General features: G+C 37.0%; 4 protein-coding genes and 1 long non-coding RNA gene across 6 annotated transcripts in view; 3 read left to right on the top strand and 2 right to left on the bottom strand.

The window, feature by feature from the left end:
- Nucleotides 1-30,578: 30,578 nt before the first annotated feature.
- On the bottom strand, nucleotides 30,579-43,408 carry LOC133861670 (protein FAR-RED ELONGATED HYPOCOTYL 3). Of its 2 annotated transcripts, none has more exons than XM_062297455.1 (10): nucleotides 43,237-43,408; nucleotides 35,167-35,322; nucleotides 32,132-34,346; nucleotides 31,997-32,053; nucleotides 31,694-31,762; nucleotides 31,526-31,594; nucleotides 31,364-31,435; nucleotides 31,226-31,273; nucleotides 31,058-31,137; nucleotides 30,579-30,965 (listed from the first exon to the last, which is right to left on the bottom strand). In XM_062297455.1, exons 3-9 carry the CDS (start codon nucleotides 34,301-34,303, stop codon nucleotides 31,081-31,083), a joined length of 2,544 nt encoding a protein of 847 aa, XP_062153439.1. In that variant the 5' UTR covers nucleotides 34,304-34,346; nucleotides 35,167-35,322; nucleotides 43,237-43,408; the 3' UTR covers nucleotides 30,579-30,965; nucleotides 31,058-31,080. The 2 variants fall into 2 exon arrangements, with proteins under 2 accessions (XP_062153439.1, XP_062153440.1); XM_062297456.1 differs by lacking the exon at nucleotides 43,237-43,408 and adding an exon at nucleotides 42,072-42,390.
- A 13,631-nt stretch (nucleotides 43,409-57,039) lies between these two features.
- LOC133861668 (probable protein S-acyltransferase 19) lies at nucleotides 57,040-87,326 on the top strand. The gene is made up of 9 exons (XM_062297453.1): nucleotides 57,040-57,527; nucleotides 66,799-66,912; nucleotides 75,066-75,476; nucleotides 83,282-83,350; nucleotides 83,452-83,523; nucleotides 83,607-83,735; nucleotides 83,853-83,933; nucleotides 84,199-84,399; nucleotides 85,984-87,326. Exons 1-9 carry the CDS (start codon nucleotides 57,483-57,485, stop codon nucleotides 87,055-87,057), a joined length of 2,196 nt encoding a protein of 731 aa, XP_062153437.1. The 5' UTR covers nucleotides 57,040-57,482; the 3' UTR covers nucleotides 87,058-87,326.
- A 1,707-nt stretch (nucleotides 87,327-89,033) lies between these two features.
- On the bottom strand, nucleotides 89,034-94,391 carry LOC133860358 (uncharacterized). The gene is made up of 2 exons (XM_062295981.1): nucleotides 94,252-94,391; nucleotides 89,034-89,289 (listed from the first exon to the last, which is right to left on the bottom strand). Exons 1-2 carry the CDS (start codon nucleotides 94,389-94,391, stop codon nucleotides 89,034-89,036), a joined length of 396 nt encoding a protein of 131 aa, XP_062151965.1.
- A 3,117-nt stretch (nucleotides 94,392-97,508) lies between these two features.
- Nucleotides 97,509-119,035, top strand: LOC133861667 (gamma aminobutyrate transaminase 3, chloroplastic). Its single transcript, XM_062297452.1, has 19 exons — nucleotides 97,509-97,671; nucleotides 105,265-105,407; nucleotides 105,603-105,687; nucleotides 106,407-106,479; nucleotides 111,180-111,277; nucleotides 111,524-111,616; nucleotides 112,100-112,173; nucleotides 112,261-112,299; nucleotides 112,400-112,488; nucleotides 112,576-112,652; nucleotides 112,750-112,824; nucleotides 115,729-115,776; nucleotides 115,878-115,961; nucleotides 116,051-116,138; nucleotides 116,214-116,292; nucleotides 116,764-116,854; nucleotides 116,979-117,057; nucleotides 117,888-118,003; nucleotides 118,564-119,035. Exons 1-19 carry the CDS (start codon nucleotides 97,630-97,632, stop codon nucleotides 118,636-118,638), a joined length of 1,548 nt encoding a protein of 515 aa, XP_062153436.1. The 5' UTR covers nucleotides 97,509-97,629; the 3' UTR covers nucleotides 118,639-119,035.
- A 17,959-nt stretch (nucleotides 119,036-136,994) lies between these two features.
- The window catches only part of LOC133860149 (uncharacterized), an 8,593-nt gene continuing 1,408 nt past the window's right edge, over nucleotides 136,995-144,179 (top strand). Inside the window, exon 1 of the long non-coding RNA XR_009898876.1 lies at nucleotides 136,995-137,479. This is a non-coding gene — a long non-coding RNA (uncharacterized LOC133860149). The remainder of the gene's footprint in view (nucleotides 137,480-144,179) is intronic.

The raw sequence follows: 144,179 nt of genomic DNA, 5'->3' as shown, positions 1-144,179 counted from the left end.
CTTTTCAGGATAAGTTATCCTCAACTCTTCTATCCATGTTGAATAGATTGTGTTGATTTCATGAATCTGAGTTGTTGTGTGCTGAGTTGTGGAATATGTTGAATTCTTTATTGTATGCTATGATAATTATTTTGCTATGTGTACACGAGAAAGAGCATCAGCTGCTCGATTCTCCTTGTCACTTTTGTCTTCCACCATAAAATTAAAACCTAGGAGTTTAGAAACCCACTTCTGTTGAGATGAGATTCCTATCCTTTGCTCCAAAAGGTACTTTCATGCTTGCTGATATGTAGCACCCCAAATTTTAAGACATAAAATATAACGTCTTAAACTAGAATTTAAGACCTAATAATAATGATAAAATAATATTATATGTATATTTATAGAATTAAATATTCGTTGGTAATTGATATGAATATTTATAGGATTAAATATTCATTACTATTTAAGGCACGTTTATAGTTCTAAATTGATTAAATTAAGTTTAACGGGTCTTAAGCTTTAAGATATAATATTTCAATTAACCAATCTGTAAATCAGGCTATCGATCCTTCACAAGTTGGCGCTCGATCTACACAACGATCGATCCCTAATATCTGGTGATTGATCGACCTGACGCTCGATCGTCAATACATGGTGATCGATGGACATATAATTGTATAGAACAGAATTCCATCGCACCAGCTATCCTCCAATATTTTTATCAATACAAATATCTTCTTAAACTTGCTGCCCATGTTGCTCCCCAGCCGTTGGATGAGATCAAACCAAAGCAATCTCCACCATTCAATCCACTATATATTGAGAAGCACCCATCACGTTCATTTTCACACATCACTTCTTCTTCTTTCTCTATTATTGTCTGTAGAAACTCTCCTCTTCTCCTTCTCTAGTTGCAGAAAAACCAACTCCTTTCCTTTGTGAGTTGAGCAGCAGAAAACAGAAGAAGCCTTCTCTCTTTTTCCCTATTTTTCCCTCTCGGCTGCACCATCTCTTTATAGAAAAAGAAAAGCATCAAAGCTGCAGCAAAACTCTACCTTTCCCTCTCTGTTTCGGCAAGGAACAGCTAGTCACTCTCCTCCTTCCTCTTTATTTCTCTCTTGTGGAGAAGCTACAAAAAGGCCTCTACATCTCTCTCTTCACCTTAGCAAAAACAGCAAAGAAAAGTCTCCTTCCTTTCTCTAATTTTGTCTCTCGGCCTGTAGCAGTAAAGGAAAGAGAAAATCTATCTTTCTCTCAACTTTCCCTTTGCTTTAGCTTGTAGAAGAAAAAGGGAAAGGAAAAAAGAGAAAGAAAACAGCAAGGAAGAACCCTCTATCTCTCTCGACCGGTCCTTGTGTTGTGGAGCTTTATAAAAATATCTCAACGAGATATTTTGGTAAACGTCCTAAAAGCTCAATTTATAGTTTTTATGATTTATAAGTTATTAGATTATTTAATGTTTTAATGTGGTGTTTAAGCAGAATTTTTTAAGAGTGGTGTATTTGATTAGGTAAACACACTGTTATAATGCCCGACTAAAATGGTGTATTTTATAAAAGCGACGTTACGCTGCCCAAAATTATAAAATATGTTTTTAAGCATTAGTCATACTAATGCTGTTATTTTGTCTAAATTTTATAAGATTAAAATAAGGATTATTTATAGTTATGCCAATATGACACTCATGTGTTTTAAAAATATTATACCCATTATTTATATTAATGGGGTTGCAATTACTATTTTCATACAAGAATATTACACGTTTAGCATATTAATGTTGTTATGATGCCTATTTTAGTTAAAGGGTATTTTGGAAATTAATTAATAAATGTCGTAATAATTCTCACATGAAATATGTGGTAATATAATCAACCTATTTATATGCTGTTATAATATCCAAACGATATTAGGAAAATATGTTAAGTGATTTAAAAGTCAAAAGTGGTAAAATAATTAAATAACCCTCTTAGCGTTTGATGCTAATTTATTATCACGTGTATATAATTGTGCAGTCAACAATTGTGTGGAAACCCTTTTTGGAAGCAGAAAACTGTAAGTATAAAATACTTACTGAGATTGATGCTGGTTTCTTTAATATCATGCTTACGGGTTTATTAAATTGTATATGTGTGAATGTTCCTTAATTGTTTGTATGTGAATGTTCTTTAATTGTATGTGTGTGAACGATGCTGACTTCCATAATACATTGATTATAGATTTGTTGAATTGTATATGTGTGAATGAAATATTGCATATTATGCATGCTGTTATGAATAATGGATTTGTAAATAAATGATAAAACCGGAGATAGTTAGAGGCCAACGTCATCTATAAATGATAAGACCATATTATGAGTTAGAGGCCTACGGCATCTATAAATAATATCAAGACTGTGTCATGGGTTAGAGGCCCATGGCACCAATGAATGAGACCGTGCATATAGAACTGTCATTAATCATTGCATTATGTGTTTTTAAATGAATCAGTAGTCATTGTATTATTGAAAACAGTTGACTCACTTATGTGTATATGGGATTGTGGTTTTGTCCACAATATTATAGATGAATGTGCAGAAATGGAAGGAGTGGAGTACCAGGACTTTCAGGATCTTTTTACTGACCTCGTTAGATGTGGATGAAGCTATCTACTGCCTCTTTTGTATGATGGACTACCCTGATTAGTCTATCTCTTTGTTTATATGCTAGACTTATCGTTTACATGTTTCTTTGATATGTAATATTTGATATTATGGTTTGCATTAGGTTAAAACAATGATTACATAATAACAGTGCCGCATGTGGCACATATGTTAATGCTTTATGTGTCTTTATTATGTAAGAACACATCGTTCATATTTATTTATAATGGGGTATTTCAATCAGTTTTGGTGTGTTCCTAAGTTTTTAAAAAATATATATATATTCCGCTGCGAGATTTTATCATCTCTAATGTCGTAATGTCACGTGAAAATTAAAAATTTTCACTTACGTTTTTTTGTAAAAGGCGTGGTGTTACATGATATCTCTTTATTTTAACATTATGCCTCAATAGATAGTGTCTCCATTTCCGTACTAGCATTACCAAGGCTAGCAACTCCTTATAAGTTTAGATGAGGAGTTTCTTGTCCTTAAGTTATTGGCTAAGAAGGCCAAAGGTTTGCCCTCCTGCATTAACATTGCCCATATTCCCTCCCTTGAAGCATCACATTCAATTAAAAATGGTTTTGAAAAGTCAAGTAATCCCAACACTAAAAGGGTTGCCATGAGCTCTTTAAGCCTATTGAAGGCTTTAGTGGCTTTCTCATTCCAACAAAAAGACTCCTTCCTGATTCAAGCTGTTAAGGGGGCAACAATGCCTCCATACCCTCTCAAGGCCTTAGAAGTTTTAGGTGTTGGCCAGTTTAATTAGCAGCGTAGTGATCTTAGTTGGATTTGCCTAGACCGCTTCTTCTGATACTAAAAGACCTAATTACTCTACCTCTTGGCATCCAAAGGTACACTTAGCCATTTTAGCATAGATATCATGCCCTTGTAGGACTTCCAATACTACTCTCAAGTGTTTAAAGTGCTTTGTGAAACTCTTACTGTATACAGTGAGACTCTTCCAATTGTACGTCTGGATAATGTCAAGAATGTTGTCCAGTGGTGGCACCATGATATCAGATCGAATGACGTTCCGCTCAGCAATGACAGTGCGGTCCATAATCTTGGCCTGGATTGCAGCTCTATCTTCCATAGTCCTCTGATGGACCCTGCGAGGTGGACTGCCGGCTGACATGATTCTGCACAGGAAACCAACAAGATTTGCAGCAAAAATCCAAAATAATATTCTTGTTAGATTATGCAAAATATTGGGCAGAATAACAGCAATAAAAAGGACTTTTGCAAAAATATAAGCAGAGTGTATCACAATATTAGTGCTAAAAAATCATCACAAGTACTCCCCAAAAAAAATAAATATGCATCACATAATTCCAAAATTTTTTTTTAAAAAAAAAAAGAGCTAGAAAAATACCTGGAATGGAGTGAGAATGCACAAAAGACAAGGATGAAATTACTCCAATAACTCCAAAAACACTCACTTACAAAATCCCAAAAAGAGGAGATTGTCTAGGGTATGGAGAAGAAAATGCGGTCAACTGAGGTATATATAGCCTCTGTGGGGTCCCCGTCCGGACAGAGCATTTACGTCATCCGGACGCGCGCTGCATTGGGAACATGCGGACAGGTCACGCGTGTCCGGACGGTTTTACTAACCGCCCGCCGGGTGGTTGCCGCGAGCGTCCGGGATCAAACAAGTCTCGTCCGGATGATTGGGCTCCATTCCTATCCGGACTCCAAAAGAGTACTGTCCGGACCACTAATCCGTCCGGACGTCAATAGAGACCATCCGGACGCTTCACACAAAAACAACAGAAAAATTGAGAAAAATTCACAGAAATCAAAATTTTCAAAGTCAGTTTCAGAACACGCATGTATAAACCACTGATAACACAATCAGAGAGCATCTCAATACTAAGTAGAGATATAAAAGAGAGTTGAGAAATCAATTAGCGCAAATAAGTTCTTGCACATGCAAAATTCAACTAGTCACCTCAACTCATGCAATGCGAGTGTGTGTGTGAAGACAAAAACCATTAAGGTAAGACTTTCGATGACATGACAGAGAGTAACCAGATTCTCTAGAAAAGAGAGAAAAAATTGGAAGATAAGCCAAAAGTCAAACCTTAAAACTTACTAGGGCCTAGCCACCCTCATCTGATACACTCCCCCTGAGATGCAGCACCTAAATGATTTACTTGTACCATGAAAGACAACGTAAATGTTTTACTTGCACGTAGAGGGCAAGGCATACAACAAATGTAGCTCATAAGCAGTGAATATATACTCAAAAACACAGAAATCACATGATTAACTGCTTGTTTCTTACTGTGCTGCAATACTAAAGGGAATGCCAGAGTTTATAGGTGATAGGTTCAACTAGCATGTGGTCAATTTGGTCATCTTATCAAAAACTTCTTCTCTTATCCAAAATTTCTAGAAACAAAAAGTCAGAGAAGGAAAGATGTACCTTATAGGGGAGCTGTGGACAGTGCACATTTTTCATCGCATGAGAAAAGAAGCTATCCAATTTTTGCATATACAGGAAAAACACTCGGCAAATTATAGTTAGAAACTCTCAATTATATCTAAACAAAATAAATTAATACCCAAAGAATTGAGATATCAAGAGAAAATACATGCAATGATCTGATAAGCCAAGGAAAAAATTATCCTGTAAATTCTCCCAAATATTTTTTTATTATTATTAAAAAAAAATATGCAATATGGAAAAACATCATATGCAAGGCAAAATCAAACCTGATGATGCCAGTACAGAAAAACAGTCGCTCGACTTACTTTTTCTGTCTTCCCCAATAAACACCTGCAAAGATCTCCAAACCAAACTAGGGGGCAAAAATAAAAATACCACTTGTTCCTAGATTGCAAATATAACAACAAAATAAGCAATCAAACCTGATGCCATAGGATTAGGAACTGAATCCAAGGCACGAACACCCGAAACTGCTAGGTGCGTCTGTACCCCCTCATGGGGTAGCTGTTCTTCTCGACCCAAGCCTGCCTTCCAGTGGGTAGTTGCTGGCAGGACTGCATCATTCACTCCATCATGTTCTGCATCCAGATAGGAGGCTCACTGGAGTATTGCTCTTCTTTCATCTTCTGAGGCCTTCTAAACTGCTTGGGTCTACTCTTGTAGGTGCCACTGTATTGGCTGGTACAAACCGCTGCTGAGGCCGCTGATGCTGAGGAGAATGAGACCAAGGGGCTTGATACTGATACCTTGATGCTTGGTGAGGTGCCTGATGCCATGGAGTCCGATGCTAAGCCGCAGGTCTAGTGCCATAATTGTAATACCCGGAAAAGACAACCCACTTAAGTTATCAAAACATGTGCGTAAATATAAGACTTAAGAATTGCTCTTAGTCTAATTGAGTTATATAGTTATGCATGTAGAGAGTTGGATCAGTAAAGTGAAGTCGATCGAGCGATTAAAGGTCGAAGTCGATCGAGCGACTTTATTTTCGATCGAGCGACTTCGCCCAGTGCAGTGCAGTTTCCGCCAATTGCGAAAATTGATTTTTCCACCTAATGATTTGGGACCCACACGTGGTACTTGATGCCAAACGATCATGCCCAAATTTAGTTAGCCTAGTTAGCCCATTTTGGTTGAAGCCCAACTAGATTTCCTTAGATATCATGTAATCATGGACTAAGATATGGAATAGTCACCTATGAGATTTGAGCTATAGATTTGAGGTGTTGGCTGGCTCAAATCCGGCCATTGAGATGATGATTTGTTGGATAAATCTCAGCCCTTCAAGAGTGTTATATATAGGTTGCATGGGGAGTTGAGTTTCATGAAGAAGAAACAAAACTCTAGCCAAAACTCTCTCACTCTAGTACTGTAGAAGTAGCACGAAAATCCTCCATTTTCACCTCACTTTCCAGCACCTAGGAAGCCTAATTAAGCTCCAAAACCACCCTCATTCTCCCATAAAATCAGTGGTAGAGTGTGAGTGGAAACCTCCTTTGTTTTGAGACCAAGAAACCAAGCTTTGCAAGTGGAACTCTCTTGGACAGCAACTCTCCTTCACTCTTTAAGTTATTGAGGAACTTTGGGTGAGTATTTTCTCCCTTAAACTTCTCCTAGATCAAGTAGTTCTATTTTTATTTGAAATCATGACTTGCTCTTGCTTTTAATTATGCATGTTGTATGAAAAGTTGGCTAGCTTACATGTGAGTATATGTGTAAGCATATGGATGAGTATTTACTACATGAGATTAGTAATTTAGAATGGATAAATTGTGTTTTAAAAATGGATCAAGAAATGTAAGTGTGAGAGTAAATATGTTGAGGTTTTGATATATGTATATATATATATAGAGAAAAGAAGGATGTGTGAATTAAAGAAGAGTAAAATCATATGTGTGCTTGATTATATGACAATGTATTCTTATTTTTAAAGTATGTTATGTGATGGATAATTCTAGTAGTACAAGAGTTGGTGAGTAAGCATTAAAATAGATAAATAAGAGATCATGTTTAAATCGGTAGCCGTTGCAATTTCTAGGAAGAGATATGGTAGTAATAATGATTTCATAAGAATGCTTTATTAATTCGCTATCATCATATGATGATTGTTATGCAGTTGTAAAGGAAAATATTTGGAGCAGAAACTAGTAAGTATCTCTATACTTACTGAGGACGAAGCTGGTTGATTTTCTTATAATATTATGTTTACTGCTTTATTTACTTGTTTGCGCATGTGGTTTTGCATATTTTATTATTTCTAATAACCTGTCTAATAACAAGCTGTTGGATCAAGATCCACGGTGGGTATACGAGGCTTCACATGAGTTCCAAGGTTCTCAGTGAATGAGGAGGTACCTGAAAAGAATAATAAATACAAAAACTAGTGTACCAAGGTCACCAGGGAAACCAAGGTTTCCAGGAGCCAAGGCTCCGTGCCAAGGCCAACAGAGTAGTGGAAAAAGGGAAATACCTAAAACTATACCCTTAAAACTGTCATTGCTTTATGATTACGTTTATGTTCATTTTATGTCTATGACTCGCGATCATGGATTATATTTTGTATATACATGTGATTATATGGCCATTGCATTGTGTTGCATTAATTAAATAAATCAGCACTCATATTATTATTGGAAACAGCGGACTCACTTTAGTGTTTATGTTGTTTTCTTCTCTTTGTACGGTATTTGTAATGGTTCAGGCTATGAAGAAGAAGAGGATTATCAGGACTATCCCGACACATAGATGGTTCCTGGTTCAGTTTTGTAAGGCTGGATAGCCTATATTTTGGGACTACCCTGTTATAGTCCATTAGCCTAACTTAAGACAATATTTATAATTCTCCGGTTATATATAGATATTTGGCTTGTATAATTATCTAGCCCTGTGTGGCATGACTGGTATTACTGTCTGTATAATTATACTGACTGGCTTATTATATATATATTTTGAGGTATTTCAATAGTAGCTCTGAGGTGTCAACCTATTCCCAATTCATATTACATTTATTCCGTTGCCAATAATTACCTCTGATAAGTTAGTAATGTCTCGTGGAAATTCAAAAATTTTCACTTACGCTTTTTGTAAAAGCGGGGCGTTACAATAATGAGCTTGTCTGGGCACTTCTTGCTTGGCTTTGGCCTTTTGTGCTTTCAGGAGAAAGCACTGAGGGCGAACATGCCCACCGAGACCGCAGTGATGGCAAATGGGAGGTCTTCTGATGGAATGAGGCTCCTGAATGCCTGGAACATCATCATTGACCTTTTCCTTCTTTTTATCTTCAACAGTGGGAGGAGGCTCTGGGACTGTAGGTTTCACAAACACAGTCTTTGAGGAAGAAGGAATATCAAAAGAGGGAGCTACATACCCGAGGCTAGTCTTGTCATTTGGGCTCTTCTGGAAAGACAGCATACGAGTCAGCTTCTCATCAATGACTCTCTCTAGCTGGAGCTGCGTCTCTAGTAGCTTTTCCTTGAGCTCTTCTACTTTGAGCAGTAATGAACTCTTCTCGGTCTGCAAACTGTTCAGATCATTAAGGTGCTGCTTTCGACCTTCCCTCAGCTTCTCATACTCTATGTAGAGTGTCTTGTAGGCCTCCTTGAGCTCTTCCTCATTCTCACTATGCTCCAAGTAATACGAGTCTTCTTCTTCAACATGTGGGGCTACAAAGACCAGAAATTTTTCAGACTTAGGAGCTTCTTCTTCTGACTCATCACTGAGAGTCACATTGTATGCTTTCCCCTTACCCTTTCTAAGATTCCCGCAATCGGCCCGGATATGCCCAAAGCCTGAGCATTCAAAACATCGGGGTCCTCTGGGATCTTTCTTATCTTCTTCCACAAGTTCAGCTTCAGCTTCAGCTTCTCTAGGAGATTTCTTTACTCTTTCAGAAAACTTCTTCTTGAACCGATCATCTTTCATCAGTCTTCTGAAATTTTTAGCTAACATAGCCAAAGCTTTATCTTCATCCTCAGATTCATCTTCAGATGATGCTTCTACCTTCTTCTTGGAAGCCTTTAGAGCAATGGTCTTCAACTTCTTGACCGGGGGCAGAGACAGCTCATATGTTTGAAGAGATCCCACCAGCTCTTCAATCTTCATCTCCTCTAGATCCTTTGCTTTCTTCAATGGTGGTCACCTTGATTCTGAAACGCTCAGGCAAAGATCTTAGAATATTTCGGATGAGTTTTACATCCGAGATAGGTTTTCCAAGACTCACCATGGAGTTCCTCAGGTCACTCATCTTGGAGTAAAACTCTCCGAAGGTCTCGTCTTCCAACATCTTAATTTCTTCAAATCTTGAAATCAACATTTGAAGTTTGGCAGATTTAACAAGTTTCGTGCCTTCATATGTTGTTTCCAAGATTTGCCATGCTTCTTTGGGTGATTCGCAGTTTGAAATTTTGGCGAATTCAGAAGGAGAAAGTGCTTGGCATAGAGCATGAAGGGCTTTATCATTGGAAAGTCGGGCGTTTTTCAAAGGGACTGTCTAGAGTGTTGTATCCTCTGGTTTAGTCCAACCAGTTTCAACAATATTCCAACAGTCAATGGATTTTAAAAAGAATCGCATCCGAGCTTTCCAATAGCCATAGTTCGTACCATCGAAGGTAGGAACAGAATTAAGAGTTTGAGACATAGTAGCAAATAGAAGTCAAAAATAAAAGACACTCAAGAATTTAATCTTCTCGGAGTGTACCAAGCTCTAATACCAATTGAAAATTGAAATTGACTTCTAAATTTAAAGTGTGTGTATAAGTGTCAACAAAAATTAAGCACAGTGGAAAGTAAAAGACACATATATTTTTGTTGACGAAGTAGAAACTCAATTAAGAGAAAAATCACTCCGGGGCAGCCAAACCCAGGAATTTCACTATTCAGAAGACGAAGCTAGATACAAGATAGTAACACTCACATGTACCAATGCAGTGGTCGTACCTTGCTCTCTGACGTGTAACCCAACACGAACGCTTCCCAACCAGGTCTCCTACCTGAAGGGGTCTTCAATGGAATTCCTTACCTTAGAGCCGACCTCTAAGATAGACTTCAGTTGTAGCGCAGCACACTTATAACGGCTTCAGAGGGATCTTGAACTTCTCCGAGCTCTTGTGGAATTCAATACCGAATTCTTGCAGTTCTCAATGCCTAGGGGCCTCTATTTATAGGCTGGGGGCTCAAAAGAGCGTCAGGCAAAAATATAGCTGGGCGCCGTCCGGACGATGGACATGGGCCGTCCGGATGGACAACTGTGCGACAAGATTTTTCCGAAAATTTCACGGAGAAATCTTTCCTGTTTAAGAGACTCGTCCGGACGGGATGGCACATCGTCCGGACGGTCGCATGTCCGCTGCAAGTAATTTCCTTATAAGGCTTCGCGCATCCGGACCATGGGGGATGAGCGTCCGGACATCTAATCTTCAACACGCAATTTCCATATCTGATGTGCGCGCGTCCGGACCACGATAGGCAGTCGTCCGGACGGTTGAAGTTGAATCTGCAATTTCCTTCTTTGATGAACGCGCATCCGGACCACAGCTGTCAAACGCCCGAACGGGGATATTTGAATTGCAATTCTTGCTTAAGGAGACGCTCGTCCAGACGGGATACCACATTGTCCGGACGGTTGATCGATCTTCCCTTTATTGGAACTTGGAAAGAATTTGAGACTGTTCGAGTACTGAAAGGTGTCCGGACGTGCTGCTGAAACGTCCGGACGGATGCAAGCTGGATAGAACCTTCTCGACATAGTGGAGGGTCCGGACGGAGAGACACGTCGTCCGGACGGATGATGCTTGGTCTGTCTGTAGTCCGGACGGTATGGCACGTCGTCCGGATGGATGGAACAGTGACAGATGGACGTCCGGACGAGATGGCTTGATCATCTGAACGGCTGACAAGGAACTGACTTCTGAATAGTAGAATCCCTGTGAAGCATCTTTACACACAAGTGATTTTGTCCAAAATACAGAATGAGGCCAAAATACTAACATATATCAAGGAGAGCCTTACAACCAAGGTGAGTGAAACTTGTGTGGAAATCTTTTTATCAATCTTGGAGGCATATCTACTTTATTATCAAGCTTAGTATAAATGATGTAAACTCTATTTCTATAAATGAAATATTTGAAAAATGAATGGTTGATTTTGTGAGTTTTACAAATTCATACATCTAAGGAAAATGTTTAGTATCATCATATGACATGGCTACCATTGGAAATATGGGTGAAGAATCTAGAGCATGTACATATTAGTACATGGGCTTGACCCCATGGTCCACTTTTAGATTAATGTTGTTTGCTTTGGATCCAACGACCTGAGTGACCGGCACAACCATCCAAGGATGGTGGTCACGCTCTGTGGCATTGCAAGTTGTTTGGATCACTTGAGATCAAAATTGATCGAATAACTTGTGGTGGCTGGCTATTGTACTTCGCCGAGGTACCGACATTGTACTAATGTCCCACAAGGACACGCAAACCTCATCGTAAGATGATAAAGGGTATAAATAGACCACAAGGAGGAGTAAATATGACTTGTTCTTATATAATATCATATAGTATTATAATGCATCAATATGATTTTTTGCGTTGTTATTCTGACAAGAACCCTATTGCATGATGCCGTGTGTGGTTTATTATTCTTTAATAAAATGCTAAGTTCACTGCATAATAACATGTTTCCCCATGTGCTAAACTCACTAAGTCGTGGAATTATGCTTTATCTTCTCTACCTGCAAAACATTCTTATTTTACAATTGGTTATCTTTTAGAAGATGGAACCTAGGGAGTCGAACAGGAAGTTGACAACCTTGGATGCCTTGCTAGATTGGTCTTTAAAGAGCTAGATCCTGAGCTATCGGATATCATTTAGAATGATAATTCCAATGAGTTGGACAACACATTCATATGGATTTTGGGGGTGTATACAGGGTATTTTGATGTCGTCATGAATACACTTTATTGACCCTTAGTTATCTTCTGTATTTGATGATGTTGTGACTTTTAGAATTGTGTTTTAATATTTTAAGACTTGAATTGGCGGCCGGTATTCAACCAAGATACTCAATGTTATCTTCATTTTGCTAAGTTATGTTATGATTCTTTAGTTTTTGCTCTGGCTTTCATGTGATATGACTTAGTTGTATGGCTATCTTATGGTATAAAGATATGTTTTCCTTCTGATGCATTGCCCTCTGATCAAGGGGTCCTAGTAACTCTTCTACTTACTTCCTTAATAAATAAGCTCGAGGAAGTTACAGTGGCACTCCAAGTTAATTTTCAATTAATTAATTTCAATGACATTACAGGTCTTAAAGGCAGCTTTTATATATTCCCTGGATTCATCCTTATTTGATGATATCCAGACCTCAGGTTTAACTTAGAAAACAATAAAACACGATTTAACTCATTCGGTAATTCATCAATGTTAGGAATAAAGTACTTATCTTTCAGAGTGTCCTTGCTAAGTGCTCGGTAGTTCACACACATGCGCCAACTTCCATCAGCCTTCCTCACCAAAATAACTGGTGAAGAGTAAAGACTCTGTGATGAGTGCCAAATATTATATATTTGGACCCCTTAATTTACATTTTTTAAACCTTTAACTTTATTATTTTCTAACTTTTTTGGTTAGTTTTGGTGTTTCAGTGTTTGCAGGACATTGAGATAAAATTGCGGTATTTTTGTGGGATTTGCAGAGAAGCAGGAAAAGAAGTTTTCGGAGCCATTCAAGCACGGGTGTTAGGGCTGACGTGGCAGCAATGTTGTAGAAACAAGGAGAGATAAAGCACTTGGATGGCGCTCGAGCGCATTAGCGCGATGTCGCTCAAGCGACCCAGAAGTCACTCGAGCGACTATTAGGGCTGACATGGCAGACACGAATTCCCTTGCTCCCGGCGGCAGAAGACACTCCAAAAACCTAGCATTCTTTCCACTTATTAGGGCTTTGAGGGGTAGAGGGGCCATTTTGAAAATATGGCCCTAAACCCAAGCATTCTTTTCTCCTATTAGGATTTTGAGGGGTAGAGGCGCCATTTTGAAAATATGACCCTAAAGTCTAGCATTCTTTTCTCCTATTAAGGTTTTGAGGGGTAGAGGTGCCATTTTAAAAATACGGGGTTTAACCTAATGTTTTGCTATAAAAACCCTATGATAGGCACCACTTCTTCATTTAGATCATTGTATATACACATTTTCTTTTCAGAGCATTGTTTTTAGCTCTTTTCTATTTTTTAATTTAGATTAATTATTTATTTCTGTCTTCTTTATTCTACTATTCTTTTATTTTTATGTTTGCATTACAAAGTTCTTTTCTTTCTTTTGTACTTTAGTTTAATTTCTATCTTTTTATCTTTTTCATCTCTTTAGTTTCTTTTATTTTATGTTTAATTTAGTTTAATTTCTGTCATTCTACCTTCTCCATTTCTTTTATTTTTTGTCTTAGTTTTATTTCATGTTTTCATTACAAGTTTGTTCGGTGTTTCTAGTCATGAGAGGCTAAAATCCTCACCTAAGGTTGAAGATGAAACCCCATCAATGATAGCACCAACATTCTTGTCATGAAATTTATAAATTCGATATTTTATAAAATTCTAATTCTAATTCAATTTATTAACTCATGTCTTTAAATTGAATATTTTATTTTCTAGTGGATATTTGATGTGTTTCAACCGATGGATACATCGATTGATTTTGTTGAGAGTGGATATCCGTTGGGATTTGTCTGACAAACGGATACAATGGATTATTTGATCTCAAATGGATAATCGTTGTGATTTATCCTAGAGTTGGATTCATCAAATGATTTACGATTTATTAAAGAACTTGAATAGCCAACTCATTTCAATCGGATTTATAATTAGCATGCAAGAATGTGGTGTTTGATTTGGTTTGGTGGGTTCCAAAACCTTAGTGCTTTTCTTTCTGTTTAGTTAATCATCTTTTCTTTTGTGTTTTGATTCTAAAAAAAAAAAAAAATCCAAAAATTCAGAACCAGGTTAAAATAGGATTAGTTTAAATAGAGACTAATTTTAGCAACACAATTCCCAATGGGATCGACCTCGCACTTGCACATACACTATATTGCAAACGATTCGTGCGTTTACGAGTACTTTAAAACTCACAACACTCTGACTTAGCCTAAGGAGACATGTATGGCCTTACACAGGTTAGTTTTTCTCCAGCACCTTCTTAACTAGCCTTTCAATTTCTTCCTTCTGATAGTAAGCAGACATGTATGGCCTTACACAGGTTGGTTTTTCTCTTTCTTGTAGATTGATCTTGTGATCATGACTTCAGATTGGTGGAATCAAGTTGGCTCTGCAAACACTCTCTGGTATTCATTTAAGATCTGCTGGATGGCTGGATGGGGAGTAGATTTAGGTTTGGGGTTTCCTGCTTCCACTAGTTGCAACCTCACCCCCTTGTAATCTAATCCAATATACTTGCAAATTCTCCCCCCTTCCTCTAGAGTAGGCTGAGTAAAACTTAAACCTTGTAACTAGACTTCCCGATCTTCATGATGAAACCTCATAGTGAGGTCAATAAAGTTCCACAAGATTGGCCCTAAGAGCCTCAACTAGTCCACCCCCAACACCAAATCACACCCACCTAAAGTGAGTAGGTAAAAAGAAATGGTAAAATAATGGCCTTGTAGGAAAATCTTGACTACCTTACAACAACCATGGAAATGAATGGTGCCTCCATTAGCCACCTTGACTGTCAGTTGGCTTTTCTTGTGCACTGGCAATCTATCTTCCTTGCCATATTTGGATCCACAAAACTATGAGTGCTCCCTATATCAATAAGCATGACTACCACTTGGTTATCGATTGTTCCAGTCAATTTCATAGTTCTTGAGGATGGTGCTCCACCAATTGCATGGAGTGAGATCTCCAACAACTCCCTTCTCCTCTATTGCTAGGGGTGTAAATCTGGACCGGTTATAACCGTCCGGGAAACCGGATACCCGGAGCCAGAGCTAGGTATTAGTTTTCAAAACACCCAATTGCAACCGAGTAATCGGCTCCGAGTGAATTAATATAACCGGCTCCGGGTGTATCAATATAACCGGCTCCGGGTGTATTAAATAACTTATAATTTAACCATGTGTGTGTGCTATGTGTAACAAAATAATGTAAATGCATAATTTACAAAACACAATTATTTTGTTAATGAAGTGGAAACTCAATTAAGAGAAAAACCACTTCGAGGCAACCAAACCCAAGAAATCCACTATTAGAAGACAAAGCTAGTACATAGACAGTAATACTCACATACCCGATGCAGTGATCATATATAGCACTCTGACACGTAACCCAACGTGAACATCTCCTAACCAAGTCTCCTACTTGAAGGGGTCTTCTATGGATTCCTTTACCTTAGGGCTCCTCCCTAAGATAGACTTCAATTACAAGCACAGCAATAGCACACAACGTCAATAGCTTGAGAGCTAGTAGATCTTCACAAATTCTCCCTAAAATATACTCTCTAAGCTCTAAAGAATTCAATACTGAATTGTACATGCCTAGAGGCCTCTATTTATAGGCTACAGAAGACCTAAATCGAGTCTGTTTCAAATTTCTCTAGGCGGCGTCCGGAAGCAAGCTGAGGCAGTCCGGACGGACAACTATGCAACCAACTTTCCATAACGCGTTCCATGCAATACCATAATAGGGCCGCTTCCGGACGTTGTTGCCCTAACGTCCGGACAGTTGCACTTCTGCTGCACGTAAATACCATAATAAGGACTGCGCCTTAACGGTGTTGCCCTGACGTCCGGACAGTTGCAATTCTTCTCCACGTCTTGCCTTATTAAGGATCTCATCCAAACAGTGTAGACCTGACTTCCGGACGGATGCAGTTGTCTTCCCATATACGTTTCTATAAAGGAAATCTGATTACTTGTCGAACACTAATATATGTTCGGACGTGTTGCCAGGTCGTCCGGACAAATGCAACCTTGAACTGTTCGAATCTTCTAGACACTGATGGGCGTCCGGAAGCATGAATAGGCCGTCTGGATGGAAGCTTGGGATCCTACTTTTCTGACTTGGAATCTGCGCATAATCTTCTTTAAACATCTTGAACCACTTTTCTGAAATGAAGACTCTAAAATCAACGGCATCCCTGATTATGTAGCAGCATTACGTAATAGTGATTTTCTCAAACAAAATGCAACCAATTACAAATTAACAAACTCCCCCTTTGGCCATTCTGGGACAAAAAATCACATGTCCGGTTTAAAATACATTCTCGGTCTAAAACAAAAAAAATACTCCCCCTTTTTGTCTCAAAATAACAAAGGGTAAACAGAGTATAGAAAAACCACAATTATAGAATTTTACAAATATCCAAAGCAGGAATAAAAAAAAAATGTATCAAAATAAATCAACAAAGCACCAAAAAAAAAAAAAAAAAACAATCATCATCATCAGGGGACGGATAATGGTGCTTGAGACACTCCTGGATGTCAAGCTGACACTGCTCCACTCGGAGGTTGATAGAGTGAACCTCCTGCTGCATAGAACTCATACCCCCTGAATAGACTCCAAAGCAGCTAGAATCTGAGCAAAGCCTGCATCATACTGTGGAAGAGGAGGAGCAGTCTGAGAAGAGGAAGCTCCAGTAAGTATCTCAAACTAAACAGGTGGAGGCTGAGGAGCTTCATCTTGGCCTTCATGCCTCAGCTAGGCATTTGACTTCATCAGAGTCTGACTGCCAAGAGGATCTTGTATCTTTATCTTGGGCTCTGTAGAGATGTCTAATTCAGACTGAAGAATAATTTCCGTGACCAAGCACACAAAAGGAAGCCCTGTAGCATGATCATCTCTGGACTCTAGCATAATGTTGAGGATGTGCTTCCACAAGCAAAAAAGCAACCTCATAACAATAGCATATAAAAACTGAGCCCTCTTGAGAATAAGCTCACTCCGACGAACAGTGGGCCATAGATTGTGCTGAACAATCTTCGCGAGCAGTCGGTGCGGGGGAGAAAAGGCACCGATTTTGATGTGAGCATGTGCTTGCTCCTCGCCCTGTGGATGAGCATGAAAGAACTCCCTGAGCTGCTCCAAGGTAGGAGGCTCCAAACCTCATTGAAGGGGTTTGCTGATATGGGGAGCACAAGTACACCAATAATACTGCTGATGACTTATGGATCAACCTGGAAAACATGCCCTTGAACAGTAGACTTGAGGATAATGCCACTGTTCTCATCCTGCACCACCTCCAGGTTCCCATAAAATTCTCTAACCAGCCTAGGAAGCACTATGCAAGTACAATTGTAGAGATAGCCCTAGTGATATGTCTGGATAGTGTCAGCAATCATTTCCAAAGGAGCTACCATGACATCAGCTCGGACCACATTCCTCTCAAGAATAGCTTGTCTGTTATTTATTCTGGCCCTGGAAGCAGCTATGCCTTCTTCTGTCCTACGACGGACCCTGCGCTAAGAGCTACCAGCAAACATGGTTTCGCAAAGAATAACCAAAAAGATTACTGAGAATAATTCCAAAGAAATTTTATTAGTCTCAAAAAAATTTCAGCATTATAACGACAGTAATTTGGACTTCCCAAAAATTACATACACAATAAATATCCCAAAACAGTCCAAATAATTGACAAAACAAATAGCCCAATCTCAGCAGCAGAGAAAATAATCAATTTCATGCAATAATCATATCAAACAATTTCCAAAATATATCTTAAAAATCTAACAGTTAAAACGAACTGAAATGAAAGCAAAAGATAGAGCAAAATAGCTAGAATGGAGAGAAAAATGCACAAAAGGACAAAATAGGACGAAAATGCGTGAGATAGCATGAGAAAAACGCACCAAAAAGCCAAAATGAAAAGAGAAAAACGTGAAAAAGGAGCTTGTGCGGCGGCAGGAGAGAAAGAGATGCGGATTTAAACTTGTAGGGTACCCGTTTGGATGCGAAACTTACCCGTCCAGACGGTCACTGCCATGTCAGCCCTCAGCAAAACCCTGCATGTCCGAACGTCTGAGCCGCATACGTCCGGACTCAAGAGTAAATCCGTCCAGACGCTCCACACTGAAAAACTGAAACTAAAGGAAAATTTGCAAAAGAATATTTTTCCCTGAAAATAGCTTCAGAACACGCATGTATAATCAACTAATAAAGCAATCAAATAGCATTTCAAAAATAAGCAAAGATATAATCGAGAGTTAAGGATTCAATAAGCACAAATTTCCCTACAGATAGAAATTTTAAATAGATTATTCAACTCATGCAATGCGTGTGTGTGTGTGTGTGAAAGCTTTCTCAATAAGGTATGAAGTTCCCTTATATGACTTAAAAGTAATTGAATTTTCTAAACAAGAGAGAAAACAATGATAGATCAGTTAAAAGTCAAACCTTATTTTACTAGGGCTTAGCCACTCTCATCTGATACACTCCCCCTAAGATGCAGTACTTTTCTTTTACTTAGTCCTTTAATGATCGTCTATTTCCGCAATGAATTGGTCACTGACTATATCTATAGGGACAAGTTCAAGAACAGATTTATAGCACAATAAGTAGCGGATCTTTTTATTTATCCATATTTATTGATTTTTGAATGCTTTTTATCACTTGGTGCTGCAACCTAGAGATAATGCCATAATTCTTAGGTTCTAGGTTCAACTAGCAAGTTGGTCAATTTGACCATCTTAACAAAAAAAAATCTCTCTCATTAGAATGTCCAAAAGCTAAAAGTCAGAAAGAAAGAAAAAATGTACCTTAGGGGAGTTTTGGATAGTGCACAATATCATCGCATAAGAAAAGTAACTATCTACCATTTAAGATGCAGCGAAAAAATTAGCAGATATCAGGTATAAACTCTCAATCATATATAAACATAGTCAATCAATGCACAATGAACTGAGATATCAGGCAAAAATACATACAATATCTGCAAATCTATTAAAATAAAAAATAAAATTCTGCATCTTCTCCCCTAATTTTCTTTTTTGTTTTGTGAAAAAAATAAAAACATGCTTCAAAGGTATAGAAACAAAACTAAACCTAGCATGTGTGGCAAGATCAAACCTGTCTTCATGGAGAAAGGATCAAAATTACCAATACAGAAAAGCAGCCGCCCAACGTGCTTTTTCTATCATCCCCAAATAGTACCTGCAAAATTTTCTCAAGAACAACAAGAGAAATAGGGAGAAAAATAATGATGGTTCCTAGATTGCAACCCAAACAAAAATATGTCAGTGAGAGAATAATGCAATACAATCAAACCTGATGCTCTCGGATTAGGAACCAAATCCTAGGCATGTGTACTCTCACTATCTAGGTGTGTCCATTCCCCCTCAATGGGTGAACAGCTTCATCATTTCTTACCCATACCTGCCTTCCCTGTGGTGGTTGTTGACAGGCCTAACTCTGGTAGTCCATCCATTTAATCATGCTCTGTATGAATCTTGGCAGCTTCTTATAGAATGGATCAATCTCAGCTTTCTGCGGCTTCTTCATGTGGTGCCTTGATTTGTTTGTCTTGCCATTCTGATTGGCACGAACAAATCGATGTTGTTCCCACTGATGATGTGGAGCCTAATGCCATGGGGCTTGATGCCGTGGAGCCTGATGCCATGGAGCCTGATGCAATGGAGCCTGATCCCTAGCTAGAGGTCTAGTGTCAGATGTAGCTTGTCTAGGCAACTCCTTCTTGTCCTTAGATCTCTGAGCCTTGAGGAGTGAACACTCGGGTCAGATGTGCCCACTTAAACCACAGTGGTGGCAAATAGAAGGCCTTCTAATGGTAGGAGGCTTTTGAGTGGCCTTTGCAGTAGCCGAAACATCTCCACCAACAACTTCCTTTCCTTTATCCATACAGATAGATGGAGGCTCGGGGATTGTGGGCTTGACAAATACAGTCTTAGAAGTAGAGGGGATATCAGAGGAAGATGCTACATACCTGAGTCCAGTTTTATTAGTTGGGCTCTTCTGGATAGATAACATATTGGTAAGCTTCTCATCAATGACCCTCTCCAAATGAAGCTGTGTCTCCAATAGCTTCTCCTCTAGGACTTGAATTTTAAGCAGCAACAAACTCTTCTCTGTCTTAGACTATTCAGCTCATAGATGTGCTGCTTACAAGTCTCCCTCAACTTCAAGAACTCTACATAGAGGACTTTATAGGCCTCTTTGAGTTCTTCTCCATCTTTATCACTATGCTCAGAGTAGTAGGAATAAGAATCCTCATGGTCTTCATGTGGAGCCACAAAGGCTAGAAATTGATCTTGAGCAGGAGTTTCTTCTTCTTCTTCGGACTCATCACTGAGAGTTGCATTGTAAGCCTTCCCTTTACCCTGCTTGAGATTTCCACAGTCAGCCCGAATATGCCCAAAACCTGAGCATTCAAAATATCTGGGACCTCTCAGGTAGGGGTGTACAAGCGGTGTGGTTAATAACCGTAAATAACCGGTAATCGGTAATAACTGGCAATAATCGCTAACCGAAAAAACCGGGAAACTGGAAATAACCGCAACCGGATAACTGGGTACCCGGTTGCGGTTACCAGTTGTTGGTCTTTAAAAAACCGATTAATAACCGGGTAACCGCAACCGGTTTTTATTTTATATATATATATATATAATTTATAATTACACTAAGTCACGAATTCATTACAGTATTACACGCCTCGGTGGCTCCACTGGCTCGATACACGCTCAGCCTCAACCCCTGTCAGCCCTAATTCCTTCTTCACTTGAAATCTTGAATCACTTTTCTTCACTCACTTGAGACATGCCGTCACTCAAACTCTCAAAGCACTCAGCACTCAAGTAGCCTTCTTCTTTCCTTCTTCTTTCTTCTTCTCTTCCCCACGTCGTCGCATTGCAGGTCCAGGATGTCTACTTGCCAACTATTAGTTAGATACTTGGATAAGTTGGATTTGTAATGTTTTTTTTATTATTATTATTATTATTGTGATTTGTGAGACACTGAGAATGGCAAGTATTTCATGTTACATTGTTAATTTGTTTTGGAAATTGGAAATTTGAGTTGCTGGAAAGTAGCCAAATATTGGTTTTTTATTAAAAAAAAAATTAAAAATTGCAACAATAAAAGAAAACCGGTTATCCGGTTAATAACCGATTTAAAATAACCGGATAACCGGTGGTTGGTAAAAATCGCAACCGGCCTACCGGTTGCGGTTGTTAAAATAGGCATAACCAGGGACCCCAGTTGCGGTAGAGGTTATGAGCAAATAACCACTACCGCAACCACTTGTACACCCCTACTCTTGGGTCCTTCTTCTCAGCTTCTTCAGGCTCAGATTCTTTAGGGGCCTTCTTCAGTCTTTCGGTGAACTACTTCTTGAATTTGTCATTCTTCATTAGTCTCCTAAAGTTCTTGGCCAGCATTGCCACTGCATCTTCTTCATTGTCAAAGTCTTCCTCAGATGAGACTCTGGCCTTCTTCTTAGATGTCTTGAGGGCAATAGTCTTCACCTTCTTGACTGGAGGCAGGGAAAGCTCATATGTTTGAAGAGATCCCACCAACTCTTCAATCTTCATCCCTTTTAGATCCTTGCTTTCTTCAATGGTAGTCACCTTATTCTGAAACGCTCAGGCAAAGATCTTAGAATTTTTTGGATGATCTTTACATCCAAGACGGACTTCCCGAGACTCACCATCAAGTTTCTCAGGTCGCTCATCTTAGTGTAAAACTTCCCGAATGTCTCATCCTCAAGCATCTTAATCTCTTCAAATCTGGAAATCAACCTTTGAAGTTTGGCAAATTTAACAAGTTGTGTGCCTTCATATGTTGTTTCTAAGATTTGCCAAGCTTCTAGAGCGGTTTCACAGTATGAAATTTTTGCAAATTCAGACGGTGAAAAAACTTGACATAGAGCATGGAGGGCTTTATCGTTGGCAAGTCGTGCGTTTTTTTCATAAGTCAGTTCAAGATTTGTCACCTCTGGCTTAGTCCAACCAATTTCAACAATCTTCCAACAATTAATGGATTTTAAAAAGAAATGCATACAAGCTTTCCAATAGCCATAGTTCGTACCATCAAAGGCAGGAACAGTCATAAGATTTTGAGACATAGCAAAATAAAATAGAAGTCAAAAGGATAACACTCAAGAAATAAATCTAAACAGAGTGTACCAAACTCTGATACCAATTGAAAATTAAATGACTTCTAATTTAACCGTGTGTGTGCAACGTGTAACAAAATAATGTAAATGCGGAATTTAAATAACACAATTATTTTGTTAACGAAGTGAAAACTCAACTAAGAGAAAAACCACTCCAGGGCAACGAAACCCAGGAAATCCACTATCATAAGACAAAGCTAGTACATAGATAGTAACACTCACATACCCAATGCAGTGATCGTATCTATCACTCTGACACGTAACCCAACGTGAACACCTCCCAACCAAGTCTCCTACTTGAAAGGATCTTCTATAGATTCCTTTACCTTAGGGCTCCTTGTTGTGAGTTTTAATGAGTACTCGCAAGCGCACGAATCGTTTGCAATATAGTGTGTGCAAGTGCGAGATCGAATCCACAGGGAAATGGTCAAATATTGGTGTCTTGTTTAATCAACCTCATTTTAACCTAGTTCCAAAGGTTTGAGGATTGATTCAAGAACAAAAGACTAAATAAACGAGATGAAATGAAATATGCAAATTAAAAGGAACTAAGGTTAAGGAATCGACCAAACCAAATTCAACAACTCACACTCTTGGTTCCCACTTGAACACCCAAAGAACATTAAGCTTTGGATGTCGTTCAAGTTTCTCAACCAAAGTCCTTAGAACCATTAAATGAATCCAACTCAAAGATAAATCACAAAGAGTACCCATTTGAAATTAAATCATCCAATGTATCCATTTAGTGAACAAATCACAATGGATATCATCATTCAAACCGATAAAACAATGTATTCATCGGTTGAAACACATTAAATGTCATATATCTACCACCAACCACATTCATTGCAAAAGATAAAGCATTTAAATGAATGGAACTTGAACAACAAATATGATATATCATTAAATATGCAAGTAGTATAACAAGAGTGTGAGTGTCATCAATGGGAAGGTTTCATCCTCAACCTTAGTTGAGGTTACTATCCTTCCATGACTAAGAACACCACAAGAAAATGAAGAACAAACATGGAGATAAAAGAAAAGCTTTACAAAGAGAAAGTGTCTAAGTACAAAAGCTACTGAGATAAACTACAAAATGCACGAAATTAAACCTATCTACTGTTCTCTGAACTCTCCCAACAAGGAGGCATGGCTATGGCTTTATAGAAGGAAATTAGGGATAGAAACCTATGTAAAATGACTCCTCTAACCCCCTCTAGGGTTCTTCTCTTGCTAGAGACAACCAAGGTCACGAAACCAACGTGTTCTGCTGCGAAAATCAGAGGGAGAACTGCTTTTTGTCATAGAGACGCTCCTGATTGGGTGTTCTGGCGCGCTTCTGCAAAAGTAAGTTCTGGGAAAGTTCGATCGATCGACTTCGGACAAAATTCGATCGATCGAATTTAAGTTCGATCGATCGAGTTCTTCAGAACTTCTGAATTTTTCAAGCAATTCCACATGAATTTGCCATTCCTCACTTATTGACCTACAAAACATAAAAACACAAAAACTAACCAAAGCATCAGAAAATAACAAGGCTAAAGGTCTAACTAATGTAAACCAAGGGGTCCAAATATACAATATTTGGTACTCATCACTCCTCCCTAAGATAGACTTCAATTACGAGCACAACAATAGCACACAACGAAAACGGCTTGAGAGCTAGCGAATCTTCACAAATTCTCCCTAAATATACTCTCTAAGCTCTAAAGAATTCAATACCGAATTCTGTGAATTGTACATGCCTAGAGGCTTCTATTTATAGGCTACAGAAGACCTAAATCGAGTCTGTTTCAAATTTCTCTAGGCGGCGTCCGGATGCAAGCTGAGGCCGTCCAGACGAACAACTGTGCAATAGACTTTCCATAACGCGCTCCACGAGATACCATAATAGGGCCGCATCCAGACGTTGTTGCCCTAATGTCCAAACAGTTACACTTCTGCTGCACATAAATACCATAATAAGGACTGCGCCCGGATGGTTGCAATTCTCTCCACATCTTGCCTTATTAAGGATCGCGTCCTGACGATGTAGACCTGACATCCAGACGTATGCAATTGTCTTCCCATATACGTGTGTGTGTGAAGGAAATCTGATTACTTGTCGAACACTGATATGTGTTCAGACGTGTTGCCATGTCGTCCAGACGGATGCAATCTTGAATTGTTCGAATCTTCTAGACACTGATGGGTGTCCGGACGCATGAATGGGCCGTCCGGACGAAAGCTTGGGATCCAACTTTTCTGACTTGGAATCTGCACAAAATCTTCTTTGAACATCTTGAACCACTTTTCTGAAATGAAGACTCTGAAATAAACGACATCCCTAATTATGTAGCAATATTACATAATAGTGATTTTATCAAACAGAATGCAACCAATTACAAAATAATAGTTTTGCTAATGTGCAATGGGTCCGTAGGGGGTTTGTTGTTGCAGATCGACGGCTAAGATTGATTTATCTTGTACTGGGTCTGTTTTATTTTTCTTGTTGAGTGCAAGAAACAAGAAGCTTTGATTTTTAAGATTCGATCTCTGCTTCGAATCTACCCGATCCAGATAACCGGTTTTCACCCGGGTAACCGGGAAAAAACCGGTTAACCGGGGTCTTCGGAGCCAATTCTCAATTATTACCCAATAATCGTGAACCGGTTCTGGGTTAACACCCCTATCTACTGCCTTCCACTTCCTCTTGCACATCTTAGATGTGTACCTCCTCCAATTACTGATCCTCCCTTCCATCTCCCTCTAAATCTTCCATTAAATAGATTGTAGACTCAATATGACTTTTCATAATACCATACCCTTTTAGAAGGTTTTTGCAAGTGTTTAAGAAAATATCTTATTGACAATGTAAAGTAACAAATTCATAAAACAATGCACGGTTTCATGACAATTTCACTTTGAGATATTTAAAAGGGTTAAATACATATTTGCCCCCTGGGTTTAACAACTTTATTTTTTCCCACCTCAGCTTCACTTTTGATCATAAGTGGTTCCTCACTTATGGGCATATACAGGAATAGTACCTCTATCCATCTGCAGTCAAGAAAACTAACGGAATTCCACTTCAAACTAATCAAAAACTTGACACGTGTCATATACCCCATTAAAAAAATAAAATAAAATAACTTAAATTTAAAAATCAAGAAAATAAATTTTTTTTAAAAAAAAAACTTAATATATGTGTGTGTGTGCGCGCGCGTGTGTGTGTGTGTGAAGGGAATGACGAAGAGAAGTAGCTGAGAATGACAACGGGGTCGAGAATGCTGACATGGAAGGAGAGGGAGAACAACAAGCAAAGGCGGCGAGCGATCGCGACGAAGATTTACGCCGTCATGAGAATGTATGGGAACTACAAGCTATTATGTGTACGCACTTTAGCAAATCCCTGCAGAGCTGGGATAAGATGCTCCGGTGGTTGATCTGATTTTAATTTTTTGTGAAAATTTTGGGGGTTTTAAGTTGCGATCTGTGCAGTGAATCGGTGATACCGTGATGGGCTTTTTTTTTGTGTGGTTGTTTTGCTAATGTGCGCTGGGTCCATAGGGGATTTGCTATTGCAAATCGATGGCTAAGATTGATTTATGTTGTTCTAGGTCTATTTTAATTTTCTTGTTGAGCGCAGGAAACATGAAGCTTTGATTTTTAAGATTCGTTCTCTGCTTCGAATCTACCCGGTCCAGATAACCGATTTTCACCCGGGTAACCAAGAAAAACCGGTTCCCGATTATTGGGTACCGGCTCCAGGTTTACACCCTTATCTACTGCCTTCCACTTCCTCTTGCACATCTTGGATGTGTACCTCCTCCACTTACTGATCCTCCCTTCCATCTCCCTCTAAATCTTCCATTAAGTAGATTGTAGACTCAATATGACTTTTCATAATACCGTACCCTTTTAGAAGGTTTTTGCAAGTGTTTAAGAAAATATCTTATTGACAATGTAAAGTAACAAATTCATATAACAATGCACGATTTCATGACAATTTCACTTTGAGATATTTAAAAGGGTTAAATACCTTGTTTCCCCTGGGTTTAACAACTTTATTTTTTTCCACCTCAGCTTCACTTTCGATTATAAGTGGTACCTCACTTATGGACATATACAGGAATAGTACCTCTGTCCATCTGCAATCAAGAAAACTAATGGAATTCCACGTCAAACTAATCAAAACTTGACATGTGTCATATACCCCATTTAAAAAATAAAATTAAAAACTTAAATTTAAAAATCAAGAAAATAATTTTTTTTTTAAAAATCTTAATATATATATATATATATATATGTGTATGTGTGTGTGTGTGTGCCCGCGCGTGCGCACACGTGTGTATGTGCGTGTGTGCGCGCGCGTGTGTGTGTGTGAAGGGGTGGCTCGAGCCACCCTCAAGGCTGATTTGAGGGTGGCGCAGCCACCCCTGTTTTGCCTGGGGGTGGTCTTGGCCACCCCGAAAAGGCCCAAAAAAAAAAAATTTGAGTTTGGCCCTATGGCGGTGGCCAAAACCACTCTCATGGGTTATAGGGTGGTTTAGCCACCCCCAAAAAGGCGAGAAAAAATAAATAAATAAATAAAAATAAAAAAATAAAAAATTAGGGGTGATTCGGCCATAAGGTGTGGCCGAAACCACTCCCAAGCCAAACAAGGGTAGCTGCACCACCCCTATTGCCTAGAGCCACCCCTTCAGAGAGATATATATATATATATATATATATTTAAGTTTTTCTAATTATTCTCTTCATTTTTAAATTTAGTTTTTAATATTTTTGTAATGAGGTATATGATAATGTCAAGTTTTGATTGGTTTGACGTGGAATTCCGTTAGTTTTCTTGACAGCAGATGGACGAATGTACTATTCTCATATATGCCCATAAGCGAGATACCATGTGTGATCGAAAGTGAAATCAGTGTGGGAAAAAATAAAGTTGTTAAAACCTAGTGGGCAAAAAGGTATTTAACCCTATTTAAAAACATTTGAGTTTAAAACATAACATATTTACAAATTCCATTTACTTTAAATCGATAACTTTTTTCTCATCACATCATTTCCTCATTCTTTCACATCATCATACCCGTATCTTACCCTCATACGGTTGAGGTCACCTTATCAACCTTTTCCATACCTTTCTATACGGGTACACGAGGCACCGTATCATACAAGTACATTGACCCTTGTAGTATATAGGTTGGCAAAATATATAGGATTTTTATAGCAAATTCGTATCGTATATGTTCCCCCTCCACAAGGGACCGTAAATATACCTACTAGGCCATCGTACCAGCACCCCATTACAAGGTAATTGTAACTCATATCAGAGACTCATCACCGAGTAGTCCGTAACATGTACCAACTCCATTTTTAGTGTAATCGCAACTCATTTATTATTTTATAACATATCCATATCGTTTCATCATATTTCATAGTTAAAACATGCTTGGTAAGTAAAACCTAATTTAGCATTAGAAATATCATCGTGCAAACAAAATATGATTAGGGCTCACATCATGTCAAAAAATTATATCATATCATGCTATAAGAATATCTTCAGTTTTCATTTGCAACATCATGCATGATAGTTTATTTATAATTCCATATTGAGTTTACTTACCTTGAACGCTTATCCTCAAACTAGACATCTCATAGCTCAACTTTACAATTTTCCAAGCCGCACCCTAATATTAGACATACCTTATACTAAAACCCTAGTGAAACCTTAATCAAACATCTAAAAACCCTAAACCGGTTAAAATAGGCATTCTATTTGATCATCGAACGTTCGATTACCATGTCGGTCGTTTGACCTCGATCGTTCAATGACTTTACCGAACATTCGGTAATCGTGCAAAACCTCCATTTTTAACTTTTCTATCTCAACACAACCTAAGGCTCTTCTTAGTACTAACCACGAATCTAACTTAAAATTTTATGCAAAGTGAAGTACCTTCAACATTAGCGAAAGACTAACTACCATTAAATGTATATTAAAGCTTAACACAACCCTACAATAACAAACCCATAATCTAGATCTAAAAGATAAAGTAATCTAAACCACAAAAACGACACTAACAAAGACCATGCATACTTGTAACATCAAACCAAACGAGTTTAGGTCTAGAATATTACCTCTTGAAGAAGATTGAGACCAAAGACAACCTTCTTCTCTCTCTAAACCTTCACTCTTTCTCAATCTATGGCTTCTAGAACAATGCAAACTAGCAAATGAAAAAGGAGGGGTCGAGGGTTCTATTTATAGGCGTGGTAAAGTTGAGGATAAGGTTGAGCCATCTATTTTTTACAAGCACTTTAGGTTTCAAACGTTCAGTTGTATTGTCGAAAGTTCACCGACAATCGTTTGTACCCAACTTGATCGTTCACTACCGATCATTCGAATCCAACTTCGAACGTTTGGCCATACGGGAAATTATTAAAAAGCCCCATATTTGACACTATTCCAATTGAGAACCAAATCCTAACATCCTTGGGTTATAATTAAGACACTCTTATACCTAATTAAAGTCCAGAGCATTACATTATCTAATTAGTAGAGCCGAAGAGAGCTTCTTCAAGTAAAAGTCCCGGGTGCAATGGCTAAACTTGGGGGACTAGAACTTTTTAAACCCTCTGATCCTTCTACGAACCTTTTCTTCTTGTAATCGGGCCAATTCAAAAGCTGCTGGGAGAGTGGTAGGCTTCAACATAGTTACCATAATCCTTGTTGCATTCGAGTTCTTTGATGGTGAGGGGTTTGGCAAAGGACCAAGCTTTAGAGAGGGTGGCCATGACCATCTGGGGGTTGAGGTGTTTATTTGCTATAATTTTTCCTACTAGGCATGGTTGTTTGGGTTAGGGATTTCCATGGGTAGGGTTTCGAGTTGAATAGTTGAGTCATCCTAAGTAAGGGCTTCAGTTTGAGAGATTAGGCTTTCTAGGTCTTGATTGAGGTTTTCCATGATGATGAGTAGAGAAGGGATGCGGAGAGTGATCCAAGAGTGTGAGGAGAAAGAAGCAAAAGATGGGAGGGGGAGGAAGAAGGAGACTTCCTCGGGAAGAGGAACAGAATGTTCTAGAGAGAGCTCCTAGGGGAGCGAGTACTTCTCGATTTGTGTTTCACTACAGATGGTGGGGGCTTTTAGGTGCGCAGAAATGATACACTTACATCTACTATGCATCATCTCTTGTACATTTACATACAACTAATTATCAAATCCACCATTGAATTTGTGGGGCCTAATGTGGATTCCATTAATTCAAATGTAAATTTAAAAATGAGATGTATAAGAGATGTATAGAAAATGTAAAAATATCATTTCTCTTTAGGTATGCAATTTCATGTCATACCACATGACCAAATGGGCACTCTAGTCAGACTTTTGGTGCCACATCCCTGTGCCTTCATCTCAACAAAATTATTTGATATAAGCTCCCATGTCAACAAAACAGCATGCGGGAATAATTGAATTAGTTTTAGAATGATACAAAACAACATTATTTTGAGAAATAATTTTTAAAAATAGCATTATTTTAAGACAGAAAAAAATGTACCAATAATACTTGGACACATTCTACCCGATCTAATGTGGTCTAATACTTTCAATACATGACCATGTAAAACGAAATGTCTGCTAAGATGTGTTGTTAGATGCACACCTTCCTCTTCCTTTTACTTATTTAACTTCAAGTGAAAACCAATTAAACTAATCCATTCTTTACATTATGTCAAGCTCCAGCAAAACAGGAAAGCAATTGGCTAAGCAACATAAGATCCATTGTAGTAGGAATAAAAGGAGAGAAATGGAGAGAAAGAAGGGGAAAAGGGGTTGGGAACAATAAGAAATCCACAGGATTGCTATGACAAATCGATGCCCCAAGCATAAGGCTCGTCCAGATGTCGTTGCTCTGCTAACAGTTTATATCTGGCTGCATTTATGGTACGCCTTTTAGTGTATGTTAAGATTGTTGTGGATAATAGAGCCTTTGTTTAGGTATTTGGTAACTATACTTCTGAAGTGCTTTGAAGCTATTACATTTGTTTGATATAACAAATCCAAAGAATACTCTTGGAAGTAGGAAATGATCGATTAAAAAAATGACATTTAAAGTGCTTGTTTGGAATTGCTATGGGCAAGGTGTTCTTATGCGACAAGCTCGAATCCACCACCGGGTGCAAAATCAACAACCCGTCGAGCATCGAAATCAAGTCCAAGTCCCCCTCGCCGAGCAGATCGGTGGCATCGTCAGTTGCGTAACTATAGAAAAAGAGTAAGAGAGGGGTGGTGCTCTTCTATACAATTCTCTCAGACCGGCCCTTCACCAAAAGGAAATGATAATAGTGATATTACAAGGGAAAAGGTAAATGGGTTAAGGCAGAAAAAGAAAGGCATATATAAAGAGAAATGGTACATCAAAGTGAACTAATTTCGACATTCTTGCTCCTGTTAGCATTTGTGGACTACAGATTACATAGACGGCATATTAGCCAGCGGTGACGAACTTGGAGTAGGTTTTACTGATTTCAACTCCTCCCTATCTAGATTTGACGATCTTGAGATACAATAATACAACAACCTTTACAAGAGATACAATCCTACCTCAAATCTGTTCCAACTCTGAGGGAAATTCTATTAAAAAAGAGATGGTGAAGATAAATAACAGCCTACTCCATCTTATCTTATTTTACATAACACAGGAAGCATTCCTCTGCCCTAATCCTTCCATCGACAAGGCATGATACATTTCATTCTTCAAGAGACACTACCTTCAATACATTGTTTCTGCCTGGCCCTACAATAAAGGGAACCATCCTATTTATACCTCAAAAAGTTATAAGAATCAAGAGACGATTTGGGTTTAGTGTTTAGGGTTCAGAGAACTACCTTCATAACGAGAAAGGTGCTTCTCATGCATGTCTTGATGCATCATCATGCAACTGTGCAGCTCTTACATTAGGATCATCCTGCCATGAGGAAGAAAAACTCATTGCAAGTCCTGTAGTAGAAATGAAGGGCATGATCAAGAAGACTTGTTAGAATAAACAAACTTACTCGGATGTAAGTGAAACCAGTTGGTGTTCGGAAGAAATCCATCTGTCCCTGCAAACATAAAACCCTAATTCGTAAAACGACACATTTTGAACAAGGTAATAAACAGAGAATTACGGCTAGCATCATAGGGTGCTATACCAGCCCATGCATGCTTTGCGGAGGAGCACTGTAATAACCATCATGGCTTGGTGCTATTGAGTTTAATTGTCCCTACAAATATTAAACCCAAATTTTCAAATTCACATCATCTGTGGTGCACTATCACTATTTAATTAATTGTGGTAATAATATATGATGTACCAGCCCCTGAATGGTCTGTTGATTCCCATAGTAATTATCCCGTGTTGGTGCCATTAAGTTCAGTTGTACCTGCCAAAAAAAGGTATAAATCAAAACTATTGAATATAAAAAAGTAGAAGAGAATGTACATAACTGTATGATACATGATGGAACTAAAATGGATCGTACCATTCCTTGCATGCTCTGTTGTGTGCCATAGTAGCTGTCAAGGGTTACTGCTCTTGAGCTTAATTTGTCCTACAGATAAAATTCATCAATTTTAGTTTCTTTTTTTTTTTTTTTTTCCCAACTTCATTCTCTAGCATAATAATCCACTGAGTAGCATCAGGACATTTCTGTGCTAGTTCTACAGAGCACAACACAAACCACATACGAACAAAATCATAATTTCCAGTATGATACAATGTATTTACATAATCTAATATAATAAAGACTTCTTAACAAGCTAACAATCAAAAAGAAGGGACAAACCATTTGCTGCAAGCTGTCTTGTGCCCCGACAGTAATAACATCTGATTCAGAGTTCACCTACAAATAATAGGAGGTCATATTTAACAAATATAAATTGAACAAGAACATATGCAAGCAGTTGCTGTCAACAACAACCTTTCTTTTCTTGGTCGGATTCTTTTTTTTATTTGTCTTCCCTGTGCTTCTACTTTGGTTATCTTCTTCAATGCAGAGTAGACCATGAGTGTCTGACGTGCCAGCTTCTATAAGGCTCTTGCCAGAAGTATTCATACTCACACAGCTTCCAAAAGCTTCATCCAGTGCACGTATTGCAAAACTGTAACTCTCCTGAGAAAGAGATCCCTCTTCACTCAGTTTTGCCGCCCTTTGACATAAATCGTTGTATCGTTGCACCCTAGATTGCACCAGTTCCGATTCTTCTCCCAAGAAATCCCTGCTCTTAGCATCTTTCATCCACCGTTTCAAAACATATTGAGATGGGATGGCAGGAAGGCCACAGAGTTGAAGAACAATCATTGCATGTCTGCAAAGATAACCTTTGTATTCATATAACCGGCATATACAAGAAATTTCTGATTTCATTTTGTTCCATATAACAATGAAGTCTTGGCTCCTTTCAAATTCTTGAACTCGGTAAGTAAAGCTTGTCTCTTCTTGTATTTCTATTTTAGGATGACAAGCAACTACACCTAGCAGCTCAACCTGAAATTTCTTGAACACTGCATGTGTGTACACCCCTGCAACACTCTTCTCTAAAGGGGAAGGGGATTTTAATGCAGGCTGTTTGTTCCATGTATCAGAATCTGCTTTAGCTTCCTCTTCATACCGATCCTGTAGAATTGATTCATACTGTTTCACAAATTCCTGTACAGCTGTCTTCTTATGCACATACTTATCAAAATAGGAATTTACACTCTCTGATCGCTGAGTTGTAGACATCCCAGCCAAACAAACATCCTTCATGTATGTCGGCACCCATAGTTTACGATCTTCATATACTGACTGCATCCATTCATCCTCTTTGAGCTCAAATCTATCAAGAATTTTCCACCACCTTTTTTCAAACTCTTCATTTGTCCATGACTTGTAGATGCATTTTTCAAATTTTGGCATAAAATTTTCATGCTGTTTGATTACATGGCCAAGATTTTCAGAAACCTTCCCCAATATATGCCACAAACAAAAGGTATGGCGAGCATCTGGAAAGACCTCCGAAACAGCTGATTTCAAGGATTTGTCATGGTCAGTGATTATTGCTTTTGGAGCTTGCCCACCCATTGCTTTCAGCCACATCCGCATTAGCCAAGAAAATGTCATTGTGCTTTCATCTGATATCAAAGCACATCCAAGCAAAATGAATTGATAGTGTTGATTCACTCCAACAAATAGAGCAAGAGGCATCTTATATTTGTTTCTAACATAAGTAGTATCAAATGACACTACATCACTGAAAGTGTCATAGTCATGCCTACTTTTGGCATCAACCCAGAACAAATTTTTCAGCCGTTGATCTTCTCCCAGATCTATTGCATAAAAGAAGTTAGAATTCATATTTTGCATCTGCGTAAAAAACTCGAGCAAAATCTTAGCATCTCCTGCCTCTAATGCCAAATTCCGACCTTTATCAAATGGATTTTTGGGGTCATTCTTGAGACCAACCACATTTTTGTATTCAGCAAATTGTCTAGCCATTGCAGCATACATTTTTCTTGTTTGTTCACTTACAGCCTGGGCTGGTAATAGCTCATGGTTATGCTCCTTCACAAAACTATGTATAACCCATTTTCCATCTGGCCTTCTCTTCACATGCATGCTTGCTTTGCAGTCTGTCTTTGCACATGACCGTCGCCCGGTTGCATTTTCGCAATCTTGCTTGTTCTGTCTGGCGCGTGGTCGATTGAAGGATTTGTCATACTCTCGCTTGGTCCCATATCGAGAACAAGCAAATTTGGCATCAATAAATTCCCTAGAAGTCTTCGAACGGCGGCTATTTTGTATTGCAGTGTTGAATCCCATAGACCGAGCATATTCTTGATAAAATGAATATGCTTCTCCGTGAGATTCAAATTCCATACCAGAAAGTGGCTCAAGATTCATATCCTCCTTAAACACTACCATGTCCACCAACGGAGAATTCAAATCTCCACCATCTTCAACGTGTACCTCAACTCCAACATCAACCATATTTTCACCCTCTATATCTCCATTATGCAGTTTCTCATCACCATCCAAGATGTTATCAATTGTATTTGGTTCTTCATCTTCCTTATCATGCTCTCCTGAAGGTAGCCTAAGATCTATATTCATGATGAGAATAAATCACGTTTGGAAAACAATTATCCAAGGATACCTGGAAAGGGAAAAAGACAACATGTTTGTGTCAAACCACTTTAAAACTACAACCTAAAATCACAATTAGCAATGATTATAGTTATAACAGATACTCAAAAAAATATCTACTCTTCTTGATTCATGTATAAAATTTCAAACCCATGTTATTTAAAGTAAGATAGGCTTCAAAACAAAGAAAAGGATAGAAAAAGAAGTGTGTGAACTACTTAGGGACCATAGTTAATAAAATATACCAAAAGTACCTAGCATGTTCTGGCAAAGTGTATCACACTCTTAACACATTATTTCACAACAATAACAGCAGTTAACTTCCATTAAGAGCACCAGGGACCTATAACTTCTCACTGAGCTGTGATAAACAATATGCATTGATATTATCCAACTTTTTAAGTCTTTGGTAATAACAGTCGCATACACGAGGTGATTGCAGATTCAGGACCATGATTCAAAGTTTTTCCCTACTAGGTTTGTTCACTCAAGACTTTCTCGTAACAGGGTAGAATTCTTTCTGAGCCAACTGCCAATAGACAAGCAGAGCTAATCATGGATATATATCGTTGTGTTATTTAAAGTAACTCACAACTGGAAGAAAATGGAAAATCACAACCATTGATTCTAAATAAAATAACAAACAACTATTCTTTTGCATAGATTTTCCATTCCAGATGAAGACTCCATTCTTCATATGAATTAATATTCTTCCTATTTTACTCCTTTTATTTTTTCAGTTCATGAAAATGCAGACTGTAGATATACATGTGAAGGGCATACATACATATGCATCAGAATAATATATAGAAAACATTTGAGGGCCCTACCAACACTCTAAAACCTTGAATGTTGCACGGGTTGCCCCGTCTTGCTCCTTTTCACATTCTGAGACCTGCTTTGTGCTTCAAAACTTTGTCCATACCTCAGGGTTTGTTTGTTTAGCAGAACTTTGATATCACTGTCAAGGAGTACACGTCTCCATTCTGCAGCAGGAAATTATTTAAACTAAATTAGGAGAACAATGACTTTATCTCCAGTACAACAAGATTTAGCTTAGATAAATCTTTTCTAGAAATAACTTTGATGCTTTTGAATTTGTTGTCAGAACCATAAAAGAAAATCCCTTTTCAGTCTTAACATCCACATTGGCATTCTCAAGGTGGGTTGTATAACCTTCAAACAACTGCCTTTAAAATGGCACAAAACTTCATCTGCACACAATTTTTCTTTCATTTCTGCAAGGCACAAACATTCCAAAATTTTAAAAATAATTGCTTTGATATTTATTTTAACCAAGGAGAGCCACCGGGTTCCAGTAAAAATCCTGTACATCTTTAGAAAAGATACATTTTCCAAATTTGGTTGTAAAGATTAGGTGGCTATCACCAAGCCAACAAGAAATACTTCTAACCAAACTGTTACCACAATAGATTTCACCCATAACAAAGAAATGGAATGTCCAATACTAAATAGTAATTAATTTCAGTGGAATTTGATCTTCTTACATAAAAAAGTAATGCCCAAACAATCTACAGCAACCTAATCATTCCAATGTTTTTCCAAAGACAACAGATAGCTCACAACCAGTATTAGAGTACATGAGTATTTGCATCAGCCCAAAAGCCAATATGTTCATATCAATAGAATCTATGTTCCTAAGATGTGAAAAACGTTTTAAGCTGGCTGTCAACCCACCCCGACCCTCCTTTATTCGGGCTTGGGACTGTCAATGCAAAAAAGATATGACACAAAGTATGATAAAGATGGAGTCTCCTGAATGCCAATATGTATCTATAATAAATCCATGTAACGCCAATGCTATGAAATATATACAGGTGATCAATAATCTCCCTCTGGCAGCTGAGAGACAAAGGACAACCAATCCAACCCTGGATCTCAGATACATTTGGGGTGCTTCACAAATCACAGTTCACACCAGAAAACCTTTTTACTTTTTCCTTCTGTCAATAGTAAGAATTGAACAACAAACTCCACCCTACATCTTTTGGTGTCTAATTCACTCTTTTTCTATGATTCTCCATAGAGCTTTATTCTTTGCACCTTAAGAGCATGAGAAATTTGCATGAATACTACTTGTACCAAACTCGCAGTCCCTATGCTCAAATTCATGTGTATTTGACTTAACATTTTAACAAGTCCAAATCAATATGACTTTAAACTGCATTATCTGCTAATCAATTTCTGGACACAGCAAAATTTGGTAGTTACTTTTTAGTAAGTAATTTTATAGCTTTTTGTTATATCCATAATCTTTACTAGGTGTTTCAAACTTTGGTAGTTGTTACATGTCTTATACACTAAAATTTAGCACTCATTTTAGATAACGGTCCTCATGTTATCCACTGACCAATAAAAATATAAAGTTGCACAGCCTATATAATCATTCAAAATCATCCATAGACGTATCTCAATTCTAATCTTTGTAAACTTGATGGATGTTGAGAATAACAAAGAAAATGCTACATATGCAGATAAACCATCCAAAACATCCATGTTGAAGGTTATTTGGCTAAGTCAGATTTACTTCCTGTGGGGGATGTAGATCGAGTGGAAAGTTTAGCCGGAATCTTAAGGTGTGGGGTTGCCACTCTGCCGGTGAAGTATCTAGGTCTTCCGTTGGGGGCTTCCTATAAGTCTATTCATATATGGGACGGTGTTATCGAGAAGATTGAACGTCAATTGGCCAGCTGGAAAAGGTTATACCTTTCCAAGGACGTTAGAGTCACCCTTATCAAGAGTACTCTCGCCAATCTACCAACGCATTATTTGTCTCTATTCCCTCTCCCGACAAGTGTTGTTTGCATTAAGAAGCTACAACGAGATTTTTTATGGGATAGGATTGGTGAATAGTTCAAATATCACTTGGTGAGTTGGTCTAAGGTTTGTACCCCAATTTCAGAGGGAGGGTTGGGTATCATTAATTTGGTAATGTTCAACCGGGCTTTGTTAGGTAAATGGTTGTGTCGTTATGGGATTAAGAGGGAAGTTTGGTGGAGAGTTTTGGTGGACTCTAAGTTTGGCGGTTTATGGGGAGGGTGATGCTCCCTTGAGCCTGTTGGTGCCTTTGGAGTGTGGTTGTGGAAGAATATTAGGAAAGGGTGGCAGACATTCTCAGGCTTTTCTAGGTTTGAGGTAGGGTATGGGACTAGGACCAAATTTTGGCATGATCTATGGTGCAGATATACGGTTCTTAAGGAAGCTTTTCCTGTTTTATTTGGTATTACTCGTGCGAAGGATGCCTCTGTTGAAGATAATTTGGAGCTTTTGGGCGATTTCAATTAGTGGAACGTGAGCTTTTCTAGAGTGGCACATGATTGGGAAGTAAATATTTTTGCTTCTCTTTTCTAGGTGCTGCACTCAGTAATTGTGAGAAGAGATAGTGAAGATAGGCTTTGGTCGGTCTCTTCCAAAAAAGGCTTGTTCAAGGTCAAGTCCTTCTTTAGCTCATTGGCTTGCTCTGAAGGTAGTCGGTTCCCTTAGAAGAGTGTGTAGCGGACTCAGGCTCCTATTAGAGTGGCTTTTTGTGCACGGTCGGCGGCCCTATGCAAGATCCTTACTTTGGATAATCTCAAGAAGAGGCATGTTATTATGGTGGATAGATGATGCATGTGAAAGAGAAATGGGGAGTCAGTGGATCACTTTCTTCTTGCTGTGTGGAATGCTCTCTTTACTCGCTTTGGTATGTCTTGGGTTATGCCTAGGAGTATCATCGACTTGTTTGCTTGTTGGTGGACATTTAGGAGGCCAAAGAGTGCTGCGATTTGGAAGATGGTGCCGACTTGCCTTTCTTGTGTGTTTGAAAGGAAATAAATAATAGGTGTTTTGAGGACTTGGAGAAGTCCTTAGAGGATGTTTTAGCTTTGTTTTTTCATACTTTATATATTTGGACGGTCGCTTTTGTATCCCCATTGTCACTTAGTTTTGGCAATTTTCTTGTTCGTTTTTCTCTTTTTAGTTAAGTGCTTCATTTTGTATATTTCCAGTATACTTAGAAGCGCCTTACGCTTTTAATAAGAATAGATTATTACTTATTGAAAAAAAACATCGCACCAAAGTTTCCTAATTAATGATGGCAATTTGTCATCATTACATCAAATGTTTATATGGCAATATTTTCACAAGAAGTGGATAAAGAGATGAGTTAGTTGCAAAGATGGTGTTGCTTGTATAAGTGGATAAAGAGATGAGTTATACACTTACTGCACTTGCATTTCACCGGGATGTGACGCACACACAAAGAGGAGAAAAAATTAATGAAAATATAAGATGTACCCATATTCTCCATGCCCAAACAACAACCTGAACCTATGTAGCCTGGAAAGGGAATCCTCCAGGCCTCTAAGGTTTAAGGATTTCCTCAACAATTGGTTGCAAAATAGTAGAGTTGAAAATGATGATTCATTTCTTAAAGAAGCATGGGTCTTCATTGCCCTGCCTTTTGCAAAAAGAAAGACACACACACACACACACACACATTATTGGAATTATGTGATCCACTTGAGAACTAGAGTGATACTTAAGGAAGTCAAGTCAATCCAGGAACTTATGGAAGATCACCCATGGAATGTTTCAAAATATGAATATTATCACTACTTGAACTACAAATAGCCTCGTGGAGTTATTGTGTAGACCATTTCAGAAAAGCCAGCTTTTAATTTACATGGTCTAACAGTCTCTTCATCTTGGTTTCTCAGACAGCATATCAGTGCTACATCAACACATTTATATTCACACAATTCCTGAAGAGTAATCAGGCATATAATTGACACAATTTTTTTTATAAGTTTCATATTAGTCGATATATATTGCTGATAGAAAAAGCAAAAAAAATTGCTTATGTAAGATCAAGTGATGGCATCAAATTTGGAGGAACAACCAAAAAGCTATATCATAACAAAAATAAGTTAATAAAAATAAATTGTAAATTTTCTGATTTTTTGGTAGCTCTATTAGTCCTGATTGTCATATGGAACTTTAAATTTGAAGATAAATCATTTCCATATTCTTCCTAATCAGAATAGCTTACGAACATGACAACACAAAGATCCCCTATTTTGACTTGGCCATAATTCCCCCCTCCAAAAAAAAAAAGTTGGTAAGAAACAAAGACAAATCTACCATGCACCATTTAATTGCTACCTCACTTTCTTTAAATTTTTTTTTTTTTTTAAAAAAAAAAAAAAAACTGTTATATTCAAATTGTAAATAGAATTCCAGATACATATCATCAACTGAAATCAAGATTCAAATGAAAAGTTGCAACTTGTAAAATAAAAAAAGAGAACTCTAATGGTTTTTTAAGATAAGGCTCTAAACCTTGAAACTAAATACCAGATTCTTATCATAGATTATCGATAGCAATTAAAGAATCTTAACAATGGCCTAAGCATATAATCATCTAATGTTATGATCCCTAGATTCTTCAAGAGCATTGCCAATGTACCCACGTAACTAGGCAATCACCTCTGCTTACTATGCTTCATACTAGTTCGTTCTAGCTTTTTTAGAAACCTGGTCTATAAATTTGATAGGGGCATGAAAGAAAGAGAAAGAAAATTTCATGGTTTCTGGGCTATTAAAACCGAAATGCAGATTAGAGTCATCCACTGAAATTATTTTTTATTTTTTTTAATAAGTAAGAAGCCAATCTTATTAAAAAAGCGTAAGATGCCTCTTAGTACACTGGGAATATACAAGGAAAACACCTAGTTAGAAAGAGAAAAACGAATGAGAAAGACAGGAAAATAAATGGACAAAAGGTGAACATAAGCCGTAGTCCAAAAATACAATGAATGGTAAAACGAGAAGAGAATCTCTTCCAAGGTACTTTCCAAGTCCTCAAAGCTCTTACTGTTTCTATCCCTCCATAAGCACCAAAAGAGGCAAATAGGCGTCATAACCCAAGACATCCCGAAACGACTGAAGAGAGAACTCCACAAAATAGAAGCCAAATCACGGTGGAGAAAGAGATGACCCACAAACTCCTCAGTCTTCTTACACATAAAGCATCTGTTTATCACGATAACATGCGGTTTCCTAAGGTTGTCCAGGGTGAGAATCTTACCAAGAGCCACAGTCCACACAAAGAAGGCAGCCCTTGAGGGAGCTTGAGTGTGCCAAACATTTTTCCAGGGAAAGGGGCTACAACCGGAGCTAGCTAAGGAGCAAAAGAATGACTTGACTTTGAACACTCCTTTTTTGAAGGAAACCCACCACAACTTGTCTTCACTGTCTTTGCACACTTTGACTGAGTGCAACACTTGGAAGAAAGAAACAAAGACATCCACCTCCCAATCGTGGGCCTCTCTAGTGAAGCTGACGTTCCACTGGTTTGAGTCGCCCAAATGCTCCAAATTATCCGCGACAGCAGCATCCTTTACACGGGTAATACCAAAAAAAGCTGTAAAAGCTACTTTGAGAGCGATCTCCCCACACCACAAATCATGTCAAAAGCTGATCTTGGAACCATTCCCCACGACAAATCTAGTGAAACGAGAGAAAGAATCCCAACCTTTTCTGATGTTTTTCCACACCCCCACCCCAAAGGCACCTGTCGACTCAAGAGAACGCCACCCGCCCCATAGGCTGTCGTATTAAGAATCCACCACTACTCTCCACCACGCATCTCTCTCATATCCAAAGCGCCATAGCCATTTGCCTAGTAGGACGCGATTGAAAGCCCTCAAATTTCTGATCCCCAACCCTCAAATTTCTGATCCCCAGCAAACCTTGTCCCTTCTAACCAAGTGATATTTAAATTCATCACCTATCCCACCCCATAAAAGTTCTCTTTGGAGCTTATCAACGCGATTGACCACACGAACAGGAATGGGAAAGAGAGACAAGAAGTACGTAGAGAGATTGGAAATGGTACTCTTGATGAGGCTAACCCTGCCACCCTTGGACAAATACAACATTTTCCAACTAGCCAAGCGATGCTCCATCCTAACCACGATATCATCCAGATAGACGTAGCTTTGTAACACGCCCCAAGCGGCATACCAAGGTACTTCATCGGCAGAGAGGAAGTCCCACAGCCCAAGATAGACAAACACCAAATGCTAATCAAACCCTTGATTTTTCCCTCATCACCTAGTTGGAAAAAACCATGACTAGTAAGCCCAAAGGATAAGATGCAAACCCTAAGGCCACTACAATTGTTATTTAGGCCCAAGAAGAGAACAAAGCACTGGGAAAACGTATTTAAAGGCGTCCTTTAACCAATGTGTGGGCAATTTTTCTCCACCAGACTACATAACCATGATCTTTTAAAATCACTCTCAATTTGAAACATATATAATTAAATTCCTGCTATAAAGTTTTGTTTTAATCGGCAACCCATAAAATTTGGGATATATAGCTATAATATCAACAACAAAAAATATATATTAATTTCAACCAAGATAAACTAGGCTTCAAAACATCAACAAGAATTTTACTCTCTGATCACCATTCAGACACTGCAATTTTTTAAGTTTGGCAAAAATATCCTTAGAAATTCAAAAATCTTTAACAACTTGATATTGCCCTTTTATTAACAAGTAATCAAAATATCATTAAAAGTGTAAGGCGCCCCTAGGTACGCAAAAAGTATACAAGAGAAAAAACCTAACTAGAAGGAGAAAAAATAACAAGGAAATCATGATAACTAATTACCAAAGAATAAACAAAAGTAGATGTCAAAAGATACAAAGTATAGAAAAATAAAGACCTAATCTCTTCCAATGTCCTCTCCCGGTCCTCAAAACTTCTGTCATTCCTTTCCGGTTGAAATGCATTGATAAAAAAAAAAATCACAAAGCTTAACTATAAGAAAATTTGCACAGCTGATAATGTATAATATGATAAATAAGTTCAACACATGGTCTATGATGCTCTTTCACGGTATTAGTGCACTGATTTAGATATCAATTATCTGACAGAAGACTAATTAATTAAAACTGAACATTTATATCTTCCCTTTCACTCCCAAATTCTTTCTTTTTTTTTCAAATTACATGATCTTAAAAGTTGCCAAACTAAAACAATACAGAAATTCCACTTTTATCAAAGAATTCTACATCTAATTTCTTATTTAATAGGTAATAGAATCGTAGACTGGCTGGATGGAACAATATTTTGCATGGTATCAAATATTGTATTGTCAAGCTGAGAATCATATATGAATGGGTTAATATGTGCAGATATTGGGAGCATATTCTGAAACATCGTATCAGAAAATCAAACTGTATGGAACCATATTAATACAACAACCATGCACACCGGCTCATTCTACAAAACTAGGCTAAAAGTACTGTAACGATCCGAGAAAAGACTAGTTAAGTTGCATTCATAGCTCTCTAGAATCATTTAATAAAGGACAGTCTCACCTAATAAGGATCCAATGTGAGACTTAACACCCATTGACTCCTCTATAATCAACTCACACCATGTGGGCTAATCATCCTCTCAATGTGGAACTGGAGTGTTACAATTACCTAAGCATCATCTTGTTGCAATCTCATAGTATCCATAATCAACAAGGAAATAACTACCCAATTAACATCTATAGCTCTCCTTCTACCTAAGAAAGCAGAGGAATTGGGAAGAGAATTATCCTTCTCATTTTCTGTTCTACCAAATTTGAGAAACACAGAGCCTTAAAATCAGCCAACAAGCACTGATAGGCCAAGGCCCCAACTCAGCTCAATAGCTCCCTAGTGGTTTCACTTCTCTCCCATCGGGTTCACAGATAACAATAGCATATCAGATCAAACATATCAAAAAAATAATAATAATCACCAAAACTCAACGAATTTGCAGTAACACGAAAGTTAAATAAAAGTTTGAATTTCAGAGAGGGAGAGGGAGAGAGAGAGAGAGAGAGAGAGAGAGACCTTAAGTGTAGAGCATCTGAGAAGGAAAAGCTGAGAAACAGGGCGAGTGGGGGTGGTTTGCGCGTGTGGGGGAGAGCGTTTCAATTGAAATGGGGAAATGTTTTAGGGTTTGGGTCACGCACGCCGAGCGAGTAGCCCCTCCTTTAGGGGGGATGGGTTTGTTTTGGTGGGCGTGTCTGTCCGTCACTCACCGCGTACCCAACAAAAATACTTGATAATTTATGAAAAGAAATGAAAAAACCGGCTCGCATCCCCCACTCGCTCTCTTCGTGTTCTCTTCCCATACGCGTCGCGCGTGCCAGCCCTCTCACTTCTCGTTTCCGTATGTCGTATGTACGCAATTTCGGAACGTTGACAATTTGTAGGTCCCATTCTTGAGTTTTAAAAACTGAGAGGAAAGCGCGTGCGACGCGTGGCGGGGATTGGGTCATTCCTCTTGTTTTTTCTTTTTTTTTTTTAAATATTCCTCTTGTTAATCGGGTAGTTATCTACAAATTAACACCGTAAAAAATAAATGATATTTTACTACTTAAAGACATAATTATTGAATTAATTATTTATTTATTTAAATAAAATAAAATAAAAAACACAAAACCAGACCCTAGCTCATTTACATGATTTTGTGGTTTTTTGTTTAGTAAAAAATTAATAACTGTGTCATAGGGTGACAACATATCATATCTCTCATCCAAATATATGTACATGACTTGAAATCGAATGTTTCTTGCTCTTTAGGGCAAAATATGTTCATCTATGAAAAATTTAATTTTTGGGAATCTTATTAATCTTTAATACGAATAATGATTATAAATTATATATAATTTTCAAGGATATAAAATTCTAGTATTTGATTTATGAGTAAGGTTAAAAATTACATTATTATCAACATTGCTGATATGGAAGTCATAATTAATCTTATAACTTTTTTTTAACAAGAATTAATATAAGAATTGGTTAGGACTAACACGTTAATATTGTAGAATAATTACAAAATAAAAATGTGATATATAGCATTTTTCTCAATTTATTCATAGACATCAATTATTTATACTTTGCAAAATATCCTTATTGTTTCTCTTCGAGTGTATTCAACTGTATAAAGCAATTTGATACAAAAAATTATTATGATTTTTATTCCATTTTTTTTTATATAAATAAAATAGCTCCGACTTTTATATACAAATTTTACAAGTAATAGTAAGTCTTTAGTATTGCATATTTATTAAAGGTCAGCTATCCTACTATATCAGGCACATTACCATCATTTTTATGTGATTTTCTATGAACAATAATTAAAAATAATACTATGAGTGATGAAATCGCCCATATAATATATAAGACAGCCCTAAATAAAAATAAATCAATTATTAATGCATTCACAAACATTATTTATTCATCAGAGTTCAACCCCACGACAACAAGCATAATAACACAATAAATAATATAAAGTAAAATACTATTTAATCATATGCCATAACAAATAATCAAACACAAATATTTTGGTTACGAAATATAAACCCTTTGAAAACTTTAAAAGTAAAACTACTCCAAAGCAATCAATCCTAAGAGATCAATCACTAAAAAAGACATAAAGTAAATGCATAGTTTGACTTTTGCACCTTAGTTTAACTCCAAATGAGTGAATGACATGAAAATTTGATTGAATTTCTCCTTATTTAATGTAATACCCCAAATAACTAATTAGGATTAAGTGAGCCTTAATTAGACTAATAGGAGTATTAGGATTTGTTAAGGGGTAAAATTTCATACTTCTATCTCAACCGAACGTTCGATAATACACCATGAATGTTCGACCGTGTGTCGCATAGCACAGCCCAAACGTCTCAACTGTATGTCAAATAGTACACTGTAATGCCTCGGTGAAATTAAATAACTAGTAGTTAACTTCATGGTTCACCTTCCAGTCTAATTCTATAACAAATAAATCACATAGATCTCATCCTCCCAAAGAGAGTCTGTAGCGAAAGACTTTCACTTATAACTAAATATATCAATTAAAATCCACAATCACAAAATGAACGACCAGAGCAAAACAAAGCATTATAACGTACAGTCAAAAGACCAGTCATCAAAGTATAATACAATATTTCATAATCAAATCTAAAAGTCATGACATAACATCAATCTCAAAGCCTACACTTAAGAAGATAAACCATAAAGATAATCTTGATCATATCACAACGAGTATCATCACCACCGCTCCACATCTTAGCCAACCACACTGGATCTAACTCTCAAAAAATGATCCTAAGCACACTCTTCAAAAGTACCAAACACCTCTCGGGAACCGTCATCTATATAACTATCTATAAAACAATACAAATTTCATAGGTGGAAAAAGTACAAATGTAAGTCCACGAATATACATGTTATCATATGGTGAACTAAGATGGTAAGATATAAATCACATGCAACAATGTATAATTATAATTCTTTATTTCACAAATGGTTATGGATGCAATATAGATATAATATATGTTGTAATAAGATAATCATGTCATAGTTCAACTTCATATGGTCTACTCAAGATATTAATCTCTTCTTGGCAGGGTTGGCATTGTCCCGAGAAACCTGTAATACAACATCGGTGCCCTAGATATTGCATACATACTGTCATATACTAACAACCCGACCGAGTCCAACCTCGAGTGCCCACGCTACTAAAAAAACCGTAACCATGACCCCCATTTAAACATGGTGCGCTAGTCACCATTAGATCCGAGGCTCATCATAACATAATCATAAATCTCTTTAACCATAGGGTTAACTTGTATAATAGTAAGCACATGCATGTTATCCCGCACGTACCAGTGTACTATGTCATACAATGCAATTTAATATTCACCGTCTTTTACATGCATGCTTTTATAAACTCATTATTTTCATTGTCTTGTTATTCATCACTGATTTTCATAAAATAGAGTTCACAGTAATCAGAAGTGTATTTTTCATATAAGTTGTAAACATGCATGTTTGATTCACAAAATAGTCATGCTATATGGAAGAAATAATAGCAAGTATTCATATGAGTTTTTACTCATTTGTATTGTAAGGCTCTTCCATAAAGTCTTCATGAGGCTCAACAACCTCAAAAATTTGAAAAAATACCTATTATTAGTCCAAATCTAAAGGTAAAACTAGTTTCAAGTCTTAATAAGCTCAAAGTAGGTCTTCTACCTGACCCACAAACGTTCGGGACACGAGGATCAAATGTTCAGCCACGACTTCGATCATTCGATCAGGGAGTGTCGATCATTTGATTTTGAGCAAAAACTTAATTTCGAACTAGAACCAAACCAAACCACTTCAAACATGTTCTAAGGTCTTAACTAGGCATGTACAATAACTGCCCCGAAATGGCTAACTTATAACTATTAACCGTATAACCGCTTTTGAATGTGGTTATAAATAATCGCTAACAGCATAGGGTGGGGCCGTTAGCGGTTTTAGAGGTAGGCGAAAACCACTGGTTATAGGTTTTAATAACCACTAACTGCCTAAGCGGAGTGATTGCTGAAATTCAATAACCGCTTGAGTGGTTGCGATTAGTGGTTAGAACCAATAACTGTTAACCACAACCGCTTGTATAGACCTAGTCTTAACAAGACTCCTAACAGGGTTCTAAGCCATAATAATATCTCCATGCATAACTTGGTACGTCAAACCTTGTCAAATTATTAATCCAACACAAATCTAATATTAAAGCCAAAACCCAACTAGAAATGTAAAAACAAAAGCTATAGTATGAAAACAGCATAACAACAACTTATGAAATGAGTAAGGCTTGGAAGGTTACCTTCTTAGAAGTGAAATGAGTCAAGAACACTTCTTTTCCACCAACACACTCTCACACACTCACTCTATGGTATTCTGGCTGAAAATGGGCAAAAATGTTCTAAGGGACGAAGGGGGGAAAGGTATTTATAGGGGAGAAGACGCTGAGGATAAGGATGATTTGATTTTTGCAGTACTGCCACCTGTCAAACATTCGGTCTTACAATCGAACACTCGTGTACTATTAGGGTTTACGCAAACGTTCGGTGTACGATCTAATAACGTACACACCGAAAGTATGGGATGTACATTCTGACGCACAGTACACGACAGGCTTTGAACGTTCGGGGATGGCTACTCGAACAATCATGAACGATCGTTTGGCTACTACTGCAAACATTCGGTTAGAACAGAAAGTCAAAAGTTTCACCCCTTACACAAACATTAATATCCAAATAAAGCCCTCTTAACCCTATTTAATATTTTAGGGTACTACATCAAACGTTTGATCAGATAACCGAACATTTATTGGATCATACATCGAACACTTGATGGTACAACCCAAATGTTCGATGCCTGTAGTACTTGAAAAATCAAATGGGTCAACCTTATCCTCAGCTTTTCACACCTATAAATAGGATCTTTACGACCCTTAAGCTTTATTTTTAGTTTCCTCTAGTTTTCAAGAGTGATATAGTGATTTGGAGACAAATAGGGATAAGGAACTCTCTAGGTTCTTTTGTGCTTGTAAGGAGGTAACTTCCTAACCCAACTTGTTTTATTTGTTGTTGTTATGTTGTTCGTTCGATGTCGTGACCGAATGTTTGACCTACTCTATCCGAACATTTGAGGGTCGGACAGAATGACCATTTTGCCCCTATTTTCGATTTAAGGATATTTCGTTTAGATCAATGATTGATATTATACTTTTTCACAGATTTCAATGTTAGAGAATCCGAAGACGATTTCCAAAGGAAATTAAGTGTTTTAGGTAAGCGGGCTATCTTGTGCTAGTATTTTTATAAATAATGATCTGGTGCATTTTATATATAATGTTTTCAAGGACAAACTCGAGTTATCTCTTGAGCATCTCTTAAAATAAATGAAGATTGTTTTATGCATGAAATGCATGAATTTGATTACCTTTTCATAAAAATTTGTCTCAAATGATGCATAACATGATTCAAAGACTTCTTATTTTACGTTAATGATTTGATATGAAACAAATTGCTTATGTGATTATGTGTAAAGGTTATGAGATAGTAAATGAGGCCACCGGTATCGAGTGTGCGTGTGTGTTTTAATAAACATCAAAGGTAGTGCATCACACCCTGGGATGGGGTGTGGCTACACCGACCGTTAGCCATAAGTAAATTTGGCTAGTCTAACAGGATTCTGTTGAGAGTGGTTGAGCGGACTAGTCCTTCCTGAAAGGTAATATTCATGACAAGCATAACTTTACTCTAGGGGTTTAGTAGATCTAGAGATATTTATATAGTAATCTGGCATTGATTTGTAGATGACACAAGTAACGGCAAACAAAGTAAGAACATAAACAAATATTTATAATTTATATAAAGTTAATACGTATGAAATAAATATACTTGTGAAAAGAATGATCACAATAAATGTTTTATGAGAAATGATTTAAAAAATAATAATTTTACCTACATATGAGTTGTTCATAGTCACACGCTAACACTAGCTTACTTGCTTATTAAGTGGTGGACTTACCCCTTACTTTCTCCACCTGTAAAACATTTATGTTTTGTAGTGATGCCAGTTAAGTTCTTGAGGTGAACATGGCCATTTAGAGTAATGATATTAATCTGGTTACACTTGAAGACACTTTACAGAATCTCAGAAGTTGCTATGGTAAATAGTACTTTCAGATGATGCTACGGACATAGTGTATTTGAGTATAAAGGTTTAGTATATAAATATTTCATGGTGATGAAGTGTATATTGTAAGGATTTCAGTTAATGTAACAATTCCTAGTAAATGCCCTAGTTGTAATTATTAATGTTGATAGAAATATCATATGTTTTCGTTACGTAGTATTTTCTTTTTGAGAATAAGAGATCCCCGAGTCTTATTTTTTGTGGAATGGGATTGAGATATGAACCACGAAGTTAATTAATTTATCGAGGTGTTACATTTATACACCTTTAATATATTCAAAAATCATAGCAACTCAAAATTGCTTGATACCTTTAAGTTCTCATACAATATTTATTGCTAGTTTGACATTTGCACCTTAAAAGTTATAACTCTCCTTACATCTGTCAAAAATTAAATTTATTTCATAAATCAATTCCAAATGGAATATATAATCTACTTACTTAAGTCCTTTGTTAAATAATTTTATTAGGTAATTATGAATTGTGTATCACACAATCTAACCTCTCATCTGTTATGCATAATAACTCTCTTCTTTGACTTGATATGATTCCATGTTTTATATCATTTTTTTTTTTGTTTCCAAATGTTATATACAACAACACTTTAGCCCAATCTGCATAATATTGCTTTCATGGTTCTACCATTCAACTAATTAACTCCCTCAATCCCCAATTCATAATGTCTTCCCAACTCGTTTGCATATCTTCAACAAAACAAGCACTCAAAATCTTATTTCAAATTCTTTTGTTAAACCGACATTGTAAAAACAAATGGCCTATCCTTTCTATACAATTATTGTAGAACACACACTTTGCACTCCCCCCGATATCCACACTTCAACATTCTTTCCCCTATTACTAAACTATCTCGCACAACTAACTAAAAAGCATAAACTTATCTTGGTAAAGTTATAGGGAACCATACAAGCTTCCTTCAATTGACTCGAGGTAACTTGCACTCCCCCCTATATCCACACTTCAACATTCTTTCCCCTATTACTAAGCTATCTCGCACAACTAACTAAAAAGCATAAACTTATCTTGGTAAAGTTATATGGAACCATACAAGCTTCCTCCAATTGACTCGAGGTAACTTCATTCTAATAGCTTCCCATGTTTCTACACAATCATACACTTTTTTATTGGATATATTCCAAACAGGCCGGCCCACCTCCTCAATATTCACTAGAGGAAGTTTACTTTGGATGTTTACCACCTCATCTGATCTTGTCGGTGACTAACACCAATTCTCGTCTTTTAATACACTTGACAACTTAGCTCCTACCCTACTACCAAAACCACTTCTTTTATGTCTATAAACAGACAAAATAAATAAATAAATAAAAAGGTAACCAAAACAACTTCTCTTATGTATATAAACTAAAAAAGAAAAAAAAAATGTTTATACAGATTGTACAAAGGAGGGAGAGGGAGGATTTTAAGTGTTGTCTACTACATTTCGCTTCTCTTTTGCCGAACAACAATGTTTCCAACACAAATTTTGAAGATGATGTTGCTCTTTCACCTTTTCTTTATCTCTTCCAATGCTCTACTATAACCAAAACCACAATCTCTCCTCTTCAATTCAAAAGAATGCTCAATTTTTCATGTATTTCTTATGGGCTTCTTATTCATCTTCTTTGCTTTCCTTCATTTAGATCTTCTTAAGCTACGTTTGGTATATGAAATGGTCACTATTTAGGAATATGGATATTATTGGAAATACAAGAAGTTGAAATGGAATTATTATTCCTATCATTTTGTTTAGTGACAACAAACGATGTTTTTATTGGAATTGATCGAAATTCTTAAAATACCTAAACTCCAAAATTATTTTCCAAAAAACAACTATTTTTTTAAAAAAATTTGTTGGGAAAAATATAAAATAGCCGCATGAACTAACAGCCGATTTTAGAATAGCCCACTGAATTTTCAAGTGTACTAATGTGACCTATCAAACTACCAAAGTGTGCAAAAAATGTCATTTTTGTTGAAATATTCATATAATACCCTTATTCTCTTAAAAACTAAAATAAAAAACTTAATAAAAAATCAATTTTTTTTTAAAAAAAGAAATACAGAAATTTTAAAAAACTATTGATATGACGTAGCGGAAGACTAAGGTAACTAATAAAAGAGCAGTGTCTTTGATTCTGCAATGAGAAACGTCTTCGTCTTCTACCCAAAAAAGATAAAATAAGCCCATAAGCTAAAAGAAATATAAAACTCCGCAGAGTATTTGAGAGAGAATTATCTGATTTGATAACAATTCCATTGAGTCTTTTACATAATAAGCAAACTCATTTATAGAAGAAAAATACTTGTAGAAAAAGTAATCATAATCCTAATAGTAATAGTAAACATATTCTTAAAAAGGAAAATATTACAAAATAAATAAAAGTAAATATATTCCTAGTAACAATAGAAATCCAATCATAGTAAGGAAAATAAATAAATAAAACAAATATAGTCCTAGTAAGTAAAGGAAATAAAGTCTTAATTCTAAATAAGGAAATAAAAATAAAACAAAATCTCAGCTTGACGATCAAGTTTTTCCTTTTGTACTTCCATTGTCTGCGAACAGGTAAACTTCTAATCAAACGGTGTTGCTTCAGTATTATTCAGTATTATTTTGGACATCTTTTTTATTTTCGTTTTTATCGAAAATATTAACAAATTCCGTCTTACATTATAATATAAAACTAAAAAGTTAAATAAATTAAAAACTTAAAAAATTAAAATTTTTTAATTAAAAAATTTAAGAAAAAACAAGAAGAAAATGGTTGGCTCGCAGGCCACCCCCGTTTTCTTCTTGTTTTTTCTTTTTTAATTAAAAAACTTTAATTTTTTAAGACTGATACATGTTATCATTTTATTGGTGTTAGTGTTAATACTAACAAAATCTGTTAAGTATTTTTTATTCCGTAGAGAGCGATTTGTAATTTAGACCAACCACATAGATTGCTTTTGTATTTATTTGCATGAAATTTTGATTTTAGCGTTTTTAAGAAAATACAGGTATTTTTAGAAGAATAACAAAAAAAGTGGCTTAATTGTAACAAAATTGTAGTTTGATGTATCCAAGTGTCACACCCGGTAGTACGTGAGGCTTTTTTTTTTTTAAATGGCTGGTAATTCATGGGGCTTAAGTGTATTTGACAAAAAAAAAAAAAAAAAAAAAATCTTAATATTCTATTTGGCAAAGATTTCCTCCAAACTGGGGAAACTGGGTTGGATGAACTTCCTGTGACATAAAAATGCCTTGTCCATTTAGCATGTCAAAATCAAATTTTTTTAAATGGAAACTTCACTTAACTCCATAAATTGTCACCGATTTTGCAATTACCCCCTTAAACTCAAAAAACTCTTAATTTAGTGTATCAATTTTTCAATTTTTTTTCTTTCTTTTTTCCACTTTGACCCATTTGTTAGAATTTTCTGTTAAACTTGTCAAAATTTTAAAAATACCCATATTTTTTAATATATATAGATATATATCAAAGATTCCGGTATGAGTATTTTGCAAATTCTGTTAAATCCTAATCGATGCCTAAATCCTTACAATTTCTTTTTTTTTTTTCCTAAAAAAATAAGGGTCTTTTGAAAATATTGACAGGATTTAACGGAAAATCCTAACGGAATGATGAAATTGAAAAAAAATAAAAATTGAAAGATAGATACATTAAATTGAGATTTTTGAAGTTTAGGGAGATTATTACAAAAACAACAACATTTTGGAAAGGTTAAGTGAAATTTCACCGTTTTTTAAATAGTAAGGACAAAGTTGAAAGAGACACATATTTTTTAAATAAAATTTCTTACTATTATGGTCTTGCTAGTTAAAAAATATGTGTTTCTCACATGCAAATTCAATACATAACATTTTTATAAATTGGGTCGAAGAAAATTTACCCAACCCAATTTGAAATAAAATTTGTCCCTTAGAAAAGAAAAATAATAATAATAATAATAATAAGAAAAAAAAGCCCTTGGAATAAGTCAACGTTTTTGGATGCCATGAGGGTCCGCCAATCTTTTTCCATGCAACTGGAAACAGAGTCGAAAATAATAATAAAATTTGTCACACTCGAGGCCATTCTTGGGGGAAAAAAAAAAAAAAAAAAGAAAGGGAAAAAAATACCATAATTTTTACCGAGAAAGGAAAAGACGATCTTTATGGATAAATAAAAGAGTAATATTCATTACCATATTTTAATACAATTTTTCACTGCCTTACCTATATGGTAGGGTGGTCCTCCACTTTATTTTATTTTTAAAACTCAAAAAGTAGTAAGGGACCACTTTGCCACATAGGTAAGGTGGTAAAAAATTATATAAAAATGTGGCAATGAATCATTACTCTAAATAAAATGACCAAGGAACATACATCATGAGATAAAATTATAAAAATGGCAATCAATCAAAGTTGATACCAAAAATAAAAATAAAAATTGTTTGATAAAATTAATTGGAGCGTTTTATTTTGGAGATATGATACGTTTACAACTTTTATCTAACTTTAACAATTTTTTTTTTTTAAATCAACAATTGAATATGCAAGACCCACATGTAAGAAAATAAATCTAATGATTTGTTTTAAAAAAAGTTGTTGGAGTTGTACAACAATCATTTCTCTTTTTGACAGTGTTGAAAATTCTTAGCTTTGGTAATAAATGGAGAAAGGGGATTGACTAATGCATTCTTAGAGCCTATTAAAGGATAAAAATCCTTGTTAAATGTTGATTTGTATTCCCTAAATCAAGGGATTTAAATGATTTGATTACTGTAGGTTAAGAGATTTGTTAACCATTATCTAAGAGATAAGTTCGTATTTGAAATTATTCAAATTACATGCAAGGTTCTATAAATAGAGCCTTGTACTCAGATCAAATATCAATGAAAGGTGTAATGTATAAGGCTTTAACGTGTGGATGTAGGCCGAACCACCTTTGTGTCTATCTCTATTTCCTTCATCTTTTTATGTTATTATCAGTTTCTATATGATATTAGAGCTATAGGCTAACGCCGATTTTTGATTATGTGGAATTTAAATTTTATATTATTTTTATATTTCTTTCATCTTCTTACCATTCTCTGATCTTTCACAGATATCAAAGAACAAAATGATCTATGAGAGTTCATTTTTTTTAATTTTTTTTTGCCAACTGTGATTCAATCTTGTATTGCTTTTATTGCAAAAGAAACAAAAAAAAATAAAGTTGGTTGCTTGTGGAGTGATGCAAGGCGTGAGAAGAAAGGAAAACAAAATGTAAGTTTCATCGTTTACTCTCATCATATCAATGGTGGTCCAATTGGCTTTTCAAACCAAACAGAGGTCCACTTTATTTGGTTTCAAATTTAAATGTAATTGATTTCAAATCTTTGATTGTAATTATCTCTTATTTTTTAGGTAATCATATTTGATTGCATTTAAATTTGAAAAAAAAAAAATGCTATTTAGTATTTTCTTATCATTCTTCATCCTCATTTTTTAAAAATCAATCATTGAATTTGTAGGACTCATATTTGTGACATTTTTTCATCTATCTGATTTGATGTTATTTTCACCTTCTATTTTGTATTTTCTCTGTATACCACAATTTTTCTATAAATAGGGATAATTTATATTGTAATTGATCATAAAAAATAAAAAAAATGTAGTCATTTGGGCTATTCTCTAGTGGTTAAGGGTGTATAATTGGTTGCGGTTGCGATTATTTCGTCATAATCTCAATCGGTTATTAAAAACTGGTTATTAACCGGATAACTGATTTTCGTTGATTTATTTATTTATTTATTATATTTTTATTTTGTTTAGTTCCTATATATAGTTGCCGAAAGCAGACTGCAATATTATTCTTAAAGAGTTGCATCAAAAAATTAATGTTTCTTTAATTTTATTTTTCTTTTGACAACTTGATGGCTAGAAAAAGTTAAGAATCAATCAATTACTCAAATAATTAGTGCAATTCGATTAATCTTCCAATTAGTTTTTATGTTTTTGCTGGCGTGCAAAGTATAATAAACTGAAAACAAAAACAACCATTCAATTATGAATCAATCAATTACTCAAATAATTAGTGCAATTCCATTAATCTTCCACTTAGTTTTTATGTTATTTGCGGTTAATAACCGCACCGCTTTTACACCCTTAATGGTAGACGTAAATATTTAACACCGAACCGTTCATAAAATGTTTTGACTCAACTTTCAATTTATTCCGCTATTTTACTTATTTACTATTTCATTATGAATTTCTTAATTAGGTACATCCCTTGTTTTGTTACCTATTGAAGCTCGTTAGGTCAATAAGATAAGATTAATGTCACACTTCACCCATTTCATTACTTCATTTAACAAGAACTCATCATTTAGCAAAATATTCCGAATTCCTTTTTTCTTTAGTAAATAAAAGCATACCCTTTTATTGACATAGATAGCAAGTCCATCAAAAAGGAAAAAAAAAAATGGTTGAAATACTACCGGCAAGAAAATTCATCTCGATCGTAATCATTCTAATCGCTCCCTCTGCCTTTTGATTAGGAAAATAAAAAATAAAAAAATCCACATTGGTAAAATATAGGTAAAGTCTACATACCCTCATCGAATTATCACCCAATTGACAATGTCCACCCTCCAAACTTTCAATTGGGACATGTTCCCCAATGACGAAAATAACATTAATAAAATAAAAAAAGTAAATACATTTTTTTAAAAAAATAATAATAAAAAAAATACATAAAAACCAAGGTGGCCAAATTTAAAAATTAAAAGAAAATTAATTTTTTAAAAAAATTTGTTTTTTATAAAGAGATTAAAAAATTTCGTTTTAAAAAAAAAAAAATTAAATTTTCGTTTTTTTTAAAATAAAAATTTTCATTTTAAAAAAAATAATTTTCTTTTTCTTTTTTTGAATTTATAGGAGTATCTTTCGTTTTATTGAGAAAATTGTAAGGTCATTTTTATTTTTTTGCTGGTCTTAGAGAGACACTAATAATGTTTTGATAATTTAGGAGAAATATTGTTCTAATTAAATTTTTAAAGCAAATATTATCAATTTGATGATAATTTGAAGAGTTACCTGAATTTTTTTCCTAAAATATGTGACCGTGTTCTCATGCCAATTCTGTACTTTCATACTTAAAAATTCCTTGTCTTCTCTATTTGGCTTCAAAGACGACAAGTGAAGCCAAATAGGGAAGACAAAGGGATTAAGAAGGTCTTCTTTAGTGCCTGTCCCCTAAAAAAAAAAAAAAAAGGCTTATTGGATGGAGATAGAACATTAAATATATGGATCCATTCCTAACCATCTTCAAATCTGATTCTTTTCCTAACTTTAGAATAGAGGGTGACTGATCTAATTCTAGCCACGCCCAAACAATGAGTTGGAGAAAAAATCAAGCCTTCTTCCATGGTTCGTTATTCTTTCAAAAAAACACGTTTTGACACTTATGTTCATTTATTTCAACCTGAACATATTTTTTGGCGTTTGGCTTAGACAGAAAATGAGTGACAATGAAAAATGGTCAACGGCTTCCGAAAACCATCGGCGGTGGTCTTGTAGAGGCCTAGCAGTTTGAGAATGAGAAGCTCAAACTTGAAAAATGTTTTACCAAATTTGAAAACAAAAACAATTTTTCGAAAACTCAAGAAACTTATTTTTTTTTTGTCAAACTAAAAATATTTTTGATTTGATTACTAGTTCTAGTCTTACGAAACATAAAAAAAAAATTACGATCGAAACAAACAAACCTTAATTTTAATGTAGATATTCGTGACGAATTTGCAGTTCATGTAGTAGTTTGTGAGTATTTTTTGTAATTTGGATTAAAAAAATTTATTGTAAGTTGGTGAAATAAAAGTTGGTTTTATGGCAATCTTTAAAGACGAAGTCGTTTTAATTTGAGAATATTATTATTCTGTACTGAAACTTCTTCTTATTTGTAGTTATTAATATTATTTAAAATTGTTGTTCATTAAAGAATTGGAAAAGAAGAAAAAGCATTAATAATAAAAGTTGGACAGCACAAAAGAAACCGGAACATTAATAACATCCACCTTCTTTTCCACCAAAACATACCTAATATTAACGAACATAATTTCACATATGATCAAATCAGCCTATCAAAACTGTCGAGCGCGTCAACGCTTTTAGGCGTTGGTGTTTGTTTTTGTCATTTCTCTGATTCCTCACCGGTTCCACTTCTTTTCTCATTCTCCTGTCTCTGTCTAGTGTCTACTGGCTGAGCTTCTTTCAGAACTGGGTTTTTCTTTTTTCTTTTTTCTTTTTCATTTATATTTTTCTATTTTTTTTTTTTAGTATAAAACGAAAAAAAAAAAAAAATTTCGTTTTGGAAGTGAGAGTTGAGAGTGAGAGTAATGGAGTGAGAGCTTAAGAGCTAGCATGATAAAAAATTGACATTTTCTTTTGTTGGGTTCTCTTGGGAAAGAATCAGAGAGAGATAAATTTGTTGGGTTCTTTCCCTCTCTTCAGAACTCTTTTTCTTTCTGGTTTGTGTTGCTGAGTGGGTGTGTGTAACGGGGCAGTTATGGTGAGAAAACACGGATGGCAACTACCTGCTCACACTTTTCAGGTATGTGCACACATCAACTCTGTTTAGAAGACTTCGTTTGCTCATTTCTTCATATATCTCTTTGTTTTTTTATTTTTTTATTTTTTTTATTTTTATTAGGGTTTGCTTAAACTACTGATTTCTTGATGTGGGTGTTTACCTGAAATGCTACATATTTAACATATAATCCATTTTTGGTGCGTGGGTTTCACTTTTTGTGTGTTGTGTAGTGCCCAATTTCACGTGAATGGTACACTGCTTTGCCCAGCATTGTTCTATGATGTTCTGAAATCTGAAATCTACGTAATTTTGGTTTTATGAGAAGCTTTTAAGATCATCTATGAGCTATTTTGTTTCCCAAAGTCGCGGAACAGAACTATAATTTCCCCCGAGTTTTTTTTTTTTTTTGTCCTTTTAGAATAAATTTATCAGTTAGACCGGGGTGGACTTGGTCCTTCATTTTCTTTTATGTGTGTTTTTCAATTGTTGGTTTGTAGTGTTCATTATATCTTATTAGCCAATTTTTATTTCTGCTCTCTCAGTGGTAATTTACTCTTAGAAAAAATTGCTTTTAGGATTTGAAGTTAAACTTGTTTGTGCCTTATCTTAGTTCTTTTAATAGCATTGAAATTAACATATACTCTGTTAATTACTGCATTTTTTTGGTCGCCATATCATCCATAGTCACGATAAGAAAGTATAGAAGAGATGGACTTACTATGGACATTTTGTTTAATCCAAACTTTAAAGGGATGGCGAAGAGTGTTGATTTGTTGGGTCCATAAGCAGCTTCTAAGTTTGCTTGGCTTTCCAGAAGTCTCTTGGAACATGTAAAAGACTCCATTTCTTCCTTATGTCTTAAACACATCAATTTGTCTTTGATTCTCTGGATGCTCTTAGCTCATTTTTCTAGCTGAGGATGTTGAATTGATGAGTATACTCAATCAATATGGTTTGATGGACGTGAACACCCCATCAGATGCACTACTTAATGCCATTTTGTCTGGGTTAACTTCCTTCAAACGAATAGGTGCCACAACAATTATAATTTATAGATGCAGGGATTGGGGGGGGGGGGGGGGGGGGGGGGGGGGGGTTTACTTCAACAATCATGATTAAGTCTCCTTTTTCCATTAAGTATATTAGTAACATCCTGATGGGATTCATATGTTATAATGGGCTTTTATGTAGTTAATCAAAGTGGTAAGGGCATTGGTCTTTGTGGTAGTTCCATGAGGTCTAAGGTTCGAATCCCCTTGGGTGCAAATAATTCCTTGGGGCTAGCCTTCCGGCGAAACCGGAGTATTACCCGATTCGTGTGTAGGGGGTGCTTTACATAGGTCCGAGGTTTACCTAACAGGGGTAGATACACGAAGTGGCCTTGCCTTGGAGGGGTTCCTCGTCATCAAAAAAGAACAATGTAGTTAATCAAGGTCCAATCTAGACCCACCAATCATAGCAAAAAAATCTTGGCCACTTCCCTCGAGACCTCGCTGATGAAATTGAAATTCCTTTCTGATGCCTCTTAACATATGCTGGTCCAATATATGAGAAGATTTATATCTTATACATAGCCTTGATTATTCAAGTCCAGAGAATGTCCTGGCAGTTATAAGTTCCCAGCATCTTTTACAAGCATCATGTTGCTGGGTCTTATTTTGCAGATACCAAAACTTCTAGTAGATTATGCTTTTTATTTTTGATAATTAAGAACTTCCTGTATATTAGCTTGTGTAAAGAGTTTCTTGCTCCTGGAGTTTCATTGCGGACAAAGATTGATGCCTTGTAAATTAGATTATGGTTATAAAGTGGAAGCCAGGAAGGTGATTGGTTTGCTTTGTCTATTCCAGGATAGCAAAAGCTTTTTTTTTTTTTTTTTTTTTCTTTGTCTCTTTCGAATACCTATCTCCACATATCTTTGAATTATTATTCCCATCACCATCTGTTGTTTCCTTTTTCTCTCTGTATGTCTCATCACTAAAAGGTAAAAGAAATCAGAAGAATTTATTATCAGATTGCTCATCCAACTTGCTTGACAAGTGCCAGATTGCGAGTTTCAAGTCACATCATTTGTCTTTTGTTTTCTTCTATTATGTCCACATGTTAATAGAAAACTTAGAAATATATCAGATCCACCTCTTTTAACTTCCATTGACGGAGTTTCTGCTCATTATTTTCCTATTGACTTCTTGCATTTCACACATTTTATCAAATTCAAAGGTCCAAGAATGCTCCTTATATTACTTTATAAAACTGTTAATTGTATTTAGTAAGGTGGAAAACCATGGAAGAGCTCTCATCAACCAGGCAAATTACCCAAAATAAGCAGGTTAGTGTTAAGCGATATGGTACAAGGGATAAGGTGTGAATAGCTTGGATATTCCTATTTGTTACTGGGTGGTGTTGCGTTAGGACCCTAGCTTTCAGTTTTTGTCCTTTTTTGGAGGTAAAGACAGTGGACTTGAGTCCTCAATTTAATGATACTGTCTTGTTCCTCCGGTTCCAATAATTTGTGGTTTTCAGGCCTTAAATGGTTATAGCAAGGGCATATGGTTTTTGTGACAGCTGTTTGTCTCAATGGTTAACTGGATTGAGAAAATTTAAAAGAACTTTTTGTGGGGTGGAGTTGGTGACGGATTTAAGTTTCATTTAGTTAATTGGTTGAAGATTACTTCGTTGTCCTCTGGAGGTTTGGGAGTTAGAAATTTGGTTCAGTTTAACCAAGCTCTTATGGGAAAATGGTTATAGCAATATGCTACTGAGAGGGAGGCTTTATGGAGGTTAGCGGTGGAAACTAAATATGATAGTTTGATGGGAGGTTGGTGCTCTAAGGAGATAGTTGGGTCCTTTGGAGTGGGAGCGGGGAAATATATTAGGAGGGGGTGAGTAGCTTTTTCTAGATTTGTTAGATATGAGGTGGGTAATGGATAAAAAAGTTAGGTTTTGGCATGATTTGTGGTGTGTGGACCAGCCCTTGAAAGTTACCTTTTTTTTCTTTTTTTTTTTTTTTTTTTTTTTTTTTTTTTTCCGAATTATTTAGTATTGCACAATGTTAGTAGGCATGGGTTATTTTTTCATACTTTGTATCTATGGACAACATTTTTTGTTTCTCCTTTGGTGATTAGCTATCAGGATTTCCTTGTTCTCTTTTCTCCTTCTAATTAAGTGTTTTCTCATTTATAATTCCTGTGTATTTGAGGGTGCCTTACTTTTTTTTTTTTATGATATCTTGATTACTTTAAAAAAAAGGAAAAAGTAGGCATGGGTGGCATATTATGTGCAGTTCTCTAATGGAAATCTTCAGTAGAATATAGCATTTGCTAGACTAGTGCAATATTGGGAGGTGGAATTTGTAACATCTTTCTTTCATCTTTTGTACTTTATCAACCTGATAGAAGGAGATGATAAAATATGTTGGATTCCCTCCAAAAGACAAAAGTTTGACGTAAGATCTTATATGCGTTGTCCATTCTGGTAGGATCCTCATTTCCTTGAAAGAGTGGCATTTGGAGAGGTAAGGTTCCTTCAAGAGTGGCTTTTTGTGTGGATGATAGCTTTAGGAGGGATTTTAACTTTGGATAACTTGAGGAAGAGGAGAGTCATGGTGGTAAACTGGTGTTGTAATAAGGCCGGTCGTTACCTTGAGGTGGCTACCTACGCTGAGGGTGGTCGTAAAGGGGTTATTTGACTCGCTGAAGGCCGCGAAGGATGGGACTAGTCTCGGGTTGTGGGTGAGTTGCGGAAGATGCTTACTTTTCTCAGATCAAAGGCTCGGTTGTTGGTTTCTGAGGCGTCTACATCGAAGGGGATTAAGAAGGGGGGTGTCTCGTCCAGTCGTCTGGGTGGGGTTTCTTGATCTTTTGCGGAAGTGGTTTGGGGGGAAGCTGTTTCTCATGTCAAGCATCCTGGGCTGTGGGCTTCGAAGTTAGAGCTGCGTGGGTTGGATGTGCTTTCGGAGCCATGGTGTAGGGTGGTCGAAGACGGGAGAATGGCGGTGGATTGCTATGCTTTGGAGGAGCAATCACACGTGTCGATGGAGAAGAAGAGGAATCCAATCTGCTTCCATGGTGGCTGCGAGGCTCGGAAGAAGAAGCTAAGGTTTTCTCATTTGTGGAAGAAGCTTCTAGAGTGGCTTTGGGCTGCTTTGGACTGGGTTTCAACTTCCGGGTTAATGTGGGCTGGTCTGGGTCTGAAGCCCAAGTGTGGCAACCGGGCTGGGACTAAAGCCCAAGCGTGGCAACCGGGCTGGGACTAAAGCCTTGGTGAAGAAAATTTCTGCAGGCCTTGGGTCTTCAATGGTCTTTGATCCTGGTTTTCTGGGTTTGGAACCCAGTTTCGTTCATACTCAGCTAGAGACGTCATTGGTTGCTTTCCTGTCCGCCTCTGGGGACTTTGACTCTAGGTTCTCTTCCCCCCCCGCGGTCACTAGAAATGCTGTCTTCGTCGCCTTTGGTAGCTTCTACCAGGTCTGAGGTAAGTAATGTTGTTGGGTCTTTATCTTTGGTTACCTCTTCTTTGGTCGTTGCTTGTTCGGTTCTCTTTGACAGGCTGCCTTTGCAAGTTTCCTCTTCTCCACTGTCTTGCATCACCTCCTCTTAGTCTTTTTCTGGGGGTGGTTGAGTTGGGTAAGAGGTTGCGTTCCTCTTTTGTTGTGTTGCCGAACTCTAAGCTGTTCCAGAAGTATTACTGGAAGGCTAGGGAAGCTAGAAAAGTTCATATGGAGGAGAATTTTTTTGCTGCTTCTATGGAAGCTTTGAGGCCAGTTGCTCAAGTGGCAGGGCCTCTTTCTCTGCTTCCGCCTATCAGTGATATAGCCGAGAAAGTAGTTGTTGCGCTTCTAGTACAGGATTCCACTGGTGTGGCAGGTTCTGTGAAGGATAGGGTTAAGTCTCTCTCTCCGATGAGGGGTTTCCTTCGGCGGGGGTTTCTCAATCCGAGCCCGGTTGTGTAAGTTGCTCCAGTTGTTAAGGAAGGTGCGTCTTCTCTGGGTTCTCATACCGCCATTAAGGGATCGGATTTCAGGGTGAATGGTTTGACCCAATCCCAAAAATGGCTAGTAGGTTTTGATATGCATGGAGAGGTGTTTGCGTGGGAGCAGGGCAACGAGGTATGGGATGGGGAGGATGGCAATTCCCCTTACCCTTTGGGTGTTTTATTTCTTGATTTGGCCTTGGATTGGGAGTTGGATAGTGTGGAGGATTTTGATCTGTCCTTGGCGATTTGGAAGCCATTGAAGAGGGCTACCATCGGGAAGTTAAGGCAGCGCGTCCTAACACCAAAGGTAGGAGGGAAGTTTTGAATTTGGTAAGCTCCATGAACTATGGTGATTCTAGCGCATCCTCCTGACTTAGGAAAGGCAAAGCGCACATGGTGTAGGGTTTGGGTCTTTCGAAGGTTTTGGGTTTGAGGGATTGTGTTTTTGAGGGTTGGGTTTTCTTTCTTGTTGTAGGCTGCTTTGTTGTTCCTATGTATTCTTCCTATGTACTTTAGGGCGCCTTACGCTTTTTTAATAAAACTTTTATTACTTGACAAAAAATAAAATAAAATGGTGTTGGTGAAACAATGGTGGGATTCTTACTCGTTCCAAGGTTCGTCTAGCTTTGTTCTAGCGTGTAAGCTGAAGGCTTTGAAGCAGGATTTGAAGAAATGGAACGATGAGGTGTTTGGCAACATAGAGCATAACAAGAGGAAGCTGACTGAAGGTATTCAGGCTTTCGATGCTATTGAAGAAAGAAGGGCATTAGGGGAAGAAGAGATCTTGAGAAAGGCTGAGACTGTTAGGGAGCTAGAGAAGTGTGCTCTTTTGGAGGAGGTGAGTTGGAGGCAGAAATCTAGGATGTTGTGGTTAAAGGAAGGGGATAAGTGCACTAAATTCTTTCATTCTATAGCCAATTCCAATAGAAGGTACAATTCTCTGAACTCCTTAGTGATAGGGGACTCTATATCCTCTGATCAGTCAGAAATCGGTGTGCACATCGTCAAGTTCTATAAGAAGCTGTTTACGGAGCAGTGCAGGTGGAGGCCTTCGGTTGAGGGTATATCCTTTGATTCTATTCTAGAGTCTGAGGCCAGTTGGATGGAGAGAGCTTTTGAGGAGGAGGAGGTCAGGAATGTAGTTTCAGCAATGGAAGGAGATAAGGCGCCAGGTCCTGATGGCTTTTCTATGGCCTTCTTCAAAGAGTGTTGGGATGTTTTGAGGGGGGACATTATGGATGTGTTTCAGGAGTTTTTTATCGGGGGTTCTTTCGAAAAGAGCCTCAATACTTCGTTCATTTCTCTTATTCCGAAGATTCCAGGTGCTAACGATTTAAAAGACTTTCGACCTATTAGTCTTGTGGGTGGTGTTTACAAAATCATTGCCAAAGTTCTTGCAAATAGGCTTAAGACGGTTCTGGAAAAGGTTATTTCTAAATCTCAAAGCGCCTTTGTCAAGGGGAGACAAATTTTGGACCCAATACTTATTGCTAATGAATGTCTGGATAGTAGATTAAGATCTGGAGAGCCTGGAGTCATGTGCAAAATGGATTTGGAAAAAGCTTATGATCATGTCAATTGGGATTTTCTCTTGTTTGTATTGAGGAGATGTGGATTTGGAGAAAAATGGTGCTCTTGGATAAAACATTGTATATCCTCTGTGAGATTTTCAGTGATGGTTAATGGCTCTCCCAATGGATTTTTCAGCAGTTCACGTGGATTGAGACAAGGGGATCCTCTCTCACCCTTGTTATTTGTTTTTGTGATGGAGGCATTGAGTCGAATGATTTCAGCTGCGGTAGGGGGGGGCTTACTCGAAGGATTTAGTGTGGGTAATGTTTCATTCTCACACTTGTTATTTGCAGATGATACTTTGATTTTTTGCAATGCTCGCCATGCTCAGTTGCGTTATCTTAGAAGCCTCTTTCTTCTATTTGAAGCTGCTTCGGGCTTGAAGGTTAATTTGGCCAAGTCAGCTTTAATCCCTGTGGGAGACGTAGTTCAAGTGGAAGGTCTTGCCGATATTCTAGGGTGTGGGGTTGCTAATCTACCGGTGAAGTATCTAGGCCTTCCGTTGGGGGCTTCCTACAAATCTATTCATATCTGGGATGGTGTTATTGAGAAGGTTGAACGTCGGTTGGCCAGCTGGAAAAGGTTATACCTTTCCAAGGGAGGTAGAGTTACCCTAATCAAGAGTACTCTTTCCAACTTGCCCACGTATTTTTTGTCTCTTTTTCCTATCCCGGCAAGTGTAGGTGCTCGTATTGAGAAGCTACAACGAGACTTCCTTTGGGGAGGAATTGGTGATGAGTTCAAGTATCATTTGGTGAAATGGTCTAAAGTGTGCACTCCAGTTTCAGAAGGCGGGTTGGGTATTAGAAATCTGGTGGTGTTTAACAAGGCTCTATTAGGCAAATGGCTGTGGCGTTATGGGATTGAGAGGGATGCTTGGTGGAGAATAGCGGTGGATTCCAAGTTTGGAAGTCTATGGGGAGGTTGGTGCTCCCTAGAGCCTACATGTACTTTTGGGGTGGGGTTATGGAAGAACATCAGGAAAGGGTGGGAGAATTTTGTAGGATTCTCTAGATTTGAGGTGGGAGGTGGGGCTAGAACAAAATTTTGGCATGATTTGTGGTGTGGGAACTCAACTCTTAAGGAAGCTTTTCCTGTGTTATTTGGAATTGCTCGTGCGAAGGATGCTTCAGTTGCGGATAATGTGGAGCCTGTGGGGGGCTTCAATCAGTGGAGAGTGTGCTTTTTTAGAGAAGCGCATGATTGGGAAGTGGATACCTTTGCTGCGTTTTTCCAGGTATTGCACTCGGTCAGTCTTAATAGAGGCAGTGAAGACAAATTGTGGTGGACCCCTTCCAAAAAAGGTTTGTTCAAGGTAGGGTCTTTCTTTAGCTCTCTGACTTGCGATGTGAGAAGTCACTTTCCGTGGAAGAGTGTATGGCAGACTCAGGCTCCTCCGCGGGCGGCTTTTTTCGCTTGGTCTGCGGCTCTAGGCAAGATCCTAACGGGGGATAACCTCAGGAAGAGGCATATCATTGTGGTGGATAGATGTTGCATGTGTAAGAGAAGCGGGGAATCAGTGGATCACCTTCTCCTTCACTGCGATGTTGCATACGCTATGTGGAGTGCTATTTTTTCTCGTTTTGGGCTGTCTTGGGTTATGCCTTTAAGAGTCCTTGACTTGTTTGAGTGTTGGTGGACGGCTGGGAGGCAAAGGAGTGCTGTTATCTGGAAGATGGTGCCAACATGCATTCTCTGGTGTGTTTGGAAGGAAAGAAATGATAGGTGTTTTGAGGACTTGGAGAGATCATTGGAGGAAATTTTAGCTTCTTTTTTTCATACTTTGTATCTTTGGACGGTGGCTTTTGTGTCACCGTTGTCGTTTACCTTTGATGAATTTCTTGTTCGTTTTTCTCTTTCTAGCTAGGTGCGTTCTCTTGTATACTGCCGGTGTATTGAGGGGCGCCTTACGCTTTTAATAAGACCTACTTATTACCTATCAAAAAAAAAGGAGTGGGGAGTTCATAGATCATCTTCTTCCTCATTGTGAGATGACAAGAGAGTTATGGGTTGCGCTTTTCCGCCTTTTTAGGGTAGAGTGGATAATGCCTAGAAAGGTGATTGACGTGTTGAATAGTTGGAGAGGTCTAGTGGGAAGGCGAAACATATTAGATGTTTGGAGGGTGGCTCATTTGTGCTTAATGTGGTGTATTTGGAGAGAGCGGAATGCAAGGAGCTTTAAAGATTGCAAGAGATCGGTGAAGAACTTAAATCCTTTATGCTCAAACCCCTTTATGCATGGATGGCGGCGTATGGTAGTTTCACAGAATTTTGGACATTTGTTCTTCTTTTTCTCCTTGTAGGGGATCTATCATTTATACTTCTTGTGTACACAGGTTGCTCCCCTCTACACCTTTTAATGAGATTGATTTACTTATCGAAAATTGTCTCAACAGAAGCTGAAGATGGTTGAGGATATGCTAGTGATTGTTATTGTTTTATCATTTGTGCTATTACTATCAATGAATCATCATTGTTGTATCATGACATTTTTGTATTATTGCATGACTATTTATAATTGTAGTGGATGTTTGGGTTAAGGATTCACTTTTGAATACTTATAAAAAAAATGATTCACTGTTGAATAGCTAATGCTTAATGTTTTGCAATTGTGCCTTAACAGTGTCAAGGTGGCATTTCTTATATCCATTTTGTGGACAGTGGGTTTTTTATTTTTATTCCTTTTTTGTTTTAACTACCCATGTATTCTAAAATATTTTCACTATTTTGGTTCTTACTTGGATAGGTTGTTGCAATTACTGTATTCTGCCTGTTAGTGGTCGCATTCTATGCTTTCCTTGCCCCTTTCCTTGGAGGCCGTACTTGGGAGTACATTCTGGTTGCCAGTTACTCTCCAGTGGTATGTGAGTTTATTTAATTTCTTTACATTAATGCTTTTTCTCTCCCCACCACCCCCTTTCCTGGTATGAAAAGCTTCATTGTTTCAGTTTGTACTTTACATTTTCTAAATGGATAAGTGATGCAGCCATGGAATAAGACTTGCTGTCTGTAGACTGATTTTCAGTTTCGACAGCTTAAGAGCTTTTCATGTGTGGAGCCATTATGCAATGTCTAATTGAAGCAAGATCTATATGGTTTCAAAGATTATAGTATAAGTGTATGAGGGTTAAAGCAATTTTTAATTTGAGTCCGAGTTATGTGTGTTTCTATGTGCAGAGGCAGATCTGAAATTTTATAAATTCCTGTGCATAGTTTTATCTTTAAGGCTATTTTCTTATTTATGTTGGTCTAGGTTATTTAAGAAATACTATTAGGAGTCTTTTGTAAGGTTTTTTTGAGTTCTTTTGTTTACTAGTCAAATTAAGAGTTCTATTCCTAATAGGTTAATTAAGGGTCATTATCTATATCAATACGCGTCATTGTTCTCAAAAAATTTGGCGTTGAATAATAAGAAGTGAGCATCTTGGTTTATGGAAGGCATGTGTGCCCTAGTCTTCCTCGTCTCCTCTCTTTCTCTTGGTCGCTGTTCACATCACAGCTTAGAACAACCTTCAATTTTTTTTCCTGTTATTTCTTCCTTTTCAACCCTAAACCACATGCCTTCTCTCACCCCTTTTGAAATTCTTAAACCATAGATTTTTCTCAACCTTTCTGATTGAAACTAACCCTTTCAGTCTTACCTTTAAAACCCTAAGGGGTGTTGGGCAAAATTCTCAAAAACACTTCTTAGTTTTCAAAGACCAAAAAATACTTTTTAGACAATAGTTATCAAAACGAGTTTTCAGACGTGGCCCCCACAGAAAATAATTTGCTATAGTATCCAACTCATGGAGACCATCCAAAAGATCCTTCTTATGCTTCCCTACGTTACCAAAAACCTCCTCATTCTATTTTTTCAAATCCGATTTCATGGCTTTCAACTTGCGCGCCAGCACATAACTAGGAGATCCTTGAAAACTGTAGGACATCCATCATGTTTTCTCCCGCTCCACAAAGCCCTCTGACTTCAACCACATATTTTTCAAACTTAAAGTACATACTGCCCTTACTCGACACAACACAATCCAACATCAAAGGAAAATGATCCGCCAGGATTCTAGGGAGTCTCCTTTGAGAGACATCAGGCAATTGTTCTTCCCACTCCGGAGATAGAAGAAACCTATCAATTCTAGACCACGACTGAGAATCACGATTATTAGACCAAGTAAAATTTCCACCTACGAGAGGGATGTCCATGAGGTCCTGATCAAAACCGAATTCCAAAAGGTTCAACATAGCTGGAGATTGTTTGGAGTCGCTTAATCTTTCACACGAATAATGAACAACATTAGAATCACCACCAATACTTCGCACACCTCCCACTAACTCATAAGACCAACCAACTCGTCCCAAAGTAATTTCCTATTGTTAAAAGAGTTATTAGGGTTGTGGGTATTTTGGTCATTGTTATATTTCACAAAACCTATATAATAAGATGTGTTAGGTAGGCTACAGAATAGTAACGAGGCTCCACCTTTTCTCTAAACCTTTCATGCAAACTGCAACATGGTATCAGAGCGTGTTTAGGATCCTTGTCTAAACCCCTTTTTTGTAGTCTTGGTTTTCCTCTCTATTTTTTGTTGAACTTAACGTCTTGTTGAGTCTCCCTTGGTGTCAACACCGTAGAGCCCACATGAGCAGTGCTGTGATAAAGATCTAATAGAGTAATACATTGTGACCGGGAAAATCTCCGATGTGAAAGAAAAAAAAGAAGAAAAAAATCGATTTTGTTTGTTCTTTAGAGGTGTTAGATCAGCTTTGGTGGTGTAGTTTGGTTCTGTGACGTTTTTCAGTGCTTTTGTGGTGTCTCTCAGTAGTTTTTCAGTTTTCATGGTTGGCGGTATTCTCTGTGGTGCTTGGTGGTTTTCCGGTGAAATCTGGCAATTATTGGTGGTTTTCTTGGTTTCCGGCGGCTTTTGTGGTGTTTAATGGTGGTTTTTGTGTTCTCCGGCTGCTATTGTGGTGTTTATCGGTGGTTTTTTGTGCTCCGACGACCCTTTGTGACTGGTTCAGCTCTCTTTCGGCCAATCCAACACCTTTTCAGCCGGTTCAGTATCTTCTTTGGCTGATTCAGTGCATTTTTGTCTGGTTCAACGTGTTTTCTGACCAGTTCAGTGGCTTTCTTTCTGATTCAAAGCATATTCTGACCGGTTCAGAGCATATTTAGACCGGTTTATACACCCGCAAAAGCCCATTCAAAATTATCAATAACAATTCTATGAGAACACAACTGAAAAATTTCCCCACACAATTCTCAATCTTCTCTTCCGCCTGCCTATCCCACATTAATAAAATCCTTCCTGAAGCCCCTCTCGACCCCAAGTAGGACTAGTCCACATGTTACAAACCCCATAAATTACACACCACATCCTTAGAAATATAATCAATTTTGTTTCTTTTAAACAAATAATAATATCCACCTTCCAATCTCTAAAAGAAGACCTCTAATCCTCAACCTTGTATCTCTCTCATTCAACCGTCTCACATTCCATGATACAATATCATAGGTTTCATAAGGAACAATTAGAACCCCCTCCACTTTATGTCATAATTAACTGAACAAATCAATCTCTTTAATTCACTGTTACCTCAGTTGGCTGATTTAAAACTTGGATCTGGAACACTAGCCGAGCCGTTCTGATGTTGACTTGCTTTATTGTTGTAAACAGAGCCATCATTTGATCCTCAAGGCCCTCACATGACAAAATTTTCACCCTCTCAACCACCAAATTTGAAGTCACCGAATAAGGCACTCCTTGTTCCTCACCCACAAGAAGTGGATGGACTATCATCGACTCACTTCCCATAACCTCCTCATCAGGATAAGTCACCACTACTATAGAAGGATAATTAACATCCCCACAAGAGGAAAACAAACTGTTTTTAAACTCATCTCCATTCAAATAGTTTGCTTGCACAACCTTTAAATTCTGACCCTATATACACCCCTCCCCTATTTCAATCTCCAATGGAACCAGGGAGTCACAGAACAACAATTCAAAAGAGGACATCTATCCCCTTCTCATTCTAATGCTCGTTGCAGAAACTGATCACCCACCTTAATTTTCTCAATGAAGTACCCTCTGTATTGAAGAACAACTTGAAGACATGCCCACAACCAAAGGCCCATTAACCCGCAACATTGACCCTTCATTAATAATTCTTGAACCAACATCAGAGTCGAAGCCTGAAGAACTCCCCTGTATAAAAAACCCACTCTCCTTCCATAAAATTCCCTCATCACCGGTATGCAAGTTTCCTCTAGTCTTGTTTGTATAAGGGCCACAAGTTCCGGTTGCTTCTGCTGTCTTTGATTGAGCGATCACCAAACTTGACGCCCCGTCATCACATTCCACTTGAACTACAGTACTTGCTGTAGCTTACCAAGGTACTGCCGGAGGAGCGTTTGTCCTTCACTCTCCATTTAGCAATTACTGTCAGTTTAACCCGCCTTTGCTAAACCGCCCCACCTTTCGAGCCTGAACCCTCAATGTTCTTTGAAAAAATCTGGGCTTCAGCACTTTCACCCAAGTCACCCTCGCGGTACGTGGTTATTTTCCTTTTCACCATTGGGCTTCTTCCAATCCGGCCTATCAAACTTGTTTAAACATAAGCCTACATGTTTTTTGATAAGTAATTCAAATATCATTAAAAGCGAAAAGCAAAAAGCGCTGCTTAGGTACATAGGGAGTATACAAGAGAAACACCTAGCTAGGAGGAGAAAAAAGAACAAGAAAATTTCGAAAACAAAGAGAGCAATGAAAGTGGCATTGAGACTTTTTTCAAACTTACTATGAGCGTGAAAATCATGCAACACAACCATAATGTCTACTTTGATAACATTCCAGCAAGCTTGAAAGAAAGCCATAGAAAAACCATCAGGCCCAGGCTCCTTGTCACTGTTCATACCTTTCACCACCTCAAGAACTTCTCGCTTCTCAAACGGGCTCTCTTGCCTAGCGGCTTCCACCACTTCTATGGAGTCGAAAGCAAGGCCATCTAGCTTAGGACGCCAGTTGAACTGTTTTGAAAACAAATTGTCTTAATATTGCACAATGTGATCCCTGATAGTAGATTGATTAGAAGAGACTAAGCTGTTTACAGATAGAGCTTCAATGGAGTTGTTCTCCTATTGGAGTTGGCCACCCGATGAAAGAACTTTGTGCATTTATCACCTCCTTTAAGCCAAAGAGCCCTTGACTTTTGCCACCAACTAATCTCCTCCATTAGGGTGACTTTTTCCAATTCATGGATTACCAAGGATCTCCTTAACTTCTCTTTCCACATTTAAAGCTCTCACTTCCTCCAACCCATCGAGAACACACAAATCCATAAGAATTTTTTTATGGGACTCCACGTTGCCAAACACCTGCTCATTTTAGGTTTTTAAACCAGCTTTCAAGGCCTTGAGTTTACTAGCTAAAATGAAGCTAGGAGAGCTTTGAAACTGGTAAGAAGACCACTGCCTTACCTTGTCCACTAAGCCTTCCGCCTTAAGCCACATGTTCTCAAACTAAACGGCTTTTTGCCTCCTTGGAAACAACCACAATAAAGGAGAATGGGAAAGTAGTATGAGCACAATATATGCAACCTTTTCTGAAATAAATGGGGGAACTTAGCTTCCCATTCTGGAGAGACAAGAAATCTATCAATTTTTGACCAAGAGGGAGAGTTTCGATTATTGGACCACGTAAATGTCCCTTCTACAAGGGGAAGGTCCTTGAGGCTCTGCTCAAAAATAAAATCAGAAAATTCCATCATAGTAGGACAAAACGCGCTATACCTGATCTTTCACTAGGAAAGCGGGTGACATTGAAGTCTCCCCTAATACACAATGGCAAGTTCCACCAACTAAGCAAACCAGCCAACTCACCCCATAAGTACCTTCTACATAATCATAATTAGGCCCATAAACTCCCGCAAAAGCCCAAGAGAAACCGTCTTCAACATTTCTGAAGGAGCAAGCAACAGAATACTCCTAACACACTCTTCAATCTTCTCCACCACCCTCCTATCCCACATAACCAAAATACCACCGGAAGCCCCTCTAGAAGGAGAGTAACACCAATCCATATGCTGACACCCCCACAGAATTTGCACTACACTGCTGGAAATGAGTTCCAATTTGGACTCTTGCAAGCAAATAATATTTGCCTTCTGCTGTCTACGAAGATTTTTGACTCTCAGACGCTTATCACACTCATTCAAACCCCTCACATTCCAAGATAGCAATTTGGGCTTCATAAAAAACCATTGGCAGCCCTCCCTTTGACTCTACCGTAGCTAGCACTACCATTGTACGCGTCATAGTTTATGGAGCAAACTAAACTTCTTAATTCTCTATTACCTTTTTGTCCAGCACTAGAGCGAGAAGCTGACACTTGCTCAGAGTTACTTGCTTCAATGGCCGTAAACAAGGCCAATAGCTGCTCTTCAATGCCCTCGCACGAGAACCCCACAATATGATGGAGCTCCATCGCCGTCTGTAAAACTCAAGCTGAGGGAAAAATACACAGCAGAATGGGCCCCTCCTTAGAGAACAATACACAAGCACTGCTTCTCCCCACATCTCCCACAACATCCCCACCCAATTCAGCAGAATCAAACAAGGCCTTTGTCCTTCACAACACCTGCTCTGTCCCCTTCTTTTCCTTATGCTGTTCACCCTCCCTAGCAACCAAAACACGTTCTGGGTTTACTTGAAAAGTGCAGACCGTAGAGGGAAAAACCTCCTCAAAAAGAACTAGGCCAACAACCATAACCATCAGACCTCACTGTAAACAGTATCATCTCCACCTCAGCATGTCCAGATACATCTGAAGCATCTCGTCCAGATTCGTGTGAAGACTCCTCTCTTGTGCAGAACTCTAATCACGCCTAACTAATAGATAGGATAGGATTCTGTATGTTTAAAATAGAGAGTTTGAATTCTGTTCAAACTCTAGATAAGATTATGTTTGTAATTCAAATGTTAGATAGGTTTACTTAACTGATCAGAAGATCATGTATCTATTCTCTCTATATATACGTTACTACATATCAATAGAAATTATTGAGATTCAAAGTCTAGTAGTCACTTCATAGATGAGCACAGGGGGGAAAGAGACCGATCCATCCAAAACCTCGGTGGAAACAAAGGTAGGAAGAGGGAGGATGACAGCCCTCGAAGAGAGCTGCACTGGTGTACCGTCAGGCTGGGCAAGGTCCATTGGCATGTTCTGTCCCCCATGGGGAAGAGAGAACGACCTAGTCACTCCATCGGCAAGATCTGAGGGAAGATGCACTGCAGTAGAAGCCCCCAGAGAGGGCTGCACTGTGCGCTCAAGACATAAGCCCACATTAATTGCATGTGATTTATAAGTGAACAAATTTTTTTTAGAGAAATATACCCTAGCCGCCCCTCTAGGGGTATCTCACCAGACATCATTCCTCTTCCCTTTTAAGGGACACCAACAAATCTTTAATAGACTGTAAAGCAAGGAAGTCCTCCATAACCATCGAAGGAAATTCACGTTGTCACTGCTAGCTTGCACACCAAAAAATTTCAGGTAATGACTGCTCTTCCTTCCTGCCAAAATCATCTGTACCTCTCACCGTTTGAAACCTTGAAGTACCCATACTACCCCTGCTCAAAGACTATTTCTTGATAATGTCCCTTCACTACGAGAGCATCCACATACGGTCGTCGCCTGTGATCCACCATCCGTGACATCGGCAGATTAACACCATGTGCCTTGCCGAATCTACTCCTGACAACACCCTGCGACTCGAGATAGTTTACCACCTTCCTCATTTGTACTACACAATTGCCCCACCCTCTACCGTCTCGGCCCTCTGGAATGATGATGAAACTTCGCCCCCTTCCTACATCGTATTCCGATACCTCCAAGAACCTTCCATGATTGTTCGCACGCTTCTACACAATGTACACTATGCTACTAACTCTTAAGAGTCCTATAGAGCTCTCTCAACTTCTCTCCTCTAATCAACTCCTCCACTATTTTCAATAGCCACGCCACGTTCGGCTTGCCCAGGATCACTGTTCGATATAATCCTCTGTTCCTCTCGGCAAAACGAATACCTACGTTTCCATCTTCTGATAGAAGCTTGAAAGATTTGCTTCGAGGTACAAATAACCCAAATAACCCATTGCCAACAAACAAAAAAGACAAAACTACAATATTCTATTACGATATCGTCGGGATGCACCCTCAAGTGCCGACTACTATCCTATTTTCTAAGAAACTCTCCCTTGTAACATTTATGTTAATGAACTTTAGGATTTCAAGTATAATTTAGGGCTTTTGTAACTAAGAATAATATAATGAAATTGAACTTGCATAGAGTTGAATGGTAAAAAAATAAGTGTATGGTTTATTAAAGGCATGTGTGAGCAAATGCTATGTTTCTTTGCCTCTTTCCTTATCTTTTCTTCTACTCTTTCTCTTGGCCCTGTCACGCCACAGCTTAGGACAACAGTCAGTTATTTCTATATTTTCTTTCTTTTTAACCACAAACCATATTCCTTATCCCGCACCTTTTGAAAAACCTACCTTTAAAAACCCACATTTGTAGCTGCCAGAAAATCCATGCAAGCTATTTGCTTTAAAAACTGTTCTCTTAACCTTTAAGCCTCTCTTTTGCAAACCTAATTCCTTATATAAACCTTAAGGACATAGTTCTGCAATCATTGGCCTTAAATCTCAACTTTCAGCCCTAAAACCCACCACAAAACACGTAAAAATTCCTTAAAATCTGTCCTACATCAATAAGTGGATTGGGACACCATTATGGAAGATTTTGAGTAATATATTGGCTTTGGAGCAGAGGGAAGTTAATTATTGATACCTGTGAACAGAATGGGTTATAACTTGACCATACATATCTCATGTGCCTCATGTTATGCATTATCTCAATTATAATATCTTGGCATCAGAATTTTCCTAGTTTCATTTTCTTCTATCAAATACAGCACTTATGTCTAATTTTATCCCCCTTGTCATGATGTTGCAGGCACTCCTTGTTTTCATTCTTTATGTTCGCTGTACCGCAATTAACCCAGCAGATCCTGGCATTATGTCTAGATTTGATCATGGGGTAACAAATAAACTCAGCGCGAATCATGGTTTATCAGCGAAAGACCTGCCTAGAAAATTTGATGAAATTGCAAGCGGGGGGCATTCTTCTCCATCATCAGCTTCCAAAAGTTCTATCGCAGGAGCTAACTCTAGTAAGAAAGGCTCAGTAAGTGAAATTGGTGGAGTAAATATTCCCTCGGAACCTACAAGCAGAAAATCCTGTTCTAAAATTGGAGGAATCTTCTGTGCGTTGTTTGTACATGAAGATTGCCGCAAACAGGAAGGGGCTGCTGAGGAGCAGGGAACTGTTGAGGATGCTTTGTTCTGCACATTGTGCAATGCTGAGGTATAACATTATGTTAAGTATTATGTAGTTTGTCAAGGTCAATATTCATCAGTTCTAGCAGTATTAGTTTGTTACATTATCCTTTAATTTTTTATTTGACAATAATTTTGCAAATACATGTGAAATTTGCAAATACATGTGAAATCTTTATGATTATATACTTCCCAAAAGGAAGATTACAATCATATGGTATGGGGAGTCTTGAAGCTACTTGAAGTTATATTCCTATAGCACTCCTCTAAGAAGTGTTGTCATTTCAAGATAATGGCTGATGGGCAGTGTAGAAGTTTAAGCAATCCAAATTTATGTTGTCGTATTAAGCCTCTACAAAGTAGCTTATGTGATACCCACTTAACATAATCTGCACCACATGAACTCCAATAACCTGTGCCACCTTTCTATCCATGTTTGCGTGTCACTATGTTACCCTCATCATTCTCAGTTCAGACTCCACCACCAAAATGTTCGTCATTGCACATTGTAAGTTTGTAACAACACCCTAATATCTTGTCATTGCTGTCCAATAGTGTCCTCTCAACCTCCAAATTAACTGTTTGAGAGCAGATTTGATTTAAATTTGGTGCTTGGTGGATTTGTCTGCCTGTTGGAAAGGAATTTTCAGTGGTTTGATTTTGTAATGCATGCCTTTATGTTTCGTGGTGTTTGTGGGGAGAGATTCAATAACTCTCTTGATGGCATTGAAATGATTACTCATGTTGAAATTTTCTTTTAGCCTCTTCCCTCTTTGATTATGGATTTAATTTTAGGTAATAATTACTGTCATCGTCTCTTATTTACTGTCAGTGTATGCAGGCAATGGCCATTCTTACTTTTTAGTATACTCTTTTACTCATAAAAGAAAAGGATTTGAATTTGGGACTCAAATTGTATATATGCATTTTGATAAACATGAAGAATGAATGAAGAACTGACGATATTTAAATAAATTTAGAATATTTTAAGTAGGGTAGTAATTGTTGTGAGTGCACTTTTAAGGTTTATGTCTCACATTGCTAAGATGTAAGAAGAGTGAGTGGTTTATATAGCATAGTTGGGCTCAAACCCATAGACTCAAGCTTTTGGGTTAAGTAAGTGGTGTCTCAACATGCTATATTATGGACTCACTAAAAAGACTTTCCTAGGTGTTTCTCTCCTCAACAACTGGTATCAGAGCCATGTTTAGCTTCCGCTGCTACTCATACGAGTGTCTTGGTTCGACTCCGGTAAAAAGAGTGTGATCTCAGTTTTGGGTACGCGTGACACTCTTGGTTTGAAGTACTCACACACGAGGGGAAGTTTGGGTCAATGTGAAAAAGACTCACAATGGGGAGATTGTTGTGAATGCACTTGTGAGGTTTGTATCCCACTTTGTTAAGATGTAAGAAGAGTGAGTGGTTTATATAGCATAGTTGGGCTGAAACCCATAGCCTTAAGCCTTTGGGTTAAGTGGTGTTTGAACATACTATATTATGGGCTCACTAAAAAGACTTCCGTAGGTGTTTTTTCCCTCAACAATTGGTATCAAAGCCATGTTTAGCTTTAGCTACTCATACAAGTGTCTTGGTTTGACACGTTTGGTTTGACTATGGTTAAAAGAGTGTGACCTCAGCTTTTGAAGTATGCATGACACTCTTGTTTTGTAAGTATTCACAAACAAAAGGAAGTTGGGTCAATGTGAAAGAGACTCACAAGTGAGGGGGTGATTGTTGTGAGTGCACTTGTGAGGTTTATATCCCACATTGTTAAGATGTAAGAAGAGTGAGTGGTTTATATAGCTTAGTTGGGCCCAAACTCAGAGGTTTAAGCTTTTTGGTTAAGTGGTGTCTCAATATGCTATATTATGGGTTCACTAAAAAGACTTCCCCAGGTGTTTCTCCCCTCAACAGTAATGTCATTGCATAAATGGTCCCATGTACAACTGTTTCTCATGGTTTAATCATGCAACATAGTCAAGTTTATGAATTGGAAGAACATGGCTGCTCCTTCTTATGTGTAGTTAAATGATACATGGTTATCGTATAGATATATGCAACGAACTTTACCTTCTGATATAAACAATATGAATTGCAAAAGCCAATGATGAGTTGACTTGTGACAATTGGCATGAGCTTTCCCTTTACTTGGAGGATTCTAGAAATGCAAAACCAAACATGTGTAATGTCATCAAGTGGACCATTTTAATATGTCCTATGGTGGAGCTACGGAAGCGGTTGCTCAATACTTTATATTCTTGGATAGCGCCACATCATAGTTTGAGTGTCTTTACTTTTGTAGATTTTTTAAAATTATTTTCTGTTCGACCCTTTTAGGGGCTCTCTTGTATACTTCCCGTGTATAAGGGTTGCGCCCCTTTGCGCTTTTCAATAAATTGCTATTACTTATATAAAAAAAGACCATTTTAATTTGACCCCCCTAGTAAACTCGAACAGGAGGTCCAATGCCATAGAGTCTCTCTCAGTCAATGGCTCTATTTCTTCCGTTCAGCAAGTTATTAGGGATCAAGTTACTCATTTTTATGAGTCCCTTTTTACAGAACCTTACACTTGGAGGCCTAGGTTGGACAACCTTGATTTCAATTATTTGGATGCGGTTGAGGCCTCTTCCTTGGAACTTCCTTTTGAGGAAAAGGAAGTCTTAGAGGTGGTTAAAGGCATGAATCGTGATAAGGCACCAGGTCCTAATGGATTCACCTTAGCATTCTTCCAAGATTGTTGGGATGTGATTAAGATAGACCTCATGGGAGTATTCCAGGATTTCTACACTCATAGCAAGTTTGTCAATAGCATTAACGCCACTTTTCTTGCTCTGATACCGAAGAAGTCTGGGGCTGTGGATCTTAAAGATTTTCGGCCGATTAGTCTTGTGAGTGGGGTTTACAAAATCATTGCAAAAGTTCTTGCTAATAGACTAAGAAAGGTTGTGGAAAAGATAATCTCGAAATCTCAAAATGCTTTTGTGAAAGGTAGGCAAATTCTTGATTCTGTTCTTATCGCTAATGAGTGTTTGGATAGTCGTATTAAATCAGGTGAACCAGGGTTGATTTGCAAGTTGGATATTGAGAAGGTTTATGATCATGTTAACTGGAACTTCTTATTGTATATGATGAAAAGATGTGGTTTTGGAGATAGATGGTGCTCGTGGATAGCGCATTGCATTTCCTCGGCACGTTTCTCTGTATTGGTGAATTGCACCCCTTCTGGTTTTTTCAGCAGTTCGCGCGAACTTAGACAGGGTGATTCTCTGTCGCCTCTCTTATTTGTCATTGTGATGGAAGCCCTTAGCAAGATGTTCGCTGTTTCTATTCGTAGGGGCTTTCTGTCAAGGTTCTCAGTGGGTACTGGTAGCAACGTGGTGTTTAATATTTTCCACCTGTTCTTTGCAGATGATACTTTTGTCTTTTGCGGGGCTAATCCTGATCATCTCCGTTTTCTTCGGGTTTTATTTTTGTCTTTTGAAGCTGTTTCGGGTTTAAAGATCAATCTGGCCGAGTTTGTACTGGTTCCTGTGGGTGATGTGGATAATATGGATGAATTGGCTGGCATCATGGGTTGTGGTGTTTCCTCTCTACCTTTAAAGTATCTCGGTCTTCCGTTGGGGGCCCCTTTTAAGGCTAAATCCATTTGGGATGATGTAGTTGGTAAGATTGAAAGACAGCTGGCTAGTTGGAAGCGAATGTATTTGTCTAAGGGCGGCAGAGTTACCCTTATAAAGAGTACTTTATCTAACCTACCCACGTACTTCCTTTCTTTGTTCCCCAGTCCATCCAGTGTTGCCAGTCGTATAGAGAAGTTGCATCGAGATTTCTTGTGGGGAGGTCTAGGTGAAGAATTCAAATATCACCTGGTGAGCTGGTCCACAGTTTGTTCCCCTATTTCAGAAGGTGGTTTGGGCATCAGGAATTTGAGGACCTTCAATCAGGCTTTGCTAGGGAAGTGGTTGTGGCATTTTGCGCATGAGAGAGAGGCTCTGTGGAGATCAGTTGTGGATGCAAAGTATGGTTCTACGTGGGCTGGTTGGTGTTCCTTAGACCCCCATGGGTCTCAAGGGGTGGGACTATGGAAGAACATTAGGAAGGGGTGGAGTTTGTTTAGTAGCCATACCAGATTTATTTTGGGCAATGGATCTAGGATCAGATTCTGGGATAATGTGTGGTGCAGAGAGATGCCCCTCAAGGAAGCTTTCCCAGGTTTGTATGACATAGCTTGCGACAAGAATTCGTTCGTGGCAGCTCATTTGATTCTGGAGAGTGGATCTTTTCAGTGGGATGTCAGATTTATTCGAGCGGCACACGATTGGGAGGTGGACGTCTTGACTTCTTTCTTTACCTTATTGTATTCCATTAGTCTTGATCGTGATGGGGAAGATAAGATTTGGTGGTCTCCTTCTCGTAAAGGTAAGTTTGATGTTAGATCTTTCTATAAGGCTCTTGCCTTTAAGGAGACAAGTCATTTCCCTTGGAAAAGTATTTGGCGTACCAAGGTTCCCTTGAAAGTGGCATTTTTCGCTTGGGCGGCAGCGTTAGGGAAGATCTTTACTTTGGACAATCTCAGAAAGAGGCAGGTCATTGTGATTGATAGATGTTGTATGTGCAAAAAGAATGGGGAGTCTGTGGATCATCTTTTGTGGATCATCTTCTTCTTCATTGTGATGCCACTTGCGTTCTTTGGAATGGTATTTTTAGCCGATTCAGCCTTTCTTGGGTTATGCCTCGTTGGGTGGTTGATCTTTTCGCTTGCTGGTGGACAAGTGGTCACACTCGGAGTGTGGTTGTGTGGAAAATGGTTCCTTGTTACCTTATATGGTGCTTGTGGAGGGAATGCAACGATAGACAGTTCGAGGACAAAGAAAGAATCATTGAGGAGCTCATTTCTTTTTTCTTTTATTCTTTGTACTCTTGGACGGCTGCGTTCCTTGCCCCCTTAGTGATTAGTTTTAATGATTTTCTTGTATTGTTTTCTTCTTCTTCTTAGTGGCCGTACTTGTATATTACATGTGTACTTGATTGCTTTTTGCGTTTTATTGAATTTTCTCTTACTTATAAAAAAGTATGATCTCCCTAGTTAAAATTCAGTTCAAAGCTCATCCAAGTATTCGTATGCTCCGACGAAGTTGACTAGTTCTTTTAGTCAAACAGAGTCAAGGAAAAGAGACTATCTAACTTTGATAGCTACATATACTCTCAGTAAGCTACTCATTCCATTGAAAGTTTGATGCTGAATCCATGACAAATTCTCTTTATATTGGTTATACATCTGCATTGTTATATAGGCCCATTTAACATGAAAACTCTCAGGAAAATCTTTCCCAAACTATGGGAAAAGAACCTCGGAAGATTATATTTACCCAAGAACTGAGGAAAATAATGCTGTTCAACAAAGCTCTCCTTGGTAAATGGCTTTGGAGATTCGGGCATGAGGAGAATTCTTTATGGAGACAGGTAATTGTTATGAAGTACGGGATTTTGAGAGGGGGTTAGTGTTTAGAGGAAGCACGAGGACCTTACGGGGTGAGTCTTTAGAGGAATATTACTAACAGTTGGAGATCTTTTTCCAACTTTGCTTCCTACAAGGTTGGCGACAGTTCCTGCTTCGCTTTTGGCTTGCCGTGTGGTGGGGAGAAGGGGCTCTTAAGTATTATTTTTCAGAATTCTATTCCATAGCCCGTAACAAGGAGCCTTAGTGTCAAACTACTTGGACCTTTCCAGTTTCCCAAGCCTTTGGAATCCAAGCTTCATTAAGGCAACCCATGATTGGGAACTAGAATCTCTAGACTCCTTTCCCAATCTATTATACTCCTTGAATACTCATTTGGGAGAAGTGGATAGTATGTTGTGGACTCCATCTATCAGCAATGACTTTGCAGTGAAGAGCTATTATAATATGTTACATTCAGGTGAGCATAGTTCATTCCCTTGGAAAAGTATTGGAAGGTCAAGGCCCCTCCTCACATTGCTTTCTTCTTATAGACAGCAGCAATGGGTAGAATCCTCACGACGGATAACCTTAGAAGGCAGGGTTTCCATCTAGCTAATTGGTGTTGCCTTTGTAAAAAGAATGAGGAAACTATTAATCATCTTCTTATTCACTGGGAGTATATTGTTGATCTCTGGCACTTGGTTCTTAACATTTTCAGGGTTTTTTGGGTCATCCCTAGTAACATCCTAGAGCTTCTTCATTGCTAGAAATTTCTAGGGCGGGGACACCCCAAAGAGACAATTTGGAAAGTTATTCTTGATCTCTTAATGTGGAGCATTTGGGGAGAAAGGAATCGACGTCTCTTTAAGGATAGTGCATCCAATGTGCTTTTTCAGAAATCCTCCTTTCTAAGATCTCTTTTGGATTGGGTTTTTGTAAATGTTCCTAATTCTGACTCAGAGAATATGGTAGATTTCATTTGTTTTTTAGATGTAGTAGCCTTTATGGTTTTTGGCTCTTTTGGATTTGGCTATTGTAATGTAACTAGCCGTGTTAGCTTCACATGATAGCCTTTTTGTGTATGAGGGCTTTGCCCTTTTCTTTCAATAGAATTATTATTATTTATTTTAAAAAAAAAAAAACTGGCAGCATCGTTCCTTTCAGCTCCATTGGAATAGCTAAGTAGTGTGCTGAGGTGATTTTAAAGTTCATATCTGGTTGCCTAGCTGTAAGAGTTGTTGGAAAAGGCGAATGATTATGGGCTGGCGTACTATGATGATGTTATGGAAAGTAAAGGTTTTGGGAGTATATAGGTGACACTGGAGTAGGGTATGTCTTCTTCAGTGAACTTCAATATCATTTTAGCGGTTATCTTAATGATACTATAGTGCATTTATTATTATGCTATCTTCATTGGTCCCTTAATTATTTCTTACTTCCAGTAAGGAGAATTCACCTTTTCATGTAGATGGTTATCAAGTATCTTGCCTCATGAAATGGCAATTGCTCGAGTCCACAATCCTTATTTTTCCATGCTACCATTGTTTCTCTTACTAATTTTGATTAAATTTACGATACACTCTGTTCTTTTTGTTAGAATATTAATCAAATAATTAAATTTACCACTTCCATTAGCTTAAGTTTTTAAGATAATCGGTTATTTATTGTAGCATTAGACTAATAATCTTGAGTTTGAACTTTAACTCCATATTGTACTTCCCACCTAAGTTAAATATTCAACGCGCTGGATCCCACTTATTGAGGGGGAGTCTAGGTCCATACGTGAAGGGGAGTGATAAAATTTTAATTAGATGATTAAATTTACTATTCTTTATCAGCTTAAGCTTTGAAGATAAGTAATAATCTATCGCTTCTAAATTCTAATATTAATTTTTTTTTGATAAGTAAGAAGAGAATTTTATTAGAAAAACGCAAAGCGCAATCAAGTATACAGGGGGTATACAAGAGAGACTTCTAATATTAATATCCCTAGTATTTTGGTTTCTCTCCTCAACAGATTTGGTAATTCAACTTGTCTGCAGATCTTAGGTCACCATGCTCTTTGATATAAAAGATGGCTTATATCTCTTACTTTTCCTGGATTCTGAAGTCTAGTTTGTCATGTCATATGTAATATATGTGCCAATCTTTCCGTCACTTGTGTGCTACCAAGGACCCCACATCTGCTGAATTTCTTTTGGGATAGATTTCTCCTGAAAAGAGATCCAATCTTTTTGTTTCTGGCCAGGGTAAACACACGACAAGCTCTGGTGCAAAATAAGCACATAGCCGTTTCTCCAAGAATTGGCTGTATGCGGTTTAGAGCCTTTGAGGAAACAAATCTTAACAATCTGGTTTTGTTTATTAACCATAGATGCTTTCTTGCTGCAGGTTCGCAAATTCAGCAAACACTGTAGAAGTTGTGACAAATGTGTGGATGGTTTTGATCACCACTGCCGGGTATATCTTCATATTGCTCCAAGTGCTCTGTACAAGCACATCTTACAACTGTAATCTGATAAGTTTTTTTAGACTAACATCTATTTATTGTATGGATGCAGTGGCTTAACAATTGTGTGGGGCACAAAAATTATGTGACTTTTATTACTCTCATGGCCATTAGTCTTGTTTGGGTATGTATTGCACTTAATTAACCATTTGGAAAGAAGGCATTTTTTTGGTCACTAATGACTCCCAATCCCTCTCTGTGGTTCAGCTCGTTATTGAATCTGGAGTTGGTACTGCTGTTCTAGTGCGTTGCTTTGTTAATAAGAAAAGCATGGAGACTGAAATTATTGATAGACTTGGAAATGGTTTCACTCGTCCCCCATTTGCAACAGTTGTGGTACACTCTTATCAAACATGCTATGGACCAAATCTAATTTATTTATTGTTCTAGAACAGTTTGAATATATCACTTTAACAAGAATCCTTATGCTAACACTTGAACTCGTTTATGTAGGCTGTATGTACTGTAGTTTCCATGCTGGCATGTATACCTTTGGGTGAACTATTCTTTTTCCACATAATTTTGATAAGAAAGGTTAGTGCCCGAGAGGTTTTCTATATTATGTTTGTCTTCCAGGGTACAGTCATAAGAGCTTTGAGAAAGAGATTTTAATATTTGGCAATAACTATAATTTGGGTCAGAATGCTAATTGTAAGTTTTCTTCCATTTTAGCTATTAACCAATTGTAGAAAAGAGAGCATAGGCAAATATTGGCTAAGGGAGCAAATTTCTTTAGCAATATAAATGTTTTCCTTATCCTTATTATTATTTATTTATTTATTTTTTAATGTTAAATTAGGGTATTACAACCTATGAATTTGTTGTGGCAATGAGAGCCATGAGTGAGGCACATGCAGGAGCATCTGTTGACGAGGAACTGCCTAATATAATCTACTCCCCATCAGGCTCTGCTACAACTGCTTTGAGTGGTGGTAGTTCCTTGGGTCTGCAATACAAGGGGGCATGGTGTACACCTCCTAGGGTATTTGTGGACTATCAGGTACTTACTACTTTATTTTTTGAGTTCTATAATTTCGAGACAGGAAAGGATCCAATCAAATTGAATTATTTAGGCTCCCAAAATATATTTTTGACCTATAGTTCACAAAATTTCATCCCTATATTACTGAACAAAAGATAAATCACTGATTGTGGGTGGAACAGTTTGGTTGTTCAGCCCTGCTGGATATCATCTGATGTTAAAGGAAAAAAATAACAAGGGAAAAAAGGAAAAAGAAAAAGGAAAAATAAAAGAAAAGGAAGAAGTTTTTCCTGATTTAATAATTCATATGGAAGTGGTGAAGTGAAAAGGAAACCAAAATGATAGCAGCTTTGGCATCCATCTCCTGACACTCGTCATTGTCCATCTTCTAGGGTTTTTTCGCCTATCCCAATAAGGCATTGTAAACTCCTGATTGAATCAGAAGATCTTTCATCCTTGAGGGGGAAGTTGTTCTTGGCATAACATTGAACTTTTTCTCTTCATAATTGGTACTTGCCGTATTTACGATAATTATTGGTCTGAACATCAAATATTGGCTCTAATACCACTTATTGTGCAATAAATCACGACTACAGTAAATAACACAAAACAATCATACACAAGAACATAAGAATTTATGTGGTTCCCTCGATGTGAGATACATTCATGGGTTGAGGCGATTATGAAGAAATTCACTAACCAAAGATGCAGTACAGAATAGTGGTGAAGAAAAAAGAACTCAAACCCAAAACCCAATTTACCTACACCTTACTCTCGCACAAAACAAAGACAATTTTTTCTTTACACAATTCTTTTGAGTATGAGAATGGAAGGAGATTGCTACTCAAGCCAGTAAACTCTTCATGTGCGGCAACTCAAAACTCTCTCTTTTTCTTGTTCTTACTCTTGTGTGGCTTCTCTTCACATTCATAAACTCTCTTTGTGCAGCACCTCTAGAAGACAAGATATTTGGCTGCACTTTTCTATGTCTCTGAAAACTTTCATTATGCACTCCACAATAACTATACTCATGCGGAGCTACCAATAGAGGAGAAAAAGGGCTCTCTTTTCACTCGCTCACCAAAAGAGACATAAGTTGGTTATGTCTCTAGGTTGACAAGGGGAGACAAGTAAAACTATGTCAACATAAGTACGACTAGGTCTTACAAAGTCTGATAGCTTATGTTGGTTAGGTAATGTGGTTGTAAGAAAAAAAGAAGTGGTGCATTTAATGCATTCCCACCACAAGAGAAAAAAGATCACATGGCTCCCTTTAAATTCAAGCCACAAGTCAACAATATCTTTCGTACTTTGGTTTCTTAATGTCTAGATGAGGTATACAAAGAAATTTTTCTATTGATGGTTATATTCTCACAATTCTCCATTCCAACATTTTTTTGTTCCCTTTAGTTCTTGGTAGTTTTTGAATCATGACCTTGTGATCATGCATGTCAAAGTGGGTGCAAGAATTACCGCAATTGGCTAGCATTTTATGTTTTTGTTTTTCTTTTCTTTGCAAAAGAATTAATCCCCAGTGTTTCATACTAGAAAGAAGCCTCTTACCTAATCAGTGGGTACTTGTTTTAAACATGGCTAAAATAGGACGAAGTTGTACCTCAGTTGGAGCCGGGAATGGTTCCATCGACTGTTGATCCAGATGCAACTGGAATTGCAGAAAGAGGGCAGAAGATACCCAAAAGGCCTGTTCGTATTAGTGCTTGGAAGCTTGCAAAGTTGGATTCTAATGAAGCCATGAGAGCCGCAGCGAAAGCCAGGGCATCATCCTCTGTTCTACGGCCAGTTGATAGCCGTCGTTCACAAGATCCTGAATTAAGCTCCAGTGGCAACATGAGTATCAGAAGCAGTGTGAGCACCGACACACTGGCAAATAAAGAGATGAAGAACGATCAGAGATTTTCTCCATTGAGAAACTCTTTTGCTCCGAGCCAAGGTAGCCGGGATGAGTACGAAACTGGGACTCAAAGTGTGAGCAGCTTCAGCAGTCCAAGCCATGTTCATGAGGCGGTCACACTTAGCCCTCTACCACAAGGTCACGGTTTCGGTCGTATTAGTGCAGCTGCCCCTTTCCCAGGCCTAGTTCATGATCGTCCATTAACTTCTAAGCCAGCTTTTCCAAATGTGAACGCCTCAACATCCCATCCATTGGGCTTTGATGAAAAGATCATGCAGAAGGGAAGTACTGATCCTTTACTGCTTTCTGCTCCAGCTACTTCTCTTCTTAGAGACGTTAAACGGACATCTGTTGTTTGGGACCAAGAAGCCGGGAGATATGTATCAGTTCCTGTATCAGCTTTAGAAGCTAGAAACAACAGGTCATCCGTGCAAATAGGATTGCCAAGTTCTACTGCTGAAACATACAGTTATAGCAGCAGGCCAGTTTTTCCGCCACAAGAGTTTTCTTCGTCTTCTGCTGCAAAGGCTCCAGTTCCACAAGCAGAAAAGCTGATGTACACAGGAGACTCTATTTTCTTTGGCGGTCCGCTTTTGAGTGTACCATTGAGGGATAGTTTGAAGAACGAACGAGGTCCAGGTTCTAGAGAGGGTCAAGAGAGAGTGGCCCTTAATTTGCCCCGGGAGTCCAGATTTAAAAGGGACTCAGCATCAAACCAGCTTCCTGTGTTTGTCCCAGCCCCATCTGGCTCTGGTTTAAAGTAGCTTTAAGCTTATGATTGAACTTCTAACAAAATGTATGTATGATTTTCCTCGAGTTAGAAATTGGGTGATGTTCAAGCACTTTCTCAATTGAATTTTGGGCTTTTAGTGGAGCCTTTTTTTATTTTAGGCATTGGCGTTGGCTGATGTTTGTAAATAAGGCAATCTCCCTGGACATTATGAGTCATGACCAAAGAATATGATTCAAGTCCTTCATGGACAGCGTTTAGAAAATTTGATCAAGATTTATTTATTTTCCAATTTGCGGTGTTTGCAGCCCTGGTTTTGCTTACTAATAATTTTATCATATTTTTGAATGACTTGACCGACCTGGGTTGTTTCTTAAAGATATAGAAATTGGGAGGTACATGGCTTGTGAAGATCCTTCAATTAGTGCACAAACAGGGCGCCCCTGGAAATCTCAAAAAAGATTCACTTTGCCCAGTACTCTCTTATCATCCTTCTAATATGAAAATGTACACCCAGATAAAAATGTCCTGAGCTTTTGTGATTATTGCAACATTTTTAGGGATTTTTCTAGGCTAAAATGCTGCCCTATTATGCTTTAATATAATATAAGTTTTGAAACATTAAAATGGTACAGAAATTCATGTTTTTCCACATCGCTTTGTAAAAAAGAAAAAAAATAAATTAAAAAAAGAGGAAGAAATCTCTCCTACATTAGATTCTTTTTTTTTTTTTTTTTTTTTTTTTTTTTTTTTTTTTTATAAGTTCCTACATTAGATTCTTAGGGTAAAAGAAGAGCAGCTAACAACTGAGAAATTTGGGAGTTTCTTACCACTAGTCCTTGTAATAATGCAATTCCCTTTTCGTGTAAAAGGTGGTCGTAAATTTGACTCAGGAAAAGAAAATGCTGCGTTTTACTTGTTAATGGTGGTGTGTGCCTTTTCTGTTGTACAAATTAGTTAGATACTTAGATTGTTGTAACTGTAGGTTTTTTTTTTTTTTTTTTTTTTTTTTTTTTTTTTTTTTTTAAATGTTGTAACAGTGTTGTTTGTTTTTAGTCGTCGGGCCGAGTCTCTTTATAAATAGAGTCGTGATATACATAAATAGAGACTTATATAAACCCTACAGATCCAATGTTGATTTTGAAAAGTGAAAGAATAGGAAAAAGATTAAAGGAGAAAATGAATCATTTCTCTTATAAAATAAGCCCGTATGGGATTGTAATCTCATAAAAAAAAATATCTATAATACAGTTACTGTTGAGTCGTTGGGCTAACCTCGAATTAGCCTGTTTTCTTGAGATCATTCCATAATTCTTCCATTTTTCATAATACATTACAATCATCAACCAAATTCCCAATCCACTCCAACATTTTATGCAATCCATTTCTCATCAAAATACAATTTTAAAAAAAAGTTAAAAGTAAATTACAGAGTGTCTGAAAGCGAAGAACATGCTAGGGATCTCTTTTACAAAAAAGTCGATTAGGGAATTACGCCAAATGCAAGCCGAGTGTGCATGTCAGGAGTTGTGTATATTAGTCAAACACCACTCCAACATTTTGCTCTCGAATGTCTTCTATTCTCACACATTTTCTTTCTTCATAACTCATTTTTGTTGTCTCTTTCTTTTCCTCGCAACTCCTCATATTATGGGAAAATATAAGGTGTTTGGCGATTTTCCATACCGAATCGAGCACCAAAACTATTTTTTGAACCATTTGTAGGGTTACAAACAAATATAGGAAGATATATATATATATATATATTTTTTTTTTCCTGAAAAAATTTCAGCTACAAAATATATTCCTCATAAAAAAAAAAAAACTCATTCGTCAACTATAGCTGTCCTTTTTAATGGGGGGAACCGAGTACATAGACAAGGCCGGCCGTCTTGACCTACGCCCAATCAGTTAATAGCCGACCGCTCTACTTATTGCTAGAGTTGAGACCGATAAGCATAGGGAGGATAAAAAGGCTCAAAACCATATCATATATTCTTACAACGACAACTATATATCCTCGTTGTATGAAAACCAATTAACCCCGACGTCCTTGACGGCTGCCGGAGGAACATCCTCCATCACTTTCTCTTGACCTTTTGGGTAATAAATTCCTGTTCTGTCATGGGGAATCCACACATAATTCGAGTCACTATGTCCTATATCATGGCTCTTCTTCTTCACTTCCTCACCTTCCAATTTCATGGTGTCACGTATCATGTCTGGAGAAGAGCTTTTCTTATGAAACGTTTTTCGAAACATTAGCCTGTTTATATAAGGAAACACAGTGAGTGCAATGCTTTGCCAAATTCAAATGAAACCAAAAATGCTGTTTTTTCATCATACACACGCAGGGGAAGTATATGTAAAGTTATATATATATATATATATATATAGAGAGAGAGAGAGAGAGAGAGAGAGAGAGATTGAAGAAAAAGGTTATACTAATAAAGTGTGCATCGACAATGGTGGAAGAAATTCACCAATTAAGATTTAAAGGAAAAAAGAAAAAAGTCCTTACTTGGAAAACATGGAGTTGGTGGTGTGTGTTCCTCTAACAAATGGCCCTGACATGTCTCTCTATGAGTCTATCTATCTATCCTTAAAGGCCGAAGATGTAGATAGATGGATATGTAACATGTATATATAGAGGTTGTTAAATATTATAGAAATGCAAGGTATGGGAATATGTGATAGGAGGAGCTATCCATTTTGCTCTTTCCAATGAAGCATTTGAAATTAGTTATGGGACCTTTCAGCTTACGTCCTTCTCTGTTTAAAAGTTAAAAGTAGTTTCATCATTATGCCCGGGCCTCCACTTGCTCGGGCCTTTATACTTTTCTGAAATATTTTGCTTGGCCTTTGTTTGTACATTACCCTAACCGAAACTCTGACGAAAAATGGCTAAGAATCTATTTCATGATAAAAGGATGTAAAATTGGTGTATCTAATGGTATGAAATCTGTTTTAAAATACATGTTAATATTGATTTCATATACACTGTTAGATGTATAAATTTTAAATCATGATAATAAAATGGAAAGAATCCTATTCCATCAAAAGACAGGTTGGAATTCGTTAGGGTCTTATTGGTCTAAATTTGAATTTTGGATGGTAAAAGAAAAAAGAATTTAGGCTTCATTTGTTCCTATGTAAAATATTTTTTATGTAAAACATTTTAAGCCGTCTTTTTTTTTTATTATTAAAAAAGAAATTATTAATTTCTTGATGTTGAGCTGTTACCCTGAAAAAGTTCTACTGAAAACATTTTTTGGCATTTGGTTTGCACTAAAATATGAAATTATTAACACTTCAATTTTCTATGGATGAAGCCTCAATTCATAGGAGCAACTGAGAAGTCTATTCAGTAGGCCATTTGCTGAGGGTTCGAACAAGTAGGATCAAAGTGACCTCTATTCAGAAGGACGTTTGTTGAGTCGTTTGAACACCCGTTAACTGAAAGACTTCTAAAGTTGTCTGTTCTGAGTCCCGTTTGAACAAATAACTTCCAGAGTTAACTGTTCGGAAGGGCATTCGCTGCGTATTTGAACGTCGCCGTCAAGGATCTGATTTACTCTAGTTCTATTTGAACGGTGGGTTGCTACCGTTCGAACATTGCCACATGTTTTTTTTTTTTTTAATTTATTTATTTGGGTCTCCTAATTGCTCTGGTAAACGTAATTTTCTGAGACTATAAATAGGTCTCTCTATGCACGATTTTTGTAAGATTATGTGACTATGCTTTAGTATGCTAAAAGAGATCAGTTCTTTGATTCTAGAGCATTCATGCTAATTCTTTGTTAGAGTTTTTTTAGTTAAACCACACAAAACCTTTCTTCACAAAAGGAGTTCCATAATTGCAAGAGTAGATCAAGTAGATCGAAGAATTGTCCAGAAGTTTCAGAAGAGCTACTACGGTAGAGGGCACGTGGGTCACTTGTCTAGTACAACGATGTGTCACAAGCTATAGTTGCTGTCAACGACATGTGGTTGCTGTTAAGATTTAATGAGCTTTCCATATGTTGTTGATTTTTCTGAATCACGCTTGACTAAAGAATTTGCTTTGATGAGCACGATATGGTTGCTGTTGTCAACAGTTGATGGGCTTTCCATATCTTCATGGTTTCCATATATGGCTGATTTTGCAAATTCACTCTCAACTGTGGAATGAACTTCATCAATAGCACAGATGTTAACAGGGTCCAATCACTCTGCCTATTCAAGTCATTTTTTATGGTTTAAACTATAATGTATTCCATCTTTTTCAAAAGGTTATATCACCATAGACAAGCCATGTGGGGGAGGAAATGAGTCTCCAACTGAATTTTCTGCTTGCCTTTTTTATTTATTTATTATTTTTTTTTAAGTGAATTTTCTGGTTGTCTTGAAGACTATAAGTACTCATTTAGTATCATTTTTTCGTTTTCCAATACTTTCATTAACACTGTCGGTTTGACATTTCTTTGGTTTTCCAATACATCCTAGCTTAGAGGTGCAACTTTGATGAACTATGTCAATTCAATAATGATTCTTTTTAATCACAAATGAGTTACATTTGAGAGAAAGTTGCTATGACTAAACATCAAACTAGCACTCTTAACGTTAGTTGAGACTGCTATGTTAGTATTGTAAGATAGTTATAGGATAAAAATATGATTTGTAGCATTATTCTTATAACACTCATTCTCACGTGTGGGTTCAAATTCTTCCTTAATAAGTGAGACCTAACACGTAGAATATTTAATTAAAATAGTAGGTGAATTGACGGAGACAAAGAACCTTTGACTCTAATACCATGTTAAATCACTACTTATCCCAAAAACTTTAACTTATAAGAAAAATACATTTAATTATTTAATTAATATTATTACAATTGTAACAATATTATGAGATTATCATAATTAATCAATCAAACACAAGATATATAAAACATGATAATTAACACATCCCAAATAAATAGTCACCATACAAAATCAACATGAGGATTTTTCTTATCCAAAAAGACTCAAATCATTGGGAAGAACCCCATAAACTAGTCTAATACAAAATTATGTCACTAATAAAAGAAGCAAATATTGGACTTATTGAACTTGCGTACAAACTTATTTATGACTGGACCCCTCTAGGACACATTGTACTATTCATGCATCTATCACTTATCCTAAAATCTTAAACTGATAGGTATGTATGAATTTAATCATTGAATTTTATATTCTAAAACACCCTCATGTGTGGGTTCACTTTCATTTGGGACACATTGTACTATTCATGCATCAATTACTTTCACATTATACTATTCATGCATCAATCACATATCTTAAAAGTTTAAGCTAATAGGAAGAGATGAACTTAATTATTTAATTTATATTCCAAACTCCCCCCTCACGTGTAGGCTCACTCTCTTTTAATGGGTGATGTCCAACACATGAAATATTTAATTGACATGGAAGGTGAATGATGAAGACATGGTTTGAACTTAGAACATTTGTTTTGATATCATGTTAAATCAACATTTGTCTTAAAAACTTAAGCTAATATGAAGTGATGAATTTAATCATTAATTTAAATTCTAACTATTGATACCCTTATGATCCTTACTTTTTCATTTGTTAATATTTAACATAGAATCCACGACAAGGTCTCTGGATTTCATTCTTTAAACTTCTACCACATTGTCGAAGAATTGATCTCTAGATGGTTTTGGTGGACAAACTTTAAAAGGATTTTAATTTAAGAGACCAACGATTTCCAACAATTTCACATGTCATTTCAAATGTCCCAAACTTCAACTTATTTTTAAGAAAAAAAATTCTAGACATATATTTCTTTTGGCTCTTATCACATGCCGGTAAGTGATTGAAGGGTGTTAAATGCTTATAACTTTAGGTTCTAATCACATGCTGACACGTGTATAGAATTGTATGTATAGCATTAAATCTGTTTTTAAAGATCAAAAGCAATTTTAAGGTAATTATCATTTCAAGTTTTTTTAATTAATTTTGACCAAGGAATAAGCATTTCTTAGGTAATAATCATGTATAGAATGAAATGATTCAACTCTTAACATTACTTTGTTTTTCTTAAAAATAAAGGTTAAATACTTTATTGGTACCTGAGTTTTCAGCTTTTTTAAATTTAGTACTTGAGTTTTTATTTGTTTCATAGGTGGTACCTGAGTTTAAGGGTAAAAACTATTTTGGTACTTCTGTTACATTTTTCGTCCAAATATTAACGGTCTACCACATGTTAATTGTTGAAGTTGACACATGGCACTATATAAAAAAAATAAAAAATAAAAAATAAAAAATAAAAATCTTTAAAAATTAACTAAAACTAATAAAATAATTTTTTTTTAAAAAATAAAAAATAAAAAAAAATTGGGAAAAAAAAAGAAAAAAAAGAAGAGGAGTGGCTGAGCCACCCCCCTTGGCTTGTGGCAGGCCTAGGGCTTGGCTGATAGCTTTTATCATAGTAGTAGCAAAGCTCCTTCTCCATTCGTTCTTGCATTTGGTAGATTAGGCTTGCAACCATGTGTACCTTTGGCCATTGTCGCAGGAATGCGACTATGATACCAATGGGAAATGCTTGATGGGGGACACTCATCCGTCCCTCAGCACCCATTTATAATAAAAAAAAATGTTTTTTTATTAAAAAGAGACTCACAGGGGACGGATGAGTGTCCCTTGTGTAGCAAGGCTTGATACCAATTGATATGGGCGTGTACATTTGGTGATGAAATTTGTACAGAAAAAACAATAAAGCAATAAAAGACAATTTGGTACTTTAAGAGGTCAATCCCTCCTCTATCACATGTCTAAAAGCTCACGACTTTATATGCAAATACTTCTCATACATTTCATTAGAATACTAACAACCTCTAAATGCAATACCAAATGCTTGAAATGACTACCCACTACCCATAACATAGGATAACTTATACGGTTGAGACCCACTAACACTTAAGAGCATCTCCAGCAGATGCTTTAAATCTTTCAAAATAGTCAAATTTGACTATTTTGAGCATTTTTTCCCTTCCAACAAATTAGCCACTATGACTTTTTCTCTTCAACATTGAACAGTGAATAGCCAGTGTTGGCTATTCACTGTTAATCTGTTTATGATTTTTTTATTAATATTTTATCTCTCTCCCTCTCCCTCTCTGTCACTCCACCTCCACTTGCATCCCTCTCCTTCTTCGTTCACCCGCTTCCCTCTCCCTCTCCCTCACTTCTCATCTTTGTTGGTCTCCCCCTGAGTCCCCCACTTCGACGCCATCATAGGCCGCCAGAGACTCCGTTCCGGCCTTGACGAGAATCCAATGCAATCGGTGCTCTCCCTCTCTGTCACTCCACAGCGCCGCCCCTCCATCCCCGACCAAGCGCCACACCAAGATCTCTGTCATTGGGGCTGGCAATGTGGGCACGACCATTGCCCAAACCGAAATCAACTGAAACACATATTTTAGAACAACCAAAATCAACTGAAAACAACCAAAATCATCATCGCAACCAACCGATGTTTTCTCTCCCTCATCCCACGTTTCTCTGGCCACCAGAATCCCGCCCCCAGCTTCGCCGGCGTCCACCTAGTTCCATGCACCGATGATCGGACCTCCGATCATCCTCTGGGTCTCACGGGTCGCTCGGGTATTCTCCCGATTTCTCTCGATCTCCCACCGTCACTCTCTCTCTCGATCTCCATCTTCTCTAGATCTCACGATGAAGATGGTGTTTTGGTCTGAGCCTTCTAGAAGGGGCTCCGCCTCCTGGGCGAGGATGTCGTCTATCTCTCGACGGGTTGGGGAGACCGGAGAGTGAGAGAGAAATAAAAAAAAATGATTAAAAAACAATATTTTAAGAAAATGAATAGTAGAATAAAGAGTGTTGTTGGAGTGTTTTTAACTGTTAGAGTAGTTAAAGTAAATATTTATAGTTTTTGAGTAGCTACTTTAACTTTAACTGCCGGAAATGACCTAACTTTCCATAGGACAACTACCAACTAATAATAAATGCCCACAAACAATCAACCTGAATTACGTAACTTACAACTTCTAAGCACATTAATTCTACAATTATTAATTAAATACATTAACCATGATTATGCCCGTAAGAAACTTCACCCCTTCAAAGCATCATGCTCATAAGGTATAGTATGAATGGACCCATTCTTAACCAAATTCAGCCCAACCCAAGCTATTAACCAATTCACGGGTTCTCCTCACTTTTTGCTCTTTTATATATATATATATATATATATATATATATATATATATATATATATAGTTTACATAGTTTGCCAACTTCCCATCCCAAGACAATTTTCTGCCAGAACGTGCCCATGACACTTGCACTATCCTGTAAAGGCAATGCATTAAATTCTGCTTACATCTTTATTAATTGAATGTCTTTAAATAACAATATAATGGAAAGACAAAGATAAAGATAAGGATCCAAAAAGATTCAGCTAATTAAAGTATAACAGTTGAAGATAACTCTTCTTATTTAATTAAACTATTACTATTCTAAGATAAGGTAATGTAAAGATAACTTCAAAAACTTAATGAAATACATGTTTGTTGTTAATATATTATTTACTCTTATAATTCTCATATGTTTCATATTGATTATGTAACTCTTCTAATGCTCATAGGTTAAATATTGATTATGTAATTATTGTATTTATGGCCTCATTCAACTATAAATAGGTTATTTTATTGTACAATTTTTATAAAAGAATAAGAATAACAATGTAGTCCTTTGAATTTTATCGTGTGGATGTAGGTCATAGATCGAACTACGTAAAATCTCTCGTGTCTCTACTTTCTCTTTATTCCTCTTTATCTTTATTTTTTTATTTGATTATTTTTTGTTTCATGGTTATAATGCCAGTATTCGATCCCAATGATCCAGTGAATTTCTTTTTGTTCTATGTTATTGTCTTCGTCTAGATAGTCAATAGTTTGCAGCTCCGAAGATACAGAAACGGCGGTCATGGCTCTCACTGTGACAAATCAGAGGACGTAGTTGTTCAAAACCAGCCTAGAAAAAGACAACATTTTGGAAGATTTCTCTCAAAGACTCAGCGAAGGAGGAGAAAAAAGAAAGGGTTTGCTTTACGCGTATAAGGATGCAAAAAGGAAAAAGAAAAAAGAAAAAAGAAAACAAAACGAAAAAGGAGAGAAAGAAAATTCAGTTGAAAAAAAATATATACATTAAAAAAGGCCAAGTTGCCGAGATTTTTTTTTTTTTTTTTTTTTTTTTTTTCCATTGTTGGCTGATTATTTAGTCTATTGTTAGTCTTTTGTTGACCTAGATCCATCTTTTTATGGTATTGTTTAAAACACAGGCTCAACCTTTGTGGTACTCTTTAAAGACTCAGGCACATTTAAGACCCATAGTTGGTCTCATTTTAGTTTACAGTTGGCTTCTATTATTTTTTTTTTTTGACATGTCCACACAAGAGGGGGTGAGGGGATTCGAACTAGTGACCTTTGCTTCATGATGCGTGTCCCCAGCCGATTGAGCTATCCCTTGGAGACCAGTTGGCTTCCATTTATGGCCCATAGTTTTTTTTTTGCCTTTGTAGTATTATTTAAAATCCAGGTCCATTGTAGCCTATAGTTGGTATTATTTTTGCCCATAATTAGTCTATTGAAATTTACAGCGTCTCTCTAATAACCGTTGCCAACCGCCTCCAGTTATTGTCGTCGATAATTGTCTTCTTTAGAAAAAGGAAAAAAAAAGAAGAAAAAAATCAAATTCAAGCTTCCAAATTCTTCCACCTTGAGTTTGAGGGAATGCTAATATGCTCTCAGCTCTCATAATTCTCATACGTTACATGTTGAAACTCTCATGTATTACCCTCATAATTCTCTTATGTTACATATGGATTATGTACCTCTTCTAATGTTCATATTGAAACTCTCATACATTACCCTCATAATTCTCGTATGTTACATATTGATTATGTATCTCTTTTAATGCTCATAGGTTACATATTGATTATGTAATTATTGTATTCATGATCTCATTTAACTATAAATAAACTATTTTATTGTGTAATTGCTATAAAAGAATAAGAGTAATAATGTAGTCATAGATTTTATCCCGTAAATGTAATAATAAGAGAAATAACACATTTGAGCACGACATTATTTTTGAACTTTGAGAATTTGTTGTAAAATCCTTTTTGCTTTTAAAGGAAGAATATTTTCACGAGAAGCCGAAACAAAAAAGAATGGATTTCGAATGTTTCAAATACTTGTAAAAATTAGTTCAATCAATAATTTACTTTAAAAAAAAAAAAACGGATAATTTGGGATTCACGTGAGTTCTTTCGATTAAATGAAGCTGATTTGATATATTTTATCGATCCAACAAAATGCATCAGGAACAGAAGATTCAAGATTGGGCAGCAATGGTAGTTTTGGAGATTATAGGAGGCGAGGTGGTTAATATAGTAAAAGACTGTGGGACAGGTTGGTCCACTGAGTCAATAATTTACAATTATTAAATCCAAGGCAGATTGTTTCCACTGTCGATCACTAGAGCTGCAACAACAGAAGCTCCTTTTTTCTTGCATTGTTCCGGTGCAGATTGCAGGAAATATGGGCATCAACCATCTCCTTCGCTCCACTCTCAGAGTCCGGGTATCAAATCTTCAATTTAATTTCATTTTGGATGAATATATCTACTTCATGTGTGTTTTTTTAGTTGCTTTGGGGACCAGTTCTTGCTGTTTCATCATGTTTGGGTCTTACGGTTCTGTTAGAAGATTTTCATCTTTTTTCTTCAATCGCTTTGTGGGAAGAGACAAAGAAGTCGGCTAGCCACATGGGTTTTCTTCAAATTATGCTGTTTTCATGCCTTGTCTGATTTCTGGAGGATTTGTATTTCTTGATTTATGGGATCATTGTCTACGACTTCTCTCATTTCTTGTCAGGATTTTATTTTTGATACTCTTGAATCTATGATTTGCTTTCGTAACTTCCAGGTCACCAGCTGTAGTCTGTGTCTGTATATTATTATGCCGACTCTGTTTGGTTGCTGAGAAATGAGAATTATGTGCGTCTAGCTCTGGTTTATAAGACTCATCTCTCACATGTATGGTATTGAACCCGTTCACTCCTTGTTTGTGGGAGAAGGAGATACCATTTGCTGTACATTCTGCACCTTTTTATATAAAATAGATAACTTAAACTACCTATCAAAAATAAAAATAAAAATAAAAATAGATAGCTTAAACTTGTCTTGTCATGACTTATTCCCCCATCTAACTTGCTTTCCCAGTCTCCTATTGCATCTGATCCTCAACTGAAAACATAAAAACAATATTCTCCAACCCATTTAAAATCGGTTGGTTAAAACAATTAACCTTCAAAATGTTTTCTTAAAAGCATTTACTTGTCATAAAAGGAAAAAGGAAACTTTAAAAATTCCTTCTATCTTTGGGAAATTTGAACTTAAGAAACTTTCTTTCTTCTCTTATTATGGCCTACACATACTGTTACACCCTGCATGATAGGATTGTGCGATCCACCTTTTGGATTATAGCATCATCTGTGGTCGCGGACGTGCCTCTGGCTAGCTGATTAACTACTAGGTGCAGTCAGCTTGGCAACTGGGTGATGGACCACCCTTGGGCGGTTGCACTCCATCCCAACTCCGGTACCGTGCCATGCCTTCTCTCTTTTCTTTGGCCAAAATATACTTCTAAATATAACCGCCACTCCATATGCCCGTACTTTTCATTTTCTTTCTTACACTCGAGCAATATGAGAGAGGGGCTTTTCACTTCTTAGGAAAATAACTTGTCCTTCGCTTAGTACCACATGTATTTGAGTGATGTTATAACATTTGAACTTTAATGAAACTTTTCATGAAATAAAATCATAGCATGCGGTACATGAAATATAATCAATTAAAAAATATTGATCATCATAACATAAGATCATGTCATAAAACACTTGCATAGAAGGGGTAATGGACATTACTTACCTCGTAGCTGTTAGTAGACCAACCGACTTCTAAGAACCTGAGTCACAAGTTCCAACACGTTTGATACGTTCATAATTTTAGGGCTTACGTGGCAATTCTAAAGCCCAAGTCGGCAGAGAATAAGGAGTATATTCTCCATGGTTTATTTCCTTAAGTATTTAGTTTAATAAGGAATGTATTTTTCATTAGTTATTTCATTCTTTGTTTATTTTCCTGCATTGTGTTATGACGGCTAGACCTAATGGTTATGTCTTATGACCTAGCCGTCATCTATTTAAGTGTAATCCTACTCAATGAATAAACATGCTGAATATTATGAAACCCTAAACCTTTTGGTTGTTTTGGAGATCAAGGCTCTCTCGAAGTAGCCCATATATTTTCTTTTGTTCTTTTTATTACTTGATTGCATCAAGTGGTATCAGAGCGAAGGTTGATTGTTTTCTACAACAATCTCCGATCCACATCATCACCATGTCTTTTTGGAATGAAGAGGAACGAGCGAGGCTAGACAAGATGCGGTCAGAATTCCTTGCGTATAAAGAAGAAGCTAGCAAACGGATGGAGGAGATCAGGAAAAAAATTGAAAGTTTTTCTCCACCACGCACCTCTCCGGCAAGCCAAGCCTCACACATAACACCTACCTCACCGGCTGCCACTGTCACAAAAAAGAGGAAGAAAAGAGCGGTCAAAGCAACAAAAATCCATCCACACCGGCGTCCCACCAAACCACCGTCGACCGGCCGCAAATCAGCCCACCTTGGCCGTAAATGTAGAAGGCACCGGACCCAACCTTCCAAACGCGTTGTCATCAACTCACGCCGCGCCTCCATGCCTCTAGGAGTCACTCGTGTTCACTGTGGTGCGAGAGAGGTAAATAAGAGAGCTTTTGTTTTTGCTTGGTTCAGGAAGAGAAAGAAAGAGAAAGAAGAAGAAGAAGTTGCCAATTTTTGTGCTGAAGATGATGGGAGCTTTTGGAGTCATTGGATAAAACCAGACGCGATAATCCATGCTGAAGAAGCTCTAGTTCCGCATGCTGCAAGAAATACTAAAAGCTATGCGGGGGCTAATCAACCTGAGATGAGGAAAAAAAAGGACCCGAGCCTCAGGAGCAAGTGCAGAAACGCCGCAAGGCTGATTATTTGGTCCCGGCAGCACTAATGATTGAGGGAGCAATTTCCGGAGTTCTTCCTTGGGGACAAGGAAGATGTTAGGGGAGAGGGATGATACGTTCATAATTTTAGGGCTTACGTGGCAATTCTAAAGCCCAAGTCGGCAGAGAATAAGGAGTATATTCTCCATGGTTTATTTCCTTAAGTATTTAGTTTAATAAGGAATGTATTTTTCATTAGTTATTTCCTTCTTTGTTTATTTTCCTGCATTGTGTTATGACGGCTAGACCTAATGGTTATGTCTTATGACTTAGCCGTCATCTATTTAAGTGTAATCCTACTCAATGAATAAACATGCTGAATATTATGAAACCCTAAACCTTTTGGTTGTTTTGGAGATCAAGGCTCTCTTGAAGTAGCCATTGGAGATCACGGCTCTCTCGAAGTAGCCCATATATTTTCTTTTGTTCTTTTTATTACTTGATTGCATCAACGTTAGTCCTATCTTTCGAAGTCTAAACAACTCGTGCCTTTGTTAGAAGTTGGCCCTAATCTAAGATCTCTCTTGGCTTTTTTCCCTTATATATTTGCCCAGGAATAGTGTGCATGTCTCTCATTTTTCAGAGTTTTTGGAGTTATGTTCTTCTTTTTCTTTAATTTAGGAGTTCTCTTGTATACTCCCTCTGTACTAGGGTTGCGTCCCTCTGCAGTGTGAATGAATATATATTACTTATAAAAAAGTAAAATAAAATTATTCCTTGTATAAAAATAGGCTTACGGTTTAATTCCGATCAAACCCCCCTTTTTAGAAATAATTCTGAAAATAATTTTTGTCATTTAAATAGATATTCGTTTGTCAAAATAATTTATTTTGAGCTTTCTAGATTATTAAAACATTCCTCTAAAAGATTGATTATTCACCTATTTTTATTTTAGAAGCTCTCAAAAGTTCCAAAAATTCTTGAATTTATTCCCAAGCCTTCTAAATTGGGGAATCACCAAGATTAGCCCATCATGACTTTCTCCTAACTAATTTCTAAATTTTAAAGCCCAAAAACACTTAATCGGGCTTAACTACACACTTAACTAGTTTGGGCCCAATTAGCTAAAAATGGCTGTTGGGGCCCATAACCTAAACTAAATGGGTCAATCATGAGTTCTAAAAAGTTTTTCATGAACTTCATGCAATTCAATCAAAGCAGCAACTACATGTATGATTTTCTTGAAAAATTCAATGCAATATGAACCCGATATAATTGTCTAGAATGTGTAGAAATTGTTTGCTTGAGTTTTAAAAATAATTTGAGGACCTTAGGCCTGAATTTTCGGCCTATGGAGTTTCTGTCCAGACCGTAAATTCACTCCCTAAATCAATTTTTAAAAATTCGTTTTTGATGAACATGATATTTACAATATATATATTAATAATCCTAGGCTTGAAAACAGCAAAATTTGGGCAACATGTGGATCGGCCCTCACCATGGCCGAATCGCATGTGTGGTTCTAACTCATGTTCATACATCTAATTAAAAATCTAATGCTATACATGCCTTGGTATGTGTTTATATGCATAGTTAACACGTGACAATATGTAAAACTATTTTGTAGAATTCGGATCATTGATAAATCGTTTATATGCATAGTTAACACGTGACAATATGTAAAACTATTTTGTAGAATTCGAATCATTGATAAATCATCATGAGTATGTGTTTATATTGTATCTTATGCACGTGAGAAGTTGTATAAACAATGTTTTCATGTAAAAGATATGATTTACACAATCTAACAGAAACTAGAATATAATTTCACATAGTTTTATTGAATACCAAAAACTACTACATAAACTTCGAATAGAAGTTGAAGAGTATAGAAAACTTAAATAGGGGTTGTGCAAAATTGATTGATAACTTGATTCTTGGGCTTCTTGGGATCTTATGATGTGAGAGCAATGAAGATAAATAAAAAATTCTCCAAGAAAGGGGTGGCCGATTTTTACTAGGGGGCTAGGGGCTTGTGTGTTCTCTTGAAAAATTTGTCAAAAAGTGAGAGAATGCGAGGCTATGTGGAGCGCACAGCTATAAAGGGTTTTTAAAGCTAGGTTTTGTTTTGTTTTTGTTTTTTTAAAAGGATTAGGGTTGTAAGAGTCCCATCTAGTGTAGGATTTGTTTTAAGAAATTTTTTGGCAAACTGTGACCAAAATTCATCTGGGTATGCGGCTAGGGTAGTTGGCCTTAAAATATATATATATATATATATATATATATATATATATATATATATATATATATATATATATATATATATATATATATATATATATATATATATATTTTTTTTTTTCTTTCTAACTTTGTTTTATGAACATAACATGATAGAACATTGCTTACTTAAAATAAAACTGCATATAATAAGGTTTTTATGAAAATTATGCATATAGGCGGTTGATTGAACACTTAAAAATGCTTTTTAAAAATTATTTCAATGCTATCATTATTAGTGAAATAAACTAATTGTACTAATAAAATGTGATCCATTTAATTAGGTTGGTCTAACTAAGATTGGGATGTTGCCGATGACTTGAAGTAACTTGAGAACTTGTCAAAGTTGCTCTATTAGTTGATGGGTTGATCATTTTTAACTATTTTCAGAGTCTCTTATTGATGCTTCCTGCCTGTAAAACACATCCATGGTCTTTGCTCTCTGCTTTCAAAGAAATTATAGTTTAAGTAATTACTTGAAATGTCTACTCTTTTCTGCATTTGTTTAAAATTTTGAGTCATATAAAATGGCTAATTAGGTGTATGCTTACCTTGCATTGCACTTATGTATTAAAAGAGTTAAGTGGGCTGTGATTCTTAGCTGGTACTGCATAACTTTTCTTTTTTTAGGGTTTCCTCGATTTGACCATTATGATTCTTGCCAAATTGTTAAAACGGGCAATCGAGTTTTTTTGTTTTTAGCTGGTTACATTTGTAAAATGATTATTATAGAAACCAATAACATTCATGCATTTTAAAAATAATTCATCAAGAAGATTTCATGGTTAGCAGAATGAGAAAAAATAGATTTTAATCTCTTCATGATATAAGTTGGAATTAATATATGAAAGGTAAGGTTTACCCAACCCACAACACGGACTCCAAACACGCAATGGAATAACCACAAAACAAACAACAGTTTATAACATATATAAAAATAAAACAACTACAATTCTAAGAATCAAGCCATCACAATAACAATCATTAACAAACACAATATTTTGTTGACGAAGAGGAAAACTTTCAAGAAGGAAAAACTTCTCCAAGGCAGCCGAACCCATGAATCACTCTACTAATAGAAGAACTAACTACAAAGAGTAAGAAAACTTACAACCCTGTAATCTTATTATACAGTTTGTAGGACGACCTGTTGTTCACGTAGTTTCAACTCCAACAACTCCCACATAGGCCGATCTTCTGGAAGTGACACCTTACCGATCCCCATTGGTTGACTTTGTTTGTGCGGTCCCAGCACGTTACCCCGTTGTGCAGACACAACACGTTGATTCGTTGACTTGAATCTTCTTCCAAGAGTTACCACACCCACAAAATCTTGTTACACATACACAAAACTTGTATCAAGTTCTTGGGACTTGTCACTCAATACTCTCTATGGAGTCTCTCAAAGTCGTGTCATAGAGAAGTGCCAAAGACTGAGGCAAAGCAGTCTTTAAATAGGGATAAGTTGTTATGCGGTGGCAGTGTCCAAACATGGTCGTAATGTCTCTAGACACAACTAGGGTTTCATAAGTTTCGTAACCCTAACCGCCTCTCATGTCTGGACATCTGTCCTTGGTGTCTGGACATCCTCAACCCGAGAACACATGTTAGCTACATTGTCCGGACTCCGCAGCCGTGTTCGAACAATTTAGAGAATAGTAAAACTTCATGAACTGCTCCTGTTCGGACATCATCTCTTGTACTGTAATTCTTTAGCAGTTCTTCAAAGTCTTCAACTTCAAACCTAAGTACAATTCTAACCCAATCCCCAATAACGTAAACGAATATGTTTTGGACAACGAATGAGCCAATTATAAAAACTAACAATATAAGTTTGGTATAGTAACAAAATATACATGCAGCCATGTAGTTTTGTTTTTGTTTTTTTTTTTTTTTTTTTTGCTTCTCTATATTACTTTTGAAATTATTGGTTAACTTCTTAGCAAACAGAAAATGATCTTGAGCTTGACTTGTTGATTATATTAGCTCATTCCATGCAGATTTTGACTTTTACACCCATTTAAATATACCCAAAATGAAGTGCAACTGTTGAATTGCTTTTAGCATCTATAATCATAAATTTCATATCATGTTATTACTTACAAATCATTGCCATAGATTATTGTTCTCTGGCTTCTGTTTTTGTCAGATTGATTTTGAAACTCCATAGGGCAGTTACCATATTAATGCAGAATTGGCCTTTCCATTGTTTTGTTTATTTAGGATAATTATATATTTTGAAAGATATGTAATATGTGGAGACATGTATCTGCAAAATATATTATGGTTAACTTCATCCATTAAATAGTCCTAAGGTGCATTTGGAAGTTTTTGTGGAGATTGAAGGTCTTCAATGTGTATTAGATAGAATTTGAATGGGAATAGTATCGGTTTGAATGGAGCCATTGAAGATAATATGTACCATTATCTCACTTGGTTGTGTAGTGAAATTGCGGTGCACTATTGTATGTTGCTGATTTTTACTTATCAAAAAAAAAAAAAAAAATGTTGCTGATTTTTCTTGCACTAGTGTATGTGCTGTTGTCTGCTATCTTTAGTTATTAGACAGATTTTGAATGTGAATACAATCAGTTTAAATGAGGTTGTTGAGGATAATGTGTACCCATTGTCTCACTTACAGGTGTATTACCAATTTCAGGGCTGTGAAATATGATTCTGAATTGTACTTATCAAAAAAAGAAATATGATTCTGAATTGTCTCGCACTATTGTGTGTGGTGTTGTCTACTATCTCTAATTACGGTCAAATATTTCATTCACCAGATGTCACCTGAATGTTTTGTCTAGTTATGCTTAATTGCTAGCCATCCACGCTTTCTCTTCTTGACTGACAGTTATTTTGTTTATGTTTACAGCTTGGTTCATACGTAAAACATGTTTCTGCTTCCACAAGTTTGCAGGAGTGTCTATTTCCAGTTCCGGTACTGGCCAGATTAAGTAGTACAGGGGCATCTTTGCAAAAGGAAGATTCAACAGCTGATTTGAAACATAATCAAGGGTACACAGTGTTTCTATGTTAACTTGTACTTCAAATCTCTCTCTCTCTCTCTCTCTCTCTCTCTCTCTCTCTAACATGTGCAAGTACATGAGCATGTATATTTACTTGTCCAATGTGTTTGTAGAGTAGCTCATTGTGCACACCTAAGATTTCAATCTGATATGTACTTGGGCACTAAAATCTTAATTATCCCAGGTTTAAGGGGCATGATATGCTTGCACCTTTCACAGCTGGGTGGCAGTCTGCTGATTTGAATCCTTTGGTTATAGAAAAGTCTGAGGTATTGCCATTAACACTCTTAAGCATAATAAGTACTGGATTCTTAGTTGGTTCATCATATGTAAAAAGGATCGAATCAATGAATTATTTGCTTCTCCTTTATTCTGGTGCTTATGAACTTTGGCCATTGGTCTTTTCACTGTTGGAGTGCATTGGTCATATTCATCTCTATTGTTGAATGGTTAGTTGCTCGGGATTGAAAATTGGGGGGGAGGGGGGGGGGGACCCTGGAGGCATGGGGGACCCTGGAGGCATGGAGAGCAATCCTTTCTTGTCTTTTGTGCTGCATTTGGTAGGAGAGAAACAATAGGGCTTCAGGAGGGAAAGAGAAGTCGACTAGTATGATCAAACAAGTTTTGTCAGAACTTTGTATAAATGGGTTTTGGTTCATCCTCTAGCATCTTGGGCTCTTTTGTAGATTATGTTGATGTTTAAAACTTAGGACCTGACTTGTAGTCCACTTGATTTTTCTTTGTTTCTTTTTTGGGGCTCTGCCTATTGTATACTTCCCATGCACATGGATGGCACCCCCTTCTTATCGCTTTCCAATATTGTTATATTATTTCCAGTTAAAATAATGTCCGAGGTATACTTCTTGTGAGACAGCCTTAGTTCTAGCATACAATATATATATACATAAATATATATGTACATACATACATGCATACAAAAGCCATGATTCATTCCTCATTATATGATTAACTTGACCTGTGGTTTCAGGGTTGCTATGTATATGATATCAATGGGAAAAAATATCTTGATTCTCTTGCTGGTCTATGGTGCACAGCTTTAGGTATGCAATGTGATGTATTGTTTTCCCTCTCTCTCTCTCTCTCTGCTTAAGTGTGTTGCTTGCATTTCATATTTTTTTTGGGAAAAGCATACATACTCCTCTCAATCTACCAGAAAATTTGCAATCTCCCCCACAAAATTTCAATTGAAGCAATGTCTCTCCCGAACTATCAAAAAATTGCTATGTACCCTTTTGTACAAAAATGACAAAAATACATTTTTTGTGAGTTTTTGAGGTTTGACTCATTTATGACATCGGGAGTTTAGACATCTAACCAAATAGCTCCAATTCACAACACTTGGGCTCAAGAAAGATTAAAGTGTAGTAAAACCAAAAAAATAGAATTCAAACACTAAGCACCAAGCAACATCTTTTGTTTTACCATTTTTTTTTTTTTTTGCTGTGTTGATGCTAAATGACCTGGAGGCTGTAGCGTAGAGCTTGTCATCCAACCCTATGCTGAACGACCTGTTGTTTTGCTTAGCAGTGAACAACATGTCGTGTCATTTTGGACAAGGCTTGTTTGCCATTCAACCCTAAATGACCCGTCCTTTTTCTTCATGGCCGTAACCATTGCGTGCATCTGCCGGATTCGCATCTCCAGCTCTGAAACTTTTTGTTTTTTTGTTTTTGTTTTTTTTTTTGTTTTCTCCCCTCAAAAAACAACTAGAAACACCCCCCCCCCCCCCAAAAAAAAAAAAAAAAAACTAGTTTGATCAATTGATTCAACAAAAGACAGCCCAAATCTTACGCCTCATTCGCGGATCTCCTCCACCGCTCTCTGGTTGCGCTTGATAGAACGTGGGTCTCCTCCACTACTTTGCATGTCGCACTTGACATAATACTTGGAATAAATGCTCAAACAATCAGACGAGTCACAATCACACTTGGCGGCGGCCAGAGGATTTGGCTCTACGCTGACGTCAGCATCCGTGCTGCTCAGCGACTTTATGACCTAATGTTTCTCTGTTTTTTTTGGATTGGGGCAAGGATTTTGACTGCTTTGCTACCAAGTTGGTTAGTTGGGTCCTTTTGTAGTTTGTTTTTGGTTTTTTCGTTTTTTGGGGCCTTGGTGTTGTGGGTTTTTGCGGGTTAGCTTTGGTGATTCCTGTGTATATTTTCTGTGTACTTAGGGGCACCTTACGCTTTTTTTAATAAAGTTTTCTTTCTTATCAAAAAAAGTTGGAAGAAGACGAAAAGAATATTGTTTTATTCCACTATGATCCTTTGTACGTATACATGGGTTTAAATAGAAAAGAATTACAAGCTATTATGGAAAGGTACTTATTGCATTTTATAATAAGAAATAATAGGAATAAAATCAGGGAATAAAATCATGGAGAATCAACATAACATATAGTAAGTTTTCATCTTTTACATTTTAGAGTTTTTTTTTGTTTTCTTTGGTAGGGAACCTTGAGCCTGACAGGAATCCCTCTAGGTTTGTTTAGCACTCGAGTGCCCTCCCTCTACATTTCCTGCTACCTTGCTGTTAGAATGATAGGAGTGTCCTTCTAGAAGTTTCTAGAACTTATAGTGAGGTGTCCGTAGCAGCTGTATTGTCTAACCACCTTTCCTATATATTTGGAAGAATGGAATGAAGGGTGAAAGGAGATTCATCCCATTTCTCTTACATTTGCATATTCTCATCATAGCTAACATGGAAAAAGAGCAAGATTCTAGGGTTTAGAATTCTTGTTTAGTCTCCCCCGTTTATAGTTTTTGGGTTTTTGTTTTTCCTCCTCCTCTACCTGAGCATCAACATGTAAGCGTAGGTAGCAAATTTCTTGTTTATTTCTTTCAAACAGACCAGATGAGAACCTTTGCTCCCTGGGTCTAGATGAGACCCATAGAATAAAGAAAAAAAACCAAATGAAATAACCAAACAAGATTAGTTGCCGTCCATTGAATATGCCACTTTCAGTGCACCTGGAGGTGATGGTGGTTTCCACAAGTTTGATTTGGGGGCTGGTTCTTCATCTAGGAGCTCGATCTTTGCTTCAGCTGATTCCTCTTCCAAGGAGGGAAGTAGGAGATATGGGATTGTTGATGGCTTTCCTAAAGATTTTACTGAGAAAAAGAATGGACCTTGGTGGACAGTACTGGGAATTATCCATCTCTGGGAACTTTTGTCAGCTCTGGTGAACCAATAATTGGTTTGAAGCAAGGTAAACAAACTTTTTCTGAAGACTTACGTGCAGGAAGCACCACTAAAACATCAACTATATCTATGATTCCTACATCCTCAATTGCTCCTACAAAGAGGTCTAGGGCATCTTATTAGAGTACACAAACCCCATGTTGCCAAGTTGAAGGATGCAATCTTGACCTAAAGTGAGCTAAAGATTACCATCGCAAGCATAGAATCTGTGAAAGCCACTTGAAAAGCCCAAAGGTCAGTGTTCCTGGAATGGAGCATTGGTTTTGCCAACAGTGCAACAGGTTCTATGAACTGTCGGAGTTTGATGATAAGAAGCGAAGCTGTCGTAGGTGTCTCTCTTATCACTATGCACGACGATGTAGGCCACAGCCGGAGGCAATCTAGTTTGATTCTTCTAGGCTGTCTTCATCATTATGCAATGGGAGACAACAAATGAATCTTGAGTTGAATAGGGTTCCATTGTCAACTGCAAATCCAACTTGGTCAAGTGCATACAGCTATGATAAAGTCACACATGCCAGAGATTCTATAACTAGACCTACAAAAACCGGCGGTTTCTGTGGGCTCTGGTGACGTTTGTGGCATTTATCGGTGATTTCGTGGTATCTGGCTACTTTTATGGTGTTTTATGGCAAAAGCTGACCACCCGTCGATGTTTTCTGGAGATTTTTTGATCGCTTTGTGTTTTCTGGCGAGTTTTCGACTAGCGTTGGTGTTTCTGTCGAATATTCGATATGTTAGTGTTTTCCGGCAAGTTTTTGACCGGCAATTATGTTTCTGGCGAGGATTCGACCAGTATTGGGTGTTTTTTGGCGAGGTTTCGACTAACGTTAAAGTTTTCGATCGGTGTTGGCGTTTTAGTTTAATTTTAGCTTGTTTATGTTTGGTTTAGTCCATTTTCTTGTTAATGTTTTGTATGAAGTATGTCTTTGTGTTTGTGTGTTCCAAGTTGTTCCAGCTTGAGGGGGAGTATTAGAGTTTGTTTTTTTATTCAAAGCGGAGCATACATTATATCTATATGCTCCAACTTGAGGGGGAGTGTTAGAATGATAGGAGTTTCCTTCTAGAAGTTTCTAGAACTTGTAGGTGAGGTGTCCCCACTAGCTGATTCATGAGCTGGATTGTGTAACCACTTTTCCTATATATTTGGAAGAATGGAATGAAGGCTGAAAAGTAGATTCACCCCATTTCTCTTACATTTGCATATTCTCATCATGGTTAACACTTGCAAATCTTTACTATAGTTAGAGTGAACTTTTGCTAGTTTCTTACCACTCAGATACCTTCATTGTTGTCCTTCCCTTTACTTCCATCAGAATACCCCATGTTGCTAATAACTTTGCTGAGCCTCACTCTAGGGTTGCTTTAGTAAATAAAAACAAATTAAATACATTTCTGCCTTAAGTCATAAGTGAAGTTAAATGTCACATATGACATCAATTTTTAAGCAGTAATTTTGGTGTACAGTGTGGTAGACAGAAATTTCATTGGATGGATATTAATTCTTAAATTTTAACCAATTAGGTTGCACAGATATTATTGTATAAGTTGGAGAACTCTAGTGATAGTTTTTGTTGCCCATTTTGCTGCTACTTCATGATGTCCTCCCCTACACCCTCTTGAAAAGAGAAAATGCCTGGGTGTCACTCTATAAGTCCGATATTGTCGGAAAGTATTTGTTATACATATCCCACGCCCATGACCCTCTTGATTCTTACAACAAGACGTGCACTATTCTCATTCTTTTTTATTTTTATTTTTATTTTATAAGTAATAGATAATTTATTAAAAAAACGCAAGGCACCACTAAGTACATAGGTAGTATGCATAGGAAGCTCCTAACTAAAATGAGCTAAAGAAAAACCAAACAAAACAGCGAGAGAAACACACAAAAGCCGAAAAGCCCTAAAACCCAAATCCTCAAAACACCGAAAGCCCTCAAACCCGAACCCACACTAAGCACCCAACGCAAAGCAGCGTGAGCCTTGCCTTTCCCACACCTAGAGGACGTGTCGTAAGCATCTAAATTTAGAAGCTCCCTTCTACTTTTGGGCTTAGCGCGAACACCCTTTACCTTCCGAGGGTGGTTCTCTTTAGTGTCCTTGATCCCTTCACACGAATCCCCCACCAAAGCCCAATCCAAGAAAGTTGCAGGGGAAAAAACACCCAACGGATATGGAAAATCTCCCAAAAGGTCCTCTTCAATGTCCTCCCAAACCCAAATATTATGTCCCTGATCCCTCACCACCAACTCCAAAGATGAGCCAACACCAAATCCAACCGGCCACTTATGGGATTGGGCCAATCTTGTCTCCTTGTCATCAGCAAGAGGAGGCTGAACAAACGGCGACGCCTGGGGGCAGTCCAAGCCCAGCACTACTGGGGACATCTGAGAAAATGGACCACAACAGAAGAGTCTTGCTTGAGAAAACCCTGCCGGAGAAAATCCCTCGCTGTATTCCTAATTCTATCTAATTACTTAAAGGACTTTGATTCAAAATTGGGTTTCAATTACTTATGTAATATTGAATATTTGCAGGGGGAAATGAACCTCGACTTGTTGCTGCAGCAACTGAACAGTTGAATAAGTTGCCATTCTATCACTCCTTTTGGAACCGTACTACAAAACCTTCTCTGGTATTTATATACTTGCTCAAATTTCTAGTTGTATTCATTTATCTTGGATTACATTTTCATTTGTCACTGTTACTTTTCTGTAACATGATTTTCTCTGTATATAAAACGTATTACACTGCTTGGCTTTTCAGCATTCAAAAACATCTTGCTTCTCTTTCTGCTTACAAATTAACAATGCAAATGAAGGGTTTCTTCTTTTATTTGTTTACTAATGATATCCAATTTTTCTTTCTTTCTTTCTTACAGGATCTGGCAAAGGAACTTTTAGAAACTTTTACAGCAAGGAAAATGGAAAAAGCCTTTTTTGTAAATAGCGGATCAGAAGCCAATGATACTCAGGTATTCTTTTATTTATTTATTTTATGGGAGCATTTTGACTGACAATTTTCTTGACCTTTTTGAGTTTATATTAATTCTATCATCACATGGTTCATTTTCAACATACTAGCCCTTGATTAACATGGTTCATTTCCATATTGGGAACTAACAAGAATAGTAACTACAAATTGTAGTTGTACTCCCCCCCCCCCATGGGGGCGGGAAGAAAACCTAAAACTAAGAATTACTCTGTTTCTCAAAGCTCAATGAGATGGCATTATACAATTTGAAAACATCTTTTTGGTGATATGTCAGAGAGAACATAAACAATTTTGAGGACCATATAAACAGTTTTAGAACATCTGTCTGGTGACTGTTTATGAGATTACATCGAAAATAAATCCTTGCACCACTTTGGATTTTAAGCCAATGTCATGTTCAAGCATTCATTGTTTAAATTTAAGGAATAATGTCTGTGTAACTTCTCGAATTATTTTCTTGCAGGTGAAGCTCGTTTGGTATTATAATAATGCACTTGGAAGACCAAATAAAAAGAAATTTATAGCTCGAGCGAAATCGTATGTTCAAAACTCAATTGATGGGTTTTTCTTATATTTTCTTGACATTGTGCCCCAAATAGCTTACACTTTTATGCATTCTGACAGGTATCATGGTTCAACTTTGATAGCAGCTAGTCTTTCTGGGTAGGCTTAACATATAGCGAACTTTTTCATTTTGAGACATTTTAGCACCCATGTAAATCCTTTTTTTTTTTTCCCTTTAACTGGAAGATTTTTATCACAGCCTTCCAGCTTTGCATCAAAAATTTGATTTGCCAGCTCCATTTGTATTGCATACTGACTGCCCTCATTACTGGCGCTTTCATCTTCCAGGTTGTCTTCTAACTGGTCTGATGCCTGAGATTTTTTGTTAGAAATTTTGGTATTATTAAACATTAGGAATACAAATGTGTATGCCAGGTGAAACGGAGGAGGAATTCTCAACCAGATTAGCAAATAATTTGGAGAATCTTATCCAGAAAGAAGGACCAGAGACAGTAATTTATTTTAATATCATACAACTAGTTTAGGAAATGTTTCAGCCACGGTAAAAGGTTGATGTTGTTGCTGACCATATATTATTGCTCACTTCAGATTGCTGCATTCATTGCTGAACCTGTCATGGGGGCAGGAGGTGTGATACTTCCCCCTGCAACTTATTTTGAAAAGGTAAGTTGTTTGTATCATGTGATGCGACATATGTCAGTCTCTAACTTTCAAGCCCGATAGTAACTAGATCATTTTTTGTGCTATGCAAAAATATGTTAAATGCACATGACATAAATAATGCTTGGATGCCTTGCCCCGATTAATATCAATGCATTTGAAGTTGAATCCTACCAGTATATACAATGACAAGAACTGATTGTTTCTGAATGACATACTTAGGTAACCCATCAGTACAAGCAACCTTGGTTATTGGACCTGAGCCAGCCCCAGCAGCTGATTTATCTATATAGTCAATGCAACTGACTCATTGCAATTCTTCAATTTTATCAACTCGTATGCGTTTGTATGAGTTGAGTTGAGGAAACTTGTATAATCTGGAACCTTGATAAGTCTTTCTGTTAGCTTTCCTTAACAGTAGCCAAGAAGGGCACGATAGTCATAAGAAACTTATTCTATAGTAGAACGTTAATGTTTCTAGCTGAGCTTAATAAAATTAAACCCCAGGGTTGAACTAGTGACCAGGTTCTTAGAGCTTTTCTCTGGAAAGGAAGCGACCTCAATCATTGGGGAGCCAAGGTTGTGTGGGGTAATGTGTGCCTCCCTAAGCAGGAAGGTGGGCTTGGAATTAAAAATTTTGAGGTTTGTGAAGCGGCATTCCGTCCCGCCATTCCTGAGTTTATGAAGGAATGGAGTAAGGGACAGCTTTCTATGGATATCAGACGATTCGCGGAACCTTTCTGCAAATAGTCTTCCTGTTATTGAATGCTTGGATGTAACTGATTTAGGGCTAGTTCTCTTACCCAATTGTCAGGCTTAAAGTGGAACTTAGCTTCTCACTAATACATTGGTGCCACGCAAACAATGTTGAGTTCAACTGGGAAATAGAGTGCTCTTAGAGAGGGTTGTTCCATAAATTCCCTGAATTAGTTTGCCATTATTAGGTACTTTCTGATTTGAAAAATGGGTTATAGCACCATCAGAAGAGGTATGCGACGAGTTACTAGACGAGGGCACGGGATGGATACTCACGGAAGGACCAACTAGAAAAATTTGTATCTTATACCAGTGCGCTCAAGAGAAGGGAAGGTGATGTACTCCCTAATCGTAGAGAAAGAGTGGTTGATACAGGGGATTAGTCCAAAGCGGGTGGCGTTCTTTGTTTGGACAACGGCTTTGGGAAAGATTTTAACACATGACAATTACGTAGGTGTGGTATTGTGGTGGTAGAGTGGTGTGTTATGTGTAAGAAGCATGCGGAATCCGTTGATCGCCTCCTTCTTCATTGTGACGTGGCACGGATTGTTTGGAGTTATTTTTATAACTTGTTCAGGGTGGAGTGGGTTATGCCTAGTAGTGTCTTGGATTTACTGAGTGGTTGGGGCACCTTGCTGGGTCGTGGTTCTGTTATCCGTATTTGGAAGCAGGTTCCTTTATGTGTTTTGTGGGGCTTGTGGTGTGAGAGAAATTCTAGGCTTTTTGAGGATGTGGAGGTTACGGTTGGGGCTCTTTGTAGAAATGTGCTTAATATGTTGTATCTGTGGGTGTCGGTGCATAACCCGGATCGTATGTCGTTTGCTGATTTTTTACTTTCATGTTCGTTTATTTTCTCTGATTATGAGCTCTTTTGTATACTTCCTGTGTACTAAGGTTGTGCCCCTTTGCGCTTTTTAATAAATTATTACTTATAAAAAAAATACAGGGGATCAGTCCTACAAAGGACAAAGGAAACTGTAGCCAGTAGCGGCACTGGTGGTTTATCTTTTTATTCAACAAATGAAGTTGAAATCTTGGATTCAGCTTTTCCAGCTTTCAGTGGAGGATGTTGCTGGTAGCCCTCCATGCATGGAAAGGATTATTTATGATTCCAGGCTAGGCAGGTACCTTCAGAAACAATATATTGGGTACCTCAGTCACTACCTCCGTTGTGGCACACCCCTACTCACTTAAAGGATGCTGCTTAATTATGAAGGAAATTCTTCAAATAGTGGACATACAGCAATGGGAGTTTCATCACAGGCTGTTGTGTGTTAGTAACGAACAAGCAATTGATTGAGCTTTAGAAAGCTGTTGCGCGTTAGAACAAGCCTAAAACATGGGTACCTAAAGCGAATGTTACTATAGGGGGAATTCTGATGGCTGACCTGGTCAACCAAGAAGCAAGGAAATGCATTGAAAGATTCGATCCCCTGGGTATCAACCTAAATGAGTTCTACAGCTCACTATAGATAGAGAGATAGCAAGCCTTTGGTATATAAGTTTTGACATTGCACTATTTCTGACTTCGAATATTCCCTTGTGGCATCTACTCTCCCTGGGGTAGATCTACACCAGGGGAATTAGTAATGTGTCAGGAGAAATTGGTACTGTAGGTTTAGAGCACACTAGGATAGATTCTAACTAATTCTCTCTCTCTCTCTCTCTCTCTCTCTCTCTCTCCAGTCTTGCTCTTCCTCTTGCTAGGAGAATGGGCTTTGGTGGATTCCAGTGACATGACCATGTGAACAGGTTCATGTAGGATGCAGGCCCATGAAATATGCGAGCTTTGCCATGTGGTGTCAATTAATGTCAGCAAAAGAAAGTAGGTCAATCTGTACCTTCATTACATCAGAAGTGTTTGATTTCTGTGGCTGCATTATGCACACAGAAGAGCACCCATTTGATTTCTACTTACAATATTTAAATGACATATCAGTCTTGAAACATTTATTCTGTTATGGTCTGTGCTTAAATTATTTGGCATTCCACCTATTTAGTGATGCCATATGGTACCTATGGGTTTTGACTGTGCTATTATGATGACATCTCTCTCTCTCTCTCTCCCCCCCCCCCCCCCAAAAGGGGGAAAAAAGAAAAAGAAAAACAAGAAAGACACATTAAGAATTGAACGTTTTGTGTTTGATGCAGATTCAAGCAGTTGTGAATAAATATGACATTCTTTTTATTGTGGATGAGGTACGAACTCTCTGCTGGTAGTAATTTCCATTTATGTTTGTAGTTGTCATTATTTGTATCCTAAATAAGAGGCTAGCTTTCTTTGTATCTGTCTGTCTTAGGTAATTTGTGCATTTGGAAGGCTAGGCACAATGTATGGCTGTGACAAGTACAACATAAAACCAGACCTTGTATCTGTAGCAAAGGTAAAGTTGGAATATACTTAAATTCAGAGATGGATCCTCATATTCTGATACAAAGTGTATTCTTGCATGTCATGTTTTGAATTTTCCAGGCCCTTTCTTCAGCCTATATGCCCATTGGAGCTGTACTTGTGAGCCCTGAAGTATCAGAAGTCATATCTTCTCAAAGCAACAAACTTGGTATGTTGAACACTCCTGAGTAAGTGTCTCAAGTAAATGATTATTTAGAATTTAACCAGACTTGCTTTGTTCCAGGTACTTTTTCTCATGGATTTACTTATTCTGGACACCCTGTATCCTGTGCAGTTGCAATTGAAGCACTGAAGATCTACAAGTTTGTTCCTCTCTCATCTCTGGAAAATCTAAGTTTAGAATTGCATTTCTAGACTTAATTATTCAAACATAAAAGATCATTTTTCTCAAAAAGATTGATTTTGTGCCGAGTATAATGACCAACATCTGGGTCAATTCTGGAAGACATTTAAAATCAAAAGATTAAAATGTTTGATGATTATTGATCATCCAATTTTACCTGTTCAAGGGTATATGTCTTCATTCAGTTTAAGTATACTGCATTGGGAAATCCTCGAAGATGACTGAGTTACATCTGATGGAGTTGCAACTTGGTCATAGAATTATCCTTGATGATCTCCCAAGTGGTGGATCATGGCTTGTATCTGCCGATATGCAACTGACATGTACCTACATATCTACAGCTCAATGTTCCACACCAGTCAACATGCCCAACCACAAAGATTATATATTACATTTAGTAGTCAGTGAAAGTTATCTAACTTCTTTGTAGGGAAAGAAATATTGTGGCACAAGTTAAAAGCATTTCCCCGAAGTTTCAAGATGGTGTAAAAGCATTTTCAGACAGTCCCATAATTGGGGAGGTACATATTGTCTCTCAAGTATTTTAATTTTTTAGTCAGCATGTGAATTTATGAGACATGGATTTATTAATTTTTTGGTCAATGAGACATTTATTTATCTTGTATTGCTCATCTGATTCTGCAGATACGGGGAACTGGATTGATACTTGGTACAGAGTTTACGGATAACAAGTCACCTAATGATCCATTCCCTCCTGAATGGGGCAAGTTCCATCTTAATTTTGTTTTTAAAGTTGACTATATGGTATATTTGGTGTTTGTGGGGTTAAATTGGTTCGACTAAGGCTGCATAATTATATGGCCAATTTGATAGAGCCTCTTTGTGCTTTTTGTGTTTTTGAAATTAAGACCCCAGTTTCCTTTTTTGGGAACTTGAAACCAATGTTTGCTATTATTTTTAAATTCTGAGACATCTGATCATGTTTTTGGTCAAATAAATAACAAAAATGATATGAAAATAGGTAAAAGAAAAAAAAGGACTGTGGGTCGTGCCTAGCCATACCCAGCCATGGGTGGTTGGGCATGAATGGACCTAGCCAAGGTGGCTGGGTTATCACCCAGCCGTAGTGACTGGGTACAACACAACCACGGCAGTGGTAGGGTACGACCTAGCCACGGTAGCTGGGCATGACCCAACCTCTTCTTCTTCTCTTTTGTCAATTTTTGGATAGGAGGTATAATTTTATTTTCATATCATTTTTGTTATTTGCTTGACGGAAAAATAAGGGAAGGTTTCAGATTTAAAATTTATCATAAACTCATGTCTCAAATTTGCAAAATTTGAAATTGGGATCTCAATGTCAAAAACACAAAAAGCAGAGGGACTTCCTATCAATATTTCCCTAATTATATATTATTCCTATCATCAACTAGACCAGAACCATCATGTAGATTTGACAAAAAAATCTTCCTCGTGTGATTACTCGTGTGTGATGGTCCTCTCCGGTTGAGTTAGACAAGCATGCTTCTGTTCTGTGTTTCCTAATCTTTTCAATCTCGCTGACATTATACTTTTTGATGATGTATACTGCAGGGATAGGATCTTATTTTGGAGCAGAGTGTGAGAAACATGGAATGTTAGTACGTGTTTCAGGAGATAATATAATGATGTCTCCTCCATTTATCATCTCCCCCAAAGAAGTTGATGAGGTAGGCTAGAGAACTACCCTTGATTTTCTTAGATCCTCCATTAGGATTAAGGGAAGTTTTATTTATTATAGTTTTAAATTGATTTTGTGAGAGAACAGAGCTTCATAGTGGATTGTTTAGGGTTGTCAGTGAAAGGAAAAATAAACTCATGCGGCCATTGGAGTGTTTGGTGATGCTGAGATGAGTATTCTCTCTGTTGTGCAAGGATATTACTTAGTAATTACTTAGATTGCTAAAGTTTTCCCACAAGACTGTATTTTGTTATGCTCTATGTGCTCTGTATTTTGCTGTTGCTGGTTATACATTTCTACTGCAGACACACAACAGCCTATTTTCTGAAGGAAGACTTGATAGAAATGGGTTATCAGTCAAATTGCCACAAATGACCCAAATTTTTTTTTTAGATTGTTTAACCTGCTATTGCAAATTATTCTTCTTGAAAGTCTGTCAAGTGCATCATTATTTTGTGAATGCTAATTCTAACCATTATCCAGTATGATTGGAAGTTTGGATTCCCTTGGTAATTAAATTCTGAAGTTCTGAACTGCTGTTGTTTTCAGTTAATTAGCATTTACGGGAAAGCATTGAAGGCTACTGAAGAGAGGGTGAAGGAGCTCAAGTCTCAGCAGAAATAGTTTGTGGATGATAATGGCGAAAGATCTTCTAGCTTCATGTAAAGCAAAATCTATTAGCTATTGTGACTTGTGGAACAGATGGGTACCTAGATAAAGCATCTAAAATTTGTGATGCCTGGTGTGAATTTATCTTTCGTTTCTCTTCTTTTTTGTTTGGCTGACTTGGTTCTTCAGATTTAGATGATTGATCAGGCAGCTGGGAAGATCATGTCATAGCATGTGGTGCAGATGGTAATCATAACATGTAGAGAGAGAGAGAGAGAGAGAGAGAGAGAGAGAGAGAGAGAGAATCTCCAATACAAGAAGGCACCTGGAGAATAAATATGAATTTGCTAAAGATATTGTGGTGGGACTTGACCCATCAAAGTTTATTGGTAACTTTTGTGGCTTTGGTTTATTCCGGAAATATTTGTTTAAGGGATATGGATGGTTAAAGAACCTTGGCCACTGCATACTTTCCCAGAGACTGGCCTCCATACCCAATGGCCACTTCTGAAGGCTTTAAAAAATAAAAATAAAAATAAAAATAAAAAAACCAAAAAAGGGCTGCTTGTGAAAAGAGATTGGGATCAACAGTAATCTGCTGCTCAAAATGCTTGCAATTTGGACAGAATATTATGAGAGATATTATGGGATTCATTTGTCCAAATAAAATTGGGTTGTTCGACCACTTATTCGGATAATTTGAATTATTGTAAGATGCGGTGAATTGAATTGTAACAAAATTGCTGGAGATCCTTATCCGGTAAAGAGTGCCAAGGTCGCTTTGCACCCAACAGTAGGAGTGTACATATTATGAACAGCCTATATCTGTTATTCGCTATCTACTTTTTGCACATTCGGATGCGAATAGCAAAAACCATTATTCACATCTGTAGATGCGGATAATGGTTTTAGGGTATGCAGATAATTGCATCCTCATACCCTATGTATATTATAGTTAATGTATTCAACACAACACAACGCCGTCACCATCCACTTATGAATGTGTTATATTTAAACAATTTATGTTTTTTTATGTTATGAATTTGTAATTTTTATTTATTTATTTATTTTTTTTTACGTTGGATTTGTAATTTATGTTTTTTTGTGTTTGTTGGTCGGATTGTTATGCTCATTGAATCATGGATGAAAAACATAAGGGTGTTTCTTGTGAGCATTGATTACTATGAATATTTTGAAGTCTATCCATCATCCTTTTTTTTTTATTTATTTATTTATTTATTTATTTTTTTTTTCTTGATTTTACATATTTTCGGTGTTGTATTATATTTCAAAAGAAGCCCAAAAAACTAAAAAATGGGTAAAAAATATTTTAAAAGCTTTTAAAACAGGCTCATTATGTATTTGCGGATAACGGATAATAATCGCAATAACAGTGCGGATGCGGATAGTAAAAAATAACGCGGATGTGGATATTTAAAACTGATATTCACATGTTGCGAATATGGGTGCAATAAGGACGATTGTTCGGCTCACGGGTAACGAACATTCATGCAAGGCTCAAAGAACGTTTGGCGTTACCAAAATGCCTAAAAATCTAAAGACAGTCTATTCTAATGTGCTAATTCTTAATTTAAAGCTTCTAATAGCATAATAATGGCATTTTAAAACATGTCGTCATGGCCATTTATGAATCAAGGGTGAGCTTATATCGGGCATGATTTAACTAAAAAAATTTCGTAAAAAAAATGTTTGTGGGGGTGTGTTATAGGATTAATCTTTTTTTTTTTTTTAAAAAAAAAAAAGATTTTTATACCGGGCCTCACAATATCCAAGGTAAAACCATTGTGAGACAACCAAACTCAGAAAATCAACACTAAGAAGAATTCTTAGTATAGGCAAATTACAATAACAACCCTTGTAACGCCTTAGATATTTGTACGCAAACAAGCACCCTTACTTGTCTCCTACCGTAGCGGCTCCAACTCTTGATTGGACAATTCTTGTTCTTAATCTCTTTACCGAGCCACGGTAGACTTCACGTTGTTGTAGACAATCTTGTGGTTTGATCACTCCAAGAAAATAATTCAATTCAACGCATCTCAAAGGTTTCTCTTGGCACGCAATGAATTTGCTAAGCTCTCCTTCTCAATATTAGCCTTGCTCAATTATACTTAGCTCTTTGAAAATCGTGCCTTTAAAGTCCTTTTATAGACTTGTAAAAATAAGCAATAAAACCTAAAGTTGGGGTAGGTTTTATGTGGCGGCATCCGGATAAGTTAATGAGACGTTTGGACTTTCTGAGAGTTTCAAACCTTTAAACTGCAAGCTGTCTGGACACCATCGAACACCTATGCGGAAGAGACCTTCTATCTCTCAAATCCGTCCAGACATGTGGGAACACCCCATTAGACGAAACCTTCTATTTTTTCAATTTGTCCAGACATGTGCGAACGGGCTAGTAGACGAAACATTTTGTCTGAGCATCGTTTGGACATCAGTAGATGGACCAGGAGACGAGATTTTCTGTCAAGCCATTTTGGTCTGGACATTAGCGTACGAGCCAGCGAACGGGTCTTGATGTACTTGATCCTTTTTCAACCCAAATCCTAACCACAAATATACCCAACCATAACATTGCAAAGACACTTGTTTTGAGCAACGAATATGCCAATAAAAAACCTAACAAGTATAGGGGTGAGAAAACACCTAGCCAAATCATAGTATCTTCATACAATAATAGTTTCCAAGATTTTATTGAAAAACTCTTTATTTTTGGTACATGAAACACATTTTTGTGTGAAAACATTTTTAAAAATGGATTAGGAACACTAAATAGTGGTTACGGAATACCATGCTTCAAAAACATAAATTAAAAATGTAAAACTTGGTATAATAAAAATAAATTAACACCACGCTTCAAAAACATAAATAAAAAATGTAAAACTTAGTATAATAAAATAAAATCCAATAGAAATACATGAAATACTTGGGCAAATGATTAATGGAGGAATTAAGGCATTAAAGTAAAAATACATATACCTTGAAAAGTCATAATACACTAAAAACACTAATTTTGAGGGATAGTGAATTTTGAGCTTAAAACATAATTCACTGTGCTCCATTGTGTGCCCACGATGTGCGTTTCAAAAAGACCTTTTTAGAATGGGGATACGCACAATTCTGATGCTCGTAGCAAATGTTACACTCGTTTTATTGCATACTACACAAAGTTGCCACTAGTACTTTTTTTTTTTGAAATCTAAGTTGCCCCTAATACTTGGAATATCTCATTTTAACAAATTTTTTTTTGCCACGTGTCTCGTAATTTAAATCCTTATTCAAACAAGAATAGCCTTGTTCAAATGAGACTATCGGTACATGCAAAACATACACGTCTAAAACACTAAAAATGAGTGAGTTTGGATTTTTTAAGGCATACATCCACCCTTCCCCTTCACTTCCACTAGACCAACCACCTAGAGAGAGAGAAAATAAAGAGAAAAAGAAGAAAGGAGAGAGATTTGGACTTTGGAGTGTTCTTGGAGCAAGGAGTTGTGGATCAAGCTTCAAGGGTAAGAATCTAAACCTTTTCTCTTAACTTCTTGAAGATAAGGTGATTTCTTCTGCATGGGTTTACTATTTTTGAAGCTAAGGTTGTGTGAGTGTGTGTGTGAAGATGAGGGTGACGTTTTTGGTTGTTTATTGGGAGAGAATGGGTCTTCCATGTTCAAAGCTTAAATATTTCTTGAAAAAGCTCAAGTCTTTTAAGGAGATCGGCTGTAAACTGAAAGGTAGGGGGCTGGAGAACGAGATGAGTGAGTTGTTGTGTTGAGTATGAGTTGTTTGGAGGTTGATTTGTTGGGGAAATGGAAAATTGAGTAAAATTATTTTTGGTTTTGAATGTAAAATTTTTGATTTTGGAGTTGAAAATGGTGTTAATAAAGTAAATAAGTGTATATTTGGTGTTCTGGAATGTTGGAGAGATGAAAAATGAGAGTATATGGACATGAGAAACACTTACAACCCTAGTAATTTTCTAGACTCTGTAAGATCAACTAGCTCCCCGCTTGTCTCCTAGCTCCCCAATATTCTTCTAGTGCATTTCCTTACCGACACCTTCGGTAGACTTCTTAGTGAATGAAGGTAGTTTATGGTGTGGTTTGAAATAAGACTTCTCAAGTGGTAAAGATTAAAGTGTAGCGCCCCAGATTATTTTTAGGGTTAATTGGAAATTAGACCTTTCTGACTTTTTGCGAAGACCGAACGTTCGCTTCGAACCGAGAATGTTCAAAGTTCCCACCGAGAACATTTGATGATGTGTTGTACTGTGTGTTAGAAGGTACACCCCACGCCTTCGGCATGTGTCAGATCGTACACCAAAGGATCAGGATCGTACAACGAACGTTTGTCTAACCCTAGATCGTACACGAACATCGAGCCTCACTTGGCGAATATTCACCAGCTGGCACATCAGACGATCCTTATCCACCTACAAACTTTCCCCTATAAATACCCCCACCCCTTCGTTTTATTTCATGTATTCCGACCATTGGAGCTGGTGCTACTATGCTGAGAGCGTATGAGGTTGTTTTGGTGTAAAGGAAAAGTTTTCGCTCTAAGGACGTAATCCTATCAGCTTAAACTTGTTCTTTCTTAGTCGTTACGTTGTCAGTTTATCTTTATAAGCTTAAATCATATATTTAATCATCTAGTTGTTATTATGGTCTTAATGCTAGTTTAGTTTTAGGTTTAGTGTTTTGATGCTATTAGACGTTGTAATTCTTGCATGATGAACTGTTATGGCTTAGGAACATATTAGGAGTGTCGTCAAGACCGTAGGATTTGCTTAGAAGTAGTTTGGTTGAGTTTTGGTTTGAAATGGGTTTCTGCTAGGGATGACCATTTGATCCCCTTGGCCGAACGTTTGATCCTCGTGCTTCGAACGATCGTTCCTCATGTTTCAAACGTTCAATCCTCGTGTCCCGAACGTTCTTGGTGCATGCAAAATCCCTATTTTGAACTTATTAGAGCATAAAATCAGTTTTAGCTTAGGATTAGGACAGATGATAGGCTTTTTCAGATTTGGAGGATGTGGAGCCTCAAGATGAATTTTTCGGAGGAGCCTTACGATACAAGTGAGTAAAACTCACATGGATACTTGTTATTATTATTTTTCCATATACCATGATTATTTTGTGTACCAAAACATGCATATTTACAACTCACATGACATACACTTTTTATTACTGTGAACTCTATTTTTTGTTCAAAAGAAATCTAGAGTCCTAGATAACCGTAACCAAACAGATAACCAAATATAAAAAGCAGTAAAGAGAAATAACATAGATATTTGGTTACGAAGTGGAAACTCTTTGCACCAAAGAGAAAAACCACTCCGGTGTAGCTAAACCCAGAAAATTAACTAATAGAAGAAACAGCTAGTTACAAGAAGTTCGTACTCACAACCCTTTGCAGTAGTCACTCTCTTGAGCTCTAACAAGCGCCTACTTGTCTGCCTCTCTCCCAGACCCGTCTGGAGAGTTCTTCAACTGACTTCCTTAACTAAAGCTCCTATCTAGTTAGACTTTAACGGTTGAACGGTTACAACACAAATAAACTCTAAAAGAAATACATATAACAATTTATGCCTAAATAATTTTCTCTTAGCATACTGGAATTCTCTATGGAATTCTTACAATAACACTGCATAGAAGCCCTTTTTAAATAGGCTTTAGAAATCCTAATTCTAGTCAGACACGGATTTCATATTTTGTGTGTTCGATCAAGAATAAGGAATTTCATATTTTGCTAAAGCATGTCCGGACATGCTGATCTAGCTTCCGGACATCTGCAAGGAAAAACTTCTCCGTCCACAGTCTTCACTTTTAAATCCGGACATCCCTGCAGACAGGGACTCTCTGTGGCTTGCGTCCGATAGGCCGTCCGAACATGTAGCAAACATGAACTCTAAGTGGCTTGCATCCGATGGGCCGTACGAAAATGTAGCGAACACTGACTTTCTGTGACTCGCGTCCGAACGCTGCTTCTGGCCATCCGAACACATTGCAAGGAAATTTCAGAAATTCAGGCAATTAATTCTTTAGAATATTTGCTCTTGCCTTTCTTGAGTTATATTCTGCAAATCTTCCCTTGTTCAGTCATTTCCTTTCTTGATCAATATATTTGCAGGAATCTTCTGAAAGTCTTCTGGAAATATGGAGTCCCTAATATGGGAACAAATAATTATGCAGAATATTTTTCAAATCACAGATCTTTCCTTTTTTGATTAACATTCTGCAATACCCTTCTCATTCGGCTCTTTCCTTTTCTTGAATAATATTCTGCAATATTCTTTCTCACTTGGTTCTTTCATTTTCTTGAATATAACAATTATGTTTTGACATCGAATTTGCCAACATTAAAAACCCAACAAACTCCCACTTTGACAATTCGGTGACAAAAACCAATTGCAGCAAAAAGCTCAAGTTAAAAACAATTAACACCCAAAGCCCAACATAAACTTATATGTTTCTGAGTCTAACCTGTTCTTTAGAACATGAACAAACCATTAAACACATAGAGATTTGAAGTAGTAAAACTCAGATTACCATAAAGATGGATCATTGAATATATATCCAATAAACACATTAGCACAACTATATTAATCAATCACAGCATCAAAGATCATTAAAGTAATTACTCCCCCAATCAAAGTAATTCACATCTTCTCCCCCTTTTTGTCACAAAATGACAAGGGCTACCAAAAGAAAGATCAAACACCGTGGCCAGTAATAAAAAAAAAAACTAAAACAACGACCCATGCATGACATGCAACACCATGAATAGTAGAACACATGATGTGCAGAATTGAATATTAAAAAAAAAAAAAAAAAATTCTCCCACTCAATGTAAGATCCAATATCCAAGAAAACCAAAAGAGCAAATATATGCCTCCTTGAGTTCTTCCCCATCTTCATCACTGTGCTCTGAGTAGTAGGAATCCTCCTCTTTTGCATGTGGAGCCACAAAGGCTAGAAATTTGTCTTGATCAGGAGATTCTTCTTCTTCAGACTCATCACTGAGAGTCGCATTATATGCCTTCCCTTTTCCCTGCTTGAGATTCCCATAATCAACTCGTATATGCCCAAAGCCTGAGCATTCAAAACATCTTAGGCCTCTGGGTCTTTCTTTTTAGCTTCCTTAGGTTCAGACTCTCTGGGGGCCTTCTTCAGTCTTTTGGAGAATTTCTTTTTGAACCGATCATTCCTCATTAATCTTTCGAAATTCTGGGTCAGCATAGCCACAACATCTTCTTCTTTCTCAGAGTCTTCTTCATATGAGACTTTGTCTTTCCTTTTAGATGCCTTGAGCGCAATAGTCTTCACATTTTTGACTGGGGGCAGGGACAGCTCATAGGTTTGAAGAGATCCCACCAACTCTTCAATCTTCAACTCTTCTAAGTCTTTGCTTTTTTCAATGGTAGTTACTTTGATTCTAAAACGCTTAGGTAAAGATCTTATAATTTTACGGATGAGTTTTACATTCGAGACGGTCTTCCTAAGACTTACCATTGAGTTTCTTAGGTTGCTCATCTTAGAGTAAAACCCTCCGAATGTCTCATAATCCATCATCTGAATTTCTTCAAATCTAGAAATCAACATTTGAAGTTTGGCAGATTTAACAAGTTTTGTGCCTTCATATATTGTTTCTAAGATTTGCCATGCTTCTTAAGCAGTTCCACAGTTTAAAATTTTAGTAAATTTAGACAGTGAAGTGCTTGACATAGAGCATGGAGGGCTTTATCATTAGAAAGTCGTGCGTTTCTTTTGTTTGCAAGCTCAATATTCGTATCTGTTGGCTCAGTTCAACCAATTTCAATAGTTTTCCAACAATCAATAGATTTTAAAAGGAAACGCATACGAGCTTTCCAATAGCCATAGTTTGTGCCATCAAAGGCAGGAATAGATGTAAGATTTTGAGACATTAAAATAAGAATAGAAGTCAACAGGAAAGATAACACTCAAGAATTAAATCTAAACAGAGTGTACCAAGCTTTGATACCAATTGAAAAATAGATGACTTCTAATTTAACCCCGTGTGTGTGCACAATGTGTTAACAAAATATTGTAAAAGCAGAATTTAAACGACACAAGTATTTTGTTAATGAAGTGGAAACTCTAAGAAGAGAAAAACCACTCCGGGGCAGCCAAACCTATAAAATCCACTATTCAGAAGACAAAGCTAGTTAGAAAGCAGTAGCACTCACATACCCTTATGCAGTGGTCATACCTTGAACTTTGACATGTAATCCAACATGAACGCCTCCCAGCCAAGTCACCTACTTGAGGGGGTCTTCAATGGAATCCTTTACCTTAGGGCCAACCCCTAAGATAGACTCAGTGTCAGTCAGCAACGACACACAAAGGCAACGGTTTGAAATTAAGCGAATCAGCACAACAACTCCTAAAATATACTCTCTAAGCTCTACGAAATTCAATACCGAATTCTTACAAATTACATGCCTAGGGGCCTCTATTTATAGGCTGTAGAAAACCAAAACTGACTCTGATACGATTTTCCTAGGCGGCGTCTAGACGGATAACTGTGCAACCGGCTTTTCAAATTACATGCCTAGGGGCCTCTATTTATAGGCTACAGAAAACCAAAACCGAGTTTGATACGATTTTCCTAGGCGGCGTCTGGATGGATAACTGTGCAACCGGCTTTTCAAATTCGTTGATATTCTTTCTTGAAAAGGGCCACGTCCGGACGGTGTTGCCCTAGCGTCCGGACTGTTTCAATTTTGTTGCACACAATTTCCATATTAAGGCCTGAGTGTTTAGATAATGGAGTTTGACGTCCGGACAATTGAATGTCTTCTGCACGAATTGCCTTATCAAGGATAGCGTCCGAATGGAATAGCCACGTCGTCCGGATGGTAGCAGCTGTCTTCCCATATCTATGTTTTGGAAAGAAATCCTTTTACTTTTCTAACACTGAAAGGCGTCCGGACGTGTTGCTGAAACGTCCGGACGGATGCAACTTGGAACAGTTCGAATTTTCTGGACACAGAAGGGAGTCTAGATGGAAAGTTCTCATCGTCCGGACGAATGATGCTTGACAGTTGAGCATCCGAGTGGAATATCAAGTCGTTCGGATGGATGCAAGGGATTTGAACAACACTGTCTTGAATTCTGTACAGAGTCTTCTTGAAGCATATAACTAAAGTGTAGACTTTGGATATAACAACATCCTTATTTAATAAGCATCATTACATAGAAGTGATTTTGTCCAACAGAATGCAGCCAATCAGAAACTAACAGAGTGGAGTCCACATTTTTCCTTGTGAGATCAGCACTTATTTTAACACTTGTGCTCATAGGAGTATGAGCATGACTCTTCCCATCTAGACCAAATCACTTGACCAAGTCTTTGGCATACTTGGATTGAGAGATAAAATTTCCTTCAGGGGATTGTTTGACTTGAAGACCCAAAAAGTAATTCAGCTCCCCAATCATACTCATCTCAAACTCTTGCTTCATCTCTTTAGAAATTCATGATCTTGAGAGTCAACTGTGGCCCTAAATATGATATCATCTATATAAATCTGGGCAATATGCTTGTGCTCACCTTGATTCCAAATAAACAGAGTTCAGTCAGTGTGCCCTCTGGTAAAACCTTGAGCCAAGAGATAAGTTGTAAGATGCTCATACCAGGCCTGTGGATCTTGCTTGAGACCATACAACGCCTTTTTTAGTTTGTAAACATGCTCAGGATGATGAGGATCTTGAAATCCCTTGGGTTGTTCTACATAGACTTCTTCTTGAAGAATACCATTCAGGAAGGCACTTTTGACATCCATTTGATAGAGCTTGAATCCAAGATGACATGCAATGGATAGCAAAAATCTGATGGACTCTAGACGAGCCACGGGAGCAAAAGTTTCATCAAAATCTACTCCCTCAACCTGAGTGTATCACTAAGCAACAAGACGAGCCTTGTTCTGAACAACAGTTCCATGTTCATCAGATTAATTCTTGAATATCCACTTTGTACCAATGATGTTGTGATCAGGAGGCCTGGGAATGAGAGCCCATACATCGTTTCTGGTAAAATGATGTAATTCATCATGCATAGCAGCAACCCAGCTTTCATCTTGTAAAGCTTCTTCTACTTTCTTGGGCTCAAACTGAAAAAAGATAACAGTTATAAGACACTTGATTTACCAATCTATTTCTCAGTTGAAGACCTTCATTGACGTCTCCAAGAAGTTGCCTGTGAGGATGATTCAGCTTGACACTTGAGGATGGTTCTTTAGAAGGATCAACAACATCAAGTTCATCTTGAGAGGAGACAGCATCCCTTTCTGGATTTTCAATTTGCATAGTTTCTTAAGGAGAGGTGACTTGAGGAGGAGTGGCTTGCTCATTTTGAGGTGAAAAGGGAGGCTTGACCACACCTGTAACAGAACTAGAGGACTCCAAGGATGTGCCTGTAGGTTGTGATATGTCCCCCTTGCTAAGTGACTCAGTTTCTTCATCATCAACTACAACATTGATTGATTTCATGACAGTTTCAGTCCTCTTGTTGAACATTCTGCAGGCACGACTGGTAGTGGAGTATCCCAAGAAGATTCCTTCATCACTTTTAGCTTCAAACTTGCCTAAATTTTCTTGGCCTCGAAGAATGAAGCACTTGCTTTCGAAAATCTAAAAATATTTGACTGTAGGCTTCTTTCCCCGCCAAATTTCATAAGGAGTCTTGTTGGTCTCAAGCCGTAGGTAGACTTGAATGATGATGTGGCAAGCAATATTGACAGCTTCTCCCAAAAAATGTTGAGCTAAGTTCTTGGAATGGATCATGACTCGAGCCATCTCCTGAATAACTCTATTTTTCCGTTCCACTACACCATTCTGTTGGGGAGTGATAGGTGAAGAAAATTCTTGCTTAATACCATGATGATTGTAGAATTCCGGAAGGCTAGAATTCTCAATTTCTCTCCCATGATCATTGCGGATTCTCATGATTGAGCAGTTTTGCTCTATCTAAATTTTCTTGAACAATTGTTAAGCTTGATTAAATGCATCAGATTTTTCCCGAATAAGAAGACCCCAAGTATATCGGGAATTGTCATCTACAATGACTAAGATGTATTTCCTTCCACCCAAGCTAGCAGTTCTTGTAGGACCCATGAAATCCATATGAAAAAGTTCAAGATTTCTGGAAGTAAGAATACTTGAAGTTTTCTTGTGAGCTGCCCGAGTTTGCTTCCTAACTGACATGGTCCACATACTCCCATTTCAATTCGGTTTATCTTGGGTAAGTCTTTGATAACTTCTTTGCTGGCAATCTTGATCAGATCATTGTAGTTCAAGTGCCCCAACCGCTGATGCCAAAGCTCACTATTATCAACTGTCGCCTTGTTGCATGTGATTTGAGGCTCTGAAGTAAGGCCAGAAAGGCCATATCAGTTATTTACAATTCTTACTCCACCCATCAGCTACTTGCCATTATAATCAAAGATATTTCACTCTTTCTTTGAGAACTGCACCACAATATCATTGTCACAGAATTGACTGATGCTGAGTAAGTTGGCTTTGAGTCCCTCCACATATAGTGCTTCTTGAGACACAAGAAATCCGAGAATTTTGATGAGGCTTTTTCCGATAACCTTGGATTGACTGCCATCTCCATAGGTGATCGTTTCACCTCTGCCCATCTTGAGTCTTTTAAGAAGAGTCTTATCACCTGCCATATGTTTAGAGCATCCACTATCCAAATACCACAAACAAGTATCAAGAACATTTAAGGCAGTATGAACAACTAAGCAGAGGTTATCTTCCTTTTTAACCCAAACATGTTTATCCTTGGTATTTTTCTTATCACTTACTCAACATGATAGAAGTCTTTTCATCAGAAGTAAGAGTCCTTAATTTTTCACTTGTAATTTGGACTTCTTCACTTAAAGCTCTTATTTGATTCTCAATTCCTGGTTCATCTTTCCAAGGCACAAGCTGTTTCTCCCTAGGTTTTTGAGAACGACTCTGAAAACAATTTGGTCGACTATGACCAACAATACCAGAGTGATGACATGTAGGGATGAATCCAGACTTAGATTGTTTCTTGACAGGGATTTTAGATTCAAATTCTTTGTGGTCAAGCATATTGATGCTTTTCCCTTTGTCCCCACTATCAACATGAGTTTGATTTTTAAACATACTAGGCTTAACAAACATGATTCTAGAAAAAGCAACAGCATGTGAAGGAGAAGTAGTAATTTTATCAAAACTCAATTTAGATTTATGATTATAAGAATTTTCCAGATGATTTTTTGATTCATTCAAAGCATCTTCCAAAGACTTAATTTTTTCAAATTATTTAACTCTTTCAGTTTCAAGTTCTGTAAGTCTTTTTAGATGTTGATTGTTTGAATCTCTAACTTTAGCATATTTCTCAAACAATTTATTGCAAACACTCTGGAGTTCATCTTTTTCTTCTAATTCATTATTGGCAGAATAATAAAAATTAGACATAATAAACAAGGAGTCTAGGATACCACTCAGGAAATTAATCCAAACACGAGTGAGCTCGCTCTGATACTAATTGAAAATAAATCTAGACTCCTCGATAACCACAACCAAACAGATACTCAAATATAAAAAGCAGTAAAGAGAAATAACACAGATATTTGGTTACGAAGCGAAAACTCTTTGCACCAAAGAGAAAAACCACTTTGGGGCAGCCAAACCCAAGAAATCAACTAACAGAAGAAATAGCTAGTTACAAAAAGTTCATACTCACAACCTTTTGCAGAAGTCACTCTCTTGAAGTCTAACAAGTGCCTACTTGTCTACCTCTCTCCCAGACCCGTCTGAAGAGTTCTTCAATCGACTTCCTTAACTAGAGCTCTTCTCTAGTTAGACTTCAATGGTTGAACAGTTACAACACAAATAAACTCTAAGAGAAATACATATAACAATTTATGCCTGAATAATATTCTCTTAGCACATTGGAATTCTCTATGGAATTCTTACAATAACACTGCCTAGAAGTCCCTTTAAATTGGCTCTAAAAATCCTATCTAGTCAGACATGGATTTCTAGGCGGGTGCTTCCGGGTGGGTATTAGCAATTTATATTTGCTAAAGCACGTCCGGACAGGCTGACCTAGCATCCAGACATCTACATGGAAAAGCTTCTCTGTCCGCAGTCTTCACTTGTGCGTCCGGACATCCTTGCAGACAGGGACCTCTGTGGCTTGCATCCGATAGGCTATTCGGACATGTAGCAATCATGAACTCTCTGTGGCTTACGTCCGATGGGCTGTCCGGACATGTAGTGAACATTGAATTTCTGTGACTCGTGTCCGGAATCTGCTTCTGGCCGTCCTGACACGCTTCAGGGAAATTCCAAAAATTCAGGCAATTAATTCTTTAGAATATTTGCTCTTTCCTTTCTTGAGTTATATTATGCAAATCTTCCCTTGTTCAGTCATTTCCTTTCTTGATCAATATATTTGCAAGAATCTTCTGAAAATCTTCTACAAATACGGAGTCCTTAATATGGGAACAAATAATTATGTAGAACATTTTCTAAATCACAGATCTTTCCTCTCTTGATTAATATTCTGCAATACTCTTCTCATTCAGCTATTTCCTTTTCTTGAATAAAACAATTATGTTTTGACACCGAATTCCCAACATTAAAAAGCCAATATTTGTGAAAAAAAATTGATGAATAACAAGATAATGAAAATGATGAGTTTATAAAAGTATGCATCTAATAGACGGTGAATATTAAGCAATTAGATCTCACATAAGAGCTTATCTTTAGCTTGTGAAAGAAATGTGCACACGAAGGACAATGCTAACTCAAATAAAAAACACATACAACGAAAAAGAACAGAAACCAACACTTCTCAAATAGTGACTTGAGCTTCTCAAGATACAAACCATGACACACCAATTCAGTGAAGCAAGAGAACCATGTGAGGGAATAGAGATAATTTCTCAAAAATTCCAAGAGAGGAGGAGCAACCAAGACTTTACAAACTAGTGCCATACAACCAACCAAACAACAACAAAAAGAAATGAACCTTAGGGTAAAACAGAAGAACAATAAAGATACCCTAGGCAACAATTGTTACCTCTTAAGAAGCGTCACACACTCCAATAGTAGGATAGAGATACTCAAACTGAGAAATATCGAGTGGTTTTGTGAAAAGATCAACTAATTGATGATCAGTGGGTACATATTCAAGATAATCTTAGTATCAACTAGATCACAAATGAAATGATACCTGATACCAATATGCTTGGTTTGTGAATGGTGCACAAGATTTTTGGAGATGTTGATGGTGCTTTGATTATCACAATACACAACCATGGTGTCTTGACCAAGACCATAGTCAACATGGAGCTGCTACATCAATAGGAGTTGGGTACAACAATTTCCAGCTACAATGTATTCAGCTTAAGCAGTGGAAAGAGATGTAGTTATGCTTTTTGCTCATCCATGCAACAAGACTAGTTCTTACATAGAAGCATCCCCCTGAGGTACTTTTTCTATCGTCCGCACTACTTGCCCAATCAGCATTGGAGTAGCCTGCCTGATTTAAATTGGTGTCTCTTGAATACCAAATACCATGATTCATAGTACATTCACAAAACAGATAATTCGCTTGACTGGTCACTGCTATCAGATGAGATTCTTTCGGATTTCCTTGAAACCATGCACATACTCCAATACTGAAAGAGATATCCGGACGACTGGCAATGAGATACAGTAGGCTTCCAATCATACTTCAGTAAAGAGTTTTGATCAACACCCTTTCCTGAGAGATCTGAAGTGAGCTTGACACAAGTGCTCATGGGGATGCAAACATCCCCTGCTCAAATATGTCATTTCACCGATCATGCTCATGTCGAACACTTCATCTTAGAGGCAAACATGTGAATCAAATATGGCCTAAAAAACAATATCATCCTTATAGATTTGAGCGATCAACATGTGCTTCCCTTATTTTCAAATAAACAAGGTGTGATCAACCTCTCTTACCACGCTCAAGGAGATATGCAATGAGTCTCTCATACCACGCTCTAGTTGCTTGCTTTAGGTTGTACAAAGCTTTCTTTAGCTTGTATACATGCTCAAGATGATGAGGATCCTTGAAGCCTTTAGGCTGCTCCACATAAAAACTTCCTCTTGAAGAACACCATTCAAGAAGGCACTTTTGACATCCATCTAGTACAATTTAAAACCAAAATTGCAAGCTATCCCCAACAACATTCTAATAGATTCAAGTCTTGTAACATGAGCAAATGTTTGATCAAAGTCTATTCCTTCTACTTATGTGTATCCTTGAGCCACTAGTCTAGCCTTGTCCCAAATAACATTGCCATTTTCATCTCATTTATTTTTTAAGATCCATTTCGTCTCAATCACATTGTGGTTAGATGGCCCAGGAACTAAAGACCACACATCATTGCGAGTAAATTGATGTAATTCCTCATGTATAGCCTCAATCTAGCTTTCATCCTTTTGAGCTTCTTCAGCCTTCTTTAGTTCAAACTGTGACAAATAACACATGTGTGAGACTTGATTTGCAACAATGAGATGACTTGTATGTCTCCTGAAAAGGGAAGGTGGACTAGGAAGTCATTAAAGGATTTCAGAGGTTGCTCTTGGTAATTAGTGCTTTTGGGTGATGTTGTAGACTTAGAGTTTTGAGACATGTGTATGTATTAACGTTTAGTTTATATATTTTTATAGTGATGATGTATATAGTATAATTTGAGTTAATGTGATGATTCTTAGTAGATACTCTGGTTGTAATGATTAATGTTGATAGAATGATATAAAATTGTAAGTTTCTACTACTATTTTTATGAGGGGCAGCTTGATTACTCTTCTTCAAGCATGCGGAAGCAGAATGGCCAAAAAGACAAGAAGCAAGGCATCGAGCAGGAGACCTTCTGCTCTCTACAAAAACCTTAGTCCAATCCCCATTCCCACACAGTAAATCAAAATCTTCTACAAAGTCGAAGACGCATCGATCTCAACACAGATTCTAGCAAAACAAATCCATAGGCTCGAGTTGGACATCCAATTGCTTTGAATATAGAATTTTCTCAATTCCAATCAACTAGGCATATTATGTCGATTCTTTTGAGTAATATATCTTGAAATACAAATACTCATTGATTTCTTACTAGCAGGATTTTGATTAGCACTATTTCGAGTACAATTGGTACATTCCAAAATAATGGTTGCTCGAACATCTTTACCTTTGGCCATGAACCGCCTATGGATTTTTTACTAGCTTTCGAAATAGTCTTTTTTAGCTTAATACTTATGCAATATATGTGCATATCAAAATAATCTGCTTAAGGAATGTATATTTATATATATATATAATATATATATATAAAAATTATATATTATTAGACAAAAAACTTTTACAGTAGCAAACATTCTCTAGAATTTCTCTTCGATTTGAACCCATAGCTGTTGATAGAACTAGAATAGATATTTTTTGTTTCCTACTCACACGAGCCCATATCCTTACTTTTCTATCAATCTCTAATTCTAATGTTCTACCCCAATCTGATCTTATAGTGTTAGTATAAACAAAAATTATGTTGTTGTCCAGTTCCTACCCGATACTATATACAGGGGCATTGCAATATTTGATTGATCACAATTTTGTATATTCCCTGGGGATAGGAAAATCATGATCGGGATAGTGGACCCAAAGCTATGGAACTTGGGTGTGGGTCTTTTGTCGAAATGTAATGGCCTTACTTTTTCTTTTTTATTTATCATTAATTTAATAATTTAATGGTGGATAAATGAAATATTAAATATAGTATTTCAAGCCAAATCAACATTCTTTTTACGCCCCGTAGTTCTTCCTTATCCAGGCTTGGGCAGAATAGCGGAGCAAGTACAAGTATTAGTAGAATAGCAAAAATGTGGTCTTCTTCATTAATATGTTTGCTCATGGTAATTGTGGCTTCTTAAGAGAATCAATGATTGTATCAAAGATGTACTGCCATAGATATGGTTTCGAAGGATGAACTGGATATGGACAATTCCAATAAGATTTTATTCTTGAACAAAATCCATTTTTGATTTATTTCATCTGCTTCGTGACCAAAATAGGGGGGATATGCATTACACCACGATTTTGAATAAGAAGATAGATTTCAAGAAATGGCCATGGTTCCTTACTTCCTTAGGGTACAAATATCTAAATTTGATATTTTTAGATACTTTTTCAGACCTTACATTTTATTCCTCTCCAAAGTCATATAACTCTACGCGATCAAGTTGATATATTCTTTTATATTTAGATGTCTCTTCATAATCCCCAATACCATGTTTTCTATCAAACATTACCCTTTGTAAATAGTTGGGGTAATTAACTTTTCCTCCCATGAACTAGTAGCCTACATCAATATACACTCATGAACTAACACCCTAACCAAAAAAGAGCATCGAACTACCATTTACTTACCAAACTTCCATTCCGTTAAGGAATCTCGTTAAATCGGATGGAATATTCTATTTTTGGACGTTAAATTTCATTTAAAGACAGAAAAGGTAATTACCCTAAATAGTTCATTTGAATAAACTTTTTTTTAAGAGAATGCCATACAATATAGCATTTTGCATTTCTTAAGCATCGAATTAATACATTTATTCCCATTCAAAGTCATATCTTAATGTGATCAAATTAATTTATTCATTTACTCAATTCTCTCTTCGTAATTGTAAAAGGAAGATTTTCTATAATTTTTCTTTTCCAAAAAACACGGGCCCATTTTAGTAATAACTTCCATATTCTCTTTTCATAAATGAATGATAATATTATTTCAATTTCATTCTTTTAATATGATGTACTTATCACATTTTTTTGATTACTATGTTTCTTTCAAAACCTTTTTAAGTGGTTCATTGATCTAACATATTGTGGCTATTGGATCATCCATTTTTCACTTGTTCATTTAATTTTGCTAAATAGAACATGTTAAGATTAAAAATGAAACTTTGTGATCTTGGCCAAACGGTGTTACTTGAACTAAAAGTCATTCAATTGAAAAATGTCATACTTTCAAAACTCCCAACTAAAACAAAATTTGTTTTAATAAAATTAATGGAAGAAAAATCAATTCTTGGACTAAATTATTTTTACTCCATGGGTCTCCTATCATTCAATTGCCTATCAAGGGTTATTGGCTTTTAAGCCTTGCCTTCTAATATCATAGAAAATAGATGGTTAGGGAATGTATTGAAATACTTATGATGGTTATGATAGAATTGTATATCCTTATTGTGGTTAAAACACAATCTAATAACCTTGCCTTTACAATTACGAAGAGAGAATCGAGCGAAAGAGGTAAAGGCAAGTTTATTAGATTGTATTTTAACCACAATAAGGATATACAATTCTATTATAACCATCATAAGTATTTCAATACATTCCCTAGCCATCTATTTTCTATGATATTAGAAGGATATACAACATTGCCTATCATTCGTCCTCGTTTCTCTGAGCTTAATAAAGCTCTAAAGCCAAAGCATCAAAAGCTAGAGGCAAAGTCAGTGGATCAGAAGCCAAAGCTAACATTGCATAGTTGCATTGCAAAAAAAAATTGAAGTGTACGAAAATTTGCCTAGGGCAAATGTCTCTATAATGGTTTTCTAGGCTACCTCAACATTATTGGGAGGTCAGATCTTATTGAAAGTTGCATAGATGATTGTTAGAGATACCACATTATACATAAAAAAACCTTTTGCACGTTGTTTGGAAGACAGTTATGAAAGGCATGTCAAGAACCACCTTGATAAGGTCATCCACACGATCCATGAGCTCTAGTTTTAGATCTAGTAAGGTATTCCTAATTACTCTCTCCCTATCTCTCTGTTCATGAAATAATGCACATATATATGCATGAAAAACATATCCATGTACAATAAATGCTTAGGAGTATTCTTAAATGTCACCAAAAATGCTTCTTCAACTTTTACATTGTTAGATTGAAGGTAGCAATAAAAGGTTTAATATGAATATTTATTTTTATTCATCATAAAACATTAAACATTGTTTCTTCCACAGGAATGTTAGAGTGTACTAGAGGTTGATTTATACAATTTTTCTAATTTATGAAGCATTTAATTAGTAACTAATACTTAAAGTGTAACGCCTCGAATTTAATATAAGTCATATAGTAGAATTATCTAAATTCCATGTGGAGCTATTGCACTCACAGCGGAAAAAATTATGTATCAATTTTATTTTATTTCTTTTAATTTTTGAAACCACAAACTCACCTTTTGTCAAACACAAAATACCAAAATTCTAACTGAATTCACATCTTATAAATAAAACTTATAGTCATTACAAACTTAAAGCAGTCTTGTCTATACAAAATTTAATAGTTTTCACAAGCAGTGTACAAAATATCTACAACTAACTTCATGAAAGTTAATCCTTCAAAAGGGAGGGGTCTCCTGCTAGTCTCATGAATAGTAATCTAATCACTTGAGCGGGTCGTCTTCACTGGCCTCTTTGGTAACATCTGTAAAATCACAACAATTTTGTAGGTGGATTTATGAGTTCATAGCTCAACAAGTATATAGGTTCAGACCTTAATCGTATGTTATGTGAGCCTCTTTTATGTTAAAAATATCTCTTTCTAGTGCTTGTAAAATAACTATCACAATGCATAGTTTTCAAAAAGGGTTAGTTCAAAAAATCCTATAGCCATTTTCATACTTAGTAATAAAACCAAATCTTATTTTCCTTTGCATTTTCTTTACCACAAATATAGTTATGTACCCCATAATAAGAAGCAAGTAAAACAGTTTAGAATATGTTGTAATGTAAAACATCAACAATGTAGAACATGGTTAGGTGTATTTCTCCCACCTAACCATTTGAGGGTTTGTTTGTATTTTCTCCCACTTACTAGCATCGGAGGTGCTAAGTGTATATTCTCACTTAACTGCCAGAATGTGTTAAATGAATACCCTTACTTAACAACAGGGTTGCTAGTGTTTTATCCCATACCAGCTTTGAGGTGTTAAGTGTATAACCCTACTTAATTGTCGTGTTGTTAGGCTTTTCTTTCCCCGTCCATAAATTTAGGGTGTTAAGTGTATAACCCCCACTTAATCACCGAGTTATACATTTCTTATTTTCACAACCTTTTTTGCAAAGCCACACTTTTTCACAAAATCACATTTTCCCTCTAAACCTCATTCCTTTTCGAAATTCATTTTCCTTTAAACTCGTTTTTCGTTTAAACACATGTAAATCATATGGCAAGATAGTTTCATAATTGAAATATATCCAAGAAATCAGGGCTCAATATCATTGACAAAACCATGCTTATATAACATGCAACATGTAAAATAATCTAATGAAAGGTAAATAAGTTTATACTTAAAATGTTTCACTTAACTCCTAAATACCCTGGTGGTATGGTTCTACGTTTGTCTGCATTTCATTATAACTATATTAGATCTCTAAGCTTGTCTAAAATCCCAAGGGTTACTTAAGTCCTATTGATCTTTTCCTCTTTTTCTTTGAAAAGTCTTAACCTTTCTGTTTTGGGTAGTCCCTGTTGAATCGAAAGGTCTCTATTCTACCTCTCGGTCGAATGGTCTTTGATTGGCTATCGAGCTATCGGATCTAATTTTTCACTTAGCCTGATCGAACGGATTTCGACCAGCTATTGACCGAAGCTCTCTAGAACTTTCCAGGTGGATAGGTGATTAGACAGTGATGTGCAATTGTGCATATCAACATAAAAATCACATATTTATTAAATGTTTATGATTCTATTCCATCCATTTTCATCCTAAGATGATTTCTAAACCAACATGCAACTAAAAATCCGATCTTTTACTTCGAAGAACTTCCAACTTCCAAAACTATGAACAAAACCCTCGTTTTGTAAAAATGGAATCGAAGCTCTAATATGTTTTTATTGAGATAAGTTTGTGATGTCAAAGAAAGAAAAGAAAAAATTGTACATAATTATTTCTGATACGATATTTCTAAAATGTTATATCATGTAGTAGCATTAAGTGGAAAATTAAGATATTTTTTATTCACATCATGATGATAAGTCGGAATATTCTTTATTCACAACATGATGATAAGTCGGAGCTTTACACACCTGGCATTTTCTCATCCACGAAATGTTGTCATGAGCACAAGGCTAGTACAACTCTAGCATACAGGGCGCAACAGTATGTACAAGCTGTTAAAGACGAGAAAGGGATTTTTTTTTTTTTTTTTTTACTTTGTGTGTGTGTGTGTAAGTTTTGAAAATGAGTTTTTAAAGCAAAAAGATTTTTCAGGAAAAATGTTTTACATTGAAAAATGATTTTTTTAAAAAAATGGTTGGGTGTTGCTTATTGAGTTTTTCACTCATTGTTATGTTTTTAGGTCATGATGACACTCAATAGGAGGCCGGGAACTGCACTATAGTTAGATGGGGCTAATAAGTCAGTATGGCATAGATTTTTACTTTCCTTTGTTTTTATCTATAATTTTTCAATAATTGCATAAGGCACATGAAAGAGAAAACTTATGATTTTCTAAAACTAGTATTGTTATTTTTACACCTTTACGTTTCTACATTGTTTTAATAAAAAGGTATTTTCAAACATTAACATTAACATTTTTTTTTTTTTTTGTATTAGATGTGCCCTGTGTGTTCTAAATTATGACATTTGCACCTCTGAAGGCTATATAGTTAATAATCTAGTCCCGTTTGAAAATCAAGAGTAATGAGGTGCTTGCAAAACAACGTTTCAAGAGGTTTAAAGCTTAAAATCTCATTTCCTTCATGTGATAATATTAATATAGCATCGTTATAATGCCCGTGTAGAATCGTACATAAGCTATACTATAGTAAATACTTACAATATTATGTTTACCAAGTGAGTTGTTGGATTATCTTATTGAGGTTGTTATAAAATAAGGTTCCACAGACGGCACTTCAATATATTAAAAAGTGACTAATGAAAGTCAACATTTCTCAAAAGTACGAGGCTTCCAGTCCGCCTCAAGTACAAAATCCAAGACACGCGTAGGAGTCTTCATCCTCCTCTTCATCTGCAATATTTTTAAAATTACCACAATTTTATAAGTAAATGTGTGAATCCACGGCTCAACATATTTTACTAAATTGATTATTTATATTATGAGCCCCCTTTTGAAAATACCTCTAACTAGAGTTTATAATGACATCTATAGTTTTCCAAATCAAATTTTGCCATAAAAAATGTCATAGTTGTTAGAATAACCACTCAAATAAAGAAGTTTATATAAATATACCAAAAATCCTCTTATTTTCCTCTGCATTTTCTCACATAATATTCATATAGCTCAACATCCTATAATATGGAGCAATAAAACATTTCATAATATGGTAATGGAAACAATTAAAACATAACATTTCATATTTCATGCTTTACATATATATAATAATATGTTCATGCAACATCATTTGCTTACTTTCATTTTTTTTTCACATGCTCATACTTTTTCTTTTCACATAGACAAGTGAATCCATACTCCCACTTAACCTCTAGAGTTTGCTAAGTAAATACGCCCACTTAACGCCTAGGTTGCTCAAAATTTATCAGTCTTATAGTTTCGAGGTGCTAAGTGAGTAACCCTACTTAACCACTAGATCATTAGGCAACTTTACCCCTTCCGAACATCAAGGTTCTAAGTGTATAACCACACTTAACTGCCGAGTACCCACATGCATTCTTTTCACATACTTTCACATAACTTATATCATAGCTTTTCATATGCATTACAACATTACATTTCCACAAAACTTGTTTTCCTTCCAAATCTCAACTTTTCATAATTTTTTTTTCATTTAACATATATGAAAAATATTTGAAACTATAATCATATTCATATGAAAATATAAAGCCTCGTTTAAACTTCATTTCTAGTATTTTACTTATAGCTCATCCGGGCGGAACTCCGAACAAGACACGTTGGTTCCATCCCGTCCAAATTGACCAGTACTAGGTCCAGACGGATCTCTGGAAGCATTAGTATACTATTTTCCTTCAAATCTCTTAATGACTCCCCTTCTAACAATACCAAAACTCCTCCTTAATCCCTTATAGTGTTTAGGAAATATCCATGCACGTAAAAAATACTAACTTTTTATGTGGAACTATCCTCATTTATTTAGAATCCGTAGTTTCTAAAACTTTCTATCGAAACTCTTCTCTTCCATATTCCATGTTTTCAAATAGTTGGGCAGCATAATGATGTGCTTACAAGTGTAAACTAATCGCACGCAAAACCCTTTCACGTGACTTTATGAAAATAACCCCAAAACTTCATTTTACAATGCTTAGCCAATATAACATAATCATTCTCATGATTGTATAATTTTGGACATCATATTTATTTAATAACTTTAGAGAAAAATATTATAATGCTACTTGAGCATTATAACGATAATGTTGCGCTTCCACGTATAAATTTATATGGGCATTACTATGACACTATAATAATAACAAACTATTGCACTTATTATTACTCGGGCATTACAACTGTGCTTTATGACTTTATTTAATGATGTTAAAGCTAAATGGAGAAAATAATAGCGTATTTAAAATTCTAACTTAGTAGATAAACAAAAGCCAAAGTTTAGAGATTATACTCATAAACTCCGCTTTGATCAATTCAATACCCCGAACTTCTAGGCCAAGATTTCAACTCTGTAGCATTCCGCTTACCCAAGAACACTCTTAAAGCTTAAGAACCAAAACAGAGATAAAGCTTACAACTTTGGTGTGATTTTCCCTCTCAAAGTCGATCCTATTTATAGCTTAACAACTTGGCTACTGTTCGTGCTCGTCCAGACATGTTTTACCATGTTGCTCCATTAGCTTTCTTACACATGTTCTTCTTGACGAACTATCAACTTGTCTGCATGAAAATCGAGTCATCACGTGCTAACTCTCTCTTATTGTTTGTCACATCGCCACGTGGCATGCTAGGGTCCACACAATCCAATCGGGTCTGGATGGAACCCTTTTGGCTCCAAATGGAACCTTTACAGGTCCGTATGACCTTAGCTAACACATGCCTTCAACGTGTTCCCTTCGTTCATTTGGATGGGTCCCTTCACTCGTTTGGACGGTATGCTTCCATTCTAGCACTTTCTTCTAAATTGGCACACTCGCCAATAATTTGGTCATAACTTTTGGGACAAGTGTCAGAATTGTGCAATAGACCTCAATCTAGAAAGCTCTCTGCTTGGAGCATTCCATGGTCACCTGTCCAAAGTTTGTTGACATTTTCGAGCTCAGAATCCATTATTTTTACCTCCAAAACCCTATTTCAAGATATCCTCTACCATTTTTTGGAGATACTTATTTTTATTTTTTTTCGGGGATGTTATGGTTCCTTCAACCCCTATTCATAGTTCTTTTTATTCTAGGGTATTCTTGTATCTTATAACCAAGCATTTCAATAAGTTATTCCATGCATTTTGGGAATGTTTTATTATTATTTTATCTTATTTAATTTCTTGGGCGCTACAGGGTGCAAGCTATTTAACTACAGTTGTGCACTTGCTTTGCGATCTAATTATGGCCACACCTTCACGTAGACATCCGTCAGTGTGTTTTACTCCATTCTAGCAATGCTACCATGCTTCATACTTTCTTACTTAGGCCAAAAACTTCATTGAAAATTACCATCTCATTATGTATAGCGCCCGAGAAACTAAATGCACCTAGAATAATAGAAAAACATTATTCAAATGATTTAGTAAATTATAATTATGATTTTCTATGGGCTATAAACATATTATAAAAATATGAAATCAATCGGGATAAGTTTAGGGGTCTTAAGAGATCGAGGTGAAGTGAATATGTACTCAGAATATTCGATCAAGTAAAATTATAGTCAAACAAATTTCAAATGCTTTGAGCAATATATCAAAATTTCTGTCCCGAAGTCATCTAGCTACCCTTAAAATTTTAGGACAATCGTTATTTGTTTAGGGGTTGAAAACAAACAGAGAAGGTGGCTGGTTGGCAGCCAATACGGGTTATCACATGGTAGCTTGTAAGCAAAAGAGGGGTTGGCTGATATCATTAGGATGATGTCAGCTGCTGTTGCAAGGAGGGCTAGTAAGGGGCTGCTTGCTCTCCAAGTTGAGCTAGCTTTGCTCACCAAGATGATGACACTTGTCATCAATCTAATTAATGGTTCACTTTTCCTATAAATAGTCGTGTCTTCCTTTACTTTCTCTTCACAATTCACATACCATTCTCCATAATTTCTCAAAGAGAGTTCTAAGTGAGTCTCGAGAGTGGTGAAATGCTCAAGAAGCTTGGTAAGCACGTTTTTTCGGAGCCTGAGAGCATTTTATGGAAGATTACTCCAATAATCTCTAAAGATGTATCTCTAATTTAACATTTTTAGCACCGAATTATGTCTGTTAATGCTTAAATAGCCGTATTAAGTTTAATTTACTATTTCAATAGTGTGGTCATTATATTCGAATACATGTTTAAATATTACGATAGTGT

The sequence above is a fragment of the Alnus glutinosa genome, chromosome 2 (genome assembly GCF_958979055.1).
Source record: "Alnus glutinosa chromosome 2, dhAlnGlut1.1, whole genome shotgun sequence".
NCBI classification, from domain to species: domain Eukaryota; kingdom Viridiplantae; phylum Streptophyta; class Magnoliopsida; order Fagales; family Betulaceae; genus Alnus; species Alnus glutinosa.
The sequence above is the reverse complement of the archived record's forward strand: the minus strand, read 5'-3'. Positions and strand labels throughout refer to the sequence as shown.

Excerpts from the sequence above, each read along its gene's own strand:
- LOC133861670 (XM_062297455.1), bottom strand. The coding sequence starts at position 34,303 with ATGAATATAGATCTTAGGCTACCTTCAGGAGAGCATGATAAGGAAGAT. Across the intron at positions 31,595-31,693 it reads AACAGAGCATGCAAGGAATG|GTACAACTGAACTTAATGGC; the intron begins GTACGATCCATT and ends TTTTTTTGGCAG. Across the intron at positions 31,138-31,225 it reads CTGGTTTCACTTACATCCGA|GATGATCCTAATGTAAGAGC; the intron begins GTAAGTTTGTTT and ends TCCTCATGGCAG.
- LOC133861668 (XM_062297453.1), top strand. The coding sequence starts at position 57,483 with ATGGTGAGAAAACACGGATGGCAACTACCTGCTCACACTTTTCAG. Across the intron at positions 66,913-75,065 it reads TTGCCAGTTACTCTCCAGTG|GCACTCCTTGTTTTCATTCT; the intron begins GTATGTGAGTTT and ends ATGATGTTGCAG. Across the intron at positions 83,934-84,198 it reads ACATAATTTTGATAAGAAAG|GGTATTACAACCTATGAATT; the intron begins GTTAGTGCCCGA and ends ATGTTAAATTAG.
- LOC133860358 (XM_062295981.1), bottom strand. The coding sequence starts at position 94,391 with ATGGAGGGGCGGCGCTGTGGAGTGACAGAGAGGGAGAGCACCGATTGC. Across the intron at positions 89,290-94,251 it reads GAGACCAACAAAGATGAGAA|GCTAATGTTTCGAAAAACGT; the intron begins GTGAGGGAGAGG and ends TTATATAAACAG.
- LOC133861667 (XM_062297452.1), top strand. The coding sequence starts at position 97,630 with ATGGGCATCAACCATCTCCTTCGCTCCACTCTCAGAGTCCGG. Across the intron at positions 112,174-112,260 it reads TTTATAGCTCGAGCGAAATC|GTATCATGGTTCAACTTTGA; the intron begins GTATGTTCAAAA and ends GCATTCTGACAG. Across the intron at positions 116,855-116,978 it reads ACAGTCCCATAATTGGGGAG|ATACGGGGAACTGGATTGAT; the intron begins GTACATATTGTC and ends CTGATTCTGCAG.